Raw genomic sequence first — 144,179 nt, 5'->3', positions numbered from 1 at the left:
GAAATATAATTGGATCCGACGAAGGCTATACTACCAGCTAAGATGTTGCTACAAATAGCCAGGAAAAAAAATCAAGCATAGCAATGATCGCCGTTTGCATTCATGCGTCCCAGTAATGCTGAATATACCTGGGGATTTAGCTCTACATTGCCGCTTGTCGTTCACTGCCCTCTGCTCGTTAAATTTGGTTAGCGTGGACGAGGAAGGAGCAGGCTCTTGAAATCTATCGAGTGGTTCTTAGACAAATTTACATTTGAAGATGATGTAGGGAAGCAATATATTTTCTCCCGTTAGCGAAAATATCCCTCCTTCTTTCTCTTCTCCTATCAACCTCCCCCCCCCCCTTATCTTCCTCTCTCTTTCTCTCTCTCTCTCTCTCGCTCTATCTATATATCTATCTTTCTATCATTTTGTCTATCAATCTATCTATCTCTATTTTTCTCAATCTCTATTTCTCTCACTCATTTCATATACTCACTGTTTCTCAGCTATCCGTTCGACACGTTCAACTGCTTATCTTATCATTAATAATGACACGTGCTCTCTCTCCGTCCATCTCTCTCTCTCTCACTAGATTTTTTTGTTAAATTTTCGTGATATTATATTGTATGTTATCATAATCATGTTGTGTTAATTGATTGTTTCCTTTTTGAGAACACTGGATTCTTTCACTAGATATCAATCTTTTTATTCAATGCAACAAACAGTGTATGATTTTATAAGCGTTACATTATAGACCCAGAAAAAAAAAAAACATTAAAAAAGCATAAAATCACATGGACGTCTGATAGTTCGTAACTCCAATATCGTTCCGTAATGATCAGTTTTATTCTTTTCATTAACATTTATTTGTGAATGATGTGGATTTTCACTTTCACTATCCCTCTCCTCTGGAGAGTGGCCAACTGTGTTTCACCTGATGACGTAATAAGAATGAGTCATGCATGTCTTCGCACATGCCATGCCAACTGTGCTTTAAGAAGTAGAGGATTTAACGAGCAAGATTAATTAGGACGTCGTCTGATGAAGCACAGGTCTCTCGAAGTGACGGGGAAAGTTGAGAAAGTGCTGGACGATTCATGGTTAACGATACCAACATCCAGATAAGTTACAGAGTAATATGGCTCCAGTCCCCCCCCCCCTCTTTTTTTTTTCAGTGGTAATGTTTTGTTCGCTCCAGTTCGAATACGATGACAGATGTATCATGCAGATCGGGTTTATACCGATGTTATTATCTTCTATAATATATCAATCTGTCCTCTCTCTCTCTCTCTCTCTCTCCCTCTCTCGCTCACGCTTTTGCACACACATACACGCACGCGCGCGCACACACACACACACATACACACACACACACTCACTCACCCTTTCTCCCACTCTCGCAAAAGTATCTGCACAAGATATATATTGCATTCAAAGGCAGTGTGTGTATTCTGCATTCTCACCATCTGCCAATTATGTTGATCTCCTCCTCTCTCTCTCTCTTCTCTATCTGTCTGTGTGTATGTCTGTCTGCCCCCCCTTCTCTCTGTCCCTCTATGTCCACCTTTAAAGGTCCAGCTTACCTTTGGGAACAGTGATTTAAAACCTATTCAAAATATGACATTTAATGCCTATGTGTACGTCTATTGTACCACAAAACATCCTATCATATGAATTTTCGCGATAAAGCCTAGAATATAAAGAGATATCTGTATTTTTCTCAATAAACCATAACTGTAGACGGTTTAGTCTGGAAACATTTTTATTATAACTATTGTTCACATTTTGTATATTTAACAATACTTAACATCATTTTCACAGATTCAAATTTTTACAGTGGTTGTTTCTATCACTAACTCACATTTTAGAACTATTTGAAAGCACTAATGCTGGATTTTCTGTTTCATCTGCAAATGGTAACTTATGCCTTTAACTTAATGTCGCGCGGGCACATGGTTTCACGCGTCACTTACTCCCTAATGGTGTGAAAGGTGCAGCCGTCTGTGACGTCGGGGCAATTTGGCTCCAATTTGAAAAATTTCAAGATGTTTTTGGAGCTCCTCGGGAGAGGAAAAACGCCGCAAGAGATTCATTGGGTCTTACCAGCAGACGGTATGACCCACATCGTAGCGCGGGAAATCACAGACGATACGGATTTTTTTTTTCACGCACCGCTTCCGGCGAGAAGCCGAGGTAACAAGTGTAAACATAAGGTGAGCCAGACTTCGCCATTCGCTCACTCGGCAACGACCCTGAATACAAGAAGTGTGTGGGAAATGGCTGCTAAACACAGAACACTGTTGTTCAACATTCAATGTGGAATGTGACCATACTTTCGCCTACGCGTATGTCTGAGTAGTGTTGTGATTTGGCAGTTTGCATAATTCACTACAGCATATGACAGTTACTCCCGGCGTACGAAAACAACAACAACAACAACAACAACAACATATATCATGATTATCTCACAACATAAGTACATTTCTACTTGGGGAATGCGGTTTCCCTAAGACATTAAAGATCGACTGAGTATTCGATTTTGTAAACAGTAAGGTGAAAGAACAACGAAAAATATGACTAATACTAGATAAAAATGAATAGAAAGATAAGTTGAATTTCTAAAACTCACATCTTTGTCGTTCTTAAATCTCATAATTTATCTGTGGTTGGTGTGTGCACCCTGTTGTTAATGCACATAAAGATCAGATTGGAAGTAGTTTTTCATGGAGCGAATTAATGTAGGCAACTGCAGAGATATAAAGTCAAAAGGTTTTCTTTTCCTCTGAAAATAGTGGTCGAACATGATGTCACTGAAAGATACGACAGGCCTAGGTGGATAAACGTCCAGTGTAGAGCTATAACTCACTAAACTGGACTCCCGCTTACTACATCCTGCTGCTCAGAACTGTAACGACTTGTGATTTTGCAACGAGATACGTCGCGTGGGCGGAATGAGTGCGGAGTGGCGGATTTAGTGGCGCAGCAGGTTGATCCGAGGAGCACGTATTTCAAGAATTGAATGATTTGAAGATTTGCGAGGTTCGGATTTCTTCCGTGCTGTATGGCAAATTGACTCTTAAAATAGAGCATCGATTTAAACGATGACCATCCTAAATGTCATGCACTCGTCGTAAGGTCAAATCAACGATTTGGCTTTCGTGTCCAGCAGAGCAGAATGTTATGATACAATACTACAGCTAGGAAATTGTGTAAAGAGAGCGTTCTTGTCTTGTTTGGTATGGAATCCTTTCCAACCCTGAAGTCCAACAATTTTTACAAAATTTCTTTGAATGAACCTCAAACGAACAGTTGATCTATGAGATAACAGAACCATTTTTGGTATGGTTCTGTAAATACAATGTGCTACTTTTTTTATTGTAGTCATAACTTAAATATTGTCTTTATTCATTGTATCATATAAATGTTACGTGAAGCAGAAAAAACAGGTCCTGTGTCTTTATCAAATTGGCACTTCACTTCTGTGTTTCTCCCTGATGTTGTGTCCATTTATGGAATGTAACCAGTTACATCTCATTTTTTCTCAGCACAAGATATCCCTTGGAATTTCAGAGAAGACAAAATGATGATTTCTGCGACAAACGAAACCCAGGAGTTACTAGAATAGACGATGACTTGCTTATTATAAATATGATATACCTCATTGTATAGTTTTGGCGAAGTGCTGAAGATTGATGCAATGTTTGTTCCTGCTTTAAGATTATTATGTGCACACCATAGATCAACAGCTTTGCTCATCTGACAGCCCTCTTTGAAATGAATAACATGTAATCAATCAGTTAGCCGACAAGATGGACAGGTCTAAGCGTCTGTCCTTAACAGCGACAGTTCTACACTGTTTCGCTTTGGGTTATGAAGACATCATGGTTTTAAGAGAAACTTTATAAGTCTTGGATGCTTTGAAAATCCCTGATGCCAACTAGCCCAAGAATGTTTGTATAAGATATGCTGTCCAGAAATGGCTGGTAACACGTAGCACATGTCCATTGGCACTGTAGCTCGTATAGACAGGAAGTAAAAGATCTTTTGTGAGAAGAGATTAGGGAAGTGAAATTATGTTCAAGTCTAACAACGTTTTATGATTTTTTTAAATATTTGATTATCGATAGGATTCACACATCTTTCAATATCATCTTGAACTCTAATATAATACCATAATCAAATACGCAAGTTTAGAGTGCGTCAACTTCTGTAGTCGTTGTTTATCGCCGCTTTTTGCCTTTCATGCACGAATATTTTTGTGAAATCTTTTTGTGACTATCTTCCATATTCACGTATGGTCTTACTCCCCCTATCAACTAACTGCGTATATAGAAAACAAACAGTTTCAAGTTGTAAACATACTTCTAATGAACATTTAAACGGGCCACTTCCCTGGGCGCTGGGTGGAGTATCTACACAGTCTGCAAAACGTGAACTGTGATATTCGTGGTGAGCTGTAACCAGCTATCTTATCCCTAGGTCCCTGCATATAGCTCGAGAACCAACTTTTCCCTGGCGCAAAGCGACGCTGCCGTGTCTGGATTTGCTCGTGATGGTGCATTCCGGAATATAATTTGATTTAAAGAATACCAGAAAAATCAAGGCTGTAAGGATGTTGCCTTAAATGAACCATCGCAGACGTTGTTGCTTCCTCCCCAGACATCCAGCAGCACAACAACAACTTGCCATTTTATCAAATCGAAGCCGTTCACCAGGCACTGCGGCCCCCAGACCGGCCAGCGAACGATTTGTGTCGACCGCACGCCGTCGCTGTTGTGACAGATCGTTGAATCGAATTTTGGCCGCTTGAACGATTTCATCTCGAATTACTTTTGTTAGCGTCTTGATCTGGATTAAAAATGATGACCAATCCAAGAAAGAAAAATCATATATTGAGATAAAATACATCCCACCCACGCCCATGTCTACTCGAACACAAATCAAGTCAAGCTTTGAATTGAAATCTTGTCATCGATCATTGTTCAACCGTTTCCCAGTCTGCTGTACCGTAATGTATAACAGATTGACAGATAGGAGAGGATGAGACAAATAACCGGAGACGATTTCAGTTTGAACACAAAATGATAATAATGAATAAAGTAAAATACCACAAAGCACGTGACAACCCTTGAATTGCACTGCGCATGACAATTGCAAGATAGCGGAAAGCAGCGATCGAGTATAAGTAATCTATGGTTTCGATGTAACTCTTTTCAGCATATTCACTTGTACATTGACGCTCACTGGATTCTAGGCTACGTCATTACACTTGACACCGGAAATCGGCGAGCTTGTTTAGATTTATTGAAGGCATCGTGTAAAGTGCAGTCAAATCTCCAAGAGGTGATATGGGGAGAGAGAATGTAGCACTCAACAAGAAATGTCACGACAAGTAAGCCAGTCGAGAAAGTCTGCAAGCTAAATGATTGATGCGAACATGTTAATCTTTCTTTGTCCAGTATGACAAAATTATACAGCAAATACTGCGAGGTAAGCCTGGTGCACCTGCATCACATTTCTTAGACGAGTTTAATGTACTCTTAATAATAGTAAGAACGTCTGCACTCCTCTGAATGTGAGCACATACAAACATTAGGAATACACTAACATTTTGTCCTTCCTTGGAAATAGAAAAGAAAGAAAAAGACAATAGAACGGAAGTTCGGCACATTGTGTCCTGAATAATAGCATTGCTACAAAACATTTTTATTGAGTTATACCAGGTGTTGGTTTGCGAGCATACAGTTTTAACAAAAATCGCTAAGCTTGCTGATACCGACGAACAAAGAATGATTATAAATAGCTCACAGCGGTAGGCCAGCTCAACGTATGCGTATAACTACAACCATGCTTCAACACATGTGATTTTCTCTTTTTTTTCAGGCACAATAAACTCACATTATAGACATTATAATCGATTGCTTTTAAAAGGAGAAATCTACACATTCTAGAATACAGTAAAATAAGACCTCACGGTTTTTTTTTCTCAACTAGTATCTGAAATGGCCTGTGAATGCGTGAGTGTGTGTGCGTATGTATGTATGTATGTGTGTGTGTGTGTGTGTGAGGGTGTGTGTGTGTTTGTGTATGTGAATAAAGTGTATGTGAGTAAAGATATTTTTTCTAAAGTGGTTGCTCTCATCTACAGAACGTTTAGGCGGTTTTGGTTACAGTTCTGGGTTGTTTTCTTTTTATCATTGCTGGGTTTTATTGATCAGAAGAACAAAGGAATTCTCATTTTGACAATTCTCAGCTGACATACATTAAATTGCAAAATCAATCATTCTTGAAATCATTGGAACTAAAGACCTCGATACAGTTTTTGTTTTTTGTGTTTTTTTTTTTTGCATATTGATGCAGTACAACATTATATGACCATCGCTACAATTCGAAAATATACACTAAAGGCAGTATGGTATTGCAAAGAGTTCGAGAGAAATTCAAAAGGTGTTTTGTGTGGGAAATTAAATGTTACGTAGAGCTGATTCATTTGTCCTGTAAATGTCAAATTACCTTCCTTGCAACTGGATGACGCCTAAAGCACATCAAAAAGATCAAGGCAAAAAAAAAGAACATTTAGATAATGTTATCACTTTTAAACCTGATTATGCAGGCATGTTTAGCGTTGTATTATGTCTAGGTTGGAAAGCACACGATGTCATGTTCTACAGTGATTGATTAATTTTTACATCGCCAACACCAAATTTCCTGCTAATATGTCACATGTCAGAGTCTTTTGACATTCTTCAACGGGTCCTTTAACTATGAGTCATCAGTCATTTAACGGGAGACGTTCGGTGAGAAGCTCCGGTCGCGGCGTCCAACCATTATCGCCAGCGGCAACCATGGCAACCGACGATGGAGTGAGAGTTCTTCCCCCCATTCCAAAAGAAACCCCTCGGTCCCGATCGACTTCTGGGTAATCATTAACCCGGCCACCCAAGCCATGTCTGGCGTATCGCTGACAGGTACGGATGGAGTATCGCGCCTGATGCTCCGACGAGCTTAAAGAGGAGATGGGAAAGGTGGTCTTGACAAGGAGAGAGCGAATATAATATGGGAACTATAGCATGTGAGTATGGGTGTGTGTTTACGTAAGAAAAAAAGAACAAAAATAAAACAATGATGCAGATACAGCGCCCCTTCCAACATTTAAATTTTGAAGCTGCTTTGAAAGTGACATCATCATTTCGATTAAAAGATTACATGGATGATCATCTTTCCTATACTCGACGTGCCTGTAGACGAGACGAACTATCATAAGTTGTCAGATATAATTTTTTTATTTATTTATTTATTTATTCATGTTTTCTTTAAAAGCAGGGTTGTCCCGTTCAGAGCCTCAATGGCCTGCTTTGCAAGGGAGCCCTGCATCACATACAAAGGTTACAAAATCAACGAATTACAAATAATATCGGGTAACATATATACAAAATAGAAAACAAAACAAAACAAAACAAATGAAGACATAATACGACATAATACAAGTGGTGGTCATATGAAATGATAACTAAATCAAAAGATAGACTGGTGAAGCCGGAGACGTTTCTTGAAAACTGGTAATGAAGGGGATGATTGAACGGAAATTGGAAGTGAGTTGAACATTTTACAAGCGGAGTATGAGAAGGAACGTTTCTTATTGTCTGTTTTTGGCTTAGGTGTGTGTGTGTGCTAAGGCGTGCGTGTGTGTGTTTGTGTGTGTGTGTGTGTAAGAGAGTTTTAGCTCAACACACTATAAGAAGGTGTTTTATACCCTTAATATCTGCGCTGGGGCTCGCTTTCAATTCGTCACGTTGCCGAAGTTCTTGTTTCGCACAGATTACGCGTCACACCGACGATCAGACGTAGATATGAACGTGTGCTGTCAGAAGCTTCACGAGCTTCACACCACCAACCCTCTTTACCACAGAATGCTCAAATACCATGATGCAACTTAAGTCAGCACAAGGCTCTTTAATATTCTGAAGCGTTTGACGAAGCTCGACGCACTAATGCTGCAGTGTGAAGAACAATGAGTTCCCACATCCTAATTGCGCCAGGGAGAAAAAAAAAAATGTTCTACATTGGTGGTGTGAAGACAGACGGAAGAAATAGAAGAGAGAGAGAAAAAAAAACCATATAGAGATAGATATATACAGGGAGAGAGAAGGAATCTACCGCAAATGTGGTCACCAACCAGAATTATCCTCACTTGTTCCTCACTTTTCTCAGGTGCTACGTGGAAGGCGGTGAAATCTTAAATGTCGAGAGAAACAGCAATGAGAGAAAGTTCTCTTTTCATCCAAGGTTGTTTGATGTCTATCCAGGGACGAAGAGAAGCAGACTGAAGCAGAAGGAGAGGAAAAGAGGGGGAAAAAAATAAGTGGGTGGCTCATTTCGTTTTCAGTTGTGATTTAGGCGCAAACATTTACGGCATTTACCCAGTTCGCAGTTTTGATGTTGAACAGTACGTTGAACTTTTAATGACTGACATTAGGTGCGCTGTTCCCACAACTAGCAAGCTGTTAGTTGCAATTATTAGCAAAACTCCGCGCGATATCTATAATATAATGCATATCATGCACGTCTTATTGTAACTTATGATGATGATATAATACAGTATCAAAAATGACATTTATTGTAATTATGATACTTAGTCTTGTAATAATGATGATGGTCGTTATCATGATGATGAAATTGATTATGACAATAACAACAACATAAATAACAATAATACCAATAATAATAATTACAATAACAATTATAATGACGATGATAATAATGATGATGATGATAATAATAATAATAATAACAATAAAAATGATAATAATAATAATAATAATAATAATAATAATAATAATAATAATAATAATCTCATGAGAGTCAGGAGTCTGTCAGCTGCGGTGAACGCATAGCGATCCGAAGGAAATAAATTGAAAACTCGCCTATTTCTTTTTTCCCTTTATTTTCCGGAGGGGGGGGGGGAGGGGAGCAGAGAATCGTAATAGTAATCGAAGTTGAATCTTATTATCTTTTTATACAATCATATTTTGGTATTGTAAGCAGGGCTGAAAAGGACAGGTGCAGGGAGATAAAACCGGGGGCAGTGGAGCGTGAATTGATTTGGGCAAATTTACGACAAGCGTGCTTCTATGTCCTTGGGAGTGCTGCAGCTTGTAATCAACTCCGTGTTTCTCTTCACTCACTATATTATACCACAATCTGGTCTACAAAAGCAGCAAAACAAAAAAAAAGGAAAATACTCAGATGATACAATCACAGACACAGACACTGGCATATACTGTCACATTCGTTCAGAAACACACAAATGATTATATTAAATGGGTTAGTCAAATACCGGTTATTGATTGGCTAAACACAATCACGTGATGGAGGCACATTCGTTATGTTCGCCCATGGGCGAACATTCTTTGTAATGTTCTCCCATGGGAAAACATTTTCACGTAACAAATGACGGAAGGCCTAGGACCGCGCGCACAGTGAATTTGGCTCTGCGCGAGCGAGCGATCGAGTGCGTTGTGCTGGTGGATGGTTACGTTGACGTTGACGTATTTGACTAACCCATATAATATAACAGTTGATGACTTTTGATGTCGGGAACATGTACCTAACGTTCCACCCTCAGGGTTTGAAATGCTCTTTCGGGAGGCTATAACCTCCCTCAATAGCATTTCAAACCCTTCGGGTGGAACATTCGGTACGTTCCCTCCCCCGCCAGTCATCGTATGTACCACTCTCTCATCTCTCTGCCTGTATGTCTCCCCTTACTCTCTTATACGACTCCACCATTCTACCAAAATCATAGGCCTATATATACTGTTATGTATACTATGTTTATAAAAAAACGCACATACACAACAACATGTATATATATATACACACACATATATATATATATATATATATACTAGTATATATATATATATATATATATATATATATATATACATGACCTACTGAAATTTTCTTGTCAGAGAAAAAGTGGATGTACGTGCCTAAAGCAATAGCAAATTTTTATTGCATCCAATCTACAAAATGTTATTTGATTCCGTTCGATATACACACTGGGGCAGTTTCACTTGGTGCGTGTTGACTTTGATCTTCTTGATAGAATGCGTTATATGGGAAAAGTGACATCAAAAACAAAAAATATTTCTCTTCTTTCTCCACCCTTTCCCCACTTACAAAAAAAAAAGATAAAAAGTGTAGAAACCTTTATTCGAAAAGGTAATACATCTGCAGTGTTTCATTTCCTTTTATTTTCCTCTCAACAATAAATTAACTTCACTTTGGCTAAACTTATCTCGGATTTCTCCTTTTTTTTAAATGGCTGCTGTTGTTTGTTTCCTTTCTCTCTCTTTTTTTTTGGAAATCAATTTCGAAAGTTGCAAAGAAACTCTTTTTCAAGGGGAAAGAAAATCTCATCAGCGTGATCAGAGGATCGACAAGAACTAACTCCTTGTATTGACTTTTGTAGACCGGAAGTCTTAACCTTATCGGTTGTCAGCTGACCCAGTTGGCATACCGAAGTGCCAATAGTTTTGCCTACCCCTTGGCGCTACAAAGCCGCCAATACAAACACAGGAAGTCAGCCGCTGAAAGTCGATCACACACTTAGCTCTCTGACTGGGGTAAAATCCGTTACTGATTCTATAGCAGCGCTCGTGTATCAACAGAGTGAAAGATTTAACAGTTTGGCATTTCACCAGAGCGGGGACAGAGAGAGAGAAAAAAAAATGGTAGATAGTAGAGAGAAAGACTGAGACAGACAGACAGACACACATATCATATATATATATATATATATATATATATATATATATATATGATTATATATTCATATATACTTATATTTATGTATATAAAATAGATAGATAGATACAGTGTAGGGAGAGATAAAACTATTCAGTTTCGGTGGTTTGCGGAGCAGGAGGGGAGTGGCTGGTAGAGCTGGAAATTGGTATGTATATAGGTCAGGTGTGGAATATGTGTAAGATAAATCCAATTTTGGGGGCATGAACATACCTACATAGACCACATTGTAGACAGAAATAAACATACAATGTAATATGCAAAATCTCTTTGGTCAGTGTTACATAATTCACACACACACACACACATACACACGAACACAAATACACAAATACACATGTGATTAAAGACATTCGAACGCAAGCAATGATAAGAATAAGAAATTTTACGGAAGTTTTCCCCTTCCTTCTAGAAAAAAAAAATAAAGTGATATGTAATAACTCAGAAAATATTCAAGTTTTCCTCTCCGGTCTCAACTTTGTTGGGGCCGCCATGCAAAGTCAAACCTCGCTGCAGATGGCCGTCTTCTGTATCATATTTGTCTTCTCCCACTTGAAATAATGTTGTGTGCAACTTGTGTCGTTGAACTAAATTAATCACAGTCATCATCATTATTAGATGTTTGATAAGTGAATGTGATAGCCACTGCATTGTCATGTTACCGGTGCCAGGTAAAACTGTCAGCTACGCCCATTGAATTTGACATTTTAGTCTCTGATATTTCATATCTAACATTTAAACCTCTGACGTTTAACCTCTGACATTTACATCTGACATTTTTACATCTGACATTTTTGCCTCTGGCATTTTTTTAACCCCTGATATTGTTACATCTGACATTATTACCTCTGACATTTTTGCTTCTAACACTTTTGCTTTTGACATTTTCACCTTTGATATTTCTGCCTCGGGCATTTCTACCTCTGACATTTTTATCTTTAACATTTTTACCTTTGACATTTTTGCCTCTGACGTTTTTACCTCTAACATTTTTTTTTTTTTTAACCCCGGCATATTTACTTCCGACATTTGTACTTTTGACAATTTCAAATCTGACATTTCTAACTCGGATATTTTTACTTTTGATATTTTCACCGCTAACATTTTTTTTTCATCTGATACTTTAACCTCTGACATTTTCATATCTAACATTTTTATCTCTGACATTTTCATCTCTGACATGTTCACCTCTGACATTTTTACACCGAACCATATCACCACACTATCGATAGATAAGAAATGAAAGGAGGTCAGTCATGAATCCGAACGCACGTAATTTTTGTTCTGATAAAAGATGACCTAATCTGACAGAGTAGCTGATAACTTTTCATGTTGGTACCTTTTTATTATCTTGTCCCAAGTCGACTTTCTCTGACGGTAAACCAAACAAATGAAGACGTCTAACTTCATGTCAACCCAGCTTTTTTTGATAGAGTGTCCCTGACTAGGACGATTAGATCAACAAATTACGCACACGACCGATCATAAAAAGTTAATTGCGTTACTTGTTGTTGCTTTCTTTTTCTCATATCAGCCTATGGCAGAAGTGGAGGAGCAGATAACATTGGAAATACGTGTTTTGTTTCGTCGTCTGTCGTTCCAATGATTACTTTTGGCTAAGACGCGCGCCCGATCTGCCGGTACGTGCAGCGAGAGCGAGAAGTCCGGGCGCACGACATGTCAGATTTAATCAGTCTGCATCGCGTAGCGAGGCCACATTCGTTTGTAAAGTAAATCATTGTATCCCTTCTCCCCCCCCCCCCCCCCCCCCTCCCCCCTCCCCTCTCTCTCTCTCTCTCTCTCTCTCCCTCTCTCTCTTTCTTTCTGCTGTCTGTCACTCCGTCTCTCTTCCCTGTAATCGATGGCGTTCCGCGACATGCTTTGTCGGCCATGAATTACCTTGATAAGATATATTGCTACACATAACATCCTGCCGAGTCGTGTGTTTCATTTTTTGTTTATCTTTTCATCTCTATTCACACACTGAATTCCTCTTCCTTCCGCTAAAGCTCAACGATATTTTAGGGAACATACACAAAAATGAAACATTGCACAGGATTCCTCATATTCGGTTATACAGCGAGCAAGAGATACATTTTAATGCATATGACGCTCGGCATGGAAAGGTAACTCGCAGAAGATGTTCCGTCATGGTGTCCGTCTTGTCACAAAGTCGACGAAGTCAAATTACAGTTTTCTCGAATTAACATTTCAACACTGAAGTTAAAACATATAGTATGTACCCGTATGTTCTTGTAATATATAGCGCAGTTAAGGTTCTCTGAAAACAAGTAGATGTAACTTTTCACACGACAAAATGCACGAAGTTTGTTGAACTTCGAAGCGGAAAGAGATTGTCTTTAGCGCTTCAAAGACTTTTGATTTCAATTGTATATTGAGGCCTTTCGGTATGCGTTGCAAGTCATCATTCGGTTTGTGTTTTTCCTTGTTTTGTCAAAGAAAACAAAGATTGGCAGTCGCCTGTATCAATAATGTTATTGTTCTGGGCATTTCTAATGCTTTGCCACTATTTTATGACATTTTTTTCTACCCAAAAGTGAACATATTAATTAAATAGATGATTACTGGCGTGAGAGCGAACATACAAACTGTTCATGTTGCTAGGGAAGGTTAAAATTTTCGAGATGAAATCGAAGGACTCGTAAATTCGGTGAAATACACTTTATTTTTGTGACTAAACATGTGCTAAAAGTTCCTTTTATCGCGTTTATTAGCTTTAAATATACAATGCGAAAAGTTACTGCGACGACTGCTTTTGAAGAGCACTGTTTGATACAGTTTGCCATTTGTTTTCCAGAAAATATAACGAATGACCGTCTATCACGTAATCATAATCATCCAATCGCTGACTAATCATTTGATCAGCGTATTATGATACATTGAAATGAAGCTATGATAACAGTGTTAATGTTATGCTTTGATTTGCGTGGTTGTATTTTTACTCGTAATGATTAATGATGGCACTTTTGAATTATTTCTAGCACGAATGCATACACATGGTTTACGTGTGGTGAATGACACAAGAAAGAGATATTTCTTCTGTAAGTCATTGCATACAAAACATACACAGCAGCAATGAATAATTAAAAAGAATTTACGTTGCGGGGTTTGAAGTATAATGTGTGTCAGTAGGTAATATTAATTTATGCAAGTTATAAATTATGTAGCTATGTTTGTTAATGTGTGGGAGTTTGTGCATTGATATTAATATGCACGTACATCTTGGCCCTGTAAGCTTGATATATTGATGTATAAAATAATGTGTACAATGTATAATATGATGGCATTATGTATGTATGTGTATGAGTGTATGTAAGTATGTCTTTATAATGTATGTACGTACGTATAGTGTTATATATATATATATATATATATATATATATATATATATATATACATATAATATACGTATGTGTCATCAAACACTATCATGTGTATACATTAGGCCTACATAATTATGTGCATATGTAAAGGCCGTGTCACACCTTTCCGGGAAAGCCTTGCGTGCGACTTGCGAAGAACAATTTTTGCTACCTGGGGGTCCCCGCAGATGACCAGCACATGATAGTGCCCAGCACGTATCACACCAGTAGTTTCCCGGAGTTGCGCACGCAAGTCCTATTCACCCGCAGCCAAGTTTAGGCCCTGTCACACCTTTCCGGGCAAGTTAGGCGGGCTTGTTGCATGTAGGGATTTTCCAGCATGCAGGACGATTTTTGCAAGCGGACAAGGCTTTGGGCGAGTTTCACGTGCGTCTTACCTGCTGGACCCGTGCTACTTACGTTCTACTTCCTTGTGACCTGTGTGTCAGGTGCATGGGTGTCGAGTGAGGGCTGACACCTCGGTGAAGGAATCCCTCTAAAGCAATGGCAGAAGTCCCACAGAATGTCATTATCTTGGCCGCATACGGGGACTGCGAAGTACCAGCGTTACAGCTGCGAAGTACCTGCATGGGAGTTGCCTGCAAGGTGCTGCCGCTAAGGGCCTCCTACTGGCGTTCTGCGTGGACCTCTGCGGGCAATCCCCGCGACTCACCGGGAATAGTTTTGGCCATGCTCAAAACTTGGCTGCGGGTAAATCGCACTTACGTGCGCACCTCCGGGCAACTACGGGCTAGATACGCGCTGGGTGCTGTCTGGTGCGGACCAACTGCTGGGAGGTCCGGGTAGCAAAAAAAAATATTCCCCGCAAGTCAACCCACAATTCTTGCCCAGACACGGTATGACAAGGCCTTGAGCATGTTAAACACTCATTCCGGGTGAGTCGCTGGGGTTTGCACGCAGATGTACACGCAGTACACCAGTAGAAGGCCCTTAGCGGCAGCACCTCGCAGGCAACTCCCACGCAGGTACTTCTCAGTCCCCGTATGTCGCTCGTAGCTGGATATGGATCGGTTTCAAAGCTCTCACGCAGGTCACACGGAATACACGCAAGTAGCAGGTAAATAGCACGCATCTATCACTAAGACGCAAGTACGGAACTCGCCAACATCCTTGTCCGCCCGCAGAAAATTCTCCTGCGTGCTGGAAGATCCCTACTCGCAACAAGCCCGCGTAGCTTACCCGGAAAGGTGTGACAGGGCCTTTATACATACACGCACATTGTGTATGTACTGTATGTATAACATATACACATAGGCCTAATGTATACACATGATAGTAAGCAAATAATCAACGTTGGTGAAGGTGATGGGACAAACTATCACTTCCGAAGCGATCTGGATGTAGCTATCTTTCCGAAGCGCAGCTGAGGAAAGATAGCGTACACATTCAGATCGCCGAGGAAGTGATAGTTTGTCTCATTGCCTGAAACTAAAAGTTGATTATTTGCTTTATATTCCACATCAAGGGCCCTAGAAATTCCCATTTTATTCCACATCTGAAACCATTTTAGCTGTCTTTAGGTATCCTTAGGGCTTAGGCTACGTGTGCGCGTAGATGACAAAACAATGAATTTGCTACGCGCACCGCTCGGCACTGAAGTGAAAGTGCGTTGCACTGTGTACTATCAAGTGACCTAGTTAAATGATAGTCCACAGTGCAACGCACTTTTATTTCGCGCGTACTCATCTCGCGTTAAGACTGTATGGACTGCCAGAGATCAGCAAAACAAACAGCTGTCTTTATAGATGACAAAACAATGAATTTGCTGCGCGCACCGCGCGACACTGAAGGGAAAGTGCGTTGCACTGTGTACTATCAAGTGACCTAGTTCTTCTCAGGTTTGAAGTTTGAAGTTTGAAGTTTGATTTATTACTCAACGACCCTCATGGGGTATGGGAGTACAATGTCAATTGAAAATACACAAAATAGAAAAATTCAAATAAGAATTAACATATATACATGTATAATACAAATATATACAAGATATCAACATACTTTTCAAATATAATTTGCATAAAAGTATGTTATAAATAATATACTATACAAATGTAAATCTATCACATGAATTACGAACGATGCAGGCACTGCCTGATGCAAATAATCATGCAAAGGGTATATAAAATAAACTAAATCAAACGAAATAATAAAGTGCAGTATCTATCTAAAAGAGGACATTATTACCTTACAAAACCTCGAAATGTTTGACAAAGTCTTTTTCTTAGTGGAATTGAACAATTGATCATATCTAAATGTGTTAGGATACTTCCTATAATATTTTTCGAGAAATCTTTTACGTTCTGTCGTAAAGAAGGGACATACAAACAAATAATGAAATTCATCACCAATATCATTTTGAGAACAATAGGTACACAAACGTTCAATTCTTGGAATGTCTTTGTAACGCCCAGACACTATTGAAAGCTTATGATTAAAGCAACGAAAACGTGTTAAAGATTTCCTATCATTTTCATTAAGACGAATCAGATACTTTTCAAAGCATAATTGCTGCTTAAAAATTCTATAAACAGTGCATTGATTGTTTAACTCAACATCACTGTGCCACTCCTGTTGACTCATATCTTTAATTTTTGTATTTTTATTCTTTTGAATGAAGATAAAGATTACTTGCTTGACTCTTCCACACGTCAGAAAGGCCTAAGCTATCAAGAGTATTCTTTACTTTGAAAATCCAACCCATCTGATTTTTCCCCTTCAAAAAGGAGAAAAATTCAAAGCTATAAATGATGCTTGATAATTTAGCTGATTTCCCGTTTACAAGACGGTACCAGAACATTAGCATTCGACTAGTGACAATTTTTTCCAATTTGTAGTGCCCAAGTTCACCGTAAGTCATGCAATTGGGAGTTCTCTTGTTCAGACCAAGCAATTCTTTACAGAACTTCAAATAAAACGTTTCAATATGAATTACATTTTCAAAACCCCAAACCTCACATCCATATAGCAGAATTGGTAATATCAATTGATTAAATAGCTCAAGTTGAATATCAACAGGTAGACAAAGAGATGCAATTTTGCTCTTCATGGAGTACATAGCTCTTTGTGCTTGAGTTACTTGTTTATTTATAGCTTTTTTGAAGCTATTGTTATAGTTGAAAATTGTTCCTAAATACACATACTCATCAATTACACTTAAAAGTTCATTGGCAAAATAAAACTTTGGAATATTTCTAACTTTTCCTCTAGAAAAAATAACAACCTTCGTCTTTGTGGTATTAACAGTAAGATGCCACAATTGGCAATAATCAGAAAGAGCGTTAAGAGCATCTTGTAAATCATTCGCACTTTCAGCAAGTACAATAGTATCGTCAGCGTACAAAAGAGTGAATAAATTTATATAAACATCCATTTCATTCTCATAAAAGCAATCGTGAATTGATGTAGATAGAGAGCTCAGACCATTGTATCTCTCTTGTAAAAAAGATTCAAAATCATTCAGATACAGTGCAAATAAGATTGGAGACAAATTTTCACCTTGCCTTACTCCTACATTACTCTGAAAAAAAATCGGATTTCTTACCACCATATGAAATACAAGATTTAGCGTTGTCGTATATTTTGACTATAACACGCAATAATTTTCCATCAATCCCGTCTTTCAATAATTTAATCCAAAGCGAACTTCGATCAACTAAATCAAAAGCTTTTTTATAATCCACAAAAGCACAATACAATTTTTTCTTTTTTTGTAAATGCCAATCAATAATTGCGTGCAATGAAAAAATATGATCCATCGTAGAATAACCTGACCGGAAACCGGCTTGAACTTCACCAAGTAGATCATAAGAGTCAATGAACATAGTAATGCGTTCATTTAGAATAGCAGTGAATAGCTTACCAACACAACTTAAGAGGGTGATACCCCTGTAGTTATCCGTAGCATCAGGTGAGCCTTTACCTTTGAACAAAGGTTTAATCAAGCCTACCACCCAGCTTGAGGGTATTATACCTGTGTCAAGCACTACATTAAACAGTTTGGTAACAAGTTTCAAAAGAGATTTAGAACTATTCTTTAACAATTCATTTAGAATCATATCATCCCCAGGAGCCTTGTCATTTTTAAGACGTTTAAGCTGCTGTATCACTTCAGACTCATCAATTCTTCAATCAAGGTGATGTGATGGGCAAAACTACGCTTTATCACGTGATCAGCTCTTGACCAATCCTATAGCAAGATTCTTAGTATGTGGAATATAATACACGCTAACGCACGTACACCCACATTCACATGCAAGCTCAAACAAAATATTCACACGCACATAAAACTATATTATCGTTTTCATTTGTCTCTTGATTTGAAATAATTCAAATGTTATTGCTCTTGCTTAGAGCTGGCTATTACATAAAAACATGAGTTCATGAACAATTCTAGTTACCCAATTCCAGCTGCAAGAACGATGTGGAATTAATTTCAATACAGCCTTACACAATGTTACAAGAACAGATGATAACGTATATGCTGCAAAAAAAAAAAAAATAAAATCGCTTTGTTGGCTCGATATTGTGATATGACGCACAAACAATTGTTGCTATTCCAAAGGCAAAATTATCGCCGATGCATTCTGTAAACATATAGATAAAGGCAGATAGACAGATAAAAGGGATTACACACTGACATACAACGGGGGTGACACACTCCTTATTGACCAGCTGTTAAAGGGGAATCCTCGCATTTATGCACCAATTAGGCTTGCGCAGAAGGAGAAAGATGATAGATATATAGAGATCGAGACATAAAATGATCAATTGATGTATACATGCACACATACACACATGCATTATACATACGAACATACAAAGGTAGATTTATGATTGAGAGGGAGAGAGATGGAGAGAGAGAGGGGGAAGAGAGATAGAAAGAAAGAATCGAAGAAGAGAAAGAGAGAAGAAAAATCAACGAAAAAGCGAATAAAATGCTTGGTTCAATAATAACGTAATAACACGCATGATGTACAACTCCTACACCCACACACAATCCGTCCCCCCCCCCCCAAAAAAAAGTCTTGACATTTTCTCATCTTACGCTTACAGGGATTGACACCATGTGGAGGATACTTCACCTTTCAATCAGATGAATTTGTAATGTCAGTTGATTTGTCACATGCACAGTAACTCAAATGTACATTATGATATGCAAATATGCACAAGAAAAGTGACAGTCTTTAATCATTGCAAGATGTCAGATGGTTCATTTTAAAAGAAGCACCGTTGGTTTGTTTTGATCTGTTTCGTTCAGCGTCGTCTCAGCGCTGAATCAATTTCTGCGTGCAAACCCATAAACCTTTTTTGGGGCCCTGTGGCAAAGTGAATAAGACTCTAGGCTCCCAATCGGAGGACCAGAGCTTATGTCCTTCAACAAGATATTTTTATCCACCACTTCCCCCCTCAACTCAGGTGTACCAGGGTACCCGGCAACGCTAGAATAATTATGACAGGCCCTGACCCTCTGGTAGAGCAGTGGCGACATTGAAGAGGCTATCCTGAATAAAGAAGATCTTAGATTGATAATTATATTATTTATTTATTTATTTATTTATTTATTTATTTATTTATTTATTCATTTATTTATCTATTTATAATTATCATCATCATTATAATAATATTATTAGTAGTAGTAGTAGTAGTAGTAGTAGTATTGTTATTATTATTATTATTATTATCATTATTATTATTATTATTATTATCATCATTAGTATTATTAGTATCAGTATTATTATTGTTATTATTATTATCATTATTATCATCATCATCATCAAAATTATTATCATTAAATGATAACATGTATTTCAATCTATTTACTTGCGCGTGATAAACCTCCCCAACCGAATATTTACGCTTATCTTCATAAGGTGTTATTGGACTGCATGTAACGAATGAGAAGTAAAGCACGTAATTTCGACTAATCGACTGGGGGGACCCAGTTTTCTGGGTTCCTGAAATACCGAAATTAGATGCAGTCGACTGAAGGCAGAAAGTAAGGGTTACAGCCTACGCTTCGATGGATTCAAGCTGTCTAATCACTAAGACAGTAGAATGATGATTTGAAACTGCCACTGAATATGTTACAGTTTTTCTCTCCTAACTGTAACGTGTACCTTGAGTACTTGTCTTGATATACAGCTCTCTTCTTCATTTCCCCTTTTCTTTTTCATGTTGCTCTTTCAGTGTCATTTCCTCCTCTTTCTATTTGGAACAATGGTTTAATATCATACAAGTCATGTACAAATTAGTTTGGCATATTGAAATCGACGGGTGTTTGTATGTCATCTGAATCGTCATCATCATCATCATCATCATCATCATCACTTTTATCCTTTTCTGTAAAATTTATGCCCAAGTTTTTTACGGTCCATGTCCAAGAAATTGGTAAGACGAGACGAGGAAGCGGGCATACCGAGCAAGCCTCTCCTTTTGAAGATGATTTATTCTCACAATTCGCTACAAGGCTTCCCAAGACAATAACGATCGCAAGAATGAGCCCCTCGATCGACCAAACATCAGATATTAAATCATTTCAGATCGATGTTGAAACTGAAAAACAAAAGCAAAGATATTTCCCCTAACTCTTCCGCCAACATATTTCTCGTTTTTAAAGTACAATTGCAAATCATATCTGAGTTTCAGCAAGAGATTATTACAGCAGAGGGACAAAGATGTGCTATGACAGATTGTTATCAGTTGTCTCGCTCTCTTCAAATCCGTTCCAAGTTCATCGTGTCACGGTCGGCAACCAGGGATAGCCCCAAAAGCAGTCGATGACAAGTTCGAATCCCACTGCTTCCTTTTTCAGACATGTTTGTTAAAAACATAGATCAGCAGTTGCGATCATACAAAATACATTTGTACAGGGGGAGACAACTGATTAAAATCTTCCATGTCTGTCATAGCATGTTTGAGTTTGCTTTGATAATTGAAAATCCGACGAATAGAATGGTAGACAACTGGTAGAAGTCTCATCAAAACTGGACAGAAAATATCAGTTATATCAGTTTCACGTTCATGGTTTTATCAGAAATTATATGACACGATGCCAATCAGCTGAGGTGATGATGTCATCAGCTCATCACTCTCTAATTGGTTTTTGTACCAAACTATAAAAATAATCATGATTTCGATCGATGGTCCTCCAACTACAGCAAGCTCCTTAAAAACAAAAGAAGCAGAAGAAGAAGATGATGATGGATGTGACAATTATGATAATGATTGTGGTGGTAATGATGGTGATGGTGATGATGATGGTGGTGGTGATGATGGTGATGATGGCGTTGGTGCTTCTACAGCTAATGGTGGTGATGATGGTGGTGGTGGTGCTGCTGCTACTGATGGTGATGGTGATGGTGATGATGGTGATGCTGGTGGTGGTGGTGGTGATGGTGGTGATGATGATGATGATAGTGATAATAGTGGTGGTGGTGATGGTGGTGGTGATGGTGATTGTGGTGCTGATGATGATGGTGATTATGATGGTGATGATGGTGGTGATGATGGTACTGATGATGTTCATGATGATGGTGATGACAGTGGTGGTGGTGGTAGGGATGATGGAGATGACGACGGTGATGATGGTGGTGGTGATGATGATGATGATGATGGAGATGATGATGGTGATGATGATGGTAATGATGATGGTGGTGGTGCTGCTGCTGGTGATGTTGGTGATGATGATGGTGATGGTAATGATGATGATGGTGGTGGTGGTGATGATAGTGATGACAGTGATGATAGTGATGATAATGATGGTGGTGTTGATGATGATGATGATGGTGATGATGATGGATTTGATGATGGAGGTAATGATGATGATGGTGGTGGTGATGATGATGATGGTGGTATTGGTGATGATGGTGATGGTGATGGTGATGGTGATGGTGATGGTGATGGGGATGGTGATGGGGATGGTGATGGTGATGGTGATGGCGATGGTGATGATAATTGTAGTGGCGGTGTTGGTGGTGATGGGGATTATGATAAAGGAGAAGAAGGAGACGGGGAATTCGTCATTGCTATATTATTGAAACATAACAAATAATATTCGATTTGCAGCATACAACTTTGGGACGTGGTATTATGTCAAAACAAGGAAATTAAGCCGAGACAAGTGTGAAGTTCAATGAGCGACTTTAATACGAGGTTATAATAACATCATCTCATCTGATTAGTTCACATACGTGGTTGTAATGAGAACAACTATATTATGAAATAATTTGTAAAACATCCAAAATGCCATGACCTTCTTATCTAGTTTCAATTTTGAGAACTCTGTGTGTGTGTGTGTATGTGTGTGTGTGTGCGTGTGTGTGTTTTCTATTCATTCTAAGCTATCATCAAAGCAAGCTGGATAATTCGAAGTCTGTAAATGTACTTTACATTGTTGTATTCCTTGCAAGGTGTGTGATAATGGTGGAAAGAAGAACCTCTACGGAAACTATGGAGCGTGTTAGTAATGATAGAGTTACATGTGCTGGATGTAAGTAAAGGCCTATCAATTTTATTATAAAATTGATGTATCCAAAATTAGTCATCAAAGACGTTCAAAAACTTCTAGCAGTTGAGACTCTTGAGAGTTTCCTCAGGGACAAGTTCACCGAGTTATGACCTGTTTCCATTAAAGGTGTGCAAAAGAGGCCGGCTCAATAATCTTGATATTCCGTGTTGGAGAGCGGGGGGGGGGGGGGGGGGGGGGGCTGGAGGCGCACCTGGAACACTTGAAACTTGTCTTCTTTCACTGTCTTTTCAAGTCTTCTCTTTCATGCCTCTGCGGATAAGTCTAACTCATTTCGTCATTTTGAGAGGAGTGACACATTTAATTTTGTCAAGATCAATACACTTATAATTCAGTTGAACGCTTGTGTAATTGATCCTCAACGCACTGCCATGATGTTGGAACAAATTTGGATCAATATTTTTATTCCTTCTTCTGTCTGTCTGTCTGTCTGTCTGTCTTTTGTCTGCCGCTTATCATGAGCTCTTTTTTTCTGTCTTCCTCTTTTTCTTTTCATCATGTCATTTTTTTTTTTGTCTTTAATTTCCTTGTTTGCTCCGTTCTGTTCCTGTTTTATTATCGAATTTTCTCTTTTTTTCTGACGAGGTGCAGTCTTTGAGACGAGGTTGATGAATGCGTCGCTCTAGAGCCAGAGCGCTTATTGTTATACCATCATTCATGTAGAAAGTGTGCGTGGATGATTGATAATCAGCCGCTATAATTCTGCCAGGGAGACCCGATCTCGTTACATGTAGCGGTGTCGGGAGATCGTGATGGTATGCCGTTGATGAGAGCGGTGAAGCGGCATGGGTGGGGATGGGGATAGAATGATGTGGAATGTATCTTGGTAAGCGTGGGACGGGATCAACGAGTTCTCGTTCATAATAATCCCGTCTTGACAAGGGGGAAAAGATATATTACGACGGATGTGTCGCAAACGAATTACGCATTACGAACACAATTTGTCCAAGTTGATCACCGCGCGTGGTCAGCATCGGATTGGCAGCAATTAGCATAGATGCTGAAAATGATGATGAGGAGGAGGAGGAAGGGAGGACGGGTAACTGCGGAGATAGCTTATGCGCAGTCGTCATATGGTAGGAATGATGGGGGAGGGGACTGGTAGGTTGCCATGGCAATGATGACTCAACATGAATCATGAATGTCCTCCGCACCGTGACTCCGCCAACAATTCTTGGGGATAATCATTGTTAATTGCAGCAGCTTCGTTACAAAGCCTTTGAGAGTACGAATGCAGTCGGCGCGCGAGGTGAATGGAGTACACATAACCTGCATAATGCACATTAATTTCACCGTACACACATGATGTGTTTGAATTCGCTGTGCTCCCTCTGATAAGTTGATAGGAGAACAGCGAAGCCACTTAAGGGATAGCTATATCCGGCTTTGCAGATGCATGAAGGTCAAAGGCGTAATTAGAAATATGTCTTTCTTAACAATCACCCCCCCCCCCGAAAAAAAAGGAGAAGAGACGTTCTGATCAAACAAAATTGACATGCAATTCCATTTATGATTCTTGTGACTTCACTTGATGGACTTTGTTTCTGTTTTCAACCACGTGGAAGTGTTTATTAATTCTATGAAAATTATAAATCGGGTTTTGGCATCTCGATTTAAGAGGCTTCCTTTTGTCTGAGCCGTTTTTGAAGGAAAAAGGACAAGGACAAGGTCTTGATGTGTATTTCTCCTTGTTACTTAAAGCGACGTCAAGAAATCATTCATGAGTGTCGTTGAGAATTAACAAACAAATTTTGATATTATTTTGCATCACAACTGATGTCTGGTCACTGCTAAAAGTGTGTATATGAGTCCACTTTCTCAGCTGGCACTGCATTTCCTATCATTAATTTGGTCTTGTACTGACATTCGTTTATTTGTGCCATCGTTTGTCTAATTTGATATGCGGCATCATATCTTGTGTTATTCTTTCTGTAATATTTCGTATTTTTCGCAGGGATGAACATGTCTGCGTCTTCATTATTTTCGTTTTTTATCTGTAAAGAAGGGATATGACATGATATAATGTGTATATGTGTAAGCAGAACAGAGGGTAATGATGATCATTTTTTTTTTCACATCACTGATATCTCGCCGAAGACAAAGCAGGTGAAGTTTGTGAAGATCACACACACACACTCTCTCTCTCTCACACACACACATTTGTATATTATGTATTATGTACTATATATTATATATTATATATTATATTATACATTATTTATCATATGTTATATATTATATATTATATATTTTATATTATATATAAAATATTGTATGCATGTATGTATGTATGTGTGTGTAAGTCTGTGTGTGCGCGCGCGCGTGTATGTGCAATATACCTAATATTCCTTGTTGTATTCATTACAAAGAAAGGAGAGAGATGAAGGATTAGAAAAGAGACAGAGAGATCAAGAGATCTATGAATCTTCATAACATCATTAGCTGCCGGTGGAAAGAGAATTTTCATGATAAGGATCATTAATCATCATGGTAATCTTGGTCATCGAGGAATTGGGTGGGTATTTCCCTTCCGAATCCCCCCAAAATGCAGGTTGTCATTCCCGTACGATTTATCGTATAATGTTGATGAACCGCCACAAACTGATGGCATCCTTTTCTGGTCCGCCCTTTCATTGGCGCCACTAACACTTGTTCCACTGCCCTCGGTGGTCTTCTTCCAGCCCAATAAACTTGATAATCAAAACCACTTTCTCCCTCTCTCGCTTCCTCTCTCTCTCTCTCCCTCTCTCTCTCTCCTCTCTATCTGTCTATCTATCTATCTATCTATCTATCTATCTATCTATCTATCTAGGACTATCTATCTATCTATCTATTCATATCTATGCATGTATGTATGTATGTATGTATGTATGTATGCATCTATCTATCTATCTATATCTATCTATCTATCTTATATATTTACACATCTTCACGTATACAGAATCATATATCCCCCTCTCCACTGTTGTCTCTTTATCATATCTTTCTTCTATGTTCTTATCTACTCTTATTTTCTTATGACGTGTCTCTGTTTGACTGTCTTTTCTCTCCTATCCGTCTCTATATATCTTCCTTACTTTACTCTTCTTCTCTCTGATAATAAGTGCCCCTCAGCGATCCTCCATCACGGCTTATTAGTCTCCATTTGTCCACCCCCCCCCCCATCTCCCCCTCCCCCTTGCATTCATGTCTCTTTATATTCGCCTTCTTCTCTTCCATTTTCTTAGCTTGCATCAGTCTCTATAGTATAATGTATCTCTGTCGTATTATAAAATTCATTCTCGGTATTGTCATATAATCTGAGCATAAACTCCACACCTTCATCTCGAATTACTGCAGCCGGTGCTATTGTGTACACACCTGTTCGTACAAGTAGCATGGTAGATATCAATTTCAATTTTATACGTTGGCAGGAATATGAAGTAGTGAGAAATCGGGTTTACAGCACAACATTCGTCAATGTGATATCCACCAGCTGTCCTTGGTGATGTGATGAGATGTTTTTTCACATGACTGGATTATCACAAAATGTGCAACTGCAATATATAATAATATTATAATACAGTAACTTGTTGACAATGGCACAATGTTGTACATAATGTTTTCAGTTGGCAACGAATATAAATATTGTAATTGAATCTGTTGCCCGTCTTTGAATGGTAACACAAACATACTGTCGGCTTTCCTTGGTTGATATATTTTCCTATTAGCTTCATCATACACGTATTTCTTGTTGCGTAGCAATGATACCGCTTGTTGGTGTGGCTATAGTTTCTGTTGTTCACTTCTGATGTATGTTTGTCTGCGACAATTCGCGCATGAGCTCGGTAACCATGGCGATCTATGGTCAATTCACCAGACAAATGTCATTACGATATTGCAAACACCAATCACAATTTAGGAACTCACTCTCTTGATTGAACAGTGGCACATTACGAACATACTCGTTTGATGTATGCGTCTGGCAATTGCAATGAATGCATAATTTCCGAATTGCCTACCTGTTATGGTTCACCGACGTCCGAACGCGGATGAGTTCTTGTGTAATACTCCCGATTTCCGTGTATACGTTAATTCATAAGTCATCTAGTCATCTATCTATCTTCCAAGCCATCGATTCAGCTTTTTTATTATCATTCTTCAATACCGAGATCACTACACGGGCAGAACTACTAAAGGAATTATGATGGCAGCTATTTTTTGTTCAATAAAAGAATAAAGGAAAATAAACAAAAGCGAGTATCATTATGTCGTTCAAGAAGCAATCGGAAAGCGCAACCCCCTCCCCATCCCTCCTCCTACCCGAATCCCCGGGCTGGCAGATTGGTTTTTTCTTTTTTTTAAAGCGACTATGCAAGCATTATTAAAAAGAAAGTCATCCTGGGTATGAACCGTGAATCACCACTAAAAACTTATCATCTGTTTCTCTCAATACAACGAATCTATATCCTGGAAATTTCGTCGAAATCCGTTCATAGATTTTTCAAAGAAATTGCTAATAGATCATCAGTTCTCATTATGCATGTTATTTCTTTGTCATAATTTATGTTCATGAGTTCATTGAAAATGCAGAAATACTAGTAAAGCAGACAAGCTGCACAGAGCAAGCGAACATCTGAACATAGATAATTATACAAGTGAAAGACGGGTCCGGCAAAAACATGACCTCCTTGGCAAAGCTGAGAGAATTAAGAGCGTCTTTCTCCCTCGATGTGAGTTAAGGATGACAAAATCCAACCACGACCGAGATATTGTTTGATCCCATAAAGGATAAAATCAAATTAGGGGCAGCAAACAAAGGGACTATGATGAATAAAATGCACACCCAGGCACGAACGAGCACGTGCCAGAAATGTTCGTTTCATCTCTTAATGCATAACATAGAACTCTGAGAATAAAAATTCAGTCGTGATTCTTTTCTTGTAAATGGCTACGTTTGAAAATTAAAGTACAAGTATTTCGTACATAACCAGAGATCATACACTAAAAGTCTTGAACGTTCTCGCAAATCTAGACTCTCTTTGGTTTTAACTGAATGGCGCCATCTACGTTCAGCGTCTGCATCTCTTGTAGTGCGAGCTGCTGCTGCAGTACGCTTTTACGTGCAGGAATTCGGCCGGAAAGACGGGGCGTGGAGGTGATTGAATTGTAACATGAGGATTGTATGCAAGTGACATCTATTACTCCCCCATGCACCATGTCTTCATTAGGTCGTCAATCACTTTTAATGAGAATTTTTTTAGGCTGTTGTTACTCATACACGATACTCACTCCCCCCCCCCCCCCCCGTTATTACAAGGAGATGGAAGAGAAGGAGGAGGAGAAGGAAGAAGAAGAAGAAGAAGAAGAAGAAGAAGAAGAAGAAGAAGATGACGAGGAGAAGGAGGAAGGAAAATACAACGATGATGAGGAGAAGATTAAAGTAGAGGAAGAAGAATACAAGTAAAAACGACAGATGTATGTTGAGATCATTGGATGAGATCACGAGATGGCAGTCGTTATATCTAAACAAACTATTGTCCTTAGCAGACGACAGGACCTTTGGAGTAAAGGAAATCAAGAGCCACATATTCAACTTCTGATATTTCCTGGGCTCACATTGTAAATTCACCCAATCAATAATATTGTTATCACTCATGATAATAGCTTTGCTGATGACGCTTTAAAGACACGTATGTTAGTGTTTTTAATTGTGTAATTTCGATGAAAGTTTTATTATTATAGGACAGATCACCGATTTAAAGTCACAGATTTATTTTCCACAACATTAACTTCTGTTGATCATTTGCATATATGCTTGCTCTGCTTCCCTATTCTTTATTTTCTTTCCTTTGCGCTTCGAATGCAATTTCGTGTTTTGTTTTTCTCCCTGCTATAGTCTTGATAGTACCCGTTAACGGCTCATCGCATGCAGCTTTGTAGTCACTGAAATGCCGATAGAGGGCGTAAGAACATTACTCTCAATCGGCCACATTGAAACTACATTGTACATTGTATTCAATTTTCATAAAAACTTAAACTGTTACAAATATTTCCCCGTGCATTTCACTTTGAGTTCTATCAGGTTCGCACAAGGTTTTCAAGAATGTATTGAACAACCCGATGACAGCCAAACTATACCCCCTTTCCCCCCCCCCCCCCATAAGACTAACAAGAGTGACAAATTATGAGATGGGAAATGCACATCTCGAATAAAAGAAAAAGTGAGAAAAAAATGATATTCGTTACAATCAAAAACTAAAGAATCACGTGACACCCGAGCGAGGTGATACAACTTGAATGCATGCACATAGAACGCCAAGCAAGACAAGCAGAGATGCTATATATGAATATTTTAGACGAAAGAATTACTATTTTATTTGTAGTTATATAGTTATCAGTGCTTTGGCTTTCACTCACAATCTCATGGACAAAACAAGCTTCCTGTAATTTCAAACAGATTTTTATCTCTCACTCATTTTTTCTTTTATGTTTTTTTTTTTTAGGTTTCAAAGCATAAACTTTTTGTATTACTTGAAAATTATGGAAAAGAATATATCAATACGAAAAATTGGAACCCCAGATGCTGTTGGAGTTACATTTCGTAAATAAAAACAACAACTAAAACAAACAAAATTAGAATGAATGACAAACCATGAGTTTTCGGCAACATTCTTCTGTTTTTGTACTTGTTTGATGCAGATTTATAGGATGCATTTATTATAATGTGCCATGCAGTGCGCCTTGATATAGATATTGAACGCTTACATGCCATGGTACTACAAACGCGCACACGTCAAGCACCCACATCCATATTATATATTAACTATCATGTATTTATGTATTTTGTATGTATGTGTGTATGTGTGTATGTGTGCAAGGTAACAATACAGTAGTACAGCTGTGTATCTTTAAAGCATGCAAGTACATGTAGAATTATGTGCACTTAGACCCCATGTATGCGTGCATAATCCCACGTATAGCTTATCATGCATATTGTGGTTATTTCATACGCATATAGGGCCGACTTGGATTTTTTATAGTTTCTATTCGTTTGTTTTGGTGTTTATCCTTTTTTAAGTTGTCTCAATATCTATTTTCAAAGCAGAATTCATCCACTTATTAATTCCATCATCACTTTAAAACAAAGCACAAAATGATACATCAGATAAAGAGGTATTCATTTGTAATCACGTATATATTACAAAGTACAATACTATAAAATGCTTTTTTGGCTGGTAGGTAGGACTAAAATAAATTGTACACACATGATGTTTTAAAGGAGAAAACGTATAAAAGATGAATAAAACAAACTTGGAAACACTGAGAATAACAGAATTAGTACAATTCTCCAAGTATAACTGGTAATTTCGCTTAAGAGTTTACACGTTCATCTCTGAAGAAAAATAAAAGAGTTGCCTCAATGAGCAATAATTTCACGCCAGTGAGAAGACGAATAACTATTGTATTACATCTGTTTGATATAATCAGTTTTATCCCATAGGCAATATTATGTCAACCAGATTGTAGTGCAGTGGGCGTGAGAGGAGAAAGAAAAGAATTTGATAATACACTGTATATTGAAGAAATGAGTAAAGTCCCTCAGCTGTATTCAGAGGAAGCTCTACTGAATTATGGGCTAATCGTATAGAACCCTGCAGTGTGGTGTATTCTAGCAGAACCTAGCAGAACCCCTCCTGGTTCCCACTATTATTTGGAGGGATTGTGTACACGGAAAATCGTCCAGGCCAGCGCATCAGAAGTTGCAAAGTTGGTCACGTTCATACGCATGCACTCAGGTCAGTGATCCGCCAAATTTAGGAAAAATACGAGTGTGGCTCACAGAACTCTAGAGTTCTGTGGTGTGGCTCCACATACGCCATGCTGGCGTGGATAATGACAATAGATCCACAAGTCCTAAGGTAGTAAACAAAACGCAGGTCAGTGCGTAACCAGTAACGGCGAGTAAGATCTCTTTCTATGCAAGGCGTGTGCAAGGCCGTTATATTATCATCATGATACATGATTCAATTCTCACAGCCTTCAGCAAAAAGACGCGACGCGTATCCCAATATTATCTTTTGTTTTCTCATCACCGACCAGACGATACGCCGCGCTCAGTGTGTCCACGATTTCACTGTTGAATCGACGCGTCGATCGATAATTCCGTTGACTCATTCTCGGGTGTTTGCTGTATGCGTGCGGACGGCCGCCGCCTTCTATTGGAGATCGATTCGATAATTTCGTCAATAAACGATCTCCTCGAGTAGAGTTTATCACACCCCTGAAGGCGTGATCATTTTCGCCATTGACATACGACGGTAAGCAGCGTTGGGGTGATCCGACTTGCCCTTTTTCACTATAAGCCTTGCGACAAGCCTGTGTTCAACATTGTGAGAAAACGGGAGATTTCCTTCACGGTGAGTAATTTTCACGTGAATAAGATTTAGACGACGACCGAAGTGTGGTTTCATTAAATGAATCGGTATCTATGAAGTACGAGACTGAACGTGTGTATCTGATGCATGAGTGGTAGTGATGGTCGGCAGCTCAAATAAAAATCGCAAAGCTGGTTTCATGCAAAGATTTCTATGGTCGCAGATATCATTTTCTTCAGATTAATCATTGGTTTTACTCAATTCTTTCGACACGTATCGCTATTACAGTTTTGAAATGCATACCACAAACCTTGAAGGAGGATAATGACCTCATATTCGTCTCTCCTGATCGTTCCAAGGCATGAACTTTTCATGAAGGCATGAAACTGTTACCTATTGCGAAATTGATCTCCTGAAATAAAATGATCCTGAAAATGACCAGGTGAATCCTAACAGCACGTTGACTTATATACCGCCATATAAAATTCAGCAGATTACCAGTACATGCATGACAAGTGAATTGTGAGAGCCGTGATTATTTCAATCATGGGGAACAAGGAAGTATAACATTCTATACGGTGTTATCAGTGCCCTTATTGAGGGGTAAAGCAAACATTCGGAGCTCTCATATCACACAAAATCTGGAAAATAATAACGGAAAACAATAACCCCTATACACACACACACACACTCACTCACACCGTAAAGACCCCACATCACAGATATTATCAAATACACTTTTTCATTCGTATTATATTTCATTTCAAATACCTGTGGATAAGCAACAAAAACAAACAAACAAACAAACAAGCAAACAAACAAATAAACAAAAGTAACCATCCATTTGAGTATACGAAAGAGGAAACATGGATACAAAATTATACACATTCGAGCAAACATGAGCACGACCCATACAAACACACGCACGATTATATGCCGGAGATAATGACATATAGTAAATACACAAACGCTCTCACAAACATCTCTTTTGACTCGCAGGCGTTTTCAAACACTCGTCAAATCAGTGGGGGGTATTTAGCTGAAGTTAAAGAGGATTATCATTACGATATGGGCAGAGGTTTTTTCTATTATTTTTCTCTCTCACAGAAAGGTCATTTTGTATAATCGGATTTTACCTCAGTCCCCGCGGTCAATAGTTCTTCAACAAATTCTTCAAGGTTAGATAACACTGCATTTCATACCAGGTGTAGCGTAGGTTAGATATTTGAGGCCGCTGCTCAAATTTTTGGCGTTTTATGTGACTCATCTCTGAACCTTTCAGTAATGTTTACTAGCATTCTACCGCAATCCAATGAGGTTAGCCCTTGCAAGACCACTATCGAATATGGCAGTGAGTTATATGTCATTTTTCATTTTCCCCCTAATTTTCCTCCATCCGCTTAATAGCACCTTATGACCATTCCACTCGTCAATGTCCTTGCAATGTTGGAAAGTGCATTTTATTGCAAAAACCAAGTGTTCTGTTGCTGTTCGGAATGATAAAATGTGATTATTCCTCTCAACATGGCAAAAGATTGTTTCATGGCGTATTAAGAAAACGGAAGATAAAGACAAAACATCGAATCAAATATGTTATGAGATAAAGCATATTTCACTGTTATATGAGTCAATTTCGTAGTGTGTGCTGAGTTATGAATATTTTTCTCGACTGAGCTGAGCAAGTTTTTATTTCGTCTCCATAGTCTTTAACCAATTTATTTTCATTAACTGTTGATAGGTATATAGGACAAGGCTTGAAGACAATACTATCTATCATTTTAGTTTAAATCTAATTAAGGTTGTGGCTACAACATTGGTGAATGTATCATGGAACTCTCCAATATCTGCATGTAAATGAGGCCCATCAGTGATGAGAATTGCTGCTGTGTGATTTACAAATTCCTTTACTGACCGTGTGTGTGTGTGTGTGTGTGTGTGTGTGTGTGTCTGTCTGTCTGTCTGTCTGTCTGTGTGTATGTGTAAGTAAGAGAGGGAGACGGGGGAGGGACAGGGAGGGCGAGAAGAAGGGGGTTCTGCGTGGCTGCCGATCCGTTAAAACGACGGGAACAGAAAGGTGAACATGAATTAATGTACGAGTCCCTTTGTATTGGATGCCTTGAAGGGTGTCCTCACCATGTTTTGGGAGGTAGGTAGGACCTACAAAACTATCAACGCTGCTCACCCTATAGCTATATAGACGCCTGTAACCTCATATTTGATTGCACTTTTTAGCAAAAAGACAACAGGTTGCAAATGATTGACTAATTGCCTTCCATCGACGTATTCAAGCACCGATTATTCAGTGTTTTATAATGTACAGTCATGATTTTAAAAAAATTACAAAAAATCATGGGAATACAATGTATATATACTCGGATTGGATTCGAACCAACGATTTCCTTACTACTAGACACACGTTGTATCCACTTGACTACGATAACCGTGCTTATTAACGTCGAGGAAGGGCAGTTTGTCAATCAGTTGCAATAAAAACAACTCGACGCAATAATTTATAAAGCTGAAGACAACACGTTGCTGTTGAGTTCACTTTAGTGTAAAAACGGACTTATTGTCGTCGGAGTCAATACACAATAATAGTGATATTTCATGCTGTTTGTTTTGGGTTTGAGCATGTTTTGTTAACCTTGCCCTAAACTGTTCTTCTCACGTGGGTCAATATCTCACTACAAGAACACTAACTGGTTACCAGCAAACGATTGCAATTGCAGTGTCTTGGTTTTTTTCTTTTCTTTTCTTCCTTATACATGCTCATGAAATCAAGAATTGTGTCACTTTGCGTGGGAAAAACTGATAGATCGTGATATAGCATGCGCGTAACAAGTAGGCCTTGTAAGAATCAGAGTATCAAGGGAAAGCATCTTGTTGCAAAAGTTTTAAGAATCTTATGAGTTTTAAAGAAAAAAGTGTGGCTACTCTGCGTCTGTCTCTGTATGTATCAATTTGTGTTCACACCAGCATGTTCTTCTTCTTCTCGAGTCACTACGCAGAAAGGAACGTTAGATTCGTCCAGTCCAATGTTGGATGCACTGCCTGGCACAGGGCGGTAGAGCTGCCAGATCCTCCTTTGTGCAAGGCTCTGGTAGAAGTGGACAGACCAGGAGATGTTGCATAGTCTGCTCCTCTCCACACAGGCAGGTGGTGTCATCATTCTCACTATACCCCCACTTTGCTAGGTTAGATTTGCAGCGGCCGACAGCACTTCTCAGGCGATTGCAGCAAGACCAGAAAGGCCATGCCTCACTGGCACCTGATGGTGTAGTTTCCTTAGGGCCGGTAGTAGACACTGTATGCGGTGTATGGGTAAGACGTTCAATCCACATGGATACACGCTGCTTGTCAGGGCTTTTGTTCAGGGCCTTTACAGAATGCATGAAGCTGCGCCTGGATTTTAGCCTCTTTCTTGAATGATCATGATTGAAGAGAGGATGGCGAGGGTCATTTTCTTGCTTCAGCTTTTCCTTCTGGGATGCAACGGTCCTACGGATGCTTGGAGGAGCAATCCCACTCAGTAGGTAGAGGTCTTCAACCTTTGTTGGCTTTAGGCAACCAGTAATAGCACGACATGAAGAGTTTAGAACAGTGTCAATCTTAGTGGCATGAGCTGATCTACTCCAGACAGGTGACGCATACTCAGCTGTAGGGTAGCATAAAGCCAGTGCTGTTGTACGTACCGTCTTCCCGTCAGCACCCCACTTCGTATAAGTGAGCTTTCGGAGGATACTATTCCTTGATGCCACCTTTGCCTTGGTCTTAATGATGTGATCCTTGAAAGTGAGGGACCTGTCAAGTGTCACCCCCAGGTAGACTGGCTTGGATACATGTTGCAGGCGTTTCCCATACCAACTAATCCGTAGTTGACGGCTGGCTTCCCTATTCTTAAGATGAAACACACTGATTTGTGTTTTGTCTGGGTTAGCTCTTAGATGGTTGTTGGCATAGTAGGGAATGAGTAAGTCCAGTGCACTGGAGAGGGAGTCCTCTACTTCTTCGAAGGTGTCCTTTTGAGATGCAATGCAAAGGTCATCAGCATAGAGGAAGCGTCTAGTGTCTGGTTGAGTAGGTTGATCGTTTGTGTAGATGTTAAACAACGAAGGGGCAAGCACACTCCCTTGAGGAAGTCCGTTCTTCTGTGTCCTCCATCTACTCTTTCTACCACCGAGGTCTACGAAGAATCTGCGGTTTGATAGCATGTTGCAGATCAACTTTGTGAGTCTAACATCTGAGGTCATCTCATACAGTTTCTTGGCAAGGATACGGTGATTGACTGTGTCGTATGCTGCAGAAAGATCGACAAAGGCAGCACCAGTGATTTTTCTGTTCTCAAAACCATCCTCGATGTACTGCGTGAGGTTCAGTAGTTGTCCTGTACATGATTTTCCCGGTCTGAAACCCGCCTGCTCCGGGATAAGGTGATCATCAACGAACAATGCTATGCGGTTCAGGAGGAGGCGTTCAAACAGCTTGTACATGTGGCAGAGTAGGGATATCGGCCTATAGCTCTTAGGGATGGCAGGGTCTTTGCCAGGTTTCAGTAGAGCAATGACTTTTGCTTTCCTCCACATCTTTGGGATCTTGTTGGACTTAACACATTCGTTGACCATGTCAAGAAGCCATCTGCGTGCACCTGGCCCGAAGTGTTTGATCTGTTCCACTAGGACATCATCAAGACCTGCAGCCTTGTTGTTTTTCATAGACTTCATTGCAGATTCCAGTTCACTCATTGTGAATGGCCTTGTGAAACTTGTGGCGTCTTGTGAGGATGCATTAGCAGCTCTGGGAAGTTTAGCCCTCTGAGGACGGTGATTTGGATTTCCCCGGCTATTCAAGAGGAGTTGGTGGGCAACCTGGTCAGCGGTGACTTGCGGCCTTGGCTGCGGCTTTGTGTAGTCATTTCCTAGGATGCGGATGGTCTTCCAGGCTTTCCTGCTACTATGAGTCATATCTGTGCTTTCAATGAGCTCTTGCCATTTCTTCCGCCTTTCTTCAGTGATGGAATTAGCTAAGGCTTCACCAAGCTCAATGGTGTCATCACTAAAAGAGTCATCCTCAAAACGCAAGATGTAGTCATCATATAATGCTTTAGAGTCATCAGTCAAGCCCTGGATGTACCTTGTGCGGCAGCCACGAGGAATGTTATGGCGCGATGATGATTTAACTGATTCTACAAAAGCATCATAATTGTCAGGGGTAGCGGGAAGATCTAGAATAGCAGAGTCTAGGTCATCAGAGAAGCCCTTCCAGTCGGCTTTCTTGAGATTGAAACGTCGCCTGAAGGGAACAGCACGGGGAGAGATGACTGCAGTGAACACCAGCATGTAACCAGCCTATATGAGCGATACATTCAAACGATGTAATACTAAAGAGATTTATAGAAAAGTATGCACAAGTCATAAATTGTCATTACACGAAGATCTGCTTTGACTAAATGTATAAATATAGGCTAAGTGCTATGCAACCTTTCCAATATGGGCCTACCTGGGGAAAATGATTGTAATTAATATCATGATTCAACAGAAGTGGCTATAGTTTACGTTAGAAACTAACCCTCCGTAAGAGATGCTCGCATAGATTCATTACCAACAATTTATACGCCCTGTATTTAAGTTGCTAACAATGGCCTCGCGCCTTGCTAGCACACGATTTTTGTTTGATTCGTTCGAGACATCATAAGACATGAGGAATGGAAATCTTCCTCTATATATAGCTCCTCAAAATTCTCGAGTCAAAGCCCATTTGTAATACCCGAGACGGAAGACCTTGGCTGAGCAATTAATTAGCCAGTCATGCCTTCTGCGTTCAATGATTCAAATACTAGTCTTGTCTTCACACATCTTATTTTACAAAATGCATTATTTCACACTTTTCACAATAAAATACATATAATGAGGTGTCGCGGGAGCGCCATGATTCCAGCAGCGCGTATCGTCAGCACACTTCTATGTATACATGTACAAACAAAACATTTCCGCACATCGAACGGATGGTTCCTACTGTGTTGCAAAGGGACTACCCCTTTTCAAAAATCGGTAGATGCATAAATCATAATATGGCATATGAATCAAAAGAGTGAACAAACCGAACTTTTTATTGTGACGACACAACAAGTGCGTGGTAACGCCCCCTTTTCAAATACTAGCCTCATATCGCTCACTGTGATAAATACTTTTGTTTCCCAGCAATGTTATGACCAGGTGATTTCATGAAAAGTAACCATGCATAGAAACAAAAGGTCCATATTGACTATACACACTCATACACGCACGCACACACACACATACACACACACACACACACACTCAAGCACACCAAGAGAGAGAGAGAGAGAGAGAGACTGTAGGCCATGGGGTGAAGCTGAAAAAGAGGCTTAGAAAATGGGTTTCGTTCCAGCAACACTGGCACTACTTTCTGAATGCGGAAATGTGATGTTTTGTACATCCTAAATATACTGTAAAAAGTTCTCCTCGAAATATCCTGCAGTTTTTGCGAAAATCCATATTTTATAAACTGCGACCAGCAGCCCAATACACATATCGTAATGGGGCTGCGGATTGTAGCATTTAGGATCATGACAGGGAAGTATCGCGGACAAATGTCAACCTTAAATCGAACAAAAATTCTTCAATTTGAAGACTTACAAGTAAGGTTGAAGTATTGACAACAGGGTTCGTGCAAGGTTTGGTTCTACATATAGTCATTTTCTGTTCGATTTGATGACTTAATATGACTAGGTCGAGAGGAATCTGGGAGAGCTACGCTGAATTGACGGTCAGCGCAGGCGCACACATCACTGCGCACAAATTTCGTATCCATTGACTGGATATTAGATGTCTGTGTGTGCATGCGCTGGCCGTCAATTCAGTGTAGCTCTCCCAGTTTCCTCTCGACCGAGTCACATTTAGTCATCAATTTGAACTGAAAGGAACTATTTGCAGAAGCAAACCTTGCACGAACTCTGTTATCAATACTTCAAATTTATTAATAAGTCTTCAAATTGAAGATTTTTTCCCGATTTTAAGTTGATATTTGTCCGCGATAAAATATCCGTCATGATCCTGTATGCTACAGTTCACAGCCTCATGACGCTATGCGTATGGGGCTGCTGGCCGCAGGTATGCGTATGGGGCTGCTAGCCGCAGTTATGCGTATGGGGCTGCTAGCCGCAGTATAGTTCCCATAGTGTTTCTAAGCTGAAATGCATATACACATTTGTAAAGCACTGCTTTTAGCCATATACCTAGAAAAAAAAGTGAAGTTTTGGTTTAATAGTTGCGTTATATCTCATGTTTCAGCTTTTCCTGATGCTGGCTATGCAAAGGAGGACAAGAGCAAAGTGGTTCAAGACCATATGAGAGAGAGCACTGACTGACCGTCAGAGGTCAAGGCAAATGCCTTATATTCTGTTCAAAGACATGTTATTAATCAAATGACTAATCATTCAAGGCAAAAAAAAAGAAAAAAAATCAGTGTGTTTGTTTGTGTGTGTGTCTGCGTGCATGTGGGAGAATCTTATTGTACACACACACACAAACACACACACCCTCACATGCACACACACATACGCATACACATAGTTATGAAGATTCAATATACCCAAGTGTATTAAAATATTATTCTACATGCCTTGGCCATTTATCACATCAGCATCATAAAAAAGATTATCATAAACATGAACACACACAATGATATAATACATGTACTGATCAGTGCATTACACATACACAGGTGCATAAAAACGCTGACATATTATATACACTCACACGCACACATACAAACTCATTTACACACATGAGACATTACTATTAAACAGATCATATTGTTTATCAGTAAACATGTTTTTCTTTTCTTCTTCTTCTTCTTCTTCTTCTTAAGAAGCTTTAATATACTTAGATCACATAGCAATCACGTTGTTCATGAAATATTATACATTACTTTAGCACTAGAAAATTTAATCTTCATAAAATTTCCTGAAGTTTTCATTGCTATCATTAGGTTACAACATGGTGGGACACTACCTCCTTTCATGTAAGATAGCTCAAAATGATAATCAGTCAAATTTTCTAGTTTTAATAAATTTCCTGGAACATTCCATGGTCCAAATATCCTTGAAAGGGTGTAAAAGTTTTGAAAAATGCCAATATATAAAATAAAGGCAAAATTATAGTTTACCCATTCATGAGTGAAAACTGTTGGATTCTGCATTGGAGGCAATGTGTACCTGAAAATCTTGGAGAGAATAAAACAGGTTTGGCATTAAAAATTATGATAACATTGCAATTAACATCCAATATCAGAGGATCTGTGCAAACCTGACTCAACTTATGCACAATTTTCATTTGGCTGGTGTGTATTAGTTTTAGCAAACTGATTTTGTACTCACACCTACATTGTACTGACCTTTCTACATGAACATTCTGTTTCAGTATTAATAATAGTTACATATTTTTTTCCCCGGAGTGGGAGAAACAAATTTTAATCGTAGTCATTCAGTTTTATGGAAAAAAAAACACACTTAGGAAAACATCTTTGTTCTTAGAATAATTCAACCCTAATCAAATCATAATAGTGGGCAGAAATGTTTGCTAAAGGGCGAACAATCACATACTGAGGCAAGGAGTCAAAACATGTTGCATAAAAATTGGCATTCAAAATACAGGAAGCAATCTGTATTACAAAGACATTTTATCATGCACAATTTGGTAAGATGTCAATTCTTGAATATCAATCACATTGACCAAAGCATTGGTGCATATACAGTACATTCTGTTGTTTCTGAACTTTGCACTGAAGTTCTTTGTGTATGTGTGTGAATGTTTCAGTGGTGTATAGACCTATATATTGCTCCATTTTATCAAGGACAACTTATAGTAACATGACAATGTTTTCATGCTTCAATATCAATCATATTAACCTATTTCCCTTGGCAAGTAATGAGCAGGTTGACTCTGTTGCAAATGATGCATTTCACAGGCAACACAGCAGAACCTGAAGAGCTTCCAGAAGAAAATCTTAATCTTGATGTGAGCGTCTTAGGGGAGGAAACAGATGCTCCTGCTGACGGACCAGGCTCCTCCTTCAGCTTTCTTTCCTAGCGAGATTCAGGCGTTTGCTATCTATAAACCTCTTGTAGCACGTTTCATGGAATCCTATTTAATACAATGGAGAAATGAACAGCAATGATTAGCCGTTGGATTTTGTTAAGGGGAAAAAAGGCTAAATGCTAGAGGGAGGGGTTGAACATTACACTCAATATATCATTAAATGTACGGTAGACTATTGACTGCCAATATTTGAATCTTGTAATTACCAATACACAGGCCCTAGTACTATGCCAGGTAATCATTAACACCTCATGATCATTGTCATCATCAACTACTTCAACTTGTACTTGCAGTGCAATTACTGATTTTAAATTACATCTACAGCTTTCAGCACCTGATCACATGCAATATCAATTATCATAATTATGAATACAACTGCCTTACCATCATTAATACTAGTAATCCTTGGCCTTTCACTATCACCACCACCCACTGCTTTATAGTTTGGCACAACATAATGGTAATCATATGTTTTAGGGAGTTTAATTGTTGCAATTATGTTATTGTCATTGTTGGTCTTTTAGATCTATTTATATCAAATATTAATAAGTTAATTTAATGAGATGCTAAATGTGTGTTTTGAGGGAGGATTCGCCAATTTCGAAGTGAGAGAAACAGGATGGATTTTTAATATTAATACTCCATGGCCATGATTATGAAAATATAAATTTACATGCAGTTTAGACCTTTTTCAATCCAGTCCTGTGTGTCAAGACTTTTACAAAACAATATCACTGATCAGCTACGTCAACCTAACCTGGGCTGTACATAGAACAACATGTAAAATTACATCTAACAGCTAGGCGACATTATAACGGCGCTATGCCATGCCAAGGTGAAATTCAAGATAATTTATCTAAGTAACAGACACGCTAACGGCTAAGCTACTGCATTAGCGCCCATTATAACATACACAAGCAACGTTCATAACATAGCTATTAAACGTTGTACAATTGTACTTGTAGTCATCATGGTCATTAACATTATGAGTGAGACTGCACTGCAGTGTCGACTGCTACGACTCGACTGTACGCACGTAAACTAACCTGTAAATTATCCTACTACGTAGGTTGCAGTCAGTCCCCCTGAGCAGCTGAATCACTTCGTTCTGGTCTGCGATTTCATGGTCTCCCCCACTCAATTTGATCCACTCTTTGGCACACAAAATAGGTTTCGTCTATCTTAGGTTTGTCATAGCCGTGAAATTTTCAAACTTCATCGATGTTACATGCATAATAACGCATAATAAGTTTCGGCTGAGCAGACGACGTAGACGCGTCGACAGGCTCGCAGGGGGCGGCCATTTTGACTCGTAAACAATAATTCTCGATTCGTATTGGATAACATACATCACATGATCGTTCGCGAATGAATATCGTACACGGCAAAGTGTACATATTCAGCTCCTCAGTGACAAAAAAAGTTCACTGTTTCCCCCTAAATTACCAAAATACTGCAGGAGGGTTTGTGTCGAACTTTTTCCTGTAGCCTTTTTCGTTATTTGTTTACACGTAGCTGTGGAGAAATTTTAGTGCCGCAGTTGTCGGAACGAAACAAGCGAAAAAACCAGCTCACCCCATGGCCTTCTGAGAGAGTGGGAGAAAAACGTTCATCCTCACACTGACACACCACACATTACACACACACAAGCACACGCACACACACACACACCTCCACACACACTATGACAAAAAGAGAAAATAGAATCATTTTTAAGCTCTACTCATAACAGTGAATACAGCTGCGAGGGCGTTCTATGATCTCATTTTATTCAGGAATTAATTACTACAAAGATATTCTGTCTGAAATTACCATACCTCCTGTTCCGTCTCCTATATCCTCTCTCCATATCTTTTATTTCCACCCTTCTCATCTTGTCCTGTCTGTTCCCTTCATTTCTTACTTTCCCTTCTTTTCTCTTTCTCATACAATAGGCCGAGATTCAGTTTTTTTTTGTGTGTTTGTCACGAGTCCAAGTTTTGAAGGCCTAAGTAATACAAGTTGTGCTATTAAACCCTCCCTCTCTACTTTGAATCTAATGTCTATTGCCTTACCAGTGTACGTTTTGAGTGCTAAAATATACGTTTTGAGTATCATTTATGTCATGAAAAGCAACATGTCAATGTATTGTAACAGTCATCTTCATTCAGTTTCATTTATGTCTTTGTTTTTGTCAAAAAGTGGCAGTAATGTTTAATCAATCAATAAAAACCGCGAATTGCCCGATTATCATACTTGTGTGCAGTTCCCTGTGAAATTGTGATAATGGTCATAACTTACTCCGTTCGTTACTAGATGCAGCTTTTCCCATAGAACTATACAAGGATCTGCAAGACTCTCGTAACTTATGAGTGAAATGACTGAAATGTATAACAATTCTATAACTCAGTTGCATTTTTTTTTATCAATGGAATTTGTTGTTATCATTATATGCGAGGCCATAATAGCTTTCGTGGGCAAGAAGCATGAAAATGGTTATTCTATAGTTTACCTTTGCACCTCTGTCATTACTATCACTGACTATTGATTCTTTTTAGGAATTCGTTGACCTACATAGTTTAGGAACACAAGAGATAATCATGCAGTAAAAAAATAATTTGAAGAGGGCTGTAAAGATGAATTAGGAAAATTATTGATAGTTCACGACCCATGAACATGACAAAACGAGAAGACCGAGTATATGGAATTTATTATTTCATTCTATTTCATATCATTTCATTTCATTTCATTTCATTTCATTTCACTTCATTTCATTTCATTTCATTTCATTTCATTTCATTTCATTTCATTTCATTATCTTTAATAATACCACGATTTTATATGACCGTATGATAGTCTACGATCGTTGCTTTGTAATGTTTGCAATCTCTTCAATGCTCTGCTTATCTTGGACGTATTTAGATGGAAATGATGATAGCATAATGATAATGATAACGCATTCCACTCAAAGTCCCATTTTACGTACAAATGTTTCAGATAACAGTAATTTCCGCTGCACATAAATTATGTAGATTATGATAAGAAAGCAGATGCAAGTAATGCACTCAGATAACTTGTTATGGGCGAGAACAAACCACCCCCAAAAAACACACACGCACATAAAATCACTCTGACAAACACAAAACCACAAACATTTTTTTTTTATTGCAGAAACTACATGAATGACGAAACACAAGGCCAAATAACACTGAAAGAAAAACAAATATTTACTCCTTACCTACAGTCATGAAAAAAATATGATGATGTTGAGCTCTACCGCTGCATTCATGTCTTGTCTTTCAATGCTGATGTTCCTTATTACTATCTTTCGTGGTGTGAAATCGTATACATTAATGTATAATATAATCAGTGAAGTCTGAGGAAAATTGAAAAATCCGTTCAAAAAAACAGTTCAAAAAAAAATGATTTTTTTTTTTTCAAAGTTTCGATGCTGCCATCGCTGGGTGTATAACCTCTTACAGCTCCTAAAGCTGAGCATGGGCAACGATATAAAGAAAATTTGAAGGGAATTCCATGCAAATAATTTCATTTTTCAGATTAATGATACGTGGCTAAAATCAGTTTTAAAAAATGAAAACAGACGGCTTAAGATTCATTCATTCAAGCATATTATGGTACAACGTGTCTGGTTGATACCGTGTGCTGACTATATTTGCACTAGTCACAATGGGAGAACCACGGGGTTAAGATGACAACTTTTATTTCATTGCACATTGTACATAAATTAATGTGTTTTGCCTGTCTATTCGTGTTCCCCATTTCATATGTGCAATAGCCAGGCTATATACCGTCATGATTTTTGGAAGTGATTGTAGTATTTCAACTGTCGTGTGTAATTCATACAAAATCATTGGTGTTTTTTACTCTTGTATGAAATTCTTTGAATTATCGGGGATACCCCTATCTTACAATTTCTAGCCTCTGGCTTCCTGGGGGGCATTTCATGAAGGAACTTGTCGAATGAAATATCTGACAAGTCAATTATATCCGACAAGTTCAGAGAAATCAGCCAATCAGACTAAATAATTTCTCAAAACTTGTCGGATATAATTGACTTGTTGGACATTTTATCCGACAAGTTCCTTCATGAAACGCCCCCCTGGGCTTTTGTCTTTTGGTAATATCATCTGAATGAACCTTTTTCACAGTTTTTGTATAATCAAGAACATACCTATCATACTGCAAACAAAATACAGAGGTTAAAAAACAGCATTTAACTTCCTTAAAGTGCGGTTACAGATAAAATTATTCGAGCATTCCATTGAATGTTATTTGTTGTGCCAGAAATATTGATTCGCCCTTGATTTTTCATCCATGGTGTCAGACAGAGGTTAACATTAACCTCATGAATCATTGGCTTTGTGATTTTGCGTCATGATTTTTTTCTCAGTTCTGCTTTTTCAGTCGGTCTCATCCGGGTTATTTGTGTAGAATGAGACATAAATTAGAAACGTTCACTTTATCAAAATAAAGCGATTTTATTATTACTATAATCATGGCAATTTTTACCTCATGAGTCCAAGATTTAAGAATGAAATTCTTGGATGATGAGTGAGCGAGTTCAATCTACATCTGCTGATGGAACAATTGGTACATTTTCCCATTCATGTATACGGTACATAAGTTGCACATTTACCAAATAGTCAAAGAAGAATTGTGGGAATAAATACCTTGAAGTTTTGCTCACACTTCGTAATTGTACTCGAACAATTTTCGCTAAAAAAACGATAATGTATACGGTCCCTAGATATTGGAATGACCTCTCCCCCGAAATAACAAGCTGCTTGTCTTTATATTCCTTTAAACGCAAATTAAAAGAGTCTTTATTGAGTGCATATCTTGCAGAAACTGAATAATTGTATTGCCTTATGTAATATTGTGGTATGTTATTGTCTGATCAAACATTCTTGTCAACACGCTGCAGATTCCATTTTGGGTCTTGCTTTCAGGCTCTCCGAATTCATCATTATCAATTCCACATTCTATATACTTCGCTTCCCTCTCTTCCTCTTTCCCTCTTTCTCTCTCTAACTTACTATACAGAGCTTGACGGCGGACACCAAATGGCTTGATAGCTGTACATGTTACTTCTTGTGTCTTACTGATCATATCCTGGCGATAGCTTTAATGCAACAACAGTTTATAGTGTATATACCAAAGTAGGCTTTATGATTATGCAAATCATGTTGTATTCCTGAAACCAATGATAGCTCGGTCACAGTAATAGTTCACATTTTAGTTTTTTTTTCTTATTTGGCACCCTTACATCATCTGGTCTTATCTACTATCCGTTCTCCGTTTCTTTTCAGAAAACACTGATTACTCGGGGCTTACAGCCAGACAAGCTTGCTTTCATGTAGGTCCCGCCATACTTTTCTTTGATCAACCCCATCTCGATTTCGAATTTGACCAGTTATTACATATAATTACTGTGTTATCACCATGTATATTGTTGTGTTTTGCACATTGTTTACAAGGTGAAAGAACTTGTTTAATTTCTGATATAATGTCCATCAATGAGAAGTATGGAAATAAAATGAATTGAAATTGAATTGTAATTGCGAATGTTCGTAAGTACGCACCTTCTTTCCGTCTTCGGGGTTACAAACATTGTTTAACCTTCGGATTAACAAACTTTATTTAATTTACCAATTAATGAATCTTCGAATAACGAATTTTCGGAATAAGGCCACAAACACCGACAAAATGTTCGGATCAACATACATCAAAGTAATTTGGAATTTGCGTGTTTCGGAATAACGAACCCTCGAAATTAAGCTTATTTCTTTTTCGGATTGACGAACCTTCCGAAAAAAAAACCCATCACCTGACATTTGGTTTAAATACGATAACCATTGTGTAAATACGTACGTCATTATGGATTCTAACAGAAGTTCTGTATGTACAAAATGTATATCAAAATACAGGCCGATTTGAGAGAGTATTTTTATAATAATGGATGCTATATGTTTCTTATTCAGATTGGTCTTTTGCGTTTTGAGCATTCATTTTCTTTAGTTTATCCACCCTTTCCGACAATTTTCTTGATTTATCTATGATTCGATATCGTCAGTAAGTCTGTCATTCCGTACAACTAGTGTTGTAATGATTATGAGATGATCTAAAATGGTCACAGACCAATAAAGCACAAAACGGCTGGCGTGAAACTGGATGTGGTAAAAAATCAAAGATAATGATAGTTTACAGATGGTTCTCCAAAAGGGGAACGGAGAAGCTTCTCATGCTACAATACACAAGTTCGTGAAATAAAATCTGTAACAATGGGGAAATCGAAAAGAAAGGGGGGGAAGACTACCGTTAATGTGGGAAAAGGATGTGCTAAAACACATTATTTCCCGACATGTCTGTTAAAATTTGAAGATCAGCAGTTACAATATTGTTCACTATAGGAGTACATAGCATGCAAAGAGTGACGCTTGATAAAAGTGTGTCATAGTATGGTACAATGGGGAAATTGTTTGATAATGTATCGGATAATAGTGACAGCGCAATGGAATGCGATAATGAGAACTTGTCAGACGATTTGTACCTGTCAGTTTCTCGTATTGAGCCCACCCTCACCCCGACATCTTGTTTACGGCCTGCTTGACGTATGCTTGATGGGCATCCATTGTCTGACATCACGTAATACTAGTATCCTGCGCAGCCTTTGTACGAATACAATAATCCCTGTCGTAGACGAACGCAGTCGATAAATATTGACCAGCTATACCATACAAAACATCCATCTATGTAGCCTTTTGTCACTCGTGCAGCCATGCATATTCATTTTTTTTCGTGTTTTGACAAATAGATACTGAATTCTAGTCGCGCGTGTAATGATTTGCTTGTAGTAAGGGTGACAAAAGTATATTGAACACTGGTCAAATAATTAGAATATTTGCCCCGCATTATGATGATATGCCCCTGCTCTAGTATTGTGCACACTCCCCAATGCAAATATATTTTATTTGTGAACAGCACTATTTATTTCACCATAACCAATTCAGGTCTACGGCCATCATGCATGCATGTTAGATGTAACCTCCGCTGTCTGTGCGGAAGATCAGTGAAAAAAAAAGAAAAGAAAAGAGAACGAACAATAACTTTCTGCCGCGAATAATTTCATGACAGGGACTATGGCCAAATTCTTGCCTATTGCTTTCAAGAGGTAAAAAAAAAAATAGTAATGACGTTAACGCTACAAGAGTGCGTTTACCTTTCTCCAAAGACAAACACAGTAATTGGAAGACAGTTGATATTCATTACAACTGTAGAGCCTTGAACTAAAGCGAATAAAACAATGATCATGTTGATCAATATCGCATCGTTTGGGGATGTAGTCAACTGTATTAAAAACTGTAAAAAGCAAAATGTGTATGAATCCGTCTTGCGGTTGTTGACGTAAAGGGGAACATGTTGGAAACAACATAAAAGTATCGTTGTTAAAGAAGTTGCCGCTGTGATATCACACATATTTGACGTATGAGATCAAGCCTGCTGCAAACACGATTGTTAAAGTGTATTGCAAGAGAACTCGGTTTGCCAATACTCCGAAATTGTGCTTGCATAGTCATATTTTTCGCATTGTTCAGTTTTGGTCTTTGAGCTCTTTGTTAAAGGCCGACTTCTTCCGCTTGGATTTATCCGAATTCGTATCTCAGAGTTCATGAAACGTCCCAAAAAATATATATTGTTTGAGTCGATGTGAGTTGTAAAAACAGGCGGGATTGTTGACTCTCCATGCTGCTGTGTCGCATATAATAGAATTCGGTGCCCAGTTGTTTCCCAGATTTTCAACAAAGTTAAAGGACAAGTCCACCTTCATAAACATAAGAATTGAGAGAATGCAGCAATATTAGTAGAACACATCAGTGAAAGTTTGAGGAAAATTGGACAATCCGTTCAAATTTTACGAATATTTTAAATATCTGCGCAGTCACTGCTGGAAGAGAAGACTACTGCAGTGTATGATGTCACATGCGTACAACTACATAAGGAAAATAAAAAGAGAATTTCACAAAACTTTACTTTTTGAATAAAGTGCACATTTCTTTGACTTGCTACTGACGTGTGTTAAGGGTTATATTATTCCCCCTGCCTTCTGAAAGAGAGAAGTCAAGTGTTCCTTTGTTATGCGAGAAAAATGGAAATATGTTGAATTTTCTCTATTCTTTCTTTATATCGTTGTACTCATGTGACATCACAAGCTATAGTAGTCTTCTCACCCAGTCATGACTTAGCAGAAACTTCAAAAATTCATAACTTTTGAACGGATTGCCCGATTTTCCTCAAACTCTTTCTAATGTGTTCTACTAATATTGCTGCATTCACTCAACCCACATGTCAATGGAGGTGAACTTGTCCTTTAAGACGTTTCCGGAGAATGTTCTCGTATATGTAACTTCCTTACAATGGAGTCACTTGAAGTTAGATTGTGAAATCCAAGGTTGCTGCTTTATGTTTTGATTGTTTGGGGCTTATTTTCTGAAGTGTAAAAGTGGATTCTGTAAAAGCTATACGTGCATGGGACGCTTAAAACGATCCCTTGTGAATTTCACATCGAGCGATATTTGAACTATGTTCCGTACTTCGGCAAACAGCCGATTTGTCAAGATTCATGCACAAATCACCATTTTTTTTTTCATTCGTGAGCACAAACATGCTCGTACCGACAGAATTCACTCATTTCCATTCACCTATACAGTGATTAGATTAAAAAACACACAGTTGTATAGAAATAAGAAATAAAAATGTTCTTCGTGTTTATGAGGCACTGTTGGGACATGACGTTCTGCAGGATGTGTTGAGAAATTGACAGTGAGCAATGGTCTTGCTAGAATTCCTGAAAATTTCCCAGCATTGCTTTACTTACACATTCTTCTAGAAATATAATATTCTCCTATAGGGCCTTACGGTGATGGTCCTTATTCTGTCAACAAACAAACAAAGATTACTGGGTACTATGTGGCAATAGTCTGATAATACTACATGCAGTGACATGTGTCAGCATTTATCATGTATCATGTATCAGAATTGAAGAAGGGGGGATCGTGGTAAGTGGAGAATATTCTAGGTGGCTGCAGGATGCACAATGGAGTTACCTCATTGGTAGAAAAGCAATAACCTAACTCCCTCAAAATGCTGTAACTTTATGGGTATCATTAATTTTTCGCTTGCTTCAAGAAAAAATGAATTATGAAATAGAAAGAGATTACGGTGGCAGAAACCCCTTTGTGGTTCTTATTTCCAATATTCTCTAACATGCTCATAAATCTTCAAATGGCATTCTTCTGCAGAACATAAATGGACTTAAATCGCCTGCAGTCATAATTATATCCATAATTCCATACTTGTCATAAAAAGACATTAAAATGGCAAAGAAGCACAATAACAATTTTCATTTCAGCAACCCAGGAAATATTCAATGGTCGATTTTTTTTTCTTTTTTCTTTTGTGTTTGTGTATGCGTGTGTGTGCGTGTGTTTGTATGTGTTTTTACTACTCTTTCATGTTCAGTTTTGCACATCAGGCTGTTAATGGGTTTTACACACAATGTGGTTGCCGCTTGAATAGGATTCTGTGCTCTGTGTAACAAAGATGTTTGCAAAGTAAATACGTTCCTCCTTGGCACAACAGAGTTAATGGTAAGGACGCTTAGCTGTCATGTAAGTCTTGTTTACCCCCTCCATTGAACGCTACACCCTCATGATCAGAAGATGTTTACTCGTTGCTCACTGCATTGCTTGCTTCGTTCTTGTGAGGTCATAAAGCTTTAACTCTAAGTAATGCAAGTTTCCTCATTTTCTTGTCTTAGTTCTTAACCAAGGCAAGGACAGACTTGTCATGTAGGCACGGTTGATACTTGGTTTTCTTGAGATTAGTCTACGTTTATTTAACTCATTTTCAGAGTTGATTGCAAAAATAACTTTGTTTTTACTTCTTCTTCAAACATGTATAATCATTATCAGAAAGCACTTTATGATAAATGAAATGAAATGAAATGAAAATGATCACGTGATATTGAAATTCCTCAGGCCGCAATATAGCTACTCTTCGAAAGGCTTACGATATGAAATTGAAACAATGATAATAACAATAAAATAAGATAAACAAATGAATACATATTGCTCCTTCCCGCATTCGTCTTATAAGAGAAAAGTTCTCAAGTAAAGTTGCATCTTGATAACGAAAGTCAAATTTTAGGTAAACTCGTCCAAGTATTCCTGCCGCAGTAATAATTTATATCATCTGGAGTGCAGTTCCACACATGTGAATGTACTTTGATGAAACACAAGTCAAATCAGACCATTAAACTCTAAATGTTTCATCAGAATTCGGCATAAGATTAGAAAGTTATGAGATCCTATATTGAAATATCTTAGGTGATCATGTCATCAACTCAAAACTCCCCTTTTAACTTCAGGGCAGAAGTATCACTTTGGAAATCGTGCCTTGGGACGATAATTTACACCAACTTTACAATCTTCTTCCCCTGACAGTCGGTGTTTCATATTTCAGCGCAATTTTCATGCTAAATCGAACGGACACAAGCTTTTCTTAGTCATCTCGTGGGTAAGCAGAAAAGAAATATATTGAAGATTGAGGTATAGAACTCAACAATTCTATGGAAGGTTTTAGGACAGCAGGATTTCAAGCTCAGTTATAATGGACCGTTGAAACATCGATTGTTAGGTGTTCAACTGTTTCAACGAAAACATGAAGATGTCAGTAAGACATTATGAAAATACTATTTGTACCTCCGTAACTCACCATAGCACTATTGTTATCAAGCGCAATAAGAAAGGACAATATAGGCATATATCTTTTCTCATTTTTTTATACTTTCTGGACAGGGTAATTTATATAAACCTCGGATAAATCTTGACTGAAAAAAAAACATACCCACACAAGCACACACACATAAGGGTAAATCTACAAAAACCTGGCTGGGCAGGACATCACCGTGTTCACTTAACAATGTAATTTTTGTTAATCTGAACTCATCACAAATAGTTGACTATTAAAGAAAATACCCATATGGACCGGACACATACCATGCATAACAGAAAGGACCATCATTGTTGACAGGTTGACCGAGCTTGTTGAAGACAAACACATTCTTGCTTATCTACGCAGTTATTGAATAAATTCTTTGCTTCGCTTTCACACTTGTTTTCGCCAGGACAATGGTTTGATTTTGACGATGGCAAACAAGAAACAATGGATATCAACATAGAACAGTGTATGTTCAAATATCAAATTTGATTTCAATCATTTTATCAAAGCTTCCGAGATTCCGAGTTTGTTCCGCTTGGTTTGCTATTAGCAAAGGATCGTACACACTGTGATCAGTTTCGAACTCGAAATGAGTAGATATATCAGAAACACTAAATGAATCATGTTTCTCTGTTTATGCTTATTTCCCAGAAGTGATCATAATTGCAATACGTCACGTTTAGAGCATACTGCTTTGTTGTTGTTTTACGCGGGAGAATGGCTTTATTTTAACGATGACAAACAAGAAAACAATATATAGCAACATCTTATCGTGTTTGTCATCTTATCAGAGCTTTGATGCCGAGCTTGTTCCGCGTGGCTCGGTACAATAGCAAAAGAATGTACACACTGCGGTCAGTTTCGAACTCGAAATGAGTAGATATATCAGAAACAAAAAAACGAATCATGTTTCTCTGTTTATGCTAATTTCCTAGAGGTGATCACAATTGCTATACGTCACGCTTATAACATGCTGCTTTGCTGTTGGCAATGATATCACTCTGAGTCAGCTAAGTATAGAGCAATGACATTAAACTGCGGCTTGTTTTGTTTACAGTCTACATGTCTGATCGATTATTCTGTTTTTGCCTAACCAGAGAGGGGAACCATATATTTCTGTTCGTACTTCCGTTTATAAACGGAGCATTTATTTTCTTCTGCTTTACCCGTTATCAAACAGATTGTCAAAGAGTTGAAATAGAAAATTATAACAATCCATATGCAAAAGAAAATCGACTCTACCGCATCTCTATGTGCCGGCAATTCGAGCGGTTATTTTCGCACAATCACAACTTGTATCACTGATAGGCAAGATTCAGCTTTGGCTGATTCTTTATGCGGATATCCATGCTGACCTTAAATAACCTCCAGTGAATTCTTATAGTTTATCTCCGTCCCTGATCGAAGGACATCGTGTCACGCACAATGTGCATCTAGGTCGAATCGATATCTGTAGGTGTCTTTTTCAGGCCTGGCGAACATGGTTCACCATTCCTAATTTTCACAATGATTCTTTCTATTCGAGGAGGATAACATCCTTGAACAGTTCCTTATACAACAGGAAGGAAACAGTTATATTGAAGATCTTATAAATGATTAAGAGGTTTCTACGAGATGATAGTGCAACGAATGTCATATAACTAAATGAGTGCCAAAAACTCATCTCACATAGCGTTCTTTGAGAACATCGATTACAGTCCCCTCATAATTACCTATCGCTACTGTCACCAAAATGAACAAGTTACATTCAATATAATGGTGTACAGTATCTTAATTTCTTAAATGCATACAATATAGACACTTTCCGGTTCCCTTTTGATTGTACAATAAGGCAAATTTTATACACTAATGTTTACCCAAGAAGCATGCACAGTCACAGCAATGGAGAAGAAGGACACGTGTTGGACCAGTGACGATGGAGTGTGACAAAGAAAACCGTTTTTGTTCTTAAATCGAAAGATTTATTGGATTTCATTCATCTCTTTGAGCTCCACTGTCCTTTCGTCATTGAACGTATTCTAATCCTGAGGCATCTTTCAGGATGCGGCATTCAATTTTGATCCTCGGGGGCCTTGCCCGGTTCGCTGAGTATATACCTCTCCGACAAGGCTACGAGAGTTCAGACACGCGCGCGATGTCCGCTGGTGCGTTCACTTTTGCCGTACAGCTGTGTTTATAGGCAGCACAGGTATTCATTCAGTCATGTGTTTTTCAACAAAAGCCGATTGCCCTTCCCCGTATAAGGCTTCCGGGAATCTCAGTATTTGAAAAGGGAATCATCCAAAGGGGAGGACACCCTATTACCTGCTCTCCTTGGAACGCTAATTAGGCCGGGAAGAATTTGCCACAGAGGACTGAAATGACTAAATTCAAAACGTTTGTGTAGCCCTCACTAAATGGGTTGAACCGAGGACATCTGAGGTCGTTCGACGAACGGAGAAAGAAATAAACAAGTTCAGATGAAACATAGTAAAAGAAAAAAAGTCATTCAGCTTTAGAAGTTGAGCATTTACCTTGTATATAAACCCCTTTGAAACGCCGAGTTGTGTTCAATCGAGTTTCGGCATCGGCAATTGAAGATTGGGCAGCGATCTTCTTTGTGCGTCAAGTTCTTGTGGCGCCTTTCGACAATCAAGAGAGTCTCGACTGGCATAGCTGTATCTGCAGACGTTCCCGAAGTCGATGAACTGCTTGCATGCTGCTTGAAAAGTATCTTCGCTTGGTCTGGTCTCAACTGTTTAGAGTAAAATCTTTGGATCATTGCTAGGCTTTTTAGAGATGTGACTGACGGACTCTGACTAGCAAAGAAACTGAGCACGGTGTCATTGCACTATCAATTGTGAGTTGATTTGGTTTGATGCATGTTTTGTTGTTGTTGTTGTTGGTTTTTTTTTGGTAAGAAGAGCGAGGGTTGGTGGGTTGAATGGTTCATAGTCCTCAAGAATAGAGTACATGTATATAATCCTAAAAGTTCATATCACATGAACCATGCACAAAAGTTGTTCAAGTTGATATAAATATTATTGAATATGATCAGAGGAACGGAATAGATCAATATCGGACGTAATATTAAGGGACAGGGCCTTATATGATATTCAAAGTTTCACGTGTTTGCAGTAAATCGTGATATTGGTCGCACTCACAAGCGCACAATAAGAGAGGCGATGACGTCATCCAAACTTTCCTACTGGTATGTACACCGACATAAAATAACATTTTTATGATTGATAATTTGGCAAATACAACAAGCCCCTTTCAGTTCTCCAGTAATTAGAATTCATCAATTCATTTATTAAGTCAGTCATTCAATCATTCCTTCATTCATCCAACCAATCATTCACTCATTCTTTCATACATTCATTCGTTAAAACATTTATTCATTTCCATTTCCAACCAAAAATGCAAATACAATAGCATTTTATCTAAGTAGTTATACAAATTCACAAAATTTGAATGAGGGAAACATTGTGAATAGAAATTAAGTTCTATGTGTGCAGTATACTTTTATGACTGTCAGTGACTGGGCCAAAACAAAGTTGTTGGAAAGGAGGGGGGCTTAGCATTGTGACGTCGTCCCCTTTTATAGCTCGGTAGAAGACTAGAATTATTATTTTTTTATGTCAGAAAAGAAAGTACAGATTCGATTATTGTACACGTTGAGCTGTTGAGCTGTATATTGTATTGAAGACCGTCCACGGGTGGCTGACTGGCCGTGTCCGCCCGATCGTCCCGAATGCATGCGCATGAATAGAAGAACGGGGGTTAGAACTGAAACCGCATGATCTTAATGTACTTGTGATGTCGAAGACTATAAACTATTGCAATGTAGCGTCATGGCGTAAAAAGGCTTCCGGCATAACATACGTAGTATCAACATAGCATTCTCTGTCCTCCCCTTTTCCCCTTCATCATCACACGACATATACATTATGGCCCGAATTCACGAAGGTGATACAAATGAAACCATGGTTTAAACCATGGACAAAAACCATGGAGCACCAAGTGTCACACGGAATATTTCGTTACGAAATTGGTCATTTCGTCGACAAAATGACCGTTTCTTTAACGAAATTATCATTTCGTGGACGAAATGTGAAGGAACAATACTACATGTCTAATGATGCTTTAGATACACTAAATCCTTTTGGAAAAGTACTCGAGGCGATCAACAAAGAATCCCTCTTTTATCAGTCCAAATGGAGAAGAATTCTACGCCATCAATCATGTAATGGTAAATTCGTAGTATCTGGATGGGATATTGGAGTTTCGAACACCACGTGATCTTACAGCCTCTGCAATATTTACCTTCTTCTCTTCTCTCGCCTAACAGGCGTCACATAAAAGCTGAGCACGAAATGGAAGGAATATATCGTGCCTTCAACACTTCCAGTCTTTCTTGTTTGTGAACTGACAAAGCGAACAAACGTTAACATATGTCGAATAATAAACGCACTGTAGCAAGCAGATAAAAAGCATGTGTTAGTTGTTGTCGGCTGTATTTCAGAACAGTCTCACAGAAGGACATAAACAATCAAGCTCAGTCGTTCGCATGAATGCATTACAAGAAAAAGAAGAGACTCGAGCTAGTGACCTGCGCGGAGTGTGACGATTGAGCATGCGCAGACGCACTTGACTCTCAGCTAGCTTGTTTTGGTGTTCTTCCTGGTGTATTTATACCGAAACTTTTGGTGGAAAATGTCATTAAGACTGCGACTTATGATTCCGAGTGTACGAAGCTATCACGACGATAAAGGAAAGCTGAATTCTATATAGCATTGTTAGCCAGGTATTCGTCTTTCCTGTTGTTGTTGTTGGTTTGGTTTTTTTTTTTTTTTTTTTTTTTTGGGGGGGGGGGAGCACTCGTATTCATGCCTGCACATTTATCATTTCGTTGCAAAATGTATAAATCTTTCATAATCTTATTCAAACGTGCTTTAGATGTTCCTTTCTCTCTTCTGCCAGTAAAATGACTGGCAATGTGGTACTTGTAAAGACGACGTGTTTGACAAAGAAAGTGGGACATTCGTTTTAGTCAAGAGAATATAGAAAGGAAAATAAAGCATTAATATTCAATAATCGTGTCTAATTTTGATTGCAACGGTTTGTTTCACTTTTATTTCTATGCATCTTCAGATATGACTCCCTCATCTCTGGCTTGGCAAGGACTTGGTTCGCCGTTTGAAGAGGACTTAGCCTAGAGAAGAACCCCAGAAGAGAACATGTCCGTAGTTCTCCTTCCGTGCGAAGCAGGCACTCCTGTGCCCTACGATGATAATGCCAATCGCACTCGATGCAATGACAATGAAGCTGTGCTCGAGCGCGGCAATGACCACTCGAGCCGACTATTCCGGGGCCTTTACGACCTATGGAAGGACAACCAGCTGACCGATGTCACTCTCAAGGTGGAAAACAGGTCCTTTCGCTGCCATAGAAACGTTCTCGCGTCGACCAGTCCGTACTTTCATCGGATGTTCTGCTCCAACATGCAGGAGAGTAGATCGAAGGTGGTTGCCCTGAAAGGCATCAAGGCGGAAAGTCTCTCAACAATTTTGGATTTCACCTACACCTCAAGGATGACGATCAACAACGACAACCTGCCGAACGTCCTCGAAGCTGCCGACATGCTACTTATGCCGGAAGTCAAGCAATTCTGCATAGAGTACATGGAGCAGAGACTTGGCGCTTCCAACTGTCTCGGGATCTACGCCTTGGCAGACAGATTTAATTGCGCCGATCTTGCGACTCGCGCATGGAAGTACGCCCTGAGAAACTTTCGCTTCGTCCGTAAGCATGCGGAGATTCTCGAGCAACCTCTAGACATTTTGGAGATGTACCTGTCCACTGACGATCTCGTTATCGAAGGGGAGGAGGAAGTCTTTGCAACGATGATTGCGTGGATCAACAGAGACAAGAAAAGTCGCTTATCAAGCCTCACTAGACTCGTATCTCACTTAAGAGAGCACCTCCTACCAACTCAGTATCTCGTCGAAAAAGTCCTTTCCAACCCCCTCGTGGCGAAGTCACAGTCACTCTTTATGACTATTGAAAATTCAGCACGAAATCGTGGCGACATGAATCTCCAACCGCAACGAACCCGATCGCGCCATGTCGTGCTCGTCGTCGGCGGGATCGGACCTGCCAACATTAAGCTGACGGAGGTGAAATATTTCGACCCAATCGATCGTCGCTGGTCGACGTTCTCCCATTTGCCTTTCGACGCCGAAACCGTCAGCTGTGTCGGCGCTGTCGACGACGATGTCTACGTGATGGGTTCTCGAGGTTCGTTCATCATGCATTGTTCCAGGGACGCGGATTGGATGGAACTCCCGCCGCTGCCGACGGAGAGGTTACGGCAGAGACTGGCGTGCTCGTCGGGTGACGGCAACCTGTACTATGTCGGCGGATTTGACGGCACCCAGAGAGTGCGAATGGTTGACAGGTTTAGTACACAGGACAAGACATGGCATACGGTAAGTTTAAAGTTCGTTTGTCCTTTTTGCAACAGTGAAAACTGGATTCCATTCATTAGCTAGTTGTTCGTTACTACGTCAGAAATATCCATATAAAGTTTGAATATCATTCTTAGCAAACCGGTCTGTTCACTTTCCTAATAATCATAAATCTGGAAACTTCTTTGATGGAGGGGAATAAAGACTGTAGATTTCAAAAGAATTTACTTGGGCCCCGAGAAGCTTCTAGCCGCAATATTAATTGCAACGCTTTTTTTATCCCATCACTTATAAAATTACAACCTAAACATTAGTATATTAATAACAAAGCAATATATAGAGTCTATGTTTTTCATTAACATCTACCCAAAAATTAATGACTGAAAAAAGGATGAATATGACAGAGCTTCTTTTTCTTTTCAAATTATCAATTTCAACAGCTTGAGCCCCTGCCTAATGCTGTAAGCAGCCCGGCGACCATCGTCTACGGTAACAAGCTGTACGTGTTCGGAGGTGCGTTGGCCAATGGTACCCCCACCGACATCGTCCACAGCTACGATCTCGACGGCTCGGGCCTCTGGGAACCTCGAGCGCGCATGCCGCACGCGTTTTCGGGCATCACGGCCGTCGCGCTCGGCACCCACATCTACATCGTAGGGTCTGTCTCTACTGTCGTTCATCGCTACGATCCGGCGCTGAACGCCTGGAGCCAAGCAGAGGATTTGACGAACACGCATGCGCTCTGTGGTGCGACCGTGTGCGCGGGAAAGATCTACGTGACGGGCGGGGAGAATAAACCAAACTCGCCAATCAGCGGGGTAGAGGGGTACGACCCAACGACGAACCGGTGGTCGCCATGCAACAGACTTCCTTACCCAATCAGATTACATGGTTGCGCGTCTGTGATTAGAAGGATATAGGCGTTTAACCCTTTCTGTGCCACAGACTTTGGACAGGGTGTACAATGCTATGGTGTTTTCTGTGCCAGTTGGAACTCGAAGCACCCTAAGGCTTAAGCGATGTCCTTGTATCTTGTTGAACTTTCTCAGCAAGCCCCAAGGAAAGGAATTGGTGCAATAAGGTGATATCATCAAAATAATCGTATAATCTTGTATTCGGCTGTAATCATATTAAAGGTCCAGTTGACCTTTAGGAGCAGTGATTTAAAAATGTTCAAGATATCACATTTGATGCATATTGGTGTAGGTCAGTTGTATCACAAAACATCCTACCATATGAAAATTTCGAAATAAAGTCTAAAATACAAGGAGATATCACAGCTTTCCTCAATAAACAATAACTGTAGACGGTTTAGTCTGGAAACATTTCTATCATAACTATTGTTCACACTGGTATACTTAACATCGATTATACTGATTCAATTTTTTACATTGTTCGTTTCTATCCTTAACTCACATTTCAGAAATATTTTGACGCACTAATGCTGGATTTTTGTTTTATCTGCAAATGGTAAATTATGCCTTTAATACAGGTGAAGAAAGACATGGCGTTATATTTCAGTTGCACCGTAAGATGTGTATTCAGCTCGATTTCAAATTTCTCACTCTATTTGTATGGGAAATGTAGTCTTGAGCATATCTTAACAGTGGTGTCGTATTCGACTGTCCATGATTGATGTTGACGATCTCATCTGGGTTACCGGCACAGCTTCTACTGGGGTATTTATTTCATATTGCATTTTTATTTAATCTTTCATGAAATCAGTATTGTTTAATGGCCCAAGTACATTCAAGTACCACACTCTTATTAACTCATCTGTAAACTGCGTAAATTGGAAGATGAAAGAATTTCGTATTCAGCTTGTATCAGCGCCATGACCATGTTATCACTGTTTACGATTGTTTACTCGTATAATAAGAGGAAATGTGTACTTCGCTTATTCAGTCGTTGTGAGCTTCCGTTACGATTCAGTATTGAATGTATATTGCAAAATTGATAATCTTTCTTTAAATATTTGACGTAAGATGGGTATAATTCATTGGATGGCCACTTTCGTTTTTTTTAAGATATTACCAACGACTATAGTATCAATCTGCTGTATCCTCCAACTCAGTGTAGTATGCTATATAATAGCAACAGCGTGAAATTCGTTTACCGGAGATCAGGCAAAACTGCAGTCGTCATACATTCGAAAACACAGAGTCGTGTATGCATACTTCATGGAGTATGGATTTTGATAAATAGCAAGCATACTTCCAGTGGGGTGTTTCAGTTACATTTCAGTCAAACACCTCCATACAATGGCTACAAACTTTGAGCTCTGTTTCACACACACAGAGTATCGGTTATTGTCATGAGCTGTTGTCTCAAAGTTGATGAGATAGTTGAACTATATGAGCAAAGGTGTTCGAGGATCGTCTGGGACATGGGAAATCTTGCCTTTATATGGTATATTTAAGGCCAAAATGACACCTCGCATTATGACAACGAGTTTTGGAAGATTATATATATGAGGACTGTGACTTCATGATGAGGAGAATAATGTTATAGCTATAGCAGCTTACACATGGTGTCAGCTAGAGCTTTGAATCTTACACTTTCCATCCTGAAACAAGAGGCTTCTTATTTTCTCTTGAGACTTGATCAAAACTGGAGATGGAAGCCAACTTTGAGTGGACCAGGTGAAAGGCGTCACATCTCTCGTGTCAGATGTGCTAGCATTCTCTCTGAGTATAAAAAGTAGATACTTGGACGTGTCTATTTCTGCAAATGAGAGTGATTGAGATGCGATGCTTACGATGACGATCGATTGATCACGCAAGATTCCGTGAAAAAACAGGATAAGGTAACCGTTCGTAACCGGGGTCGATTGCCATCGTGTTATTATCGTCAGCCAAGGTTTATTTCATGATGGTTTTAAAGCGACTTATTCACAGTTGGTTGCCCCGCTAATTGGCAGTATAAATTGTACAGTAGGATTGAATAGCAAACAAAATATGTCATCATGCAAACATGTCCAACACTCAATATGATACGGGCTTGACTTGTGATTCACGTTAAATCGAAGAAATAGAGCATAAAATGGCGACAACAGATCAATTTTCAGTCCAATTTATCTGATCTCTTGGCCATTATTCCTCCTTGTATCTCAAATAATCACGAGATTATCACGATTTCGAAAAAGCTAGGTATACCTGAAGTGACAAATTGAGTTTGAAATCTGGCACTGACAGATTTATTGCCTTTTTGCTAGATTCCAATTAGAACTGCATTGAATATAAGCCAGAAAACATGCATTCTCTGAATTTTTGGCAGCCATGTGTTCATTACTGATGATATGGGTGATTCGTTCTACATAAGTAATCTTTTTGTTATTCCCGAAAGTCTATCACAGCAGATAGCGGGATGAATAGCCATATCGGTGATAAGTAAATGCCAACAAATTAGCCAGGAATATGGCTCATTGTCCGTACCTACAATCCGTGGTCGTTACACTGGATAGTGCATAACGATTCGCCATTCTTTATAATTCTTTGTTATTTATTTGTTGTTTATTTCTGGAAATTCATCATCGCATCACTCACAATGCCTTGGAGAGAATTTCTCTCTGAAATATTTGTGTTTGTCAGGGTGAAACTAATCAAATAACAGGTAGCCCCCAACCCCTCCTCCCCCCCCCCCCCCCCCGATCTCAGTAAGAGAGTCCAGTTTAGGGGGTTTCAATATTAAAGTGACTTGCAATCGTCAATGCGCTGAATGTAAAGACGAAACAAAATCACATTCTAGTATTTCATGTTTAGTTCTTTGATTTGATTATAACTTATACTCAAATTCAAATGTTCAAGATGCATGTAACACAATCATACGATGCACCTGTTATGTTTTATAAAGTGGCTGTCACGTAAAATCCAAATTGCTTTAAGCATGTGAATACTTATATAGTATTATGTCGTCTATATGCTAAAACTCCACATCATAACTCTTCATGCGGACTTGTTTTATGATCCTTAACTTGATTTAGAGAATGGATGTTTCTCCACCCATTATTCAATCGTGAGTCGTCAGTTGACAAATGGCGCGTTGTGTGCTGTATACGACCCTTGAATGGATCCTGTGTTTTTCCTTACAAGCGTACATAATATACTCATCCATCACATGTATTATGAAGTTTTCTGATGCTTTTTTTGTGACGTATAATACACAACGGCTGAAGTCTGTTTGAATAAACCTGCGATGATTTGCTTCCATCTATATCGTTGTCTTTGTTTGTATACTGCCTTAAGAATGGTGCATTTCATGTGGCATTAACAGAATACCCTCTACCACATCATGTAGGTTTGTATACCGTCTTGACGAAAGAGTAGGTAAACAGAACGTAAGTTTGACGGAAAGTGCAGCGAAATCATAATTACGTTCAAACTTGTGCTATTGCAACGGTCCGAATGAGAGTATACTGCACAGCTTCACCTACAATGTGTACGAGTTGAGGGCCCTTATTACAATAATGGAAAGACTATTGAAATGTAAATAACATGGTAACAATCAGGAAATATCCACTCGACCGTAAACTTATCAACATGGAAATTACTGCTGTTTCAATGTACAATAATTTCATAACATCTTGATGAATTCTGCCTGGAGAAAGCAGTTCCGGCGCTGTATAAGTTTGCATATATATATATATATATATATATATATATATATATATATATATATATATATGTACATTCGCAAATTAACAAAGAGTCGGTTTCAAACACATTCATTACGGGAATGACATATCTCTAACACCTAGCAAAATCCGTTCCGCTATACATGTGTTACAAAATTTGCCCTTTTTTGGACAATTTACAATGTTGCCTGTAATCATATCAATCCAACTTTACTTCTCTGCCTTGTGAGAGCTATATCAGTGGTAACATTGGGCTTGACTTATAGTCGGGGAACGTCAGAAAACATCGCTGTCCTTCGGAAAAAACAATATTGTAACATCTATCCCTAAAAGCAAGATTACATTACATTATAATTTGGAGCTTTTGAAAGGATCTTTGCAAGAATTCTTCATTTACCTGAGGGGACTTAAAATCCTTGACAATAAGGTGGATCAATTAGAAAAGCAATCCCACGACATCCCATTCAAATTCTTCTTTTTTCACAATCCATATTTGTTCAAAGGCACTAGAATTTAAACGTTAAATGCTTCTGCTTACACTCTGTGGCATAGAGCCTCATGTCTTCTCCCATTGCTATTCATTGTACTCTTCAGTCGAGTTCTTTGTCGGAAAGCTGACAAAAAAGGAGTAAACGTCGATTTCTGTTTTTTTCCAATCAATTCAGTTTGTTTCTTTCTCACGGCAAGCACATCACACCCTATATTAGTAGAAGAGATTGTATAAACAAGACGTACACGCACAGAGGCTTGAAATGCACACACAGACCCATTTCCTAAATTCACACTGAAAGGGGCACATTCTCAAGAGTATACAAAGAGAGCAGAACTTTTTGTTTACTTTGATCGAGCAGTGATTCTTTAAGGCAAGCCAGCCATTTCATTCGTTGTTCGAGCTTCGACAGGCTGAAAAACGAAATTCCTTGACAAACGACCCCAACATTTACTTTAGCAAAGTGTACACATGCAGACTCACTTCACAGGCAGACAGACATGGAGTATGAGAAGCCCAAGGATATAGATTTGGGTTCATCCACGCATGCGCCGTGCAGTCGGAGACTGGCTGGTATTGGTACTTTTACGGAGTAAGGGTAACATGCCCACACACACATATATAGTATACACACACCACGCACACTCACAAACACATATGTCACTTACGTTAAATGACACTGTTCGTTATTCCGAAGGTTCATTATTCCGCAGCTTCTTTATTTCGAAGGTTAGATAATAAAAGTAAATAAAGTTAATAAAAAGTCCGTCATACCGAAGTTTCGTTAGTAGGCCTATGCACTGTTTTGTTTTTGTTTTTGTTTTTCATTTCCGATTATCGAATTATCGGAATCATAAGCCTAATTACATCTTTGGACTAACAAACTTTTAGAATAACGAATCTTCGGAATTACGCCACAAACATATCAATGCTGGGATTAACGAACCCTATTTGAATTTCAGATTTACGAGCATCTACATACTATATAATCTCAAGGACTTTGTATGTTTTTGCAAAAGAGCCCTCCGAGTGAAATTAACAAAATAAAATAAATCATTTCATTTTCGGAATAGTGAATATAACTTTGTCAATTTTGGCAAAGTTGTTTGATGTGAGAAAGATGATTAACATCGCGTGCACTTCATTAAGTGTGACCAGCAGGTTTTCAGACCGTGATCTCATGAATCAGCCCCCCCCCCCCCGTCCCATTGATTTCCAACGGGCGATATGGCGTGGCGAAAAGAATTCAAATATGAAAACAATACGAGATATTTCAGGCGTGTAATGCAGTTGTATTCGAACGTGACGGACTGAATACTCTAAAAATATCACTGAGAGACAAAGATATACATTTTTGCACATAATTTACTATCATTCACTTAAGTTTTAATGATCTTCAAGGCCTTGCATGGGCTTTTAGTGAATCTCTGGTCTCCGTGTCCCCATCAAATTTTAAGCCGTTGAGAACCAGCTGATTTTACTGTAACATTTCCCATAGACACGCGGTCGTGTCTAGGTATATGCTCATCAGGAATAATAGTTTTCAACTGATTTTAAAGATTCTATGTCTCGGATCTGGCCAGGCGTCGCTAGGGGAAGCACTGTTTTAGTGGTCTTTTGGCGTTCTGCCTAGCGCTTAATTGATGGGACTTAATTCCTAGTCTTATAATAGTTGACCTTTCAGGGTTCTTGGTCTATCAGAATGATAAGCTTACAGTCATCTCTCAATAAGTCAATTGTCATATTGGTCTATCAACAAGCGTCATGATCACTAATAGTGATCATGACGTTTGTTGATAGACCAATATGACTATAGTCGCTTAGCGGTCTCGGTAAAATTTATTAGCAATTGACTTTTTGGTCCTCGAAAGATCTCCAATCGCGAACTTCCACGGGATGAAAAACTAAATTCTTGACAAAATGACTCTAACATATCTTTATTGTCATTAAAGTGTCCACATGCAGATTGACAGATAGACAGGAACACAGACAGACATTCAGACATTCCAATTACACACATAAATACAATGTACTTGACGAGTCGTGTATTCGTGTGTATCCGTGTCTGTACGAAAGTATGTGTGTGCCGAAAGTGGATAGCTCAAAGGTAAAGAGAATGGAATTATCATCGAGTGTACCTAGAAGTCCAGACTGATTATAGATAGTGTTTCCATAACTGAGGATGGGTAACACACGAACACACACATCTGTTTTATTTTGGGTGTCATTTTTGCAAAGTTGCTTTTTGTGAGACAAATATCACTTGCACTTCATCAGATATGAACAATAAAGCTTTTAGACGCAGACATGCCTCAATCTCATTCTTTTCTCTTTCTGGACAATATACGGCATGGCGAAAACAAAACAAAACAACAACAACACAAACAAACAAACAAAAAGAAAAAACAATAGGAGATATTCACGGGTGTATCCAGGATTTTTTTTCTGGGGGGTCGTAATCAAAATTTTTGGACCTTTACCTTTGCGAGGGAGCGGAGCGACCGAGCGGGGGGAGGGTGTGGGAGGGGGTGTTCCCCCTCCCACGGTAGGGAGTGTTTGAATTTTATATCTTAAAATGGGGCCATTTGGTGCATACAAAAGTGACTTTTTCGGCATGGCAGTGCGGCTTAGAAATAAGGTATGACATATCAAAACTAAGTTACGAAATTTACGAGGTTTTTGCCAATTTGCTGGAACACCACCTGATCACTTTTTTCCCCTGTTGTATAAAGGGTAAAAAGCCCTCGAAAAACAAAAATGTATTTTACAAAAAGTGGACCTTTTGAAAATTGGGGGGGGGGGGTCGTACGGCCCTCCCGACCCCCCATCCCCCCCCCCTTACATACACCCATGATATTTTAGGAGTCTGCATTCTGATAGCATTCGAACATGGGCAGAGTGAACGATATGTGAGAAAAGAGACCTCGCTCGAAATACCCCCATTCCAGTACTGTATACTGTATAATATAAACAGTCGAGACAAGATCGTCGATATATATATCATTGAGAGATAAGCGTGTGTGTGGTGCGCTCGTGCGTGTGTGACTTGATTGATAGACACATGGGCATTGCCATACATATGTACATTTTTGCTGATGAAGGTTCTTTTTTATGAGTATTGCAAATTTTTGGGGGCCTCCCCCTTCAATCTTCAAGGCTTTACAAAAGCTTTGAACATTGAAGATGGGGGAGAACCCACAGTAAAATGACTTCATCGTAACTTCAACCAGGGAGGTGCTATAGCACCTCCCTGCTTCAACTTCATCCTAAATGCATTAACTGATCTCTGCATGGTCTCCGTAGACTCCATCAAATTTTGAGCTGGTTCAAAATAATCTCTCAGCGGTCTCTCAGGGAAACCGTCTTTCAGCGTTCTTTCAGGGATCTCTCAACGACTGTTCAATGGTCTCACTGTTATAATAATCCTTCAATGTCCTTGTCACGTTTAAGATCTCTCCTGTTGGTCATATATGTGGTCATTCTGTCAGTGATCTCCACTATCTTCACAACTGTTTCAATTACTTAAATTCATTCAATAATTCCTTCATACATGTATTTAAACAGGGTATAGTCTCCCATCGGAATCTCAACTGAGTTTCCAGGGGCGCCCGTGAATCTTGAATGGATATTAATTCCTGCAGCAGCTCATAAAGCTTAACTGGGATAGAAATACAATACACTGGAATACAATAGACTTCATAAAAATCACATTCAAGTATAATACACAAAATAGTACACGTTTGAAAAGATAATAAGACTGACATAATCAGAAATCAACATAGACGAAACGAATTATTCAAAAAATACAAACGCATGAAGTTACTGTGTAATTAACGCGTATACCATTACTGTGTAATGACATAAATATGATAGATCAGTCTATCACAGATTTCGGTTGGTCTTTAAAGGATGTCCGTTGGTGTGTCAAATGATCTCTCAGTGATCTGTCAATATCTTATTGTGTTGTCTCTCAAAGAACTCTCAGCGATCGCCGAGGTAGCTCGAAGGACTTTGTGACAAATTGTTCAAAACTGACTCTTTTGGTCTCTCAAAGACTGTTCAAATCGTTATTTGTTTGTATGTACTACAATCGCGAGCTTCCAAATGATGAGAACAAAAGTCCTCCAAAAATGACACTGAGGCCCGAATTCACGAAGGTGGTACAAATGAAACCATGGTTTAAACCATGGACAAAAACCATGGAGCGCCAAGTGTCGCACGGAATATTTCGTTACGAAATTGGTCATTTCGTCGACAGAATGACCGTTTCGTTAACGAAATTATCATTTCGTGGACGAAATGTTCATTTAGTTACAAAATGTTGTCATTTCGTTACAAAAATAATCATTTCATCGACGAAATGACTGATTTCGTTATGAAATATTCCGTGCGACACTTGGCGCCCCATGGTTTTTGTCCATAGTTTAAACCATAGTTTCATTTGTACCACCTTCGTGAATTCAGGCCTGAGAGTTTGTTTTTTTTCATCGAGAGTCTTCACTTTCAGAATGGCAGACAGACACACGGACACTCAAACACACAGTATAATCTCGTGTGTCACTACCGTTAAATTTGGCAAAGTTGTAAGGGTGAGACAAAATATCACGTGTACAATGTAAACAATGGTCTTTAAAAACCGTAGAAGGGAGGCTGAAGCATTACATGCTTCAATTTTCCGTCTACTTTTTTTTTTTGACCGCGGGCAATACGACGTGGCGAATATGACAACCAAACAGGAAAACAATAGGGGCCTACAAGATATTTCAGGTGTATTATATGCATTCTGCTAGCTTTCAAACGTGACAGATTAAATACTCTGCGAGAAAGGTGACCTTGCTCCAGTCCACAGAGGGAAGGGCTTTGGAAGACTACTGGTCTCCATGAAATTTTTAGCTGGTTCTAAATAGCCTTTCAGCGGTACGCCTCTCCGAAAATGAAAGTTCGTAATGCCGAACTTTCATTAGAATGCACTTTCTTTTCTTCTTTCATTTTCCGATTAACGAACTTCATGACATTTTGGGACTATCGAAGCTTCGGAACAACGAACCTTCATTTTCGGATCAACAAACCTTCGGTATAACAAACCTGATTTATTTTCGGAATGAATAAAAAATTTCCGGAATAACGAACCCTCTGAATAACGTCATAAAGGATCAATGTTCGGATTCACGGACCCCGTAAATGAACATCTACATGTATAGGTATACGAAGTGTGAGTGCTTTTGGAATTAGCAACCTTATTTCGTTTTCAAATTAATGAGCCGTGTCGGAATAACAAATATCACCCGCCAAGATCTATACTCGAGACCTAAAGAATAACAAAATAGCAACTGAGATCAGTGAGAGACCAGATGCAACTAATAGTGTATCTGTTTGGAAACTGTTGAGAAATCATTGAAAGATTAATGAGATGGCCGATGTTATAAGATGTTCTCTCTTTAAAAAAAAAAATCGAGTGAAAATATTCACTCTTAAAGGAGTGAATACAAAAAAGAGTGAATTTAGAGTGAAATTGGAGTGAATCTTGAGTGAAAATGTTCATTTTCACACATTTGAGAGTGACCTCAAGGATCACTCGAAGATTTAGGAGTGATCCCTGAGGTCACTCCAAAACGAGTGTAAATGAGCATTTTCACTCAAAATTCACTCCAATTTCACTCTAAATTCACTCTTTTTTGTGTTCACTCCTTTAAGAGTGAATATTTTCACTCGATTTTTTTTTAGATAGTTCGTTATTCCGAAGGTTCGTTCCTGCACCCAGATATTTGCTAATTAGAAAATTGAAATAGGATTCGTTGAACTAAACATTTGTTACACTACTTTGAAGGTTCGTTGATCCAAAAATAAAATAAGGTTTACTAATTTGATATTATTGTAAGAAGGTGAGTATACTATAGGCATACCTAAACTGACCTTTGGCATTACGAACCTTATTTCGCTTTCGGGTTAACGAACCTTTAGAATTAAGAACCTTGCCTTTTTTCGGATAATTAAACCTTCGGAATAATTAAACCTTGCATTGTTGGCTCGATGAAAACATTGAAATAATATAGGGACAACATTGACCGAAGTTTTCCTTGGATATTTCTATAGTTGAATGCACGACCCTGCTCCTCTCCCTACTGCCTATTTGTTAGATCAACACACCGATGAACCCAATATGCAGATTTTTCCACCATTTTAGCTTCTAGATTACCTGTATTTCCTTCGTTTCATAAATTTGAGAGCCCGCAGGTCTGAATTACAACAAAATTGTATTTTGTAGGTGTAGCCTATTGTAAGCACTGGTAGAGTTCGACACAAATTTCGAGTTCAGTGGACGTGGATTTGGTAGGGGAATAATGAAAATAATGCGGCTGTTGCTGATCGATTGAGGGCGTGCTATCATTTCAGCGCAGTTTAAGAATCTCAAGAGGATCGAGAGAAAATGGCTGAAATCCTTGAGCTTTTGGAGCAGAGAATAGCGGCAATTGAGAACAGAATATTTGGAGAAGACGGACAAAATGGCATAGAAGGATCAGTGAGTAGCTACTTGTTGTCACTCAAGGATTTATGGATAGCGAATGACAAATAAAATCCACTTCGTTCCAGCTGCGAAGATAATCACAGGGAAGGCGGGTAATGTTAGTCCCACGTACTCGTATTTGTGTAAAGTTGACGTCCGCGTATTGTCTACGTTGGTTCCTATGTAATTTTTTCCGTTTATTCATAACTCACGGTCATAAACTAGATTTAGGCCCTAAGCCTGAATAGTTCTGTAAGATCTAAGTTCGGCATACTCGTGAAATAGGCCCCACCACAGCTGTGTTTCAGTGCTCATCAACAGTAAACACCATAACTTCATTAAGCATTCACAGAAGAGAATCCTTTTTCCCTGGAAAAGTGGACTGGTAGGGTGCCTAGCTGGTGGAAGTCGAAACACTTCTTTAGAGTTCTACTCAGTAAAATTATTCTGGAATTACCTCCCCCAGCTACCCCAGCCCAGCATACTTTGTGTGATTTACATTTAATCTCATTTCAGCATCTTTCCAAGACACAGCCACTTGATCAAACCAGGCCAAGTTTGTAACTCCAGTGTTGTGAAGTGTGTGAATCAATGTGTGCTGTTTATTCAAATGATTGTTTTATCAAGCCCTCGACTTACAAACGAGGTTTTCTTTTATCGTTTTCTTACAAGTTACAGTTTTGAACTTTCTTTTCAGGCAAGTAAAATTCATGTTCGGGAGAATGTTCTGCAAAAATTTGAAAATCTGCTTGTCCAACTGGGCAAGTCGAGTGGAAAAAAAAAATGTTATCTAGCACCCTTTATTGTTTTTATTCTTACATTATCATGTGAGTTTGAAGTGTAAGTGTTTGTAGTCACAATGAATTGATGAATTCATTAAATGCGTCAAGTTGAGAAATATATGTAGGTGAGAGATGTACATTGGCATGCACAGGTGTAAAGGAGGGATGAAAGGCCTTTAATTCATGTGAACCCCTAAACTCCCAAGCATAACTGTAATGTTTACCCCCTTTCTCTATGTTATCTTTCCCGTACTAACAGGTTGTTGACAATGTACACAGTGTCAAGCAGAAGGTCACAAGTCTAACAACTGGGAAAGAAAAGACTCAAGCACTCTGGAAAAGATGTAAGTAATAGAAATACCTGCTTTACACCCTTCAGGTTTCAAGCGTAATGAATCAGATGTTAAAGTCTTTGTAATGATGTCTCATTCAAAAGATCAATATTACAAAGTTCTCTGGAAAACGGGAGGACTTCACACATGCTATGCGCATCCATGCTGAATATTTTGACTATCTGCATACATGTATATTACCCCTATAAGGTTTGTTGTAGCAAACAAATGGAAGCTCCCTCTCTATGTTTACAATTACGCAATCTGTATGAACATTTGTGGGAGAATGGGTGAAGCTCATTCAGAGAGAACTTTGAAATAAGGTTAACTGTCACAGCAGATGTTCAATTCAGTAATGCATTGTAAATTTGTTTGTTTTGTTTTTGTTTTGTCATCTCTCCTCAATGACAGTGGAAGAGCTGAATAATTACCTGGATCCGGAGCTGTCTAACAAATTGTCATTGGGCAGTGAGGCAAAAGCAGACATCATCTTAGCAGGTCAGCACACAGCCAATTTTAGTAATAATAATGATAGCTGGTATTTATATCGCGCATTTCACACTTGTTAAGTATCTCAATGCGCTTTACAGACTATTATTACCCCATTCACTGAAAGTGCTCACTCTCCACTCCCTGGGGAGCATTCCAGCCAGTCGCAGTCATTTTACAGGCGCGCACATGCTGATCAACCAACAGAAGCTTTCTCATCCTACCAGGTATCCATTAAACATTAATTACTCCTGGGTGGAGAGCAGCAATGTGGATAAAGTGCTTTGCTGAAGGGCAAACATGTCGGGCTTGGCATGGGCTCGAGTCCACGAACCATACCACGCTCGTGTCGTTCACAAAAGAGCACTCATATCTACTCAGCCATGACGCCTTTTATCAGGTTTATTAAAAAAAAAAAAAAAATTAACAAGATAATTTTTTTCCCCTCTTTTGACACACATCATGAACAATTTACAGATGTCCAGAATATAAGGATGGCATTATAAAGGACTCTTTTGACAGGACACTGTACATTTTTGTTTTATTGCACAGATGCAAATATGCTGTGTGTCAATTCAAAGTTTGTTGTTCACATAGAATAGTATGAACTGTTGAAAGACACTGTGTAGCCAGTTACAGTAACCTCCAGACTTTGTCCAGTAAAAGTTATCTCTTATTCATTCGAGATGACTGTCTAAATATATGTAATCTGACGTAATCATGAAGACAGGTCCATGTAGAATTCTTTCAGGAATAGTGAGTGAATCAGATCAAATTCAAGGGAATGTTTACACAATTTTGGACAGATTTTGGACATTCATATTTATGCTGTTTTGTCGTGTTTATTGCCCTCGTGCAAGTGAAGGTGTTTTGTTCTACTTGTTGTTTTTGATGCAGAGGAAGAACAGTTAACAGCGCAAGCAGGTCTTCTCGAAAAGGTCAAAGAACTCTCCTCTGTCCTTGATAGTGAGCATATAAATGGTAAGTGTTATGCTTGTGAGTTGACATTTGCCTAGTATGTGATAACAAAACTAATGGCATGGATCGTGTTGCCAAAAGAAATTCTTCACGGGTATTATCTGTTTTGACTGAGTCCGTTTCTAAGCCCATACACAAATGTAGGAGAACTAGATACAGTGCACTCCCATTATAACGAAATGCTCGGGACCGGCAGTTTTCTTTCATTATAACGAAATTTCGTTATAACCGAACAAATACAATATATAACGAAAACAAGGAACCACGTATATATATCATAGTATATATATCATAGTATGTTTGCAGAATACTCATCATACACTGGAAAGCTATGTGAAATGTGATGAGATAACTGTATTACAATAATAAACGCAAGTTCCCCTCAGAAATTGTGCGTGACACAAGGAGCGAACACATAGTGGTGTGAAGTGTTCACCCATACAGAGACGCTATAAATGCTTGTTCCGCTACATATTTTCGAAAGCAATTCACATTTCGTTATAACGGAGCACATTTCCTTTGTTTTTCTTTGTTGGTGGCGCTTGGAAAAGACTTCGTTATAACGGAAATTTCGCTATAACCGTGTTCGTTATAAGTGAATTTTATACCATAGACTTTAATGGTGATAATTTTGGGACCAGAAGAATTACTTCGTTATAACGAAATTTCGTTATAACCGTGTTCGTTGTAACGGGAGTGCACTGTATACACTTGTCCACACACGTATGTACAGTCACATCGGTTTGTACATGATTATTATGTATAAAAATATATAGTCAGGCCTGTCTATGATGACTGCCTTCTCACATGCATGCATATACATGTATCTCTACAGCCTTACCCAATTGATAAATACTGAGCTAGTTCTGTCAGCTGTGATAAGCCCATTTTGAATGTAATATTTGTGGAAAATGTGGAATTTCAAAGTGGTGAAAAGTGATTCAAATATGTAGGACACTCAATGCAGCTAATCCAAGGTGGCACAAGTTTTAGAATTCTCGCGTAATCAACGCTGAGCGTAATGCCACCAACGAACTAACCACCGTATGATCTACTGGACTTTTTTATTTAATGTGGTGTACTGAATCCTGTGTTAGTAACAAAGTCAAATGGATTGTGCAGGGGCGGATCCAGGAATTCCATATTAAAGAGGGGTGCCTTTGCAAACTTAAAGAGGGCGCACATGCCCCCCCCCCCATATTTTCCTTTTTATTTCTTTTGTTTTGACAAAAAATAAAGGGAGGCGCGCCCAGTGCACTCCCCCCTTGATCCTCCACTGATTATGTGAGCTGGTAGGAGGTGTCCTAATAGAATGGATTTCATGCTCCACTTTGAAGCTTACGTGTCTCAGAAGTTTTAATATCTCTTCTTTTTTTTTTCTTTGCTTGTAGCTGTGCCAGGCATGTCTGACAAACTCATTCCTTTAGCCACTCTTCAAGTTGAACAGCAGGTGAGATCTGCCTTGAGAATGACACAGTTCATTTCTCAAATACAGTCAACCTCGCCAAAGTGGACCTCTCGCAAGTCCAAAAATAATGTTACAGAAAAATTTGGCCCTTGATGGATAAAAAAAGAAGTGTTGATTCTATTGTCAATGTCTTAGACAAAATTCACGCCAAGTCGGCAGATTTTCTCCACTCTTTGGATTCAACTTTAGACGAGATTGACTGTATATTTGTATCAACATGAGTCATGATATTTTAGTTTGTTTTCTTCACAATAGTTGTTCAATTGTTATTTCCTCTTAAAGTCTTGTGGAATCAAGCATTCACTTGACATTCATTTTTATTGGCTCTTACAAAGGGAGAAAAAAAAAATTGTCACTAGACTTGTCATAAATGCCTTGAAATTTGTACACAATGATTATCCAATGGTAGTATGGGCCACAGAGTAGAGGAAGATACTTGTGCTCTTTGGTGATTAATCGTTGTACCATGGGTAGTCTGTTTATAGGCATTGTAGTTCTCAAATTTATGAAATTATTTCATCAAGATTTTTTTTTTTAAGCTGATTGACAAATTGCCCTACAGCAATGTAAATAAGCACTGAATTGATCAGTGTTTTAGTAGTGGACATGATAAAAGAAATCATGAGTGTACATACTCGAGCAGGATTCGAACCTACAATGTACGGCCTCCTGATCTCCGGACAGGCATCATCTCCACTAGACCACCACGCTTCCAAACAACAGCAAGTGCTGGTTCCAATCCTTATAGCATGCAGCGGGTACTGCGGAATTGTTCAAATTCATGAAATTCTTCCGTCGAGACTTTTCTTTTATTGGAACTGGCATTGTGGTGTTGTTTTTGTTGTTGTTTCAAACAATTTGATGTGCTACACCTGTTTAGTTTGCCCAAGATGCCTGCGTTGTGAAGGGAACGAAAGGTAGATAAGCAAGAGGTCCCTATGATGTGCTGGAGTAGAATATTTTTACCCCAAACATGTGCTTTGAGAGAAGTAATTTCATGCAGCTGCTAATGAGATTAGAAGAGGTTAATGACTGGAAAGAAACGTAATTGGGTAAAAGCTGGGATATTAGGTGCAGAATGATATTGTACTCACATTGTGCTCAGCTTCCAGAGCCTCACTTTTAACATGTAACCTCATTTTTCCCCAGGAGCGATCTCAGGAGCTTGGGGAGGAAGCACGGAAACTGCTTGATTCCTACAACACCATTGTATCCTTTCTTGCTTATATCAAGCTATGACACGACCCTCGGCTGATTTCAATCTGTATTTCTATTTGCCTAGCTCGTAGACCACTGAGAAATGTACCAAGTACCTATATGTACCAGTTATTATGGCTTCTCTATATTTATTGCTGTACCTGTGGAGACATTGAGTAAAATGTAATGAATTACATGTTACTTATTGTTTGTGTTTTACTACATACCTGTCTTTATTTCTTCCTTTTCTTTAGATCAAAGACATGAAGTAGCGACAAAGTAGTTTATCCTGCGGTTTCTTGTATTCCTGTGCCGTGCTAAAAACTTGTCCTATCCGCTCCTGGGCTCCATATCATAGAAATGTTATTATGATACAGTTTTAATAGCAACTTTTGCCAGAGTGGCAAATGCCATGGTAATGAGAAGTATCCTGCCTCCTGATTAGCTGTCTCTGTGAGAAGTTGCTGTTTTAACAACAATTATTAGCAACAACTAATCCATATCCAGCAAAGTGATTACAGTATAACTTCACCAAAAGTTTCTATTCAAATCAAGCCATCTCATTAGCAATTACCACAGATTTGACTCTATAGACATTCACACTGAGGAAGATAGAATATTGATTATTTTTTTTAAAATTCATATCGTGTCTTTTCATCAGAATTCAGCAATCAATCTAGACTTGACCGAGTTGCACTTTATCAAGCTGACACTCATGTGTAGCAATGTGCCTCAGTCCAACAGGAAGGCCATGATAACACAGTAGGGATTAGGGCAATTTACAAGCTAATCTGTATTCATTAACAGTTACCATGGTGTCCAGACATCTGTGTCAATATGGTGAAGAAGGCGCTCCATTACATGTGCCAGTTGGCAAACAAAAAACAGTAGGGGGTGAACGTTTGAGTAGACTTAGTGTCATGTACAGTGCACTCCCACTATAACAAACATGCTTATAATGAAATTCCAGTTACAACGAAGTAAAAATTCAGGCCGCATCATTATCTGTTCTGTGTTTTTTCATTGTTTATTTGTTCGGTTATAACAAAATTCTGATATAACGAAAGAAAACTGTCGGTTCTGAGGTCTTCATTATAACGGGAGTCCACTGTACTGTGTATTCCCAGCTGAGTTTTCGTCCTTGACATGATTCCTTTTGGCAGATCACTCTCCTCTCCCAGCAGTTTGTGCAGTGGGATCAGATCATGACAAAGTACGAGGTGGCCCACAAGATCCGGCAGCCAGACGAGTATTGACGCTGCATCATTTGCATCCTGTGAAACATCGTGTGAGAGAAAGCACTTCTTCGACCAACTAAAGGACAACATTATAGACACAACTCTGGCCTCACAAGAAATTGAGAATATTTTCCCTTTGGAACGTGTTAGGGGCTGGGGGTTTAAGCTGATGCGTAGTAGGAAGAAGTTTTTTCTTCTTTCCAACTCAAGTAGGCTGATGGGCATGAGACGTTGATTAGGGTTTATTTCTGCAATTGTATGTTGATGAAGAGAAATGATTCTTAAATATCAGACTTCAATTTTTACAGTGTATTAGCTGTTCATTGCGAATGCTCAAAAAGGAACAAAATATAAATACAAAATATACATGCAACCTTGCCTAAGTTAACAACCCATAAAGGTAAAAAAGTTGATTAAGTCAAAGAAATATTGTATTCCCTGGCAGCTGTAATGTATTGTGAAGGTCAAAATTCACGTAAGTCAGAGGATTTTCTGCCATTGCTTTGGATTCAGCTTAGGCAAGATTGACTATAGCTCTAAAATCCATGCATATATCTTTATCTGGAGGAATTTACCATCTGCTAACAGGAATTCTATATGTGTATGTGTGTGTAGAAAATTTCATTTATGAAATACCTGTTGTGACCACATAAAAATTTATAAGCAGCATAATCTTTAACGCCCTGTCACACCTTTCCGGGCAAGCCTTGCGTGCGGCTTGCAAAGAAATATGTTTTCGAAGCTGAAAATGGATCGGTTTCAAAGCTCTCATGCTGGTCACACAGAATACACGCAAGTAGCAGGTAAATAGCACGCCTCTAGCAGTAAGATGCAAGTACGAAACTCGCCAACTTCCTTGTTCATCCTGCAGAAAATTCTCGTGCATGCTGGAAAATCCTTACTCGCAGCAAGCCCGCATACAGTTGAACCTCTCTTATCCGGCCTCCCTTTATCCGGATCTCTCTATTATACGGACGCAATCTCGCCGTGATTTTTTTTAAAAAATAATTACGGGAGGAAATGGGGATTCCCAACTCCTTGAGAACTCCTACACAAACACACATGAATTACATATACTTGATACATTTCTTAATAATTATTTAGGTAAATCATCCCAAGAATTTATAAAAGAAAATGATTTCATTCTTGCAAACACGAACCTCTATTTTGGGATCTGTTACTGAGTGTAACAATGAAAAGGTTGCAGTATACACATTACTACATGTGGTACTACAATGGGCTACATCAGTACATGTGTATGTATATGTACATGTATAAAGCATTGAGTCTCCCGTATCCGGCCAAATCCCTTATCCGGATGAGCCTCGGTCCCAACTTGTCCGGATACGAGAGGTTCAACTGTAGTTTAACCTGGAAAAGTGTGACAGGGCCTTTACATTTTATTCTGTCTGCATGATGTGTCACAGGAATTCATTTTGTAAATAGATGTATATTAATATTTTATGTTAACAGATAATACTAGTCATATGTCATTATGTAAAATTCATTGTAGACGTGACACGTTTTGTCCGATGAGCTGCTAACATGTACTTAGATAAAGCTGATCATGTACCACATTAAAAGCTTGCCACAGATAGTCACATTTCTTGTTGTGTGTGATGGATTGAGATGTCATTGTTCAATGAGGTGGCTGCACACAGTTTGATGGTGATGAAAAGTCTGCAATGAATATTCATTATACTCGAACTCCAGCATACAATGAATGAGTTCATGTTCTGATACATGTTTATGAACACCTCACTGAGTACAGAAATGATTTTGCAATATACAATAGGGTTCAAGCATCTCATCTCCTATTGAACATGTCAATTTGTATTCATTCTTTCATCTAGGGATTTTCTTCAGTTGCACAAAGAAACATGTACGAATGCACAAAATCTGGGTGTGTGAACAATAACATGCTACCGACCAAGGCAGCATGCATGTAGACAATTTTCATGTGGTTCTAAACTAGCTACTGACTCTGATCATTGCGACATTAAAAGGCGAGTTATCTAGAAGAGGGTGTACATCGACCTGAAGGTTTTAGATATCTGCTCTAGTGTGTGTGTGTGTGTGGGTGGGTTGGTGTGTGGGTGTATGTGTGTGTGAACATAACGTGTGAGGGTGTGTTTGTTTGTGTGTGTGCATTTGAGACAATAAATGAGCAAGAAAAAAATAGCAAAGAAAACCTTCATAATGGATGGCGTAGATATTGTAGCTATTATATTGAATTTGTAAAAGGAAGATGAAAGTTTATGAGCCGAGAAATATTGTAAACAATCACTCTTTTTTTTCTCACTGTGAATTCAGAGTGCATGGCAATCGGGTACAATGTACAGATGTAGTTAGTTCAAGAATACAAAAGAAAACATATTGCACATGAATCGGCATGCAGGTAGTCTCACAATTCACAGTCACAGACATGAAATGGCGCCTTAGGCCACGGTTGTGAAGAACGTTTCATGAAAAAAAAAAAAGAACAGATCCCTCTGAAAGCAATTTCTTATACCCCCCCCCCCCCTCCATGAGAATCTTGCATTATTTTCCTGTTTCGCCCAATTTTTCCAATATAATGAAGTCTTCTCATAACAAACCCCTTGAGACAAGTGAAATCACTTTGTTTTATCACGTTTGTATCAGAGTTTGCGAAAAATACAAAGAAAGTATGAAGCAATATAATTATACATGCATTATGTAGGGCCCCTATACCGGGTGTCCCCAAAAAAGCGGAACGGTGGATTTTCAGTATCTTGCGGTCTAAAAGTTATATATCTTTTGACATCATTAGAAAGAGCATCGTCCGCAGAAGACTATGATACCAAAATCATTAAATTTGGTTCAGTACTTTTTATTCTACGCCAATTTCTGAAAATGCAGTCATTGCCAAATTTCGCCGGATTTTTGCGACTTATGAGATAATAATTAAAGTGCACTACGCGATCCATACGGTGAATATTGTGTAAGCTCGGTGATCCGTGTCAACAAAAGATACAGCTTTCACATTGGGACACCCGTGTGTGTGTGTCTGTGTGTGTGTGTGTGTGTGTGTGTGTGTGTGCGCGCTCCCAATATGAAAGCTAGATATATAAATAGATGGATGGATGGATAGATAGATAGTAGATACATACATACATACATACATACATACATACATACACACATACACATAGATAGACATAAACATGTAAACATAAACATGTAGATCTATAACAGAAATATAAAAAGATAAAAAGATAGATACAAGATACTAGTAGATGGACAGACAGAGATTTATGTGTATATATATATATATATATATATATATATATATATATATATAGAGAGAGAGAGAGAGAGAGAGAGAGAGAGAGAGAGAAAATGGGTAAATAGATAAATACAGAGAGAGAACGAGACAGAATTTGTTTAGACCTCTATTAATGGGGGATACATCATCTCAGAGGCTATCCTGTATATGCTGAAGTGCCGAAGATGATTCCCTTAGTCACCTGACCAATATTGGGTGCCTAAAGAGCAGACGCTATGGTATATGCACATGGTAAATTCGCGGCAAAAGCTAACAGCTTGAACAACTTCATACGATGAAGGACATTGTATTACGACTAATGAACAAAGCCCACACTAGCGATTAAATGGCACACTTTCTGAATGTGATAGGTTTTACAGAAATGTTCTGATATGTATCATGCTCCCAGACGATATCTACCTGTTTCCAGGCATTTTACATTTTGCCGGTTCAGGCTGTCGGTAATATTCCTGAACTTTGTACCTACTCGTCACAGTGGGATCGTTTCTCTTTCTTACATGCTCATACAAGCGCAAGCACAATCATGCCATTACACCATATCGACATACATTTGCAAATAATTATAAGCCAGTTCACATTTAGCAAAGGTCTGCAAGACCCCTAATAGAACCGCAGATTTTACGCTTGTCAGGGATTTATTGATTTCAGTTAGAAGAGTGGTTTTAAATAGCCAAGGAGTAACTGGTGATACACACTAATATCAAAGTGCTGCGTGAATTGTTTTTATTAATTCGGTTGACAAGAATACACATTAACCTGTGGGCCTGGACCACATTCCGATATGTACCTATTCATACATACTGCATAGTTTTCATGAAAGACCTTTCCAGTTTTTTTTAGACTGGATAGCTGAATATGGGCTATCCAGCACAGATGGAAATTAATATACAAACAAATGCCGCGATTACAAGTCAATTTCAAGAAAAGGGTCTGCAATGATCGACCTTTATCTCCAGATAATAACTGTGAACTGTGAACCGATAAGTTTCGTATCATGTTTAAGTACTCCTAAAACCCTCTTGTTTTGCCGGCGGAGCAGCATGGATACATCGCTCTTTACTCGAGACTTGGTAATCTCTGAAATGAAATGAATCGTTTCAAGGTGCGGGTTCGAATCCCGCCAAATGTCCCCATGCGCGCTATCCGGCATTTTTTCTGCTATATACAGTACTGTATTTTACTTTGCTTTTAATTCCCCATGTTCGTGCTTAGAATTGATCCATGATCACATTTATAGCAGACAAAGTGCTCTGTACATCAAACATGTTGAAAAGATGGTTCCATGGCATTATGCTCCGGCGACAATAATTGCTCCTATAATGAAATATCTGCACACTAGACAAACATAAATTCTACCAATAAACATAACCCCGTCCCCCTAATCCTAATCCTCACATCAAACTAAACCGAAAACCCACATAACTCTAATCCAACTCCTTGCAAGTTCCAGTGGCGAAAATAACACCGCAGAAATTGTCGCAGGAGACAATGTTGTGTCACCTGAAAAGCTAGGACCAAAGGACATTTGAAGGATAACGTTCTTCGGGGTATATAAAGTGATTGTATACAAAATAGAATGAATTGGACATAAAATTACATGGGATAAAGCAGTTTATTTACTGTATATAGTGCGCTGTGTTAATTGCTGTTCTTAAGTCACGTAGTAAAGTCAGTGGAAATGTGACAGCAACAAAGAATTTATTAGAATCATTAGAAATATCGTGTATTATTATGATGTCCATAAGCTTTTATTTACTTGTTTGTCTTAGACTTTCTGCACTTTTGTTTCACACATGATACAGGCCGGAGGGGGGGGGGGGGGGGGGTGAGCAAAAGTATTCCTCTATGTAATGAATTGTCCTGCTTTCACACCTCTGCATTGCAAAAGCAGGGAGACGATGAAAGTTCTTGTTTTTATTATCTAAGATAAGCTTTTGCCATACTTCGACCGCGATAAAACAAGTCTCAAGAAAGGCATATTTGAAAAAGAGATAAGTAAAGATTGCATTTCGGTCACTCTTTCCAAACGAGAAAAGCATCAAACAAACAAAAGCTCAGGTCCTTAATTGATACAGACCATGTGACAAAATAATAATTATTGTACACCAATATATTTAGCGTGTTTCAAGATTACTTCCGCGGTAATCCGATAAGCTTTGGTATACTATCCTATTGAGTTCCTACACTTGTCATTGAGTTCCTTCACCATGACATACTCGATGGCTCAATCCTTTTCTACGAGTTTTGTTTTGCTTTGATTTTGTTCTTTTTTTAATCAATTCTAATCACGTTCTTTGATTTCGACGTTAAGTGTGACGGGAAGAATGGAATGGAATGGTTCATACTCTCGCCAACTTAGAGTTTGTTGATAACGTGCTGATGTTCCCTGAAATCGAAGGAAAAGAGCGCCCTCATTTGGTTTGTTATGTGGGGAAAAAGTTATTGAAGGTACTCCGACTTCAGCTTCAAATCCCGCTGAATCCGTACAACTGGAAGGCATACAATCCACTTCCTTGGTAATCAAGGTAAACAGTTACAGGTTACCAGCAGACGGTGCAATGAAGGTGAAACACCCTAGAGATAAGAAAAAAGAAGAAGAAGAAGAATCAGATCAAATGCAAAATACATCATGTCGACTTAGAGACTTTTTATTCCCGTGCGGGAAGAACGATATATGGGGCAGTTGAGAAGTTAATTCGTGTGACTTAATTATATTTGTTCGGATAGATAGATATAAAATCATGATGAATAGACATATAGATAGATAGATAGATAGATAGATAGACAGACAGACAGACAGATAGATAGATAGATAGATAGATAGATAGACACGATACGCACATACACATACATTCATAGAAAGATTGAGGGACTTATTTAAGTGGATAGATAGACAGGTAGAGAGCCAGAGATATACACCTAGATATAATGATAGATTGATACATAGGCAGATAGATAGATAGATAGATAATAGCAAGTAGAGAGAGAGAGATAGGTGGATCCCATATTACTAGATAGGCATGCAGATGAGTAGTTTTAATCATAGCTTCGTGATGGGAGGGCAGTATAGTCCCTTTTTCAAAAGTATACCCATTCTTGGTTATGATATGGAATGATGGAAGTTAAATCAGTATTGCACAGTTTACCAGCTGTGTCACGCATCATGCGACCTCTGTCACCTGAATCACTAGATAACCAACACAGATTATCATGCCAATGTCACACTTAACTGCAGGCTGCTGCCTGACTAACGGAGCACATGGAATGTAAACAAACCACCGGGGGTGGTGGAAGGATTTCAGTCGACAAGCAAGGTTGCTTGCTGCTTGCCGCTTGTGTAGAGACAGAAGTAACGGGTGGTAAAGAAGGCCCGTGCTATTGCCTTCTCGTCCCGGATTTAAGTCTGTTGAAGCATTATATTGTTGAAAGGTTTGGCCTAAGTTAACCTATTTGACATTCATCTTGCCTCCATTTGGCCACGGGCTCCGCAAAAACATCTTCAGTGCTGTAAGTGTAACGGAGAAGCCGAATAGCTCAGCGAGTTTTGCCAGCTGGTGGTTTATGGAGCGCTCGGTTTACGCCCCTTGACCCCTTGACTTTCGGCTAGTGTTTCCACTGGGGCTGTCGACCAACGGAGCGCGCTCTTCAAGTGAAACCGCGAAAAGGATCCGAGAGGCGAGCGAGTTGTCTCGTGTGATGATTCGGACAAGAATGAGCAACAACCTCCTTCCCGCAGGTGGCTCTTTCCTAGAAAAGGTCTACTGTGTATCTTGCAACAATGGCCACTAAGCCTGGACATGTGCGTGCCTTATGGTTGTTCTGTTTTCTTCATTTAATTGGTGAGTGGATTTATTGTTATTATGTACGCGACAAATCTTCAGCTTACTACAAAGTAATGTAATTCATTATTGAATCCATGACTTCACAAACGAGGTCAATCGTATCCCCAGAGCAGAGGCGTTCGATTGTTATTGGATGGCTGCTGCAGCTGTACCCATCTCCCAACAGTTTTGGCACTGTGTTGATCTTTGTAAGCTTCTATAATCATTTTGTAGGTCATTGTCATGGTCACATAATGAGGGAGTAATTGGCAAATTCACACTGCATGAAATACCATTACTTGTGCTGAACATGGCTCTAGGGTGAATCAGTTTAGATACTATCGCGTAGTACCACCGGGTATATTATACAAAGCAGAAGGTATGGAATTGTTCACCTGTTATAAGTTGCTACTTACAGCTCTACACGTACAGTCTTCGTCTGTCAAGGCTAACTTGTCGACTTGGAATCAATTATTTTTTTGAAAAATGAGGGAGTGAAGATGAAGGGATGAAGAGTTATGCCATTATTTCTTTTTAAGTGGTGATGTTAAATGAACGAGTCAAGCAGAAATGAGGCAGCTGAAGAGGCGGGGAGAGGAAGCAGAAGATTAGAGAAGGAAAGGATTAAATAGAGGAAAACGGAAGAGGAAAACGGAAGAGGAGGAGGAGGAAGATGTGGGAGGAGATAGATGAAAATGTACCCTTAAACTTTGTTGTATTCATTCCTAATTAAGGGGCAAGTATAGTTAGTCCCCCATTGATAATATAAATAAAAATTATAAAATTGCTTATTTTAATATCTCATTTTTTTGAATGAATGTGTCTCCTAAATGTGAATATTTTAAGCTATACAGCACTCTCTAACTCTTCAATCATTTATAATACCAGAACTATCTGTCTCAGACAAACAGTTATACTATGATTTATTTAATATTAGTTTAACTATTCTTTAAAAGGACAATTATGAATAGTAGGTGTATTCATGTATATTACATATTCCGTTTTCTAGGAAATCTTGGGGGGAACGAGCTTTCGCTCATGCTGGACTAACACTGTGGAATTCACTTCCACATGAGCTGAAAAACTCAAGTTCCATAACATCATTTAGAAGTAATTTAAAATCCTATTTGTTTAGCAGTGCATTTTGAAGACAGACTTTCATGTCCTTTTTTTTCTGCTTCTTCATCTTCTTCTATTACGGTGTTGTGCTTGTATCTTCAGTTTTTTTGCTTCGATTTAAAGCGCCTTGAGCATTTAATTAAAGTGGAGAATGGCGGTATAGAAATTGTATGTATGTATGCATTGTTATTATTATTATTATTATATTGATCACAATATTCATATTTTCTTTTTTATGTCCAAGTAATTTACTGATGGAAATGTCTTCTTAGTTGTATCATATTCACTATAATGAGAGTTGTCAATATACCATTCTCTGTTCCTTAACTTTTATGACAAATTATATTAGAAATTAGCCATACAACATTATTTGCATACTAGATATGGATCAGTTTTTCTGCCACACACTTCAGTAACTACAGCTAGTAATCACTGTTGCAGAGTAAAATGACTGCTCAAATTCAGAAGTGAACCATATTAATTCATTGAAGGAAAAAAATGAAATAGATAATGAATGCACCTTGGAACTTTCTTCAAAATGGACTGATTTTTTTTATCAATAAACATAAGAGCGCATACTGGCAAAAAAAATAATAATACAAAGTCATGCTTCAGTTGAAAAAAAAAGGAAGAAAGAATAGAGAGGTCCACTAAAAAGCAAAGCTTGTAGATTGTGAACCACTCATAAAACTTGTGAATTACTTATTACAAACACTTGTGACAAATATGATATACGACAGGACGGACAAAACAGAAGAAACACAACAACATGACACAACTTGCCAGATAGATGAAAAGTATGGAATAGATGAAAAGTATGGAGTAAGTAAGTCACTGGTATGAAAGGAAAGGATTTGCATTCCTTTGTCTTCATATTAAACCCAAATGTGTTCAGTGTATATATCACTAGTCTGTCTCTAGATATTAGTAGCATTTCAGGAGCTAAATGTTTACTTTCATCATATTAGATGTCAGAATGAAATTTACAACATGTTGTAACCACATCCTGTAATTTTTGGGAGGATATCCTTTTCGAGAAAGTGAATGCTTTTTTTTTCCACTAAAAGAAGAAGAAAGAAAAAAAATGTGGCTTCCTTTTTCCAAGTGGAGGATACTTGAGGAAACTGATAGGTAATATTTTATCTCCATGTGGCACCCAATGATACAAGCCGGGGGGGGGGGGGGGGGGGGGGGGGGTTCTGCAAATCGCGAGGAAGGAAGTGTGAAATCAAATCAGATATTTAAGCAAGACAAGACAATTTTTTGAAGCCGAAAGATTGCGTTGCAGTCTGTTGTTCTCCACAAGATTGTTTGCAGCTTTTCAGATTGATAAGTCCTTTTCAATATACAATGGAAAAAGTTTTTAGCAGGCATAATCTTTATCAACATTTTCTTCTTTTTATTTTATTTTTTTTTTTGGGGGGGGGGAGGCAAATTTTATGAACTTTGCATGAGGATCATGAGGAGGAAGGATTCATCAACTTTTTTTCCAGAAAGAATCCAAAGATTTAGTCATGTTCTTGAGATTTGCTCATCATATGAATACCAAAGCCATTTGTACCAAAGTGATACCAACTTTTCATGCAAGAAAGGGAAGTAATACATTATTATGTTACCATTCACATACTTTGTTGATAAGTTGAGTACAGGCAGGGATAGTGTTTTGATCAACTTTCATCTCATTTAGGTTATTTACTTTTTTCCCTCACTTTGGCAGAAACTTCCTTCCCAATTTCCTTATCTCACAGTGAAAATGAGACTTTGACTTCCCGCTGTACAATTTGATATTCCACATGGTGGGTTATAATATTCACTGACGTTTTCTATACAGCATGACTTTGCTGTTCTTTCGACAGCAGCTCTAGATTGCTGTGCAAGAGTAGCATAGCTCATGTTGATTTTAGTTTTCTGACTTTAATGCCTCTCTTCTTAAACTCTCTCCATTTCTATGATTATTTGATATAATCTGATCATGAGGAAACTTGTAATTAGAGTAATCCTGTCTTGAATTTTGATTTAGATGTTGTGATCTGCCAACAAATGAGGAATATGTGCTCTTAGTTTACTCCAAATTCCTTGCAGTGTTTGAGGGTTCAGGATATACTGTACAACCAGAGTTTTTAATGTGCATGAAACTTTTGCAAATTTTGCAAGGAGCCTACTTAAGGTTTGTGAAATTGCGAGATACTCTTTCCAATAAATAATCCCTCTGTGCATGTTTGTGTTTTATTTATCTGCTTTTGGAATTTCACTACAGGAATTGAATTATTTTAAATACTTTCCATGTTATAAAGTACCTCACCTAGATATATAAAAATCCTCAGAGTGATTGTTGTCCTTTTTTTGGAGATATTGTAAATATGTTCGGCACACATATTTGCTCAAAGAGAAAATCTAACTCTATTAATTACCGTATGTCAGGATACATTCTTTGGAATTACCCCTGTTCTTCATCTCCTATATTATGTGTGAAAACAAAAACAAATCACGTGGCAGTTTTTGTAAGTTTTACATCAAGAAATCCTAATTGAAGCTTATCAAGACAAGTTCCACATCTCTACAAGGATTTAACCAATGTTGCACTATTTCCACCCAGTTTGCAGGTCTGTTAGGAGAATCAAGATATAACTCATGTCGTTGACCCTGATAATGACTGCTATCTCCACACACATCGCTCAGACGTCAGATGGGAGGGTATAGGTTTAAAATCCTGCTAGGCTGATATCTAGGTTAGGGTGTGAGACAATAAATATGGGCTTGGCACAGGGGAAAAGTAAGAACTCTACTATTTGTCAGCCAAGGCGTACATGCCAACCTCTTAAAGGACAAGTTCACCTTCATAAACATAAGGATTGAGAGAATGTAGCAATATTAGTAGAACACATCATTGAAAGTTTGAGGAAAATCAGACAATCCGTTCAAAAGTTATGAATTTTTGAAGTTTTTGTGCAGTACCCGCTGGATGAGAAGACTACTGCGGTGTATGAATAACTTAGATGTCACATGCGTACAACAATATAAGGAAAATATAAAGAGAATTTCACAAAATTCCATCTTTTGAAAAAAGTACACATTCCCCTGACTCGTTACCGACAAATGTTATGGGTAATATTATTCCCCCTGCCTTTAGAAAGAGGCAATGTGCTCTTTTATTATGCGAAAAAAGTTATGTTGAATTTTCTTTTACATTTTCTTTATACTGTGTACGCATATGACTCACAAGCTGTATAATCCAGCGGTTCCAAAAAAAATTTAAAAAATTCATAACTTCTGCATCGATTGTCCAATTTTCCTCAAACTTTCACTGTGTGTTCTACTATATTGTTGCATTTTCTCAATCCGTATGTTTATGAAGGTGAACTTGTCCTTTAACCCTTAGATAGAGTCTTTATCTGGGGAAAAAAGGGTGTGGAAACAGTTGAAGAGAAAAGCCACTACCTGGACAAGTTTTCAATGAATTTATAAAGTGTGATGATAAAGATAGAAAAAAATGAAAATAGTAATAATAATAATCATTAAAAAATATTGATAGTTTCATATGAATTAGACAAAAAGAGCAAAAGTATGTTATTTCATCGTTTCAAATGATTCCTATGCATTTTAATTGTGAATTGCTTCATCTCTTTACAACTCCATTTCTCCATTTCTTTCTCTCTCCCTCTATCTCTCTCTCTCTCTCTCTTTCTCAGATATAATTCTGTCCCCATTACAGTAGTGCACATATCTGTTCAACTCCAAGCCCATTGCAACCTGTTGATCTGTGCCATTGACGATATCAATACATATCAAAAATGGAAAGTTTCATAAGAATTAAAGGAAATGAGCAAAAATTTATATATCTTTAGCATTCTTAAATGATTTTCCAGAACAGATTAAATCAGCCACAGACACTTGTATGAATTTAATTTTTTATGATTTAATGATGTTATCAGTCAATCCTCAACTATTCTTCTTTTTGCGTACAAACAATAATTTGCATTTTATGAAAAGCCTTACAAATGCCATTCACATCAATGCAGAGACTCCAACCCCAAGCACCTTCTGATCTGGAGATTCTCCCGCCCGAAACCCCTCGCAAACGGGAGACTCTAAGTTGATGTGTGCAAAGCGCGAAGTTCCTAGGGTTCTAGATGTTCTCTGGTGCTATCTATAAGGCTATTTTTTCAACATACGATAGCAATAAGTAAGAAATCCTTTCCATCGGGAGACACAGAGCCAGGGCGGGAGAATTCAAATTTCAAACGGGAGAACGGGAGATTTTGCAAAAATGGGGTTTCGGCGGGAGATCTCCCGTCGAAAACAGGAGAGTTGGAGTCTCTGTCAGTGCATGCTATAGTTTTTAATGATTGAACAATAATGACTCTGTAACTAGAGAGAAGGGGTATACATGCTGAATCAGTGACAAAAAACACAATTTTTGTAAATATATACTTGTGAATTTGTGTTATGTGATTGTGACATGCAGGTAGCAATATTCTTACCACCACCTCCCCCCCCCCCCCTAAAAGAGAGAGAGAGACAAAACAAAAGAAAATTCCCTGGTAATAAATGTCAAAATTCCTTATTTCAGTCCAGTTATCTTAAACAGATTTGTTCTCCTCTTTTTTCTGACATTTGAAAGTCTTTGAAGTGATGTTTCCCTTAAAACCCTGCTGCTCACAGTTACTGGAGATATGAAAGGCTGATAATTTTTTTCTGCAACGAGCCAAACCTGAATGACACAGTGACACCGTGACGTGCTGTCCCGAGCTCAAATGATATCATCAACTTTGTGGTTGTGAGGATTCTCTCACAATTTGATCATGTTGTCTTTGGAATGGTCTTTACAAAACCTTTGCACAAGTGATCACCCTATGAAATTGTTCAGGTTGTAGCAATGAGCCCTAAACCCACCAAGACATGCAGGAATTTCTTTGCACAAACACAAACAAAAAACATCTTTTCATCAGCTAATTAATGAAGCTGGACTACTTTTGCTAAATGCTAGCCGGATTAACATATACATTTAAAGAAGGCATGATTTATTTATTTATTCTGCCTTCTTAAAAGGCATGGTGGTCTCACTCAGAGCCACAAAATTCCTAGTACTTTGAGAGGAAGCTTCGCATAATGAACACACAACACAGAACAAGGCAGCTATGAGGTTGAATCCCTATAATATCTTGCTGCCTATATGCCCTCCTGCTTCTGAAAGACCCTTATTATCAATATTAATGTTCCCTAGTGAACCCCACAACAGTGCTGAGTGGAATGACTACTAGCAGACCACAACCTGGTAACCATGCACACTGCCTTCACCATGCAGCAGGCCAAGTTAGCCAGCATTCAGGCTGTCACAATATGTGATACAGAGCCAACAAATGAGTTGCAGCAAATGGTTGGGGGGGGGGGGGGGGGGGGGAAGGGGAGAGGGAGGGGTTGAGGGAGGAAGGATTTGCTATATCATTTTACTCATTGTCCAAAACTATATGGATATGCAATGAGCATATAATCCACATACATTTCCACACATACCATAAATCTGAACATATTTTATATTGATTGCAAAATATATGTTTTCTTCACCTTGCCTTGTGGAGTGGCAGTACAATGATATAGGTACATGATCATAACATACAGGCTGCAAGCCCTGTAGCAATTATGGCGTATTTAAGTATGATGATTTCCCAAGCCAAGTGTAGTGTAAAAGAAAAAACCAAATGTCATAGAAATCATGGCTTAGAAGAGAGAACTCAGAATGTTTCAGAATACATGTCTAGTATAGAGGGATATTGGCTCTGAATAGTGTACATACTACATACAAAATGAAGTTATGTATTATCTTTTGTTTACTCTTATAACCCTATCAAGTGGATAAGTTTTGAATCGTGAATGTTGAACCACACTGCCTGTAAAACAATTGATATGACTTTGCACTTTCCAAAACTACTATATGGAGCTCTACTCACTCTAAAATTGTCATTTAGTAATCATTAAAAATTATTAAAAAAGTGGAAAAATTCAAAATTATGCTGCAGAGTATTTAATTGTTTTGTTCTATTCCTTTGGCAATCACTGCTTTCTAAAGATAAACTTTGCCTGTGTGCCCTCTGTGTGAATTAAGAAGTCGAGTATAACAGGAAGTTGTGATCGGTCCAACCGAATTACAATAATTCTGTCGAAACATTGCTTGGCATAATCGCAGTTGTATGATAGTGAGTTATCTCCCCTGTCATCCATCCGTCTGATCGAGGAGAGAGACATCATCGAGCAAGCTTTGTCCATTAGGGTGATCCATGCCAAGGCGAGGTTAGAGTTGCGTCATATCAGATAGCACTGGCAGGGAAGAGAAGGACTTCGACAAGAAACCATGCACCACTTAGACACTCCCCCCTTGCCTTTTTTCAGCTCCAGTTAGGGTGCTAGAGAATTTCCTGCCTTCCCCCCTCCCCCATCAGAGAAATTGAGACACAACGTTAACACCCCTCCAAATAAGAGGGAGAAAAAAAAGTGTATTACTAATCGTAATCAAAGAACTTGGCTTTCGCGATAGATGTCTATCGGCAAACGCCGAGAAGCATTCCAGCTCTCGAAGAGGAACTTGGACTTTCTTAGCAGGGGAAGATATGATGACTCATGCAACGGTTGTTCCAAAGACAGTTTTTTAGAGCAAACTGTGAGGGAAAAAATGATGACAGAAGAGTAAAGATATGGTGCAGTGTGCTGTATGAATAATATGAGAAAGAGAAGGGAGGGGAGGGGAGAATGCAGCAGCAGAAAGCCAGTGTTATGTGATGTGTCATGATAGTGATATCCACTAACTCTTAGTGATATTACTGGAAAGGGGTCTTTTTTTTAATTTGCTTTACATCGTCGTAAGTACAGTATATGTATCAAATATAGGTCTAACATATTATGTTCATATGGATCTCTCTCTATATAAATATTATAATATGTCAGGACCTCAAACCAACTTTTTTTTGTCAGGTGACCTGTTCTGGCCACTAAGATCTTTAAATCTGAAATGTTGGTGACCCCCAAAAAAGATATGTAGTTGCTTGATATAAAGGCAACATAACAATCCATTATGAATCTTCTTTGTCTGATCAGGCTATTGAAACATTAATTTGGTCACCCGACACCAACTCTTAATGTTAAGTTTTGTTTATGTTACCTGTTTCATTTGTCAATGTCATTCTCTTCAGTTAAATATTCACACAAAATACACTTAATGACATATTATGTTAATCCATATATATGTATTAACATAATATGTCATAAATGTATTTTGTGTGACCATTATTTGATATAGACATGTATGTCTATATCAAATAATGGTCACAAAAATTTGAAAATCTAATGTATACTGTGTGAATTTTGCATATAATCATAATTAAAGTTACCAGATCAGGGTTCGAAATTGGCGATGGTCCGCTGGCCATTGGCCACCCAAAAATCGTGTTGGACTGGCTAAAAATCATAAAATTCTGACGTTACTAGTCCGTCTGGCTAGCCAAAATATTGCTTCAGTGTCAAAATTGATTCTAAGTAGTCCGTTTGGCTACTTTTAAAAAAAAGTTAAGTGCAACCCCTGCAGATATACTCAAATCTGTCTATATTTATATTTGGAATTGGAATTGGAATTAAGTCATGAAGAGAACAAAATAAAGTAAAATTAATGTTTGTTAAACTTTTACTCAATTTTCTTTTCCTCTTGATAGTATATAAAATGTATGATGCACATTATCACTCGAACGTCGAAATTTGAAGCTTAGAATACATTGCGTGTTCTTTTTTTTCTTTTTCTTTTTTGGATGGCATGAATTTTTAGCCACAGACATGTTTGTTTACAGTCAGTATTCTTGGCAGTACCTTACTTTCTTGGCAACTCATCAGATATGAATTGATCTGTCTGAAACTGCCGTGACATAGTCAGAAATATATTCACATGCCCTTCATGCATTGTCTAATTAATATGTTCCATGTTGTGACAATCTGCAATACAAGATATTGCCCCCACCCCAAGAAAAAAATGGACTCTAATAAGAATGTTCTGTAATAAATGGTATCATTTCTCATTGCACAGGTTTATTCAAATATCCTTAATGAAAGATATCTAATCACCACTAATTTTAATCAGGGATAGGAGCCAAAGACCCCCACCAATAGAGTGTTGTGATCTTTATTAGTTAATTTTCATACATGATAACAACATTGACAGTTGGCACATGCTCTTCAACATACTGAGATTAAAGTGGACTGTACAGCTGGAATCGGGAGATAATCATTTGATTTACCATGCAGCTGCTTTAAAGGGTGTGTACAGTTCTGGTCGAGGTGTAGATTTAACTTTTAACATTTTGCGAGATATTCAGAAACCACTCTATGAGATGTCAAAGAGCATGCAGTTCTAAGGGGTACCAAAAGTTTATTCGATGAAAATCGGTTTTGAAATGGCTGAGATATCCAAAAACAAGGTGAAACAAAGAGATCCTAATAAAGTTGTGGCATGTCGCCTTTTATTATTAGCACATTTTTGGATATCTCAGCCATTTGAAAACCAATTTTCATCAAATAAATGTTGACTCCTTCTTAGAATTACATGCTCTTTCATATTTCATAAGAGGCTTTTCATTATCTCACTTACAACAATGTAGGAATGTTCAAAACATGAATCCCTACCTCAACCAGTACTGTACAGTCCCTTTAAATGCTTTCTGCTCTCTCATTCCCAAAGTTAACCTATTCTATACTAGGGACTTTAGACAGGGTGTACAACTCTATGAGGTTTTCTGTGCTAATCAGCACTTAAAAAACACAAAGGATAACTGTAAAAGTGGATATTTTCGCGCGACTAATTTTTTGCGCTTGGCCAGGTGAGAAGAGTCTCGTGTGTTTTTAATTCCGTGGAATCAAGACACCAAGTACAGGAACATACGGCTAGCAAAAATATTCGTGTGCTTTTATTTTCACGCTAGTTTCTGGTTTCACGAAATGCGCAAAAATTTCAACATCGTGAAAATTTCCACTTTTACAGTAAACTGCCTTGCCCTGTCATGTATTGATTTATTATTGGATCAGGCAGAAAGATGTGGGTAGGGTGTTGGAGCCACCATTAAAGGGGATGGCTAGTAACTGATCAGTGGGAATCAGTGGGACTGCTGAGGGATGATTGTTCCAATCCTTGTGGGATTCATGTAGAGTACATAATATATCTATTCTTGTGTGAAAACTATTTGCTTCAGAATGGTCTCATATTCAAGTAATGTGCAGTTTAATGTTTCCAGGTAAGCGTCCCTGGTCAGTGACGGGGCATTAATCTGCACATTACTTGAATATGAGACCATTCTGAAGCAAATAATTTTCACACAAGAATAGATATATAATGTACTCTTAAATGAATCCCACAAGGATTGGAACAATCATCCCTCAGCATTCCCACTGATTCCCACTGATCAGTTACTAGCCACCCCTTTAAGCTCAAACTGTAATTTTTCACCAAGAAAAGAAAACTGCAATGTAATGTGCATGAAAACTAACACATCATTTATAACCATGGCAGACAAGCCAAGAGTTGTTTTGAGCATGAGGTAATGTTTGTAAATCATGTAGATACTTCATCAAGAGGTTGTTTACAAATGACATAGGATGCTATCTGAATTCAAGTTAATGTAAGCACATGTCTACCCCAGCTATCTATCCTCCCCCCCCCCCCCCCCCCCCAAAAAAAAAAGAAGAGAAAAAGATAGTCAATAATCATATCCTGTTTCACTGGTATCCTAAAAGTGGGCCTGCTTTAGATCTACATCTAGGCAGGGCTTTGGTACCGTGCTTAAGATTGTCCCTTTGAAAAAGGACTTTAAGCTTACTCTTACATAGTCATGTTTTGCATGATACTTGCACTATTAGCCAGTGTTGAGCTGAGCATATGCACATAAAGGTTTATTATACGAAGCGAACTACTACACCAAGGGCCCATTGCAGAAAAGTTACAATTATGATAACTTTGCCATCCAATGGTAACTACCTATGATAGTAACAATACTCAACAGCCAATCAAAATCAAGAATTCCATGGAAGTTGATGGCAAAGTTACCATAATTGTAACTTTTATGCAACGGGCCCCAGCTACAGTGAGAATGACTCTTCCTAGTGAGGTAGAGATGACATAACCTTCTTTTGTTATCATGAGAAACATGTAGAGTAAAACAGTTTAACCACCCAATTTATTTATATATTCATAAAGAAAGATTGCCTTTTATATTAACCTTTTTTAAAGGTTTTGAATGCATGAATTTTTTCATGTACTTCAAAAGAAAAAAAAAGGGGGGATTTCCAGAAGATTATTTATACTCAATCCACAGAATTGCATATAATATCATGTTTTCAGAGCAATTTATGGAAAATGTCAACATGCTTTGACCACATTCTCGAGGGGTTGAGATATATAGCAATATGTTCTGTATTGTTGTGCAACATTCGATGATCTCAGATACCTGTTGGTGATGTGCTGACCCCTCTTTCTGCCTTGTTCTTCCTCTCTAATGCATCTTAGGACTCCTCCTGGCAACAGACGCACCCAATGTACTCCACGATCCTGGCCATCAAGTGGTATCCTCGGCACCCCAGGTTGAGCCTGGTCAGTCCAAGGAAAATCCTGTTACTCCCAGCTCACCGGCAAGACAAGACCATGAAGCAAAGCCAATGACCAGTGCATTCAGGCCTGTGACTTCTGACCAGAATGGGACATCACCGTTCCCAGCCAACCTGGTCAACACAACGCCATTAATCGACCAGACACAAGTATTTCCTCGAACAACTCTCAAAGCTGCTACAAGTGCATTTGCAATGACAACAGGCCAGTCTGCAACACCAACAGTGCATTCTGCACCTTCAACTGCACAGCTGTCTACAGAACCAAGCCTGCTATTTACCACTCCAGCAGCACAAGCTGCAACGTCAAATGTGCATACTGCATCTCATGGAAGGACTACCCTAGGTGCTGGAACAACTCAAATATCTACCCTTACTCCAGTCGATAAAACAACCCACAATTTGACCACACAGCAGAATGTGCACACCACTCAGATAACATCAAATACAACATATGCAACACACTCAGCACCGCAGAGTACTTTGCCAGGCAGTATCAGTTTGCCTGTCACAGGTGGCGTACCTACTGCAAACTCAACCGTTCCAGCCACAACACAAGAGTTGGCAACACACCCATTGCCAACAGTTACAACAAATGAGACAGAGGCAACAACATGGGTTGAACCAGTTGTAGGAACAACAAACCAGACAGGTGATGTCACTTCAGTTGAACCTACCACATGGGCAGAAGCTGTTGAAATCACCACCAACCAAACAGGTGAGGTAGTCGAGCCAACTGAAACACCACTGGAGACAACTTACCCAACCACTGCAGGAGCAATTCAAACCACTAAAGATCTGACAATAAGACCCACCACCCCTAACACAACTGAGCCACACACAGTAATAACGACCTCCATTACAACCACATCAACAACCCAGTCTTGGACTTCACCGACACCAAAAACTCCAGGCGTGACAACGACACAGCAACAACAGAGGACGTCAACTGTTCAGCACCGTACAACGCAGACACCAAGGCATCAGACAACTGTTACCATGGCAACCACAACTCAGGTCCAACCAACAACTGAGGAGACCATGACACCAACGCCTCCTCATCCTCCATCTCTATTTACACTCCCGACCCCGGCAATGGTGACACCCAATGCTTCCTACCACCTCTCCGCATACATCCAGCTTCGCCTGAGCACCCGCTGGTCGCTCTTCTGCGCTATTAATCAGGACATCAGAGATGCGTTGTCCGAGTATGCAAACGAGGTGCTCGGCCTCTCACGATACCACAGAGTGTCCGCATCCTATCTGAACGTCTTTGACTACTGCCGGTCAGTCATGGTCAACAGAATGAGGAGGTTCACCACCACACCGATACCCGTGGACTTCTATGTGGCTCTGAACAGCACCTACCACGAGAACAGCACACGTAAGGTTGGGGCTGAGCTTGTGAACGATCCATCAAATTTGCAGGAGGACATTCCTTTTCAGGTAAGATTGATATGAATGTACAAGTTTATTAGGGAGTAGTTTCTGTTGGTTTTGGTGTCTGTGTGTCTCTTTGTTAATCTTACTTTATATAGTTTTCGTGCTGGACTGACCAATAATCAGAGAAGCCTGTTGACGTGTTAAAATGTTCCCAAATCACATGTCATAATTGGATTAGGGAAATTAGAAGAATGCACTGATGTGATTCTAAATTCAGTTTCCTTGAAAGTCACAAGAATTTATACAATCTATTCAAAATTCTGTGATGGATTTTCTTCACATTGCACAGATCATGCAGTCATCTGTGGAATAAATGAAATCTTTCTTTTTTTTAAACCACATGTGCTCCCTCCTGACATAGACTCCCCGGGGTACATAATCAAGCTTGTGCAGATACTTGGATGTGTTCAAATCTGCCTGATGAATGAACTATAGTACTTTCCGAAGATACTTATGAGTAGGCCTATTATACCCCCAGTCTGTGTGACATATTCCTAGTGCGTAGGTCACTGACCGTAGAGAGAAAGAGAGATTTGGGGAAAAAAAAGAGAAGACAACAACAACAACAACAAACTGACCTAGCAACCTGCTAGAATGAGGCGAATCACCTTTTTGGGGGGACTTTTTGATATGTTAACCCGTTGAGGACGGACTGATTTTGCTACAACATGCATTTCCCATAGACACCTGCCAGAGTATACTCCGGACTCGTCCTCAACAGGTTAAAAACAGACAAGGATGGGTAGACTCTGAACAGGTTATTGGTTCTAAACTGGGGACTTCCTGCTATGGTTACCCTTGTTGATGTTTTGTTGATGGTACTAGAGGCCTACATGTGAAACAGGTTGTGCTAAGTGGTGGATTGGGGTCATTCAGACACTACTTGGTTTATCACGGGATGAGTAATGCTGACGGGTAATTCAATTAACTCGTCAAGGTTTCAGACAGGGCAATGCACATATTTAGTTTTTGGAGACAAGTTATGATTCAAGAATTTAAGACTATTTGTCATCATCTGGCTATGGATTTAGAGCTGAGTATTAACACAAGAAGAAACTTATAACAAAGAGCCTGTACAATTATTTCAAAGTTTATGTTTAGCAGTTATAATTGCCTTCCATCAATTGTCCATCATTTTTTTTCTTTCTTCTCTTCAGTGCCCAGGAGAGATCAAAATGATACTCTGCACAGCAATTTTAAAAACATTTATGGAATGCAACTTTACTTGCCTGTCAAGAAAATAAAGTTGCTTATTTGGCACTCTTTAAACATTTTATTACAGTATATCCAATGCAATTATGGCCTATTGTATTCAAAATCAATTCTCCAAAGTCTAACTACATAATAGTTTGAAATTGTGCATTTACATTATTTCTTGAAACAGGAAGTATGAATCAGATAGTATTCTGAAAAGAACAGGCAAAAAAAGATAATGCAGCATGAATTCATTTAAGCCTCTAGCTTAATTTTCTTCATTGTTTTTCCATATCAGCTCAAAGACTTGATGAACCCCAAAGATTTGAATTTAGACATAGAGTTTGATTTGATTAAAAGGAGGCAAGAGATGTACTTACCAGGTTTATTAAAATCCTGAGACTGCAGCATCTTGTGTGACATTTTCATCAGCATTGATAAGTGTTGTGTAAAGTTCAAACTAGGTGCAATGCTCGGCCTGTAGAATTTCCAGCACTCTATAAACGCTGTCACAGACTGGAGTAATTGGAGTTGATGGAATTGATTAATAGAAATCTGTGTGTCCTTGTTTTGAAAGCAACTGTGACAGCAGTGTGGGGGGGGGGGGGGAGGGGGTAGGCACGGAGAGGAGGTGGCTATCACTCACAATGACATCTCTGGTAGAATTTGCATAGAATGACGTCAGGCTTATCCAAGAATTAGTATTACCATCAGTGATTATGTTGGCTTAGAGTGGAATATGAATTTTGCAATGATATTCTGCCGCAGATTAGGCTGTGGTTTGCTCTGAAAAGCCTCTATATACTCTCCAATATTTTTGTCTCTCCCTTCCCCGATTCTGACATCCCATTCTTACACAGTGCTTGCTGTAATGATAATGTCGGTAAATTGAATGTGACTGCTCATTTGAGAAATTCTCTCTCATGACCATTGCATGTGCCAAAACTCCCTTGTGCAATGGCTCATGCAGTGAAGCTACTCTATTGCTCTCAATTTCATTGTGGAAATCAGCAGCCAAGTCGAGTGTCCCTTCATTAGCATAGGAAGGGAAGTGCTGCTTTTACTTGCAGGCAAAAAAAAAAAAAGACGCCCAAACTCAACCTGACTCTTTTTCTCACACACTAAAATGGAACATTCACAGATTCAAGAAGTATACCTGCTGACCACCGAGCAACAGACCACTGACCCCCCTACACCACCAGATGATGAGGCGCAGGGAATGGTGGTAGCGGTCACTCTCACCGTGTGTGCCCTGGTCTTCGGCATCATCCTGTCTCTCATTGGCTTCAAGGCAAGTTCTTCTTCCTGTCCATTTCATGTCGCATTGCGTTTGCTTATTGCATGCTTTCTCACCCACCCTGTATGGTGTGGACGTTACTTACTTTCCAAGAACTCTGTGAGATCTCTTCTTCAGCAGAGATCTGGGAAGAGTTGGGCTTTTTTTTTGGGGGGGGGGGGGAGGGAGGGAGAGGGGGGAGATGAGGGAAGGAGTCATCGGTGTTGGGGAGCTATTGAGGGGAGGGTCACCATTTGACTTGTGTCCTCACCTAAGTCATATTTGATAGATCCAAGGTGCCTATATTCTAACTTAGTCATGGGGGTTTGCCCCCTCTGACTCTAATGTTGCGGTGAGTGAGGTATGTGGTGATATTGAATGTCTTTAAACAAAGAGGGGTTTCAAAGGATGTTCTGAGCACCACATAATGTATATAGTGTACGCTACATGTACAATGTACCTCCCTTGCAGTAGTGACAATTGCAGGTGTATGTGGAGAATGAAATCTTTAAGGAGAACTTTGAGAATTCACCCTATTGAGTTCATTGTGTTTAATTAATGCAGTGATTCAAACATAACAGATCGGTGAATGTGAAAGATGAATATTAGACACCATTGACACAAAATAATGACTAAAAATGCCAGTAAGTCATCTCTAATTCACTATACAGACATGTCAAACTAGTTAGCTCTCAAGTGATTATGAAATATCTTGTGTGTTATATTGTGCATGAAAATCATGCAATTTAATAAGTTGGAATCTACATGAAAGACTTTATTTTCTATTCCTTGAATGATATGACAGTAGGAAGAAATATCCTTGATGTAAACTGTTTCATTAAAATAGAAAGAAAAAAGTCCCATCTTGTTTACATCTGTGTACAATGATATGCACTACACCGGTATGTTTCTGTGTGTTCACCTCATATTAATCTGCAGGTATTCCACTCATTCGATGAGTTAACAGTTTTTGTCAAACTATTTGGAAGGGAAGGGGGAATTTGGGATGCATGGGGTTATTCATTTAATTTTACAGTTGTTTGTTTGGTTTTTTTTTTTTTTGGGGGGGGGGATGTTTTGAGGGAAAATGGGTGTCAGAAAGAGTATTTGAAGACGATGAACCATCATTGTAGAATAATTTCATGGCGTATGATTTTATGTAAAGTGCCATTACCCAACATTGTCTGTAATAGTCCTCCTCTCATCTCTATTCAGGTGTACAGAATACGAAAGTCTCAAACGAGCTTTGTGGATCGGTACTACTTTGACGGCAAACAGCTCCAGGATGCCTTGAGCGAGTCCCATCAGATGAGGGGCGTGTCCTCCCCGAGCAGGACAGGTGTCGGCCTGAGCTCCCCCACCTACCGGGGCTACTTCACCAGCTCCATCAACCATGGACTGGTGATCGACGACGAGGAGACAGTGTTGGCGGAGGAGGAGGAACCGGAGGAGGTGAGCATTTCTACACCCCTCTAACCCGTTGAGGATGAGTCCCAATTATACTCGGGCAGATGTCTAGGGGAAGTGTGTGTTGTAGCAAAATCAGTCCGTCCTCAACAGGTTAATACTCTACGCTCTGTGCGTGCTCTCATCTTTATAGTGTAGCCATTTACTTTGGTGACTTTTAATTTTACAAAACATTTTAAACTTTTCTCTGATTGGAGGTGAGCTTGATGATAAAATTGTCAAGATCATGATGTGTGCATGGAGTAACAATGATAGCAAACTGCCCCCCCCCCCCATTCATGTAGAAATTGTATGACCTTCCCATAATGTGTTTTTTTTTATCATAGATATCACAAACACATGATAATTGCAGCCATGGACACAATCCTCATGGTGGGGGTATTGCATTGTGGAGCAGTAATGGTGTAAATCAGATTAAAAAGTTTGCCATGTACCAGTTCTGTAGGCATAGACTGTACACTCTCTCATTGCTGTTCACTGTAAAACTGCCTATAATGTCAGCATGTGATTCCCTTATTGTCCTCACCATAAACTATTCACTATTTTTATGCCTCCGCCACGAAGTGGTGCCGGAGGCATTATGTTTTCGGGTTGTCCGTCCGTCCGTCCGTCCTTCCGTCCGTCCGTCCGTCCGTCCTTCCGTCCGTCCTTCCGTCCGTCCTTCCGTCCGTCCGTAATGAATTTTGTGGACAAGGTAACTATCAAAAGCTGTTGAGGTATCCTGATGAAACTTGGCATGTATGTGTATTAGGGGGTGAAGTTGTGCCTATCAACTTTTGGGTGCATGTGCTCAAGGTCAAAGGTCAAAAGGTCAAGGTCAAATACATAAAATTTCACTATTTCCACCATATCTATGCAATGCCAGAAGATATTTTCTTGAAACTTAGTGTATACATGTATTACCCAATTTAGATTCTCTGGTGAAAGTTTTGGTCATGAGGTCAAAGGTCAAAGGTCAAAAGGTCGAGTAAAAGTATTAAAACTTCTTTTTTTTCTCTGTAAATTGGAAAATTGTTCAAGGTATCTTCATGGAACATAGTATATATACATGTACTGACTGGCAGTGATTATCTAGAGAATGTAGGGTTCATGGGGTCAAAGGTCAGGGGTCAAAGGTCAAGTGCAACACTTCAAAATTTTACTATTTCCCTCATGTTCATGCAATGCCAGCAGGATTAGTATTTTTTTTTTACACTTGGTGTATGCATGTGTAACCTAATAGCAATACTCTGGAGAGTTTTTTTTTCTTTTTTTATTGCCTCAAAGGTCAAAAGGTCAAAGATCAAGTGAAAGTGCTGAACTAACTTTTTCCTCCATATCTCGGAAGTGGCTCAATTTATCGTGAAACCTACTGCATATCTATGCATGTTCTACCTGAAAGTGATTATCTTATGAATTTTAGGGTCTAAGGCCAGATGAACATGGTAACAATTTACTATTCAGTACAGAAATTGCACTTTTTCTCCATACTGGTACCATGAAAATTACTCAATGCATAAATGTATGAATGGGTCAAAGTCAAGTTAAAGTCCTTAAATCCCCAAATACATGCTCTCCTATTCATCCAATTAAACCAAGTTCAAGGAAGGTGAACATTTAACACATTTCTGACAAACTTGTCATTTCAATATTTTGCCAGTTTTGTGAAAATGTAATCACACATTGTCCACATGGACTATCTAGACCTATTAGGAGAATCATGCATTATGGCGGAGGCATACCAGTCGCCATAGCGACATTTCTAGTCCTCTTTGTTTCTGTCTTCTTCTTCTTCTCATGGTCCTCTCTCTCTCTCTCTCTCTCTCGTTCCTTCTCCATACTAAGGGGACTGACAGAAAAATCTAAGTGTGTGAATCATTAGTCAATGTTCAGTGTATTTTACCGTCCATTTGCAGTGTACCAGTCGAGAAAGGCCAATTTGCTGTAGTTGTCATGCAGACGTGTGATATGGGCACGTGAGGCATGTTTGAAAAGTTCTGGCATAGAGTCAAAGTAGATGTTCATGTCAACAAATAAATGAGAGCACTTTATCTCAATTATTGTGTACATTTTACGATATCATCATAACTGCTACTGAAAATAAAGTGAGCATACATTTTATGGCATCAAGTCATAGATAAACGTCTGTGAAGTTTTGTATGCTTGGCTCGTTGGGTCCTGGTAGCATGTCGAAGTGGTTATGATCCATTGTGATAGGAAAATCTTTGTTTTTGTTGTTGTAGTTTGTATATTAGAAGTGGTACATTTGCTTGCTTTGTTCATTGAAAACAAGAGGAAAAGATGTTCATTGCCTTGGAAGTAAATGGTTGTCGGGTGTAATGGATGTTTGTTGTGCAACACCAATCTGCACGTCAAACAAGATTTAATGGTTTGATCTAGATTGGAGATCAAACACAAAGGAGTGCCTTTTGCCCCCATTTTATCACCTGTGGCAACTGAGGAAGTAACTCTGCCCAAAAAGTACATCCAAATGCACCTCATCCTGCAGTTCATTGCAATAAGGATCTTCTGAATGTGTATAAACCTTGTGTATTGTTATTAACAGTAGGGCCTATATTCATGGGACCAAAGTCAGCAAGTGCTTGTTTGCATTTCAGCTAAATTTATGAACTATTGTCCACTCTTTGTGATCTACTCACTGTGTACCATCTTGTGTTGGAAGGCGAAATGTTACCACATAATGAGACTTGGTAAACTTATAGTTTCTAGTGGGATGCAAAATGACTCAATCTTGACATTGGACTCCCTTAAGGCAAATAATTCAATCAAATTTCAATTCTTATTTCATTTTCATTTTTCAAGTGAACATTAAGTACATATCACCCTTCTTTTTAAAGCAAAAGAGTAAGTTGGGTAGGCAATATGTTGTGAGATGTACAGGGTATACAAAATGGTCAAACATGATAGCGAAGCATTTGTTGATACCAAGTAATTAATAAATCACATCAGATGAACAACTTGCGATGTTGCATTGTGATGTATAATTGCAGTGATCTAATGAGCTTTTCCCCATTGCTACGAATCATATCATGAAAATCAGGTAGACTTTAACAGAATATTGTAATTCATTTCTTTCATTCAAAGTGTATGCTTATATGTTAAATGAATGTATCTCATGATGCATAATATATTATTTTCAGTAGTTTCTGTAAACATCACATACATTGTGCAGTAGTACAGTAATACTGCTGTAGTTCTGAACTCATATCAATTGAGCTACTTCTCTAGAACAGTCATTGCTTTTCAGGGGGTGGGGGTGGATGGTATCACATTGTGTTTACAATGGTTTCATTCCCTTCACTGAGCTATATATACACTAGTGTATTTTTAGTGTTTGTTTCTTCTTATGCTTACTGTAGATATTGTAGCATGATATTTTTCACAGCATTGGTAGTTCAAAGTGATAAAAGTACCAAACATACCTTTTCCTTTTCACAAAAGATAGATGAAAATTGTCTTTGTAAAAGAAACTTTATTTTCTTCCAGCCCTTCAGGCATCATCCAGTCACAAGATGTAGAAAGCAGTTTTGTATTAATGCTTCTGTGTCTTTATACCACTTCCTGTTATAATATATATGTTACAAAATGATTTGCAAGATTCATTTCATGTGATGTTTTTAACATGGCTTCCAAAGAAAGCTACAGGAACCTATTTGACACTCTCTCACTCTTTGTTATGATGTACAAAGATCCTTGATGCTTCAGTTCCGTGAAATCCATGTTATTGTTCAGAGTAACCTGGTACAGGAAATAGTAAGGCGGCAAAAAGTTATCATGATGAGAGAGAGATAGTGTTGACATGTTATGGCTTCATTTCCTTGTTGTGTTCAATACAGAGACTGGTATCCCTTCTCCGAGTAGGATTATCAAGAACCCCATGTCAGAAATAGGCTTAAAACATGTAGACTGGAATGATGGCATATGGCATTGTTTGTGTCACATCACATTCCTTACATTACTGCATTATTCACTTGAAAAATTAAGCACGTAAGTTGTTGGACATTTTATTTGTGTGTGTGTGTGTGTGTTTTGTAAGAAATCATGGCTGAAAGAAGTCATGTAGGGCCTACTCATGCAGTTATAATGAAATGTCAGGAAATTCACAGAAAAGTCTCAATTTTCATTGTACTTCAAAGGAAGCAGTTTTGATCTGAAAGTCAACACATCACATTCCTCGGATTACAGCATCATTCACTTGAAAAATGTAGCATAATATTTTATTCTTTTTTTGCTGTAAGAGGAGGAAGTCATGTCTTGTGCAGTAATAGTGAAATGTCAGGGAATTCACAGAAAAGCCTAATTTTTCATTGTTTGTCAAAGGAGGTGGTTTGATCTCAAAATTGAGTCACATTTACAGATAATGTGCCTTTTTTTTAGCCATAATGTCGTGAACACCAGAAATTTTGCGGCAATTGCAGGAGGGCTTTCAATCAAGATCTGCCAATGATAATGTTTTCACGTGTCAGAGGGAATATGCTGCTGAATTTAGCTCTTGTGCCCTGCGGGGAAATGAGAAAAAAACAGACTCAAACAAACAAAGGGCACTTCTGCCATTTCCTCATCCAGGGAAAGTTCGTACAGTCTGAAAGGGGTTTCCTCTTTTTCTCTTTAAAGGGAAAGTCCATCCTAATAGTATGTTGCTTTGAATGAAAAGAAAAAAAAATCCAAGAAGTCGATCAGTGAAAAATTTTGGGGAAAAAATTGACACACATGTAAGTTATGAACTGTTGAAATTAAAGTATAGAGATTAAGACAAATTGGCAACTCTGTGTGATGTAGTTGTTGAGCAGCTCTTCATTTGTAACAGTACACAGAAAATCACAAAATTTTCATTTTTCTTAGACATTTGAGTACAGACTGAACTCGCCTGTTGATGAGGACATGCAAAAATGTATTACCAATACCAAGAACAGGTCTGAAGAAAATTTTTCTTGGCAGAAAAATGAAAAATTGGTGACTTTTTGTGTACAAGCCAAATGGAGAACTACTCAACAACTACGTCATACAGTGTTGCCAATTTGTCTTATTCTCTAAACTTTGACAGAACCTCATGACTTTCTTTTTATATCTGTTTTTCCCCCCAAATTTTTGGTTGATATACTTCTCTGATTTTTCTCTTATCTTACAAAGCAACACAATATCAAGATAGACTTTCCTTTTAAATCGTGACATTTGTAGCAGGTAGACAACCATTTTTGGTCATGTCCAGCCAAGCCTCCAAAAGCAACACAAAAGTACTGGTGGGAAACAAAAATAGGGAAGGTCACTCTTGGCAGGTGGTTTTGTACTTCTACATTGTCAGTTCTATGGCTGCAGTATTCAAATCAATCTTGGCAAAAGGTTGTCTAAAGAATATTCATAGTAATAATTCAGTGTGCTACTGAAAGAATGCATATCTCCCCCCCCCCCCTTCATGTCTTGTGCATGTGGGTTTGCTTTTCACATTGTTTTTCCCCCTAAAACTTCTGAAGACTGACACTAAACAATTCTTTTTCAGCCCCATGTATGTTTTTACATGCACACAGTGGGTTAGGTGATGGATATTCTGTTTCATTTTAAGACCAATCCAGAGGGATCTAAAACGAAAACTATTTATATGTCAACAATTCATTGATTCAGAGCTTAGTCATGACTTGTAGATATGGTTGTTGTTGTTTTTCTCCACCATTTGGTATATGTGTGGATATGGGTGATCAACTTTATGATGATGTTCAAACAGCATTTATATAGTGTCATTCATCTGTAGAACGCGTCTATAACTCATTGAACTTTATCTAATAGCTATTTGTCTTAAAATCTGTTTAGCTCTCAGTCATTCTATTTGTCAGTCTGTCTATCTTTGTATCTATCTAGCTATCTTTCTATCTGTCTTTCAATCTATGTATTTCTGTAGATCTACATGTATGTCTGTCTATCTATCTATCTAAATTCTATTCATCATTTTTGTCTATAGATCTACATGTATAATATATGATGTCAATCTATCTATCTTTCTATCAATCTACGTAATATACATACATATGATATCAATCTATCTATATATCTATCTTCCTATCTTTGTATATTTCTGTAGATCTACAGCTATATGTCTATGTATGTATGTATGTATGTATTTATTTATCTATCTATCTTTATCTATCTATCTATCTGTCTATCTATCTATCTTCATCTATCTATCTATCTATCTTTATCTATCTATCTATCTATCTGTCTATCTATCTTTATCTATCTATCTATCTATCTGTCTATCTATCTTTATCTATCTATCTATCGATCTATCTATCTATCCTTATCTATCTATCTATCTTTATCTATCTACCTATCTATCTATCTACCTTTCTATCTATCTATCTATCTATCTATCTATCTATCTATCTATCTATCTATTTTTGTATCCAGCTGTTTCATTCTAGACAAAGGGGATATGGCAAACCAAGAACTTTGCAGAGTCTTCCTGATTCTACAGATTGCTCACTGTAAAATTGTAATATTTCTTTCTCTTCTGATAAGAGATATATTTAAGCTTCCTGATTTGGAATTATTTTTGCCTATGAGATGCATTGTGAAGTGAACCTACTTTTTTGAAATACTGATAAAGAGTACAAGCAGCCCACTGTCCTTGACCATCAGTTGAAAATTTTCCATCAGACTTTGTTTTAGGTCATGCAACTAGTACTACTGCAACAAATCACATGTAGAGTTGTTTCATGATCATCAATTTTATTTTTGTTGTTGTTGTTGCAGGCCTTACCTTCCCATTATCTGACTGAAAGTGCGCTGACAAAGTTTTACAGCTACAGGGAGGCCATTGAAGAAGAGTTTGAGGTAACAGCACATACCACCATGTTGCAGTGAAGTTAACTGTGTACTCTCCAGTCTCCTCCCACTCTCTGCTGCACAGACAGACAGACAGACACACACACACACACACACACACACACACAAATTTTTGGGTTCCATTCTTGTTCTCCCTTTATGAAGACAGACCATTGCTTCTGCAATGTACCATCAGTATTTTTGTCAGTCACATGGTGTCAAATGGACTGTTGATGTCAACATGAGGAAAAGGAATGATTGTTTCATCTGAATATTTGATAAATTTATGATACTAATCATAAGTGGTGATACAGTCTTCGTATTTCATAATCTCTTTGATCAGGGCCCTTGTCTCTAACGTGATTCCAATTACCATATAAAGTCGCAATCGCCATCACTTTCACAGCAATTTGAATAGTTGCAACTAATTGAATATACATCCTGGCTGTTGCCATAGTAACTGCAATTATTGTGCCTTGAAGGGATCGTATAGTTTTGGTCGGGACCTAACGTAAGGATTGTAACACTTTTTGGTGAGATAATGAGAAACCTCTTGTGAAATAGGATATAGTTCCAAAAAAGATTCAGCTTTTGGTTGATGAGGGTTAGTCTTGGGATGGCTTAGATATCCAAAAAAGCGATCCTAATAAAATTGAAAGGCCCCGACTTTTATTGGGATCTCTTTGTTTGACCTTCTTTTTGGATGTCTCAGTCATTTCAAGACCAGTTTTCATCGGATAGACTCCCCATGGAGTTGCATGCTCTGTAACGTTTCATAGAGTGGTTTCTAAATATCTCGCAGAACGTTACAAGCTGAATCCTCATCTCAACCAGTACTGTACAGTCACTTTTATAATTGCAAACTTGCTCATGAAATGGACCAGAGATACAAGATTAAGTATGAAAATACTTTTGTACTCAATACTTATTCATTGTATTGTATATGTCTTCATTTCTTTTTCTTTTTTCTTGTGAGTGTAGAACCTTCCAGGCCACCATACGATGTACCCTGATGTTAAAAAGAAGATCACCCCAAAGTTACGTCATCTTGTCCACCAGTCTCCTTCAAAGACAAGAGTACCAGTCCCAACAAGTCCAGGCCCAACAAAGGCTGACTGCACTATCGATGCCAGCTATGTCAGGGTGGGTTTGTTGCCATGCAATGATGTCATTTTTTTTTTTACATTGTTTAATGATTCCAGCAAAATTTTCCAGCATTCATGAGCATCCTTTCAATAACTGAGTGTTTTAGAAGATTGTACATATGTGGGGAAAACAAAGTTGTGTGATGACCGTTGACTCTTGATGTACCTTGCAATGAGTTTTGCATTTTCACTAGTTATGTTATTTCTTGCCAGCACTTTGATGGTATTCTGTTTTGTTTTGTGCTTCTTTAGTCTTCAGAGAGATATCATTTCCCCCTGGTGAAGATATCTATAATTTTCTCTCTTATTAAAAGGTTCTTAGATGTTCAAAGAATTTTGAAATGACAACTTCAAACCCATGATAGAAATAAGACCATCAGTCAACCTATTCCTAATTTTTTCCTCTGCTCCTTACATGTAACTTTTGTTTGAAATTCGTATTCAATAAACACGTGAGAAGGATGTTAAGATGAAATTTCAGTCAGAAAACATAGGATATTAACTCCCCTCTTATGAATTAAGTGTGGTCAGGTTACAAAAAAAAAAATGTCCACATGATTTAATGATTTAATGACTTCTTAAGAAGAATTCCTTTTCTATGGGATGTCTACAGGGTCAAACAGCTTCAGGTTGTAAGTACATAGCAGCCAAGGTCACTGGTCCAGACTCCCCAGACAGCTTTTGGAAAATGGTTTGGGAGCAGCAGTCCAGGACCGTCGTCTGTCTCTGTTCTCCGTATGAGCTTGGAAAGGTAAGATTACATCATTTTACCAAAAAGGTGTATTTAATTCTTTTCCATTGCTTTTTTTTATGGTTTCTTGTGTTTGTAGGTGGCTTACTATAGTGTCTCAAATACTCCACATTCAAGTTGAAATGTCGATGAAAACGACAAAATAAGATTATGTCGATGTTGTTATTATGCAATTGACTATTAATTTCAAATTATATCAGTTGGCAATTGTTTATGCTTGGTGAAAAAGATTGGAAAAGTTGTTTTTTAGTCTTTACAGCTTTAATAATGATTGTTACCTATTTTCTATTCAGAACTCCCAAGAGTTGTCCAATACAACCCTTTTCTGCTAACATTATTGCATTTCAATCATCATATCTATTTTGTTATAATGTTACATAATTATAATGCTGATTATTAATGATTATTATAAGTGTAGTAAGTATTAATTGTAGTAGTAAGTATTAATTGTAGTAGTAGTAGTAGTAATAGTAGTAGTAGTAGTAGTATAGTAGTAGTAGTAGTAGTAGTAGTATAGTAGTAGTAGTAGTAGTAGTAGTAGTAGTAAAAGTAGTAGTAGCAGTAGTAGTAGCAGCAGCAGCAGCTGCAGTAGAAGTAGTATCAGCAGTATTCATGTTACTTTTTTTTTTTTGCTGCCATCATTGTGTTGGCATCATGATTCATTGTCATTCCTCACAACCATTTATTCATTTATTTTTTATTTTTTTGGTTGTTGATGTCATCATATCATGAGAAAGTGGTAATCAGATCTCAAAAATCTCTTCAGCCGCTCCCTGACATGCCACCATTATCTCTTGACAGGTGTGCCTACAATACTGGCCCTCCAAGGAGGGCGGACCCGGTGCCCAGCTCTACGGCAGCATCCTAGTCACCCTGAAGGGTGGGGCCAGCGGGGAGCACTACTTCACCTCCTCTCTCCTCGTCAGAAATATTGAGGTGGGAATCGGCCCCTTCAAAAGATTCACTTTAGACCTATACACTTTCCCATTTTGAGTTTCATCTCAAATTATCTTGATCCGATGAGAAGACCAAGTATTTCTATATTAGTTAGTGCAAATTTGCACTTTTGCATGAGTTTTTTTTTTTAAGAAAAAGCCGTAAGTTTGATTTAATCAACTACCAGTGATTTTTGTTTTTGTGTTTTTAGGTCCTTTGCATGTAGATAAAAGGGCTTAATGCCATGACGATCTATTGTAGAAATTATACACAATAAACAGATACAGAGCTATCAGACTTTCTGATTCTGCAAAAGTTTCTCTGAAATATCAAACATTCCTTAATTACGTGACAAGGGAGTATAAGACCGTCGCTGATTTTAGAATTATGTTTGTGTGTGGCACATGAGCAAAATTAACTTACTTCATATCATTCATATTATTTTTCAGTTTGCGAGTAACTGGTAAAGCAGTGGTACATACAGAGGCATGTGTCATATATCCAAGAATAAGACTCCATATTGATGACAAAATAAAACTTTCAAATACACAAGCTAAAGACGAAAGAGGGATAAAGAAACCGCCAAAATGGAAATGTGTAACACTCGACCTGATATTCAGCAGGCAAAGTAGACAACAACATCTTCAAAATAACCTGTGCATGTTTAGTATATGAATACCTCAATGTGCTAGGATTTTTAATATCATACCTGTAGTAGGTCAAAGAAATACATGAATTTTGTCTCACAGAAAACCCTCTGTCGGCCAGTGACTCACTACTGGTTCACCAACTGGGTGGATGGGGACATTCCATCAAACGGTCAAGCTCTGATGTCCATGCTACTCCAGGTCCACAGCACCCACCAGGAGAGCTATGGGCCGGTCATTGTGCACTGCAGGTGGGCAGAGGGTCACTTGCATGGCCTGACCAATTTTTTTTTTTTATTCCTCTGGCAATCTCTGACGGTTGTTCATGCCACTCAGTTTATCCCATTGCTCAACAGAACCGGGATGCTTTTGTAATAAAAGTCTGTTAGCAGTGGTTAATAATATGGGGAGAGGATTAATATGTCAGTTTAGAAAGAGTCCTAGCTTTCTTGGTATATGCAGTTTGCCCAACCTCCCTAAAATGGGTCAGAAAAGTCTAGAAAACCAAAATGATGAGGAAATTTGGTTTGAGGATGAGGTGCAGTCAACCACGTAGGAGATAAGCCATTTACATACAACACATTAATTACAAAAAACAGAATTGATGGTAAAATGCTTCGTTGCAAACAAAAGAAAAAAAAGTTTGTCATTTTGAAACATTCATAGGCTTTGAAATTAGGTTCTAGTACCGAAGATGTTAAGGATTGTAAGATATCAGACTGCCAATATTTGAACAAAGTTAATATGAAAATTCTCATTTTTTCAGCCAAATCATCTGATTTCACAGATTTGTCAACAGCAACGTCTGTGACCTTATCAGGGAAACAGATATAGAAATTATGCTGTGAAGGACTGAAGATAGAGAATGTGAGAAGAAATGTATGAATAGTTCATGTTTTGTGTTCTGTCTTAGTGATGGAGTTGGCCGAACTGGTATGGTGATAGCAACGGACATCAACATGCAGCGGCTAGAAGACAGCCACTGTGTAGACATTCCACGGACAGTGTCGGCCATCCGCCAGGACAGGGGTCAGGCAGTTGCCAATGCTGACCAGTATGCATTCATTTACAAGGTCAGGGATGCTTCGACCATTGTCAGTTGCTTTGGGTGACCACATGTTATGCTGTGCTTGACATAATCTCACAAAGATTACTGATGCTGTGTTGTCCTAAGTGGAAGTGAAACTGCAGTTGACTGAGAGCATAGAACTCTCCTTTATTTCTTTTAACATTTACAATATATACAGTTAAAAAGATGAAATATAACATAATTCACACATAATACACAAAGGGGTGACAAAGGTCATCATATAACAAAGTGGTAACAAGTCAGACTTAGATAAAAGTCAGACTTAAAAAAAAAAGAACAAGAGAAGAGAAGTGAGTAAAGTGAAAGAAAAAGGTGTCCCGTAAAAGCCTCAAGGGCTTGCAGTGATGGGATCACCTGACAATGAAGAGTTGGATGTAATACAAGAATAATAGAAAAAGTTGTTCAGCTGAATCCAGCATTTCAAGGAAGAAAGGTCCAATGCATATGGAAATGAGAAAAGTAATCACCATTTATTGCTGTTATGATGCGGGAAAGTACTGTCCACCATGTATGTACATGTACCACCAACATGTGGAACTCAACATCATCTTAACCGTCACACTTGTCTTTACATATTCTAAACAGTAAAATGCAAAAAAAAAAAAACCAACAACATGTTTTCTTTCATACTCAATTGGCTGTATATAATTGTTATTATAATCTAGTGGTGTCAAAGAAAAGAAAATATTATGTTGGTCTTCATATCATTCCATCAGTCTCTGATTTAATGGTGGGTATAAAATGTATGTGTTCATACTTAGAACCTAGAACTGATAAGCCACTGCTTCTCTTCTTGTTTTCAGACTGTCCACGAATTTTCCAAGTTCCTCAGCACAGCTCACGTCAAGGAGACGAGTGACACAGAGAGTGTGGCTCATGAAAATGCCGAGGAGTACAGTGACACCGCCAACGAAGACCTGTCCTCACTGGCCACCAATAGCAGTCGGGCATCGAGTTACCTTGGAGACCTGTCCTCCACTGTAAGACGCAAGCTTGCTCTCAAGTTCCCTTCGCTGGGCATCAGTCCACCGCCGCAGCCCTCGCCGACGAAGAGTGCAAAGTCACCGGGGGAGTTTGTCGTATTCAACAGCCCGAAAGCAGCCAATCTTGATGTGAGTGTGGTGTCTGGTCTCAGCAGTTCGGGGAAGGGCGAGGGACACAGCAGCGGGAATTCGGAGCTCCAGTTCCGTTTCGATCAAGCAAGTTTCAGTATTCAAAACGAGGAGTCATCGAGTAGTCAGGAGAATGGTGATCCACACAGAGTTCATCCGCATTCATCTTCATTACATCAGCCGGAGAGGGCAATCGATATCTTGCCAGTTTCATCTGTCCTTGCATCCAGAGACAGTCAAGAGCCAGATATTTGGGGAGCATCATCATCAACAGGACCTGAGCATGGATTCAGCCAGTATCATGGGTCTGGTGACTTTGGGTTCCCTGCTCCACAGTCAGCTCGAGGCATCGGACATCGATATTCTCCTGCAGGCTCGAGTGGTCATTCAGAGACATTTCCGGTTAGCTCCAGAAGGTCCGATTCCTTCATGGCAGAAGAGGACCAGGGGCACCACTACGAACCAGTCCACGTTATTCAGCCCTTTCCTCAACCACACACCAGGGAGCCCTCCTATCCTGTGAGCTTAAATCCCTTTGATGACAATTCCTTTGGGAATTCCCTCGATATACCTTTACAGCAACATCAAGATTTCGTCCAGTCTACCTCCACCAATTCTGCCTCAAGTCATGGAAATCCTATGTCTTCTGATCCGGTCTTCCATGCACCTCTGACAAGTCTGGACGATCATAGTGTGCATTCATACCCTCAGGAGAACAATCCCTTTGACAATTCCAGTGAAGCCGACGATAACTCCATCCCAGCCTCAAGCAGTCCGGCCTCTCTCAACAGCACCTTTGTTTTGGTCTCCCATCCTGACGATGCAGAGTTGATCGCGAGGCAGACATCGTATCCAAGGGGGCTGAATCCCTTTGAGGACAGTATGAATCGTAGCGGAAGCCATGGAAGAGCGAGTCCGATGGTGAATCGGGGTCTGCGCCTCGTCTCTGCACCTTTCAGACGTAATAAGAAGAGTGGTGGTCCAGATGCCTGCCCACCGACGGCATGTAGCAATCCGTTTGGAGATGACTGGATGGATGATGCTGAAGAAAGCTTCACTTGAAGATCCGCATGCTTCAGTGATGGGAGTGTCCCTTTGAGGAATGCCGTGAATATTTCGTCTTCTCATCTTGTAAAAGCAAGATGTACAGGAACTTTGAAAAGATATAAACTACTACTTTCTTGACAGGAGACAGTCCTGCGTGACGCCTTCTCAGTGATACCACTTTATAGTTTTTAATGAGTTACAAATCTTATTGGTAACTCACAGAATGGTATATATTTTTGTACCGTTTGTCCCCTTGTCTTCCTTGAACATACAACAGTACTAGATCAAACACATTTCAAGTGCTAATGTTTATATCGAATGCATAGGTGAATTTAATAGATTTTGCAGGTATGTAAGTTGTTATTTGTCAGGTAGTGTCACATGTTTATGATATAATTGTAAAAACATTGTTGAATGTAAAGTTTTTGGCTTTTATGTTGCAATCATTTTGAAAAGGAGATAGTATATTATATGTTAAGCAGAGATATAGACAAAGAGTCCGCTGTCAATTTTATATGGTCTTTGAATCATCTTGTAAATAGTGAAAGCAAAAATGTAATTAAAGAAAATTCTCAGAATTGTAACCCTCTTATTCTTTCTCACAAATACATTTGGTGTGTGAGTATAAAGAGACAATCTTTCAATACCATGGCAGCATCTCAAATTTGATGTGCTGTGAATACAGTTTGATGTTTGAGTCACAGCAAATGTGATTGCCTTTCCTGTTGGCTATATGTAAAAGATTCCTAACGTTTATAGTAAACTGGACCAATTTATCTTGTAATTATCGTGACTCTACCTTTATTTCATCAGTAGATAATGTCAGTAGCATCTTGTGAAAATCTCAAAATGTCTCTCTTCAGAGAGACAGAAGGCAGATGTTGAATTAGCTGCAGACAGCAATACTCTTAATGATACACAATGCCATTTTTGTTTAAATCTAATGATACCCTTTGTAACATTTATAAAGCAGCGTAATGTTAAAAACTCTATGTGGTGTGATAGAGATCGTCACATGTTAGTTTCAGTTATATTCATGTAGAACTAAATTGTGATTAACAAGTGTGATTTTACACACTTATATTTATTTACTTAATATTAGCATCTCTCCTGTAGCTGAATTTTTACTCAAATCAAAACTATTCACATTTTTTTTTGGTGGACACTTGTGAACAATTTTTTTTCTCATTTCATTTGCCATTAACTTGCCATGTACCACCTCCTAGATTCTCATTCATGTAAACTAACTTTTAAAGTCCATTTCGATGTTTTCAGGTGGCATATATCAATATTATTCTTCAGAATTGTCATTTGACACTGCTTCTCTGTATACAAGCTTTGATGTTGAACATCAACTTTGTGAGAAAATACCTGCAGAGAGATTCATGAATGGACTTCTCTTTGTACTGTGCTGAGGAATCAATTAGTGTGACAGCCTGTTCATTACCATCATTATTGTCATGATTTTGAGGATTATTATTATAACCTTTATTTTCATACATCACTTGACATGCATTGTAGAAAAGAGAAGCTACTGTAAAACGAGGAATGTTCGCGTGCATTTTAATTTCGCGAATTTCGCGAGCGCCAAGATTTGCGAAATTAAAATGCCTGTGAAAGTTCTTGTCTACACTATATGCATTGAATGCCAGTGGCAATTCACGAAAATTTTTTACCACGAAAAAGGCCGTCAGCTCCAATTCACGAAAATTTCATGCCGCAAGTATATCATGTTTTACAGTATATATATTTCTCCAGTTCAGGAGAAGCACAATTCTGCTCAATAAGGATTTGTTTTTTTGCTAACAACTCACATGCTTTCTTACAATATTTCTACCAGTACTGTAATTGGACCTTTGCTATATCATGTTCCATGCCATGTATATGCTTATTGAAGTGTATTAACTTGTTATATACAGTAAGCTAATGTATTACTCATGATATGGTGTTTTCCATTCTTTTACAATCTCTTCTGTGCAGACTAATTCAGAACTGAAAAACAGAAAGAAAAAAAAAACAACGCATCTGTATATATAGTCATTTCAGAAAGTAATTTGCATAATTTAAGAACTTGTCAGTCAAAATACAAAGGATGGGTTCCCATGAATAGATTCATTCCTGTGAAAGTAGCTGCATTATATGCTTTACTGGTTTGTTTTATTTTTGTTACGTGTATATACAGAGTGCATGTTAGTTTTTCATCTGAGCATAATTGTGAAGTTTTATGTTAATATGTAGATGCATTGTTTTACCAAGGTGTGTTTCAAGCTCCTTGGTTTTACAATAATGTCTTGAACTGTTAGATATGTTATGCTTGAAAAAAACTTGGAGGATACCATGCAGATTACCAGAATGTTGATGTTCCTGTCAACTGTGAAATAGATTTGAGATGTGGGACTTTAAGGAATGTTCTAAAAGACATGCAATCCTTGTCTAACCCCCTATTCAGACGCATGCCATTTTATACCAAAACTCGATAATGAAACGACGTATAAAGAATCATCGTATAGCCGATAGACTGTTCAGACACTAATTTCGACCGTTCTGGGAAACGTCGTATAGATGTGTAGTTTCCCACTGCGCATGCTGTTATAGTCATGAGTGACAGCTGTGGGGTCACCTTTCGTGCGCGCTCCCATTAAGCCCTGCCCAGTTATACTGTTCTATGTTCGCCATACGTTCAGACGCACACGGAATGCTGATTTGTTATCGAGTTCTAGTTCAAAACGATGCTCTGACCGTCGTTTCGCTATTCGTCGTTTTGTTATACGTCATTTCGTTAGTCAGCGTTCAGACGTATAAATTCATCGTATAGCTATACCGTTTTGGTATAGCTATACCGTTTTGGTATAGCTATACCGTTCTAGTATAAATTTTTTTTGTGTGTCTGAATGCCCTGTAAGTTACACTATATCAGGCATAAAGGAGATGATCAGTGCCTGCTGCAAACCATCTGAACTACACTATTTTGGAAGATGTCACAATCTATTTTCCACTTGGTTCTTATATTTTTCAACATGAAAAGACAACAACGGCCAAGAAGATATCCAGTTATTTGCATTCTGTGTTCAGGGTCGTATTTCCCTAGTTAAAGTACCCCTCCTACAACCCTGCAAATTAGATTCTGTTCATAAGCTGGTATATTGTAGAGATAGGTAATTCAGACCTTTCCTCAGAGTGATAAAACTGGAAACTTCCTTATGATGGAGGAGGAAACAATACTGTAGATTTCTATGATTAAATTTATTTAGACCCACTCAAAAAAAAACTGACCTTTATTCTTGATACAAAAGTGGAGCATATTTTTGAGTGACAATTTCTATAAAAAAAAACAAAAAAACAAAGATTTCATCGATGATGTTGGGATCGAGATTTTACTCTTCAACCAAGCAACATTTTTTTTTTTTGCCATTTTCAAAACGGTCATGTGACCTTTAAGGCAAATTCCAAATCTTGAATGTAATATTGCAATACAACCTTGCATGTTTCACATTCCATGTTTACAAGCTACACAGAGTTTATTTCTGCTTGGGCTGCCATCACACTGTTTGTTTACCAATAATACTATCACCGAGGCAGAATAGTTATGCAGATGTTCTGTCAATTTCATTCAATAGATGAAATCAGAGAAACAGATTTTAGACCAAATAATCACAAATCACACTCTTGTGTTATTATAAGATAAAAGCTTGGCATACACTTGTTTTGGAAACATGGCTCTTATTTTGCAAGTATCTCTCACAAGTTTAATATTATGCAACTAAAGTAGTTTAGATCTTTTTATTTTTCTCATTCTCTCTTATTCGTAGATATGCTGCATTTTTAGATTTTGATAGTATGTCTTGAAGACGTTTCAAACATACACGAGGAATGCACCTGTCTCATTTTTCTTTTCATAATTTTTTGTCTCATCAATGTATGTCCCATGTACTGTAGTGTGTGCTATGTTGATAAGAATTAGCCGGCCAGAATACCTGCATGCAACCAGGAAGAGTTGATATTTTATTGTTCAAAACACTAGATTGCATTTGTCATAGTAGAAGTGAAGGAGTGCAATTTGTGACATGAACTGACCATATACGTAAAATGTTCTGCACTAGTTTGACTTTCAATTTCTTCTGATATAGTTTCTCTTCTCCTGTTATGTATCAAGCTTTATGCAATGTTTATTGCATATGATGCTTTATGGAGGAGCTAATGCAATGTACTGTTCACCTATCATAGCCCTCCAATGCAACAATGCTCTAAAAGTAAGTAATGCACATTATCGGTAACGATCGCCCCGACACTGTACAGGCATGCTAACCTGGAAACATTGAAGTACACATTACTTGAATATGAGACCATTCTGAAGCAAATAATTTTCACACAACAATAGATATGTAATGTACTCTTATTTTGAATCCCACAAGGATTGGAACAGTCATCCCCCAGCATTCCCACCGATTCCCACTGATCAGTTACTAGCCATCCCCTTTAAGCAATTCTGCTCCTTTCCAGTACATCAGACAGTGGCATACATGTATTGGGTCTCTCAGTATTGTACTTGTGATTCAAAATCAGTTACCAGACATGTAGAAGCATAATTATTTGCTGCCAAAATAGTCTATTATGTACAAATTGTGATGTGAATACTTGATTACTTATATTTTTTTTTGTCATAAGAATCACATGTATTTCCAAAATGAGCTATTTCATCAATTTTATAAAGATAATGTACTTACAAGATGTGTATTCTGAATAAAATCTATTATATGAATCTGAATACTGATTTATTAAGTTCTTTTTAGAAAAAGGAAACTGACATACAAATTTTTTTTTAAATATATATATATAGTGCTCATTTATGTTGATTGTATATATACAATATATACAATCGACAATATCTACATTATATATATATATATATACATTGTGTGAGTGTGTGTGTGTGTTCACAAATTACAGATTTTAGAGCATATTTAAATGCTGTTAGTTCACCCATCAAGTGCAAAATCATTGACATAATGTTAAGCAGAAAGCACCTGTCAGCTAAATGCTTTGGGGTAGATAAGTTGACCTCAAAGGCAGTTGAATCCAAGAACATGTACATGTTTTAAAAAGTAGATAAAAACAACACAAGTAAAAATTTTAATTAAGGCAGCACTGCTTTAACCTTTTAGATGTACATGGTACAAAAGCGGAATATATAATTGATGCTTTTGCTGTAAAATGGCTCTCTTTATTACAAACAATCTTTTTCTTATCACAATCTCAGATGATAAAAAATTTACAATCTCGGGTACGACATGAATGGTAAGAGTCGAGGCATTAAACTCCTATGCCACCAAAACACACTGACAAGCGAAAATCATAATCCAAGTATACACATACATCTAGCAGTACAACCTGTCAGTGCCAATGTAATTTTTCTCAGAAATGAAAATTAACTCTTCGAAATAATCACACTTCTTTTTGCAGACAACAGAAATATAATATTGCCTTGTTTGTAAAGAATTTTCAAAACAGAAATGAAAATACAAATTATTATCAAAAATATATCTTCAAATTTCTCTCTACTGCCATGAAAATACCAAATGTGATTATGCATAACCTCCTCAGACAAAGGGGCTACACATTTGAGATGAAACTACCTTCTCACAAGCTTGCAAAACATGAAGTGATGGGATAGACACTGCTCTTAGATATGCTGCAATCATATCTTATCAGTTAGAATTTCAAAATTAAATAAAGCTGACATCACAATACAGTCACAGCACTATCGTGATCATTAAATGCTACCAGAAAATCTGAATTTCTAATGTCATGACTGCTCTTAGTTCTGTTCCTTGAACTAAAAGTGGTTTTGCCCCTGAACCCTGTACCTGAGCACTGATGAAAGGGAAATTCATGTACACTACATATACTGTGAAGGTAAGTAGTCATCCTCTTTAATATGCAATCAACAAATTTATGCACGTAGGTACCACTGAACAAGGATGTGAAAGGTAAAATGAGTCCACTGTATAGTGTCTGACCTCCATCATCAACCTCTTTCTCAAAGCTGCATGGCGTGACAGCAAGCTTTGCCACAATTTATGACTCTGAGCTCAGAGATGAAACCAAGCCCTTGTCATCCTCTACAATGACTCACTGCTAATGGCTTGTAGGTTTCTAATCATTCCTCCTGCACGTACATTGCATGCCAAGACTTTCCTATAACATCTGCCATTACTCAATTCAACTTCAACTTACATGTAGATCTAAGGCATATGATAGTTTACCTGAAAAAAAGAAAGTTGTTACAAAGCAGCAGAGGGATAACATACAAATATAGAATGTTGGTGGAAATTTTAGTAAATATCACACAATTTTTTCTTTATTTTCTAATGAAGACTTTGTGAATAGTGATAAATCATCCAACATCATGTCCTCGAATCTACCATCCTCTGTTATGAACACAAACAGAAGAAAACTGACCAGAAATGTATATTATTTTCCACTAATAAATCTTGTGTTATACATGGAAGAAATGATTTGTTACGTCTTCAATACGGGATGTGCCTCCTGTACAAGAGCACAAAGTTCTGAAGGAAATAACTTAAAGAATATCACATACTTGGTGACAATCTCACATACAAAACACTCTCATAGTCACAGGATGAAGACAAGTACAGTATTCATAAGTTTCCTAATGATGTACATTGTTGTTTACTGTCATCAAAAATGGCAACTATGGGGTGGGAGAATTTCTCAATTTCTGCTGCTATTTTTCTATACTTTCAATTTCATCTCCTTCACCATAGTAATTGAAAATGATTGTTTATATCATAAAATCCCCCTCATATGATGCAACTTGAATGAATGGGATTAGCAGGATCTCATGCAAAAGACCACCATTTTTAGTTTAAATGGACATCTGTGAGAAACATTACAATGCATGAATTGATTCACCACAAATGATGAAATGCATACAGCCAAGACCAGGTAGTTTGTTTGTTTGTTTGTTTGTTTGTTTGTTTGTTTTTTTAATAAATCTATCCAGCTATTTGGGATTAATTCTACATTCTTAATACCTTTAAATTCAGTTGGTGAAGAATCATGTATCTTGTGCATATCGTTGACGTTAACCCGTTGAGGACAGGCTGATTTGGCTACAACACGCATTTCCCATATAGACACCTGCCCGAGTATACTCGGGACTCGTCCTCAACGGGTTAAGGACCACATGAAAACTGACACAACCACTAAATGAACATAAATGCATTGATACACAGAGTGGTTTTTCTTGATGTTATCTTTCATCAGACTTCATCATTAACAGTTGTTTTCTACAGAAAATATGCATCACTTGATACTGCATTGACATTAATTCAATTTAAAAGAGATTGTAAAAGCAAAGCAAAGCAAACATTTTTCAAATGATTACCTCTTCTTTAATTGCATGGAATTTGCAAAGGAATGATGAAAGAAACATATCATAGTCAATACTCTTGAGCAGTTAAATCTAACATGCATCTAAAATGAATCTCCCAATAATTTCTTTTCCATCATGACTACAATAAAACATTTCCAGTGTAACTGCTGAGCACATTTTCAAGAAATCATTCAAGAAAAGTCTTTAACTACTCTCCTCCCACTTGTCCCTATGGAAGAAGATATACAATACTGTACGCTATATAACATGTATGCAAGTATTTTTTTGAAGAGTACATTTCATCACAAATATAATTTTCATGACAATACTTTTTCATGAAACAAGCAACCTAAGTGGTCCCATATACTTACATTTATGTTTGTATCTTTAGTATGCATACCCTTGAAAGCTGTTATTTTTAAATCATTTTGCTTCAAATTTGAATGTGAACATGATGATGATATGGTAGAAATTGCATACTGAATCATTCACAGGTAGAGTATAGCCAGTTTTCCTCCTTACACATTTCCATTGCTACAGCATATACATTTGTATTCAACACGGTTCAAATTGTTGCATATTAAGGATTTTTTATCTATAGATCTGTACACAAACCTGTCCCACACACAAAACTAGCAGGCTTTAGCCCATAAACTCCATGAATGGCTGAATCACATCTAGATACACGTGTAATGATGATTACTAAATCTCTAAACTTGGCCTAAAATGTTGCACTTTGTAACACGTTTGTATTGGCTTGCATATAATGATGATAATGATCAGTAGCAGATGACAGTGAATGCAGAATAAACATGAGGTGAATCGTTACACACAAATGTGTAGCTCCTTACACAGCTCCAATCCCTTCATATTTTTAGGGAGCTTGAAGTGTTGAAAATAGGCACTGCTGTCCTAACCTCTTTGCATGACTATGTCCTAAGGCATACTGTAAAACATGATATATTCGCGGCATGAAATTTTCGCGTATTGGAGCCGACAGCCTTTTTCATGGCATGAAATTTTCGCGAATTGCCACTGGCGTTCAATGCATGTAGTGTAGGCATAAACTTTCGCGTGCATTTTAATTTCGCGAATTTTGACACTCGCGAATTCGCGAGATTAAAATGCACGCGAAAATTCCTCGATTCACAGTATCCCTGATGACCACATTACACAACTTTCGAATAGTACATATACATTGCAATCAAATATGCTGCACACTTTCAAGTACAAAATCATTGCATGGAGGTTGGATCTAATTGTTCAAATGTCAACCTACGGTGGAGTGATACAACTAATTGCAACCATGATATTTTTTATATATCAATATAATGAGATTACATGACATGATATTTTGCAAAGAAAATGACATGGTAAAATGACAACTATGTCCCATTTGTACACGACAGAGAGGTTGTTATGATCAAACTTGGAATAATTTCCTTATCTGTGAACCAAGCGTTTAAAAGAAAATCAAAAGAAAAGACAAATGAGAGCAGGATTGAGGGCTTCTAGAAACTATCAATTTCAATATATCATTTCTTAGCACCTCTGTTTGCAAGCAGTGAGTTGGCTATTTATCACAACAAATCCATACAGTGTCATCTTCTTACACCTTATTGATGATAAGAAACAACTGTCACAAGAAATCACAATGCCTTGCAACAAATAAGAGCCTATAAGTCAAAACAAATAACCAAAGACACTTTTCCCAGTTGGTGAGTAGTACTGAAATGATATCACAAATGCACCTGAAATGTACAATCACCACACACATACAAACACCACACACCTGAAAAATTCTAAGGCAATTTTGAGTGCATGGCATTACAGTATATCTTTTCTCTTTTTTTTGAACTTTCCTAATTTTTTTCCTTTTTTTTTTGAAGCATACGCTGTGAACTTCAAAGTAACATCTGACTCTTAAGTAATCTGTACCTTGAACGGCAACTTGAGAAGTTGGCATAGACTGACGTTTGAAAGACTATAAACAGTGCAAACTGGCATTGAGTAGCTTAACAGGCAGGGATGTTCAAACTTACCAAGGACACAAGATGTGTGCCTTTTACAGAGGCTAGTATCATTATGACATTTTAGTTATTAGAAAGGGCAGTATCTGTAATACTGACTTGAGAGTTGAAAATGAAGGAAAAATTAATACATTCACTTCCATTTACACTATCACATAGTGTGTGTTACACAGAGTACACTTGTGACAGTCAAACCTAAGGAGCACAATTTTTGTAGAATAATATTGTGCAAAAATGAGGTAAAAATGATGGGCCACATACACATCAGTACAAAGTGTTTCACAACATGTACATATGACTTCTGGTTTCTGAAGAAAAAAAAAAGACAGACACAAAAGAAAGAATTTTTTTTTTCTGATGACGTCATTGACATTAACAAGACATTACTTCTCTGTCTCCATCAAAAACAAAATCATGCATATCCAACAGCCTTCATTTTGTCTATAACTTATTCATGCTTTGCTTTCATACAAATAAAGCTCTTTGGAATAAATCCTTACAAAATCTTCCAATAATATTTAGATGCAAAAAGACAATGACCACTTGACTGAAAAAGATGATAATTTTCATGCTTTAAAAGAGAAGTTTGCACAGGAGAATTGTTTAAACCTAACCAGCAAAAAGAAAAAAAAAAGATAAATAAATAAATTACCTGATTGCAATTGAAGTCCTCCTGTTTGAAGTTTCATGTTAAATCCAAACGGATTTTGAAAAAAAAAAAAATCAACACAGATAATTATGATGGAGTTTTAAAAGAAAATCTGTCTCTACCAAGAGAAAGTTGATAAGATGGCATGTGAGTTTAAAGTAACAAACACATGCCAATCCAATTATGCCATATACAGTACAATTGAGAAAAATATCATCAAAGAATCAATATTCAGATACCATTTTTCAAGTGAATTCATTACAACTATGCAAGATGCAGTGACAAAGGAGAGGATAATAAGTAGGAAAATTGATTTCAAATGGACTCAACAAGTAAAAGCTGGGACTGCTGGAATACTGGTTACATCAGCAAAGACTCAGAGCGGATGGAATCTTTCAATGTCAGTATGGTTATGTGACAATAGTCAAGGACACGCCGGCAAGAGATCACAAAGTTTAAGATCTTGAAGACTTCGTGATCTTTTCGTCATCCATCCACACTGGGCAGACAAAAACATCGTATTTCTTCAAGTGGAAATGAAGAAAATGACTATGAATCAACCCAGCAAAGAATCATTCATGGATGGAATCTTGAAATGTCAGTATGCATATGTGATAATGATGTCCTTTCTGCGTGCATTTCAATTGCTTCAAAAAACAAAAAAAAATTGTACTTCCTCAACTGAAAAACTAGCCACCAGATCAAGAAGTGGACAGAGTGCCAATTATCACCTCTTGGTAGAGCTACAATGTCTTGTCCCTGATTTGATTCTATCAATGTCCATACTATTGTCCTCCGGCATGTCTGCCATCTTTGACAGCCTCATGATCACTAGGTCAGAAATGACCACTTAAAGTCCAGCGGTTGCTAAAGCGAATTTAATTCACACACAGTTGGCAGAGGGGGGCCCCCGTCGTATTAGCTGTTTATCGAGACGTATTTGGACGTTCCACCGCTGCGAGTAGCTAGCCTTCGTTGGCAGGCGACGTAGACCCCGCCCACAATCATGAGAATGACGGGGATGCCCAGACCAGCTGATATGATGGATATAACGAGAATGGAGAGACCCTCCGAGGGCGGCGATCCATACCCCATGGTGCTACTCCTAGCGATGGGGGAAGGTGAATAAAGAGGCAGAAAAATAATCAAAAATTCTGGCATGAGATTATTTAAAACCAGTTGAGGTGGAAAGGACACCAACTTTCACATTAAAGATTCTAAATATGATCATCAAAGTAGATTATTTCAGCAAAAAATTGCTATACAGTCCATAATATACAGTGCACTCCCGTTATAACGAATGCGGTTATAAGGAAATTCCGGTTATAACGAAGTAAAAATTAGGGCCATAACGTTATCCACTTTATGTATTTTTATTTGTTCGTTCGGCTATAAAGAAATTTTGATAAAAAAAAAAGAAAGAAAACTGCCGGTCCCGAGAACTTCGTTATAATGGGAATCCACTGTACAGCTATTGATGATCATCATTCTGATAACAATCAATATAGTAATAATCAAAACATCAAAGATAACAACAAAGATAATACCTCCTATTATGACTTCTGATGCTTTTCTTATAAGTACAAATATATCATATTGGGTGATATTGAATGGGACACTGGAAGATATGTTTTTCCAGTGCAAAACAAGGTACAAGATCATCAATCAAATATTGTTATCACTCATACCCTAATTAATTTACCCCTCTGTCAAAATTTCATTCCATTCCTTGCTATTCAGCCATGCAAATTATTTGTGACTGGGTGTTTACAAGTGTGTCAAAGTAAGCCCAAATGCTAATATTGGAACATGCTTTGATACAGGACAAGCCCATGTCCCAAGGATCTGTTTGATTGTAGAGAAAAGAAGCAGGATATGAATCAACAATGAAAACAGTACAGGTACACTTGTATCTATCCCCAGCCATGACACATTCGAAACAATGTAGTTTCAATAGATCATAAAAATACTCATACAGGATACAGACATGTTAAAGATGGTTCGGTTTATCAATCCTCTTTAAATGTAATTACTGAACTACTTGTACAGATGGCTGTACAAACATTAGTGGTTTGCACAAATAGTTTGCTCAATATGTATGTATGAGGTCATGATCGCGCAATTTGTATTGTCAGAACAAACCAATGATCTCTAGACAAAAAAAATTGAAAGAATTTCAATAAAAGTATGTTTTCTATATTAAACATAGAGCAATTAATCTACCTTCTCTAGGAGGCATGGATAGTACATTTGTAGCATTTACCTTCACCTATCACAGTAACAAGTTCAGAAAATACATATATTTCACCAAAAATGTAAATCTCTACTTACAGACACAGTGGACTCCCATTATAATCAAAGTCCTGGGGACTGGCAGTTCTCTTTCGTTACATCGAAATTTCGTTACAACCGAACAAATTAACAATAAAAAAACAAAGCATGGATGATGTTGCAGCCTGAATTTTTACTTCATTGTAACCAGAATTCTGTTGTAACCATGTTCGTTATAGCGGGAGTGCACTGTATATTTCAATATCGCTGCAGTATTGTGACATCACAACCTTCTTGTGTCAGTATTCCTCAACTCACATTAAAAAAAAGAATAGCATGATCAAAATAATATCTTTTGTTTTTTATTGCTTTGTTAATTTCTCTAGATGAATTATATTGGGTTTTTTAAACTTTTGTTTTTCATTGCTTTTTTTAGCTTATTCACATTAGAATCAATAACTCTCAATAATCAAAAGGTGAAAAATCTAACTCATGTCAATTTAACCCCCCCCCCAAAAAAAAAAAAAAAACAACCCACACAATTTGCATTGGATCTGCAGACAATATATCACAAATTTGAGCTGTTTTCGGGCCGACATGCATTCATGTACAAAACAATACATAACTTTGGAACGGTGTACCCAGACATCCTGAATTTGGTCTCAAAATATGTGGAAGATTTCAATGAAAAAATTTAAGAAATGGTGCAAAAAAATGCATTGTAAAATCATTGTGCAAAGTGTTAAAATAGCAAATCAATCCAAATACAATTTCAAGGTGTGAAACTATAACTTATTACCCACATCTTACAGAAAACCCTATCCTATTCGCTTCAGTGGTCAAAGAGAAATGAGGATGTTTGTAGAGCATGTCAGGAATCCCTTTCCTTCAAGTTTTGTCCATTATGTTGACAGATCTTCCAAGAGCATCCAAGTGCAGAACTTGGAAGAAACAGGCCCATGACATGCTTTACAATGATCCACATTACTCTGTGACCACTTAACCAAATTGAATGGGGTTTTCTGCAAAATGTAGGTAAGATGTTATAGTTTAATTCCCTGAAACAGCATTCAGATTGTTGAATCATTTTGAAAGTTATCAATGCAAAAACCTGATTAAGATTTTTTTTGTGTTTTTTTTTTTTTGTGACAAACTGTATGTACAATGTACAAAATGAGATTCAATGGAGGAACATTGAGACCCTGACATAATAAACTGGGATTCACATGTCAACAACTTACCACACGTAGTACTTTGTGTTGTTGTAAAACTTGTCCTTTGAAACACCAAATGATATATTGAAACCGCGGACATCCAAAACCTTCACAAAATCACCTCCATAGTATGCTTGTGCCACACTGTAGTTTGGTATATAGAGCTCGCTTGCGTTTTCATTTAACTCGTACACCTTCGTCTGCAGAGAAAAAAAAAAAGATGTACAACTTGCATTACCATTGGTCTCAGTTTCCATGTCTTGTATGTTCATTGTGAATAGAAAGAATGTCTGTCAAGTAACAATGATCACATAATATGGCTAATTACCTCCGCCAAGGGGGGGGGGGGGTCATATTTTCGTTACCGTTGGTTTGTTAGTTAGTTAGTTAGTTAGTTCGTTCGTTCGTTTGTTCGTTCATTCATTCGTTTGTCTGTGTGCAAAATAACTCAAAAAGTAGTCTGTGTGCAAAATAACTCAAAAAGTAGTCAGCGGATTGAGATGAAACTTGCAGGAAAGGTTTAGAATGACACAAGTAACAAACAATTAACTTTTGGTAGTGATCCGAGAATTTTGGGGGAATTTATGAAGGATTTTTGATATTTTGGCAGGTAGGGTCAATGAACTTGGGAGTTCAGGCTGCGTGTATTTGAGGTTTGCATGCGCGCACTATAAGTGCGTGCTCTAGTTTCTGCTAGGGCGAGGCGCGCGGTGCAGCTGAGGGTTTATGACGTAACAAAGGCTTCTATATTGGAAAATCGGGCGGCTTTCAGCACACAATGCAGTACGTATGGGTGGAAATCACTGATCTCTGTGGAAGAAGAAGATCAGTGCGGGTGGAAATGGGCTGCATGCTTGGCGGAGGTCTGCGCTCTCAGAGTGCTTCTCTAGTTGATTATAAGGACACGACAGTGCTGGTATTAGACAAAGGCAACACATATCAGTCACAATGACAATAATATCATGATATCTCCATTTCATACTCAAGGAACTGTTGGTATAAATATACCAGGAAAGCAAGAATTCAAGAACTTGAACAAACCATATGGTGGGACATACTCACCTACACCCTAATTCCAAATACAAACACATATGACTGCATATAAAGTGGAAGCCTACAGAACAAGAGCAGTTCTATATGAGCAATTTTGAGTGAAAACATAATCAAATTATTTATACTGTTTGAAAGTTTTGGAAACAGCTACATGGATAGCTTTGAGCATTTTGCTTTTTTCATTCTGAAATTTACTTCTTCCTTTTTTTTTCAGACAAGAGTTACTCTTCACTGTGTCAAGTCTACATAAACAACATGAGGAAGTCAGCAGAATGTATTTACCAGAACAATCATTGAAAAATTCAAAACAGATGGAAATATACAGTTGTATAACTTCTCCCAAATGCTACACAAGTCTGCACCAAGTTGGGCATCCGTAATATCCTGGAAGTGAGAAAAGTACTCACCAGCTTAGAATTTCCTGTCTCACGATCACGCATTGTATACACCACCGGTTTCCACTGCAAATAGCTTCCTTGTTTGGATGTACTTGTTCTATTTAATAATACTTCGTATGTCTGTAAAAAACATTCAAACAGAAAACAAAACAGTAATGAAGTCAAAGGATACCCAACCCTGTATGTTTAACACTTTTATTGTTCTCAGAGAGTGCCGCAAATCATGTGTGGTATCTTGTGACAGACATTGTGACATAAGAAGTGTACGTGGCTCAAATTGCATTGAGATATTTCTATTTAACCCGTTGAGGATGGACTGATTTTGCTACAACATGCAATTCCCATAGACACCTGCCCGAGTATACTCGGGACTCGTCCTCAATGGGTTAAAGCACAATGCTCAAGCATCAGGCACCAAGGGCTCATTCTAGAAACAATACTACAAGTGGTACTTGAGTAAAGTGAGGCAAGACAGAAATAGAGCCAACATAAATTGTACATTGTGTATAGGGATTATCATTCCACCGCAAACACAAAGTGTTCAAATTACAAAAATCTGAAATTTATACTTTCACCAAAATATGACTGGCCCTTCACATGGTGATGATCGTGAGACTGAAAGAATACTGAAAGATACTCTCAGCAATGTAATTGCTATTGACTGTCCTTTTTGGGCTTTGTGGAACCTCATTATAAAACGGTTGCATATTTATAACAAAACTTTCGTATAACAAGGTGATTTTGTAGGTTACAAGTCTTTATACTTCTTTGTTCTGATATAATGAGAAACCTGTTATAACAAGATAATTGTCATGGCTTTTAGATCCTCATTATATTGAGATTCCCCTGTAATGTACTTGTTGATGTTTATTCAATTCCATTGTATGCACTCACTTCGAATACTGCTGGAGTGTGTTCATCATCAATACTAGGGTTGATTTTCATTTTGATTTCCGAATCCTTCTCCATTTCCTGGTTCCGGACTAAGAGGAGTTCTATGGCGAATCTCGAATGGTTGAAAGTCTGTTGTAAGTTATCGAGGATCAGCGAAAATTCGGTAGTGTTGCGCGTGTGCTGCAGATGAGGCAATTCCTCCATTCTCCCTTCCATTCCTGCTGTCTGGACCTGCATATAGAGAACCGCAGTTTGCATGATTCTCTTGGTTCATGAAGTTTTCACAGATATTTACTGTATCCGCTGTATAGGCCTACTGTATACACCATATATTCGGCAAGTTTATTTATTTATTTATTTATTTATTTATTTATTTATTTATTTATTTATTTATTTATTTATTCATTTTTTGCGAAACAGACTTTCCTGACAATTTCAAGAGTGGTTAAAGTTGTGATGTGGAGTACAGCACCAAACGGAGAAATGTATGCGTACAGGTCGCATTCATGTCAGGATCAGGGTTGATATTTTCATATGTTTTTAAATCGCGATTAGCACCTGACTAAAAAAAAAATAAATAAAAATCTCACAAAATATTCTGTGTATGCAGTATTTCATGAATCAAGTGCTGTTCATGAAATTAAAAAGCATGCGTAACAATAACTCTGATCCCAACATGAATGTAACATGCACGCATACGTGTACATTTCTCCACTCAGTAATGTACTCCACGATTATAGATTTAACCACTCGCAACATAGGGCGGTGAGTTGGATCAGTCGATAGCGCGTCTGCTTCATGATCACGCAGCCCGGGTTTGAAACCGAGTCTGGACTGAGCAATGTTGTGTGTAAGCATACCATCCCCTCTAGCAAGAGGCAAAACACTCTGTCCCTTGGATAGGACATAAAATGGAGGTCCCGTGTATGAGAGAGTAACAACTCATGCACGTAAAAGATCCCGCTTCATTCATTCATCGTAAAGAGCAGGGTGTTTAACGCGGTGAAGTGGTCCCACCTCAAATCCAACTGGACCCCATGGAAGACCAGCTTAACGTAGCTGAATATGGGCTATCCAGCCATCTTCTCAGATGGAAAATGAGCAAACAAACAAACAACATGGTCGGGAAGTCCTGATTCATTGAAAAAAAAAAATAGACTTGCAAAATATATGGTGTATACAGTACATATTTCTAATGCAGTTTGTTTTAGGCACATCAATGATACATGGAAAACACGTATCTATTATTAAAGCATGTGTTTGTACATTAACAAATTATGAATTCTCAGAACATTAATAAACTTGCTCCTTCTTTTGCCAAGCATTAGTATTGACTGGCATTTCATTTCATATTTTAACTTTTTAAAATCAGTTCTCATAGTGAAAATATTTCAGTGCATGTCTTGAAAATGACTGAAAAATTTAAGAGGTTTTACTCATAAATATAGAAGATTTGTGAAAACAATTAGAGTGAGCACTGGGTGGTGTGGCTTTTTTTTCCCAGTTTTTATGGGATATTATTCAATTTCCTTTAGAAGTTACAAGATTGCTGACTCAAAAGGAATGAGATACAAATACTATTTGAATGATTATCACAGCTTTGTGTTATAATTGTAAAACAGCCAATGTACTAGGCCAGGGGACAATGCACAAAATAAGTGATATAATCAATACCAAGGTATTCTCTACAGGGAAACGTCAGCTTATTTTCACATTAACTGCCAAAGATAATTGCAGCAACTACCATTTTTCAAGAAAATCATCTAATTTTTATAACCTTAGCCCATTCTATTTCAACCTGTTTGTTTTACAGTGTCTATAATTGCCCCTTCACTTACAAAAAATAAAATAAAATACAAATTTCTTACCTCTATGGATAAAGACCCGTTGGTAGCGGCTATTGCATCATCTAGCTCAGTCGTAAAGACAGCTGTGTTGTTGTTTCTAAATATGGTGACATTTGACCACGTCAAATTATCAGTGTTGACAGGATTTGTGATGTTGGTGATTTCAGCCGTGTCATTGGGGTCATCATACTCTATGATCTGTGTGTGGTAGTACAAAAGTGAAAAAAGATGTTGAGACTGGTAATAGTATACAGATATGGACTGTTTTGGGGGACAGTGATGATATAAACAATGCCCCTACTATAAGAGCAGTCCATATCTGCATTATACACCAACTAGAATTAAAAGGAACTTTACCTTAATACCAATTGCAAAATATCATGTTGCACGTCTTGTGCTACGAAGCCAAATGTTCACAGTACATGTAGGAACATACCAAAAAGAGGACAGTTTAGTACTATGGGGCAGTTTAGTACTATTTTTGAACAACTGAAGGCAATTGTTGCATTCATGCCCCCAATTTCGATCAATCAGAATCGAGGATTCATCAAGCAAGGTATACAACATATTTAATGGTACAATACAGCTGTAGGTGATTTGGCAGACAGCATTTATAACATGATTGACGGAAAATGGTACAGCTGCCATTTCAACAAAGCGTGTGTGTATAAGCAAATAGGCAAACCTTTCATTATGCCATTTATAGCTTCCCTACGGTGGTAAGTATGAAACAAACATACCTGTGAAAAAAGACATGACCACTCTACTGAAGATATGTGCACAGGTCTAGGTATTGCTCAAATGTGTATAATAAAATTCAATCTCACACCCGCTCGGCATTGGATGAAGTCAAAGAAAAATAGAAAATACTTTGACACAAGAACATAACACATAGTAAGCAATTCATAGTTTTAAAAATGTATTATAACAAGATATATTCTTGGCAGGTTTCAATAGTGAATTATTACACTTTCCATTGGAAACCATGAAGTCATCACTGATTAAATTGTGACTCTAATCTTGTAAACTGTCGAAGGACAACTAGATAAACAAAAAAAAAAAGAAAAACATCAGGGCAATGGAACAAGCAAAGAAACACACTCTATATAGGGGGTCTTACTCTTGACAGGACAACAGCACTGGATGCGTACACCTCATTGGCTGGGTCAAACTTGATGGCATCAGCGCTCATCTTCACCATCTTCTTCCAGTCCACCTTTAGCCTCGCCTCCAGACTGGTTCTCACCATCAGAAGACCGGGCGCTCCCACGGAGGCCCAGACAAAGTGGATGGCGTCTGAGCTCCCCTTCGCTCTGTAGTGGACAAGGTTGTAGAAGGTGCCATTGACCCCCTCACACTCTGGAATGTCACAGCCGTCATTGTAAGTCACTGTGATCTACACATGTAGATAACAAAACGAAACAAACAAAAAAAGGGATCCCGTAAACATCAATTGACTACCATTTTAACATAAAGCCAATAGGTCAAGATAAATAAATCACTCAGCCATGGCAGGACATGTCAAAAGCATTTTCTTCAGATTTTTTCATTTCCCTACATCATCAAATTGCAGATTGTGGTCCCTCCCTCCCCTTCTCCCTCTCACCCCCCCCCCCCCCCCCCCAAAAAAAAAGAAAAAAAAAAAGAAAAAAGAGGACACACATTGTAAACAAAAAGATGCATTTAAAGTGTCACTTGTACACATGTACCGGTACTGAAAGTACAAGTAACATGTGCTTGCTCCTCCACATCTGTTTTAAACATACATCCTCAGGTGTCAGACTGCAGAGCATGACAAAAAATCTATCACCTCTTTTCAGTCGCTACTATCTCTGACAACCTAGTGTGCACAGATGGAAATTATATCTTCATCTGTATTCATCTCCACGTAGCGGTTATGAGTACAAACTCATTTGATTGTAGGAATTTAACTGGAAAGATAATACCGGTACAGGAAAATGTATTGAGCTCACAACTTCCTGCCGTCATGGTTTGTACAGAAAACTGTGAAAACATCCTCCTTCCTGCATACATCATCAGTATCTGCAGTTATCACAAAAATACAATTACAGTACATATAAATATGCTACAAAGGACACTTACTTACATTCTCACTTTGTAAATTAAAAAAAAAAGAGATTGAAAAAATGAAAAAAGGGGGATTTTACACTGGTGATTTATGTTCAGGTTAATGAAAGACTCGTGTGTTGATGGCATTATCCTTCCTCCCAATCCATGGTAAATTCCACTGTAGTATACAGTGTACTTATTGAAAATCAGTAAAATTTGCAAATTCTATAATCTCTGTTATTTCAGGTCAGCTCTTGACAAAACCTCTGGCTCTACAGTTATTTGCTGTCTGACTCCATTCTGTTATACCTATGAATTCAATATCAAAATCAAAACCTTATTCAAACATGGTGTACAATACAATACTGTACGAGCTGAAATTTTCGCGGTGGTTTTATTTTCGCGAATTTCGCGAATCGCCTTTGAGCCGCGAAAATAACAACGCGCAAATAGCTAAGTTCAGTTAGACCCTCGCAACCGCGAAATTAACAACGCGCGAAAATGTCCTCCAAGTAGCAATTCGCGAAAAAATCTGTACCATGGTACGCAAAAATTTCAGCTCTTACAGTAGGATGAGAAATGCAAAGTTGAAGAGTTGTGCATATTGATTCGAAGATTGTACACTGTAAAGGTTGTTTGTAATACTGGTTTTTGTGTGCCAAATCTGTAAAAATTTGGCGTGGACTACAGTATAAGTATTTTGAACACGACAGAAAGAAAGGACATGTAGGTTTGTTTACCAAAGAGTGGCTATTGTTAAGGAGGCCAGGAAGTCACATGTCATACTATCTGAACCAGGAAGCAAAAGGTCAATGGTGACTTTCATTCAATTCCATTAGAAATATATTTCTATCTTTCTTTACACTCAGCATAGCAAATATAATATTTACACAAATCACTTTCAGGACACATAAAAGCACATCACTACACATAATTCTAGTATCATAGTACACATGTACACAGATCTACAGTAGTCCAGCTAGACCATGATACAAACTAGAAATGTCGCTATGGCGACTGGTATGCCTCCGCCATAATGCATGATTCTCCTAATAGGTCTAGATAGTCCATGTGGACAATGTGTGATTACATTTTCACAAAACTGGCAAAATATTGAAATGACAAGTTTGTCAGAAATGTGTTGAATGTTCACCTTCCTTGAACTTGGTTTAATTGGATGAATAGGAGAGCATGTATTTGGGGATTTAAGGACTTTAACTTGACTTTGACCCATTCATACATTTATGCATTGAGTAATTTTCATGGTACCGGTATGGAGAAAAAGTGCAATTTCTGTACTGAATAGTAAATTGTTACCATGTTCATCTGGCCTTAGACCCTAAAATTCATAAGATAATCACTTTCAGGTAGAACATGCATAGATATGCAGTAGGTTTCACGATAAATTGAGCCACTTCCGAGATATGGAGGAAAAAGTTAGTTCAGCACTTTCACTTGATCTTTGACCTTTTGACCTTTGAGGCAATAAAAAAAGAAAAAGAAAAAAAAACTCTCCAGAGAATTTCTATTAGGTTACACATGCATACACCAAGTGTAAAAAAAAATACTAATCCTGCTGGCATTGCATGAACATGAGGGAAATAGTAAAATTTTGAAGTGTTGCACTTGACCTTTGACCCCTGACCTTTGACCCCATGAACCCTACATTCTCTAGATAATCACTGCCAGTCAGTACATGTATATATACTATGTTCCATGAAGATACCTTGAACAATTTTCCAATTTACAGAGAAAAAAAAGAAGTTTTAATACTTTTACTCGACCTTTTGACCTTTGACCTTTGACCTCATGACCCAAACTTTCACCAGAGAATCTAAATTGGGTAATACATGTATACACTAAGTTTCAAGAAAATATCTTCAGGCATTGCATAGATATGGTGGAAATAGTGAAATTTTATGTATTTGACCTTGACCTTTTGACCTTTGACCTTGAGCACGTGCACCCAAAAGTTGATAGGCACAACTTCACCCCCTAATACACATACATGCCAAGTTTCATCAGGATACCTCAACAGCTTTTGATAGTTACCTTGTCCACAAAATTCATTACGGACGGACGGAAAGACGGACGGAAGGACGGACGGACGGACGGACGGACGGAAGGACGGACGGACGGACGGACAACCCGAAAACATAATGCCTCCGGCACCACTTCGTGGCGGAGGCATAAAAATGAAACAACATGACATTCTTTTCACTGAACTTTCCACCATTCGATCCAGTACGTGAGATGCCAATCAGTTGATGATCTCATTTCTTTTTAGAATGCATTAGGAAAACAGGCAGGGCACTATAGGGGTATGGTGAGGTTTTTTGTTGTTTTTGATATGAGGGAGCTGTCATACAATGTACATATCACTTTGTGTTGAAAATACAACAAAACTTTGGTCAGATTTGTCGCCTGTCACCACCCCAAGACCAACATTTCTAACATTTTTCAACATTTAAATACGTTGTGCTTTAGAATGTTTTTTCTTGAATTGCAAATATATTTATTTTACTTTTTTTTAGCACTGTCAGTGTCAGGTATTGAATTTGTAGGCCTACTGTGTGTACCAGTAACATACATGTAGTAAATTTCTAGGTATCATGAAAGATGTGGAGTCTCTGCTTTCTTAAACTGCAGTAGACAGATTCTATTCAGAGACGGCAGACAGTGTCATGTTAGATGTATCTAGAAACTGGACTCTAAAGTCTAACCTACGCTACTATAGTAGATACTATACAAGTCTCTACATGTAGTTCTGGACTAGATAATTAGATTCTAGTACAGTACTTAGTAGTATTTACACTCAGTAGACAGCAGGTTCTAGACTTCTCTGGTCTAGACTTTCTACTGGACTCTAGATCTACGTGTAGATTCTTCTTCTTCTTCCTGTAAAATTACTGTGCAGAACCTCCTGAGATTATTGTACTCGCACCCTTGGTGGGCTCTCCTACGTGACACTAATAAACATGAGACTCAAGGCATAAAAGTGCACAAAAAATATAAACATAGGCTATTTCTTTTTAAAAAAAGTTGTTAAGATCATTCTGTTCTGCCATGAGTAGCTAGTTGAAAGTGACATCTTTGATCTTTGATCTAGATGTCAAGTGATGTCAAGTTCACTACATCTTGAGGCAGGTGGTTCCACAGGCGGATGGTGTCTGGGAAAAACATCCCTCTCAGTAGTGATACATTTTGTACATATGCAGATTCTGGGAATGATAAACCTCTTGTGTCCGCTAGTTTGAGTGCTGAGTGGAATCAATTAATCATCACATCAGGGATCATGTCAATGAGATTGTTGGCAATGTGGTTTTGGTTTCTCCGGTGTTTGAGAGAGTCCCACTTCAGCTGCTCTAGCGTGGTGTGGTAGTAACACTGCTTTCTCGCGAGTAGTGTACAAAGCAGATAGCACTGCATTGGATTGATTCGACCTTGGTTTTGTTCCTCTTTGTCAGTTCGGGAAACCCACTCACAAGGGGGGCCCCTCCTTATAAGTAACCCGTCCCCCTTATAAGTAACCCCGTCCCCCTTATAAGTAACCCCCGGGGCACCCCTTATAAGGAGTCTCCACGCTTTTTTGCAATGCAACGCGAAAATGAAAGGACTGCGGCAATTCGCTTGATTATGTCCATAAAGCTTCACAAGTTTCCTAGTTACTCACGAAATTTGAGCAAAATCGGTTTGAGGCATCATATCTAAAATCATGGATTTAAATGCGATGTCAAACGACCCATGCGAACGCTGAAATGCGAGCGATTACTGGCGTGAGTGTCGCCAGGCGCGGCGGCGCGGCAATGCTTGAGTGCAGACGTGGCGAGTACACGCCACGTCTGCACTCAAGCATTGCCGCGCCGCCGCGCCTGGCGACACTCACGCCAGTAATCGCTCGCATTTCAGCGTTCGCATGGGTTGTTTGACATCGCATTTAAATCAATGATTTTAGATATGATGCCTCAAACCGATTTTGCTCAAATTTCGTGAGTAACTAGGAAACTTGTGAAGCTTTATGGACATAATCAAGCGAATTGCCGCAGTCCTTTCATTTTCGCGTTGCATTGCAAAAAAGCGTGGAGACTCCTTATAAGGGGTGCCCCGGGGGTTACTTATAAGGGGGACGGGGTTACTTATAAGGGGGACGGGTTACTTATAAGGAGGGGCCCCCCTTGTGAGTGGGTTTCCCGAACTGTTGTACGAGGGTCCCAAACACAGCTGGTGTACTCCACAATAGTCAGACAAGACTGTTGTAACAATTGTCTTGATGGCAGATGGGCACTTGCTAAAAGTAAAGGGATGGGACTCATTCCTTTGTTGGTGATACAGTCTATTCTAGTAAAACTGTATGTTACTCTAATTTAATTTAATACCCATCTGGGGTTTCACATACAGACTAACATACCTGTCACAATCAACATTATGATTTAAAGACTAGGAACTCCTAAATGAAGTAAAACCACCAAAAGACAATGTCACAATGATCAAATTAGCATGTTTATGTGGGGGGGGGGGGGGGTAACGAATTACAGATTGTAATTTAAGCTGGTCAGTGCTAAATTTAAGTGTTCATAGCTGTTAAGTGTTATGTTTATCTGTTTATACAGAATTTATGCTGCATTTGACTTGGCTTCCTCTTTTTTTATCGTCTATTCAGAGTCTACTGTCTACTGTAACAGGTTACTGACAATGACTGACTGCCGTCCACTGGCACTGACGGTCGAGAAGTAGACAATAAGACCATGAAGAGTAAATTTTATTCAGACTAATTTATATAGGACCTAGATCTAGTTCTACTAGTACATGTAGAATCTATCACTTCAAGACAACTCTAGAACTATCATTAATTTAAATTTACTTACATTTCGTTGATTGTCATCGGAGGCCTCACAATTCACATGTGACAAAGACGTCAGGAAAAGGAAAATTAGGACGAAAAACGTGGCGCACATTTTGCGATGAATTTTGATAGACATGACGAGCCCTGCTTTTTAGGTTCTTGTGTGCAAGTAGACGTGCTGTCACGTATTTCCGACTGCGATTAATGTGATTCCCAGTAGTTCAGAACTGATGTACGTCAGTTCAAGTCACTCGTAGCTCTTCCTCTGCGTCGTGCATGCTACCTCTTCCATCCATTCACCCGTGAGCACAGTAGTGAGTACAGTTACCGTAGTGAGTGTGTCGTTTCGAGTACATGTACACACACTTGAGTACACATGATCATGTGACGGGATTGATTTGAGTAACGTGACCTCCAGCCGACATGCTGTGTTTTGAGCACAGAACTCTTATAAGAGTTCTGTGGTTTTGAGTCCATCGCACGCGCCGTCGACCTCTAGATCTCAAGAGGGCGCGCTCATTCTTTTCACACCGTAAATACTTTTAGTACGGTATTTTTTTTTTTCTGTACTCGTCGAAAAGATTTTTCTTACCACCTTTTGTTACTGAGGAAAAACTCTTTGGTACTCGTACAGTGTTTTTGCGTACCAAAGAGTATATTCCAATAACCATACTCTTTGGTGTATACAGACTCTAGTAAGCTAGCTCTTGAGCCATCTATTTTTTTTTAATACATACATCTATCTATTCTATTCATCCACTCATCCCTAAATCTATCTATGCATGTATCTATTATCTTTCAATTTATTATAATAGCATGTTTTATACACATACATTTACATACACTTTGTATAATAAATAGAAGAGTTTGTTCGCAAAAACCGATAAGTCCATTTTTGAAGATTTTGAAGTACGGTCTCTGTCATAAAGTACAAAATAATACCTTTTAAATGATATATTGGTTACTACATATAAAGGTACATTTTTGAAGTTATGGTCAAAAGAAGCAAAAATTGTCTTATTATTCTCTTTATTTTTCTTGATCTTTAATCGCAAATATCTCCATTTGGCAAATATGGACTTATCAGTTTTTGCAAACAAACTCTTCAATCTATTATAAAGAGTTTTATCGCAAAATGGGCCAAGCGACATTTTTACAAACAAAAACTGAAGTAAGTCCACAATAAGATAGAGAAAAAAAAAACTTTCGAATGACACCTTGCGAGATGACAACAAATATTTTCGAAATTCTGATTTCAAATATCCTGTATTTTCTTATCAGGGCATACTGTTTGTTTGTTTGTTTGGTTGTTTGTTTTCAGCAGCCTCAATTGCAAATACCTCAACTGAACAGGCCTGGTCGGAGAAACTAAGTAGCTCATTTTGCGATAATAAGATATTATACTTAAAGATGACAATGGTCGTTCAACGATTCGATAAATCTTCACATAACTTATTGTACCGGTATATGACCAGGTATAATAGACAGATAACACACACACACACACACACACACACACACACACACACACACACACACACACACACACACACACACACACAGTGGACACACGCAATAAAGTAAGATCCCCACCCTGAGTTTTCAGAGTCATACGGGAAAAGGCAGCTCGTTGTTCAAGTGACTAGCATCCGACGAATTATTATAAACCCAAGAGAAATATCCGACAGAAACTGTGTTTTTCATTCCATTGTAAGACTGTTATTTGCTCTGTATGAAATAATGGAAAATATGGGCAAGAACATAACAATGTTTTGACGAGCAAGCATAGTCACGATTGATATAAACAGTAGTTTAATGTTTTAACATTGCAATCATCAAGTTCATCAGGGGCATCCTGATTATAATCAAGCCACCTCGCTTTCAATGTAAGATTCAAATTGAGGGTCTACAGATGGATATGAATAATTTGATGCATTGATATTGTTAATATACCTCCGGCATTCCACTCTATTCATAGACAGTAGTTGGGTTTTTTTTTCTCCCTCTCTCTCTCTCTCTCTCAGGCTGCCCATGACAACCCAAACGCCATAGGGTTGTCAAATCTAACAACTGTTGCATATTCAATAAACGGTTACAGCTCGTTATTCCGAAGGTTCGTTATTCCGAAGGCTCTTCAGTCTGAAGATTCCTTATTCCGAATGTTCGTTTTTCCGAATTTCATTTTCGGATGAACAAATCTTCCGAATAACGAACCTTTGGAATAACGCCACAAATGTTCGGATTAACGAACCCTTTTTCATTTTCGGATTAACGAACCTCTAGGTGTAGGGAATTTGCATGTTTCCGATTAACGAACCTTCGGAATAACGAACCTTCGGAATATCGAACCTTCGGAATATTACAATGTACAGCACCCTAATAAACGTGTCTATCAATTCCAAAAGAAAACGACAGTTACATGTTTGCCTTGTACACGCGCGTACAGTTGTATTTGTTGTCTTGGTTAGCTGAATAAACTAAAACAATAGGCCTAGTAGGCCTGGATTTGACTGTTGGGAAGAAAATCCTAGTCTTTTGTTGTCGTTGTTGTTGTCGTTAAACAAATTATTTTATATCTTTTCATAATGTCATAATCCTTACACTCTGATGAATCATTTCACCAAACGTAGATCACAATCCATCTTCAGCTTTGCTTTTGTTTTGTTTTGTTTTTTTTTACTGACAAACAATCCCTTTTCAATATACATTCATATGTGTTGTGCAAAATATTAAATCTACAGTATCTCAATAAGGCCAAGTAAAAAAAGAAACCAGTTTCTCGTCCTCGCGCGCATCGATTTTGGCCGCCGCATCGATTTTTTTTACTATTTACTATTTTCAAAATGGCGCTGAAAATACCAAGAAATTCATAATTCTCGTCCCAGCCCGCTCCCCGCCCGCATCGAATTTCAGTTGCCGCATCGACTTTTTTTGATATTTACTATTTTTTCGGCCGCCGAAAAAAAAAATATCGACAATTCACCTACCAATCGTGATTTCTCATTGCTAAATACGCCTTGCGTCCTCTACTTAGTACAGCTGTAGCTTCTGTAGTGCGTAACGCATGCATTTCACACTGCGCGAGCTCGGCAAGAAGGAATGACCCACAAAGCAGTCGAACTGTAGTTGGATGGGCGGGCGGCGGGCCGGCCTGGGCTGTGCAATGTACAGCGCACTCGGTACATTGTGAACGCGATAGCGGCAACATTTTTTTTCGAACAATCGCTGATATTCCACGCATATTTCGCGCATTGTTCGTATTTTTCCCCGTTTCTCATATTTTAAGCGGATGAATTGTACTGTGCAAATGCTTGTGAGGATTGTATCGAGTTTGTATGTATACATTTTCATGTCATTGTGACTATGTGCATGTGTGTGCAGTGTCGGAAGGTACGGTGCCAGTGCATTAGTGGCCGTGCCGGCCGCGTATGTCTGTACTGTAGCTGTCAGGGTCCCCCAAAGAAATCTCTTTGGGGTCCCCATCCCCCTGGTCTGTCAGCTGTCTGCACGCACGCATGAACACATTCGAATGTGTAGAGGCCCAAACACTCTGCTCTGTAACGTTGCATCTGACGGCGATATAATTTATACTAGTATCTATTTTGAAGAGAATATGAATGCGCTTTTCCAGCAAATGTAGATTATTAAATGGGTGTATCTACAAAATGAATAACTCTTCCACGGATTCTGGTTTGTCTCGTATTTCTGCGGGATACTTTTCTTTATACGATGTAAATTCATGGACACGGCCGTGAGTCGTATCACCTGTAGTGTGATTGAATCATTCATTATCCAAATGATGAGTGATTATCAAATGTCTTTTTTAGAACATGAAGAAACATCTTTAAATGTTTAATGCTATAATGCCATAACAGTATCATTTTGACATCCATGTACCAGCCAGTTTCCACTTGAATGTGCTACATTGTACTGTGAAGAGATGCAGATAGGCCTACAGCGCAGCTGTGTGGACACAAAAAGTCACAAACACCAATGATAAATAAAGCTGTGTTTTGAATATCATGGAATTTATTTCAGTCGTACATTTGTTGATAGAGTGTTTTATACCTGTTTCAATTAATAGCACAATACATCAGAATTGCAAGTACACTGGTATCAGAAATGCCATTACAAACACTAAATACCAGTATTAAGATGGTCATTTTCCCTTGACATCTGTAGTGGAAAGGAAAAGCAAATGTATTTCTGCATGCATGAAGTTTCATTTCAAGTATGGTACATGATATTTATATCTATTTGTTTGAAAATGCACAGAGTGCTGGCAAGACATACACTTGGGACCAGTGGTCTCTCATAACGCAGCTACCGCATACCAGAGTGATATTTCATTTCATAAATTGGATATAGAAAAATAGTAAAGCCCTCTCTCGTTACCTTTCTCAGAATTACCGGACGAGAAACGCATGTTACTTTCATTTTGACAATCCTCGAAAAAATAGTAAAATATCAAAATAGTAAGGACCTCCCTCATCGCCTTGCTCAAAAAACCCGGACGAGAAACTACTTTCTTTTTTTTACTTGGCCTAACAGAACGTACCTTTTAATACTCACTTTCATTCATTCTATCCATTGATTGAAGTTTATCAATTTTAAAAAAAAGAAGAAGAAGAAGAAGAAGAAAAAAAAAAAAACCCCGCCCAGCAGGCTACTTTACTCCCCTGTGCCCCTTTTCCGCGCGCCACCGGCCCACCCGGAGCACCGGCCCCCACTGGACAGTACCCCCTCCCCCCCCCCCCCCCCCCCCCCCTCAAAAAAAAAAAAAAAAAAAAAAAAGTTGAAATATTGATCGGTCGAATGTGTTTTTCATAATCGATCATTCGAGCGTCGTGCAGCAGCAGCTTGGCGAGTAAAATGGCGGCGTCATTCCGACAAGATATGCCGCCGAAAGGCGGCTATGCTTCCATAGATTACAAGCGAATGCTGCCAAAGAGGGGTGCATCAGGTAAAACTATATCATTCTTGACATATTAGAGGACTCTGGGTCGATTTTCATGTAAATTGATCTTGTTAAAAGGACCGTAATCTAATCGCAGATTCAGCTGCTGTGCTTTGAGCTTTTGGCTTTGCAGTAGGGCCTATTACGTTGTCCCATGCATTCATTTCGGGGGATGTGATGGGCGACGTTGAACAGTACAGCATCTGTAACCGCATCATGCAGCGCAGCCAGCGGACCCCCAATCATTGCCAATACGTACCGTAAAGGGTAAATTTACTGTTACTGTGTTACGCTGTTACTGTGTTACAGCGCTCAGCGCCGGGGTTACATCATGTGATCAAAATCCAGGACATTCCGAGACTCTCCCAGCGTACGCCTACGTCTGTCCTGACACAAGCAATTTGTACATGTTAATGTATGTAAGTTATCACTGGATTGTACACCTATTAATCGGAAGGGACAGAGGAGAGAGAGCAAGCAAAACCGTAGCTAGCTACATGTAACTGTAAGTCAAAACATCACAACTGCAACTGAGTGACGTGAGATTGATGAGTGCACAACTTCGTCTTCACTCTAGTCTAAAGCAAGGCTGACACTTGCACGATTCTAGACTGTGGCGCGCATTGGCACGACTCGAGTCGTGCCAGTGCGCAAACCTAGTCGTAAACTGGCGTGAAGTGTGCGTAAACCTGTCGTGACTGCGTGCCATGTCGGGACAAGAAATTTTGAAATGTTCAAAACTTTGGTCATGACAAAATTTCGCGACCGGATCGTGAACTACAATGTGTAATGCGCAAACTGTTCGTGAACTCGTCATGAACTCGTCAGGATGATGCGGGAGGATGCGTGCCAGTGCGTGCCAGTGCGTGCCATGCCACGACTGTCACGAACTGCCACGAGTAGTTCACGAACAGCTCACGTCGAGTTCACAAGTAGTTCACGACATGTTCACGAATTGGTGCGCGTCGCAACGTGGCCGTGCCTTCCCACTGACATGGTCACGTGTACTTCACGCATTGATGGCATGAGCAGTTCACAACTAGTTTACGCACTTCGCGAACAGTTTGCGCATGGCACGAGCAGTTTCATGACTACTGCGCGACAGTGGCGCTCGTGTCAGTGCGGGAGTATATTGTATACATTATTGTAGGGCTTCCTGGACACTGGTCATGCTCGCCATTCCTTTGTGACGTTCTTCGAGGTGGGGTTGCCTTTTCTT

The 144,179-nt window shown here is 38.4% G+C and overlaps 4 protein-coding genes across 4 annotated transcripts; 3 read left to right on the top strand and 1 right to left on the bottom strand.

The window, feature by feature from the left end:
* The first annotated feature begins 30,987 nt into the window (after positions 1-30,987).
* LOC139727407 (kelch-like protein 24) lies at positions 30,988-59,519 on the top strand. The gene is made up of 3 exons (XM_071638362.1): positions 30,988-31,118; positions 56,108-57,444; positions 57,864-59,519. The coding sequence occupies exons 2-3, from the start codon at positions 56,194-56,196 to the stop codon at positions 58,341-58,343; spliced, it is 1,731 nt and encodes a 576-aa protein (XP_071494463.1). The 5' UTR covers positions 30,988-31,118; positions 56,108-56,193; the 3' UTR covers positions 58,344-59,519.
* Positions 59,520-68,949: 9,430 nt separating this feature from the next.
* On the top strand, positions 68,950-76,449 carry LOC139727406 (dynactin subunit 3-like). Its single transcript, XM_071638361.1, has 7 exons — positions 68,950-69,066; positions 70,093-70,177; positions 70,577-70,663; positions 71,552-71,635; positions 73,024-73,082; positions 74,250-74,309; positions 75,461-76,449. The coding sequence occupies exons 1-7, from the start codon at positions 68,974-68,976 to the stop codon at positions 75,551-75,553; spliced, it is 561 nt and encodes a 186-aa protein (XP_071494462.1). The 5' UTR covers positions 68,950-68,973; the 3' UTR covers positions 75,554-76,449.
* A 5,788-nt stretch (positions 76,450-82,237) lies between these two features.
* Positions 82,238-113,353, top strand: LOC139727424 (uncharacterized). Its single transcript, XM_071638379.1, has 11 exons — positions 82,238-82,681; positions 94,317-95,860; positions 98,193-98,342; positions 99,543-99,779; positions 106,539-106,619; positions 107,592-107,753; positions 108,369-108,506; positions 109,308-109,442; positions 110,192-110,340; positions 111,003-111,162; positions 111,983-113,353. Exons 1-11 carry the CDS (start codon positions 82,621-82,623, stop codon positions 113,351-113,353), a joined length of 4,188 nt encoding a protein of 1,395 aa, XP_071494480.1. The 5' UTR covers positions 82,238-82,620.
* A 10,359-nt stretch (positions 113,354-123,712) lies between these two features.
* Positions 123,713-138,250, bottom strand: LOC139727404 (glycosylated lysosomal membrane protein B-like). Its single transcript, XM_071638360.1, has 7 exons — positions 138,026-138,250; positions 132,211-132,486; positions 131,112-131,288; positions 129,244-129,474; positions 128,359-128,469; positions 126,926-127,098; positions 123,713-124,518 (listed from the first exon to the last, which is right to left on the bottom strand). The coding sequence occupies exons 1-7, from the start codon at positions 138,137-138,139 to the stop codon at positions 124,332-124,334; spliced, it is 1,269 nt and encodes a 422-aa protein (XP_071494461.1). The 5' UTR covers positions 138,140-138,250; the 3' UTR covers positions 123,713-124,331.
* Positions 138,251-144,179: the final 5,929 nt, after the last annotated feature.

The sequence above is a fragment of the Diadema antillarum genome, unplaced genomic scaffold (assembly GCF_040938485.1).
Source record: "Diadema antillarum isolate AM-2024a unplaced genomic scaffold, OU_Dant_1.0 seq00000130_RagTag, whole genome shotgun sequence".
NCBI lineage: Eukaryota > Metazoa > Echinodermata > Echinoidea > Diadematoida > Diadematidae > Diadema > Diadema antillarum.
The sequence above is the reverse complement of the archived record's forward strand: the minus strand, read 5'-3'. Positions and strand labels throughout refer to the sequence as shown.

Excerpts from the sequence above, each read along its gene's own strand:
- LOC139727407 (XM_071638362.1), top strand. The coding sequence starts at position 56,194 with ATGTCCGTAGTTCTCCTTCCGTGCGAAGCAGGCACTCCTGTGCCCTAC. Across the intron at positions 57,445-57,863 it reads AGGACAAGACATGGCATACG|CTTGAGCCCCTGCCTAATGC; the intron begins GTAAGTTTAAAG and ends CAATTTCAACAG.
- LOC139727406 (XM_071638361.1), top strand. The coding sequence starts at position 68,974 with ATGGCTGAAATCCTTGAGCTTTTGGAGCAGAGAATAGCGGCAATTGAG. Across the intron at positions 69,067-70,092 it reads AAAATGGCATAGAAGGATCA|GTTGTTGACAATGTACACAG; the intron begins GTGAGTAGCTAC and ends CCGTACTAACAG. Across the intron at positions 71,636-73,023 it reads TGATAGTGAGCATATAAATG|CTGTGCCAGGCATGTCTGAC; the intron begins GTAAGTGTTATG and ends CTTTGCTTGTAG.
- LOC139727424 (XM_071638379.1), top strand. The coding sequence starts at position 82,621 with ATGGCCACTAAGCCTGGACATGTGCGTGCCTTATGGTTGTTCTGTTTT. Across the intron at positions 82,682-94,316 it reads CTGTTTTCTTCATTTAATTG|GACTCCTCCTGGCAACAGAC; the intron begins GTGAGTGGATTT and ends AATGCATCTTAG. Across the intron at positions 107,754-108,368 it reads TCGATGCCAGCTATGTCAGG|GGTCAAACAGCTTCAGGTTG; the intron begins GTGGGTTTGTTG and ends GGATGTCTACAG.
- LOC139727404 (XM_071638360.1), bottom strand. The coding sequence starts at position 138,139 with ATGTCTATCAAAATTCATCGCAAAATGTGCGCCACGTTTTTCGTCCTA. Across the intron at positions 129,475-131,111 it reads ACGGGTCTTTATCCATAGAG|GTCCAGACAGCAGGAATGGA; the intron begins GTAAGAAATTTG and ends CTCTATATGCAG. Across the intron at positions 128,470-129,243 it reads ACACTCCAGCAGTATTCGAA|ACATACGAAGTATTATTAAA; the intron begins GTGAGTGCATAC and ends TGTTTTTTACAG.